The sequence below is a fragment of the Emys orbicularis genome, chromosome 3 (genome assembly GCF_028017835.1).
Source record: "Emys orbicularis isolate rEmyOrb1 chromosome 3, rEmyOrb1.hap1, whole genome shotgun sequence".
NCBI classification, from domain to species: domain Eukaryota; kingdom Metazoa; phylum Chordata; order Testudines; family Emydidae; genus Emys; species Emys orbicularis.
In genome coordinates this window covers 85,760,315-85,904,493 of record NC_088685.1, presented here as the reverse complement: position 1 = coordinate 85,904,493, position 144,179 = coordinate 85,760,315, and the positions used below count along the sequence as shown (strand labels likewise).

Below are 144,179 nucleotides of genomic sequence, written 5' to 3'. Positions count from 1 at the left end.
CTCTGGTCCCTGCAGAAATAAATGCCGGGTGGCACGGCAAAGTTTCCTACAGTGGGGGAAGAAACAAGGCAGCTCTGCCAAGGAACCTGCGGCAGAGGATTGCAGAATACCCCCAGGAAAGTTTCCTAGAGATCACTATGCAGGATTCCCGGAACATCCCAGTGTACATTAACAAACTTTTCCACCAGGTCCTCACTACATGGCTGCGTAGGCTCATTTGTTAATTTCTGTCACTTATCCCTCTTCTACCATATAACAAGGTACACAAGTAGGGCCCTACGAAATTCACGGCCATGAAAAATGTGTCATGGGCCGTGAAATCTGATCTCCCATGTGAAATATGGTCGTCTGTGCTATTACCCTAACTATCCAGATTTCACGGGGGAGACCAGCATTTCTCAGATTGGGGGGGGCCTGACCCAAAAGAGAGTTGCCGGGGGGGTCACAAGGTTATTGGGGAGGGTGGGGGTGCTGTACTGTCACCCTTACTTCTGCACTGGCTTCTGAGCTGGGCGGTCGGAGAGTAGCGGTTGTTGGCCAGCTGCCCAGCTCTGAAGGCAGCACTCCGCCAGCAGCAGCGCAGAAGTAAGGGTAGCAGTACCACAACGCCCCCTACAATAACCTTGTGACCCCCCCCAATTCCTTTTTGGGTCAGGACCCCTACAATTATAACACTGTGAAATTTAAGATTAAAATAGCTGAAATCATGAAATTTACGATTTTTAAAATCCTATGACTGTGAAATTGACCAAAATGGACTGTGAATTTGGTAGGGTCTGATACATGAGAGCTCAGTCTCCTAACACTGTTTTGGGGTAATTATAACATACCTTACTGTTTTTACCCTTAAATTAATGATATGTATTCTCAACCTCGAACTTCATTTTAATGTAGTTTGTCTTGGAATAATTGAGAGAGGTTCCAATAGAAGGACACTGGACATTATTGCTGAATGTATGTAGAGCAGACGCATGGATCCTTAGGGTAGTGGGATTTAAACCTTTGTGCACTCTCCTGAAAGAAACCTGGGAAAAGTAGGTAAAACCCACCAAAACCAAAAAGTTAAGAATAGATTTTTATGATGTATTCAGCAAATATACTTCCCAAAGCTTAAAATATTTGAAGTGTTTAAAATAAGTTGGAGACTGGTAGGCAGCCAAGATCTCCCAGGTTCACTGAGGATGCCCCTACAGTTAATTGTAGCATTGTTCCCACCATTGATGTAACACCAGTGAGAGTGCTAGTCCAGGGCAGCCACAGATGTCTACCTCTGTCATCTAACCATGCTTTATAGGGGGAAAATGACACCTTGAACTCCATCTAGAAACTATTAAGCAGCCAATGTAGAGCAAAGAACTCTCAACCTGCAGCTGAGAAATTTTCTGTTCAGTAACAGGACGACTACATTCTTCATCCATTTAAATATTTGGGCTCAAGGTGTAGTCCCACTTGAAGTCTTGAGATAATAACAAAGGCATGAATTGTGGTAGCAAGGTCCACATCTGAAAGAAATGGTTGCAATTTCCTAGTCAGACACAGATAGAACATGCAACCCTGGATGTTGCTGTGATATGATAATCTAACCATTATTCCTTGCAGATTTACTGCACATTCTGTGCAGCTCACTACTAGAATATTGTCCCTGATGTTGATCCTATCTTTTCCTTTGTTTGTTTTTATAAATTTAACTCTAATATATCGCCTTAGACCAACATACATAATTCTGCTATCCCTTGGTGTTAACACTCTTCAAATACTTGTGATTATCAGTGTTTTTCAACTTTCAGCCAAGCTGTACATTTTAGTTAATATTCTTTATTCTTGTACTGACTTAAAACAAAATTCACACATTATAAGCCTTTGACTATATATTTATATTGTTTCCGCTTAGGAGGAAAAAATTCTAACTATACTTTTTGTATGCAACTACTTATTCCTGGTTTGTTATTAAAGCCTGAAAGCATATTCTGATGTTGTTTAAAAACAGTTACTACCCCAGGTAGATTCAGCACTGATCTCATTTGCACACCAAACAAAATTACTGTATGCCAAAGTAAAATGTTAGTCTGTCTGGACACTCAAAGTTGAGAACTGGATAGGCTTAAAAGGATACCTTAAAGGTATCTTGGGTCCAAATTAAGGTATTGTGGGTTTAACTATTACTACAATAAAATGTTTTAAATCTATAATCAGAGCTTGAAAAATTTATCAATCTCTACTAACCTTGGACTAGGTTTGCTAGCTAGGGTGAAAAGTACATTTGCCACCAATCCACCCATAAACCACACCCCTTTTGTACTGCTCTGAACTGTGACATGTCAATCCACTTTCTATTTAACAAACTTAAAAATTTGTGACATCAGGCTTGATCCTGACAGTGACTGAGTACTCTGGCCCCAATATGGCAAAGTATTTATATATGTGCTAAATCAATGGGACTACTCACATGCTTTGCTGGAGCTGGGACAGAGTGCACAGCACCTTGCAGGGTCATGCTCTTACTATGACTTTCTTGCTTTTGTTTTATCTTCTTTCCCCTCCTCCTACTATCCTAGATCATGGTGTGTGTTTTCATATGTTGCTGTCAATGTCTGTTGCCTGATCTTGACAATTGTCATGTTAAAAACAAAACTAAAAAATTCAGTTTTTGCTTTTTCTAATTCAGTATTTATTTGACAGTCCATTGTTTTATTGTTTCCCCCAGGTCTTTATAATTTTATACTATTTTACCTCATATGAATATTAAAATCTTAACCACTCGTGCCTCATTATGACCATGATTTTTTAATCTCTTTAATGGGCTAAAAGATACTAATAACTACAGGCTACTAAAACTTCCTATATTTTGTTCGTTTTTCTGCACTTTGTGAAACCACAAGGAAAACTGAAATAGCAAGGATCCAGTTTACATTTGCACCTCTATGAGAGATAAAAAGATCAGTTTTTTCTAAACAAGTGTGAAAGCAATGTGGCTAGATTTTGCCCTTAGTCATACACCACAGTACAGTTTCAATTCTGTAGATGAGAAGCGGAACAGTTTTGCCACTGAGTGCAATATAGTGACTTGATACTGTCTAGAAAGTGTTTATAACCAAAACTGATTTTTATCCATTATTTTAGCCATCAGTGTTCTAAAAGTAGAGCATTATGGCATGCTACAATAACATCTGTTATGCCCAAAGAGCACACTTGATTGAAATTTTTAAAGTAAACTTTAATTTTTCATTCTCTTCCTGTGTATGTAGTTTGCATTATTCCTCTGTTTCTTAACAGCAATATTTGGGTTTATTTATACTACAGTTAGCACACTTATTTAGTACCCTTTTTAAACCTTAAAATTGGCTAGTATGACTTTTTGGGTGAAGAGGGGTGTGTTTAAGTACTTTGGAGTCTGTAAGTTTAGTGTGGTGCCCCGAGGGCGTAGTTGGCTGGACAGCGGTTCCAACTCTCTGTGGGGGTTGCCAGATAGGTCTGTACCCTGAAAGTGTGCCTAGGGACCCAGAGATTGGGGCAGTGGCTAGGCTCTATTCAGGCTCCAGGAGCTTGAAACACCATGGGGATCCAGAATGGCAGAGGCTTGGATTTCCCTCACAGCAGTCCAGGAGGGAGGGAAGGAAGAGGGCAGCTCTCATTTGGATCTGTGACAAAACTGTTGCTAAAAATTATTTGAAATAAGTGATAGGAAATCTTTATTAACTTTAATATAGTATAGATGAGTGCTGCCAACTCAATTTTATCACAGATCTCACAAATATTTGGTGGTTTTCTCACAACCCCATCTCCTGAAGTAATAGGATTATGAGTTTCTCAGGACTTGTCTACATGGGAAAATTTACCAGCATAATTATACCACTATAATTATATAACTCCCCATGTGGATACTTTTATTCTGGGGTAAGAGTGTTAGAGTCTAAGGCCAGAAGAGACCACTAGGTCATCTAGTTTGACCTCCTGTATGTAACAGACTACAAACACCATCCAGTACCGTTATGCTAAACCCAGCCACTGAAATGAAACCAAAGTGCTACAGCCCACAGTAGACTAAGACTGTTATGTGTCACAAGCAGAGAATAGGAGGGACCGAGATGCACCAGTGCTCGAGGCCCCTGCAGTGGTGGGGAAATGCTAAAGTGAGATATACCCAGATAATCCTGGCAAGTGACACATGCTCCCATGCAGAAGAGAGACAAGGTCACTGCCAATCTGACCTTGGAGAAAATTCCTTCCCACCCGACATAGGGCGATCACTTAGAGCCTGAGCATGTGACCAAGAGCCATCCAAGTACCTGTGAGAGAAAAGGCTCGGTGCTACCTCAGAGCTCTGGCCTACCCTTCCCAATGTCCCATTTCCAGCCCTGGCTATCCCTGATGCTTCAGAGGAAGGAGATTAAAATGTAACCCTTCTGCCAGGTGGAGCTGGCAGCAACCAGGGCTGGGTTCAATATCTATGGGTTCCTTTTCAACAATACAACACAGAACCGGCTCAAGCCCCCACCCAGTAACCTGCGAAAATTACACACCACCCCTGGGCGCCTCTGAAAGGCAGTACTTCCCCACTTGCAAGCACAAAGTCTGAGTGTAGAAAAGAAACTTTTAATGAAAGGAGGGAAGTCACCTGACATTAATTAGGGAAAATACCACAAGCAGGACTCATAATCATAAAACTGTGAGCAGGACACCCTCATGTCTTCTGCCTCATGTTCTTGAGTTCTACAACCAAAAGTTCCTTTTCTGTGCCCCGCTCTGCTCCCTCACCATACCCCACTCACTGTGGTTGTCCTTGGTCAGTGAGGACCCAGGGTCCAGAGGTGCATCTGTGTGAGTTCACCTCCCACATGGGGAAGAAAGCACCCTGTTTGCTCTGACCATCTGAGTACTTGCTTTGGCTGGCTGCCTGCCAGCCACTGTTCCTCTTCGCTGGCTGCCTTGCCACCCGCTCGTTCCACTCTCCGGTCGCCACCTGCCTCTCTGCTGTGACCTCTGCAGGTCAGTCTCTTGAGAGTCCACCCAACTCTCAGTGATTATCAGCGCTTAGTGACTTTCAGCTCTTTGTGATGCAAGCTGGGCAGAAATACTGTCCCACCACAAGTGCTTTCCGCTCTAGTGAGCACTTTACATAACAAAAACTGCTATTGGAACCTATTTAGCTCTATTTTTGAACAGTGGGGAGGAACACTTTAAACCAAGGACCCTTAGAGAGAGTCCACACTCCTGTCTGGGACACCTGTCCCCATTCCTATTATTTTCACAGGGATCTGGCAGTCAAGCCCCTGGCTTAGCAAGTCTCTTTCAGCTGAGGGTGACCCCTCAATTGGGACAGACTCAGCAGAGTTCTGCTCCCCTTTACTCATACAATAAAAAAGATAACATTGATAACATTTCACTACCCCTCCATTCAGTACTAAAGTGATTTGTAACTCAACACCAGCCAAATTTGATCACTTGGAGCTACACAGCTCCTGTCTGCTGGATACCTATGCAGAGTAGGTGTGTTCACATAAATACAGTTTGCTCCTGAAGTCTCTCCTCATCCCCAACTAACTGTCAGGGGAGAGTTCATTCAGACCCTGCTTACATCTAAAAAAACCAAACAAACCCCAACCCCAAACCTCCGCGCAATACATTAGAGGGAAAAATCCCTTTCTGATTCCTGCCAGTGGCCAGCTGAAATGCTGAAGCATCAGCTTTAGGAATATGAGATGTAACTGTAAGTGAGCGGCAGGGCTGTTGAGTGCTTGTGATATCCTGGGCAGCAATCTTGTCATACAACTACACTCAAAAATTTGTGCAGTTATCTTAAAACTAATTAAGCTGATTGCCCCCACAACTCCTAATTGGAGACTGTTGCAGAACTTCACCTGTCTGATGCTTCTCATGGAGATTTTCTGGGGTAGACAAGCCCTCAGCTAGTTTCTGGTCCTCTTGGTATTGGAGGGAAAACTTGACAAAGTGAACCTCAATAACCCAAAAAAAAAAAAAAAAAAGGCAAATAAAAAGAACCTAACATTTATTATTTTTAAAAATCTCATGAGTTTTGGAGGCTTGTCTGATGGGATGAAATCCAGTGCCTTTGAAGTCAATGGGAGTTTTGCCAGGATTTCACCATGATTTTTTTGAATGCTTGGGTCAGGCTTGTTTGATGTGTTTTGTAGCATTTTATATTAAAACATATTATCTGCCTCTCCTAAAACACACTTTTTATAGAGCTAATGGAAACCAGGTGTCTCAGAGTAGTAAAGAACTATTTTAACATTATTTGTAAAGTTTTCTGGCGGAGAATATTCTGATATCCCTTCCAGATTTTAATTTAATACCTGATGTGCTAGCTATAATAAGCATTTCAGGCGCTCCAGAGTGCGACCTCTGCTGATCTTGGATAGCTTTTTGCTATGGAAAGAATTCAAGATTTTGGGCCCCGATCTTGCAAATGTTTACGTATGTGCTTAATTTTGCACATGAGAAGTCCTATTGACCACAAGTACTTAAAGTTAAGCTATGTGCATAAGTGTTGCAGGATCAGGATCTTTAACTTCATATCTGATCTGCCTCTTTATAGCCTTCATATAATACATTTTTTGAACTGTTGCTAAGAAAAGTTTCATTGTGAGAACTTTCTTCACAACAGTGAAAGTACTAGAAATACCCAAAAGGAAATTGTACCTATTTTTTAAATAGAAGTAGAACATAAGTAACCCTGACTTCTAAATAACATTCAAGGTTTGTCAACGGGGCATATATTTTTACCAGAAATACTGCTGAAAGAAGAATGGGCCTCTTCACCTGGAATTGTCCCTTAGAATACGTGTTAACTACTTATGCTAAACTATCTGTTCACTCTTGTATTTAGCTGTAACACTCTGGATATGTCTACCCAGCAATGTAAGCCTGCCCTAGGATTAGTGGGACTCGTCAGTTGACCCATGTCAGGGAACCATGGGATTGAGCATCTACACTGTATTTTAACCCTAGGTTAAAGATTTTCTGACCCATGCTTGAAGCTACGGCTCTGGCGTCCAATCTGCAGTGTACAGACCAAAGTCAAAGTAACCATATCCCAGAGTGCCTAGTGCGCCCCCCGCAGTGTCGACACTCTAGCCCTACAACTGGGTTGCACTGTGGGAAAACTACTGCCCATCTTGTTTCCTAACTGACAGTACTATTGATGGGACTCAGGAGCACATGAGTTCATAAACTGCATAATTAGCTCCTTTGGTGGCTGTCTCAATATAATGACTGCAATTTGAGAAGGCTTTATACTGCACTACCATCTAATCTGAGAATTGGGCCCCCACCGCATCCTGGGAGGCAGGGATAAGGGATCCCCAGGAGGCTGTGGGGAAGTTTTGGGGCTGGCTCCCACTCGCCACCCTCACACTACATGCTGCCTGGACATCTCTGCACACACAGCCCCAAGGAGGGCGGCGGTGGGAGGGGGGGTGGATGAGTGGGAGCAAGGGACAGAGAGCAGAACGGGACCAAGAGGCTGCCCTGCAAGGAGTGGGAGCGGCAGGGCTCCCAGATCAGCACAGCTGGGGGAGGAATGACCCCCAACATCCTTAGACATAGTCTGCGAACCCCAGATTGAGAACCATGCAATAAAAGACATTACTTCACCCACCATGTCTCTCTCTATTGGAAGGCATAGACATTTAAGTTGAAACCACAAAGATTTCTCATAGTGGGATAACGTCTTGCATCTCAGTCTTTCAGGTAATTATTTTCTTTTCAATAGTTTCTTCTGAACACAAGCCAGTTTTTTGTCTGTGGTGTTGCAAGAGAGTTCTTCCTTGGTCCTTTGTTATATTTTGGCCTGAAGTAAGGAAGCAGTTAGTGGGAATTAAACTGGTCTCTTTACTAGTTTATTTAAACTAGCTCTGAAAATATAACCACTCTCACCATCTTGCTTTCTTCTCTTTTCCATTTGTCATCTAAGCCCTTTCTGATGTTCAAGTAGGTATGGAGCAGTAACAATCTGGAAAGATCTCGCCCATTTAGGAAAGCTAAATCCCTGTTCTATACCAGGAAACAGAGTAAGGCCCTAAAGCGCCTTCACACCTCTAGTCAATGTAATGGTATGCTGCTACTCTATCTTCAAAAGTAGAAAATGTGCCTTGTCTTCTCAGAGTTAATTGCACTCCATAGAGGGGATGATATTAGGAAAAGAAAGAATGGAAAACTCAGTTTTAGAAATGTGCAAAGCCACTGCCTGGAGTAGTTTTCACATTCCACACACACAGTTCTGGCCTCAATGATTTCTGCATTTGGCTGCAGGATTCATAACCCACTCCAAGAACAGCATAAACAGTTTTTCAGTATTCAGTTATATATTTAATTAAAGTCCAAAGTTCATGGTCATGTAACTCTCTTTACAGTTATTAGACTTGTTAGAACTAGTAATCTGGATTTGTAGCAGTCCAAATCCCAGATTGGAAACTTTGTTTTCCCCGTTAGTTAAGGAAGTTTCTGAGGTTCTGAGCTACTGCAACCTAACCACCTCCTCTCAAAGCTGGTTGAAGAAACAAGCATTCTCGTCTTGTTCACATAGTATGTGGTACCTGAAGACTTTTGATTTAAAATAAATATTTAAGATATAAAATAATTAACAGAACATAGCTTTACACTTTTAATATGGATTTGAAGAGTAAACCAAATTTTACCCAGGACCTTGAACTTGGAGATGTTGTATTTACTTTTGGAAAATGGCATAAAACCAGACATACCAAACCCGTGAAAAAAACACAGAAATTGGGCTTGTTTTTGGCTTAATTGGCTTGTGAGTTGCTTGTTGGCTAGTAGCTTATTGCTTGTTTGGCTTGTAGCTTGTTGCTTCTTTTTTTTTTATCGGCTCCCAGCAAGCAGGGGCAAGGGGGGGGGGCAAGCACGGGAAAGGGGGGGAGAGAGTCAGGAATGCACAATGGGCCCACCACAGTCCCAGACTGCACACCTGGGGGATCTAGTCACATAGTGTGTTGGGCTTCTTAGGGCTTGTTTTGGCCTTGTTTTGAAATGGGATTAGCTTGATTTTTGGCTTATTGTGAAAGTCGGGGTGCTTATTTACTGCATGAAAGTTGGCAACTGTGCATAAAACCCCAAACCAGAACAGAAAGTGATAATTGGGTGGGGAGAACTGGGGCATCTGGGAATCTAACAGCCCTGGAGTTGGGTGAAGGAAATATAGACTGCTGCAAACAAAGATTGTGTGTTTTGCTGATGAGATTGCAAAACATGTTTGCACAGGAGCCTTCTGGCCAAGTTGCTAGAGCACATTATTTAAACTCACACATGCATCTGCTACATGTGAAGCTCCTATGAACTAGCTGTTAAAAAGGCTTAATTACTTTCTTATTTTAAAAAGCAGGTAGAGGCTCTTAAGTGAGGATGGACGGAGATGATAGATGACTGAGGGTATATATGACTTTCTAGAAAAAGTAATTTTTGTCAAACAAAAATACTGCTTTTTTTTTCTGGCAGAGAGAGGAGCAGAGGATGCAGGAGCTGAATAGGGATCTCTCTTCCTTCACCTCATGTGTCCCCAGTAGTCATTGTGATGGTATCTGTATAACTGACCTCTGAAATGATCTGCCTGATGAATTGGGAAGTTATTAATAGTTACTTTGTAATTTAAAAACAGCTGCCTGGGCTCAACAGACGTCACCACTAGTGTCCTCAATAAGGGGCAGCTGAAGATCTAACATTTTTCTATGGGGTGCCAGCCCTGAGGCGCAAGTAGAGCACACTCAGGGTTGCATCAGTGGATGTTTGCAGTGTAGTGTCAGAAAATGTTTCTCTGTCGCATTTGGCTCCCAGCTGTAAATTCTGGGGGTTCCCAGTTGCTGCTGTGCATACCCGGCTCTCCCGGCCGTGCTCCCTCTCCCTGCCACAAGGGGAGCAGACTGACACCGGCAGACTGCGACTCGCAGGGGGGCACGGCTGAGTGTCCCGTGTGCCCGGGCTCCTGCGGCAGCGGCACAAACTCCCCGTGGAACTGCAGCCGCAGCCCCTTCCCCAGTTCCCCTCCGCGACTCTCCTCCCAACCAGGGAGCTTCGCTCCGCCTCCCGGCCCCTCCGCCTCCGCGCATTGGTGGCTGGCGGGAGAGGGGGCCGGGCTCCGCTCGGCTTGTTTGTGCCCGTTCTGCAGCTCCCCCGCCCTCGGGCGCTTCGCTTTAGCCTTGGCCTCGCCGCTGCCTTTGGCAGAGGGCGCCGCTGTCAGCAGAGGGGAGCTGGCTGCGCGCTCCCAGCCTGACCCGCAGGCATGAGGCTGGCGGCCACGGCCAGCCACAACCAGGCGTACGCAGTGCAGGGGCTGCTGTGCAACCACGGCACGAGCCGGGGTCGTAAGGTAAAGGTGGGGTGCTCGGGTTGGCCAGGCACCAAAGCGCGGGGGGTGACTAGCGTCACTTGTTTTGTTTTGTTTGTGCTGAGCTGCTGGGGTAGCTGGACAGTCCCTCAGCTTGGCTCACTTGTGGGCTTCGCTTTGCCTTTTGTGGGCTACATGTTCTGCCTGTTCTCCGCCAAGCCTAGGTGTGCACGTCCTTTCAATGCCCCCTCCCTCGCGGAAGGGAGAGCCTCCCAGGTTGTGTGCTGCTTGCGCCTGTCCGCTTGTTTCCTAGTGGCTTGGTGTGTAACTGGCCGGTGGCTACAGCTAGGTGCAACAAAAAGACATTCAGAATTGGAAAATCGAGGCTGGAAAACCAGGACCGACATCCTATTACACTGTGGAGTGGCTTCCAAAGGGAAGTTGTGAAAGCCCCATCATTTGAGTTATTAAAAAGTGCCCAAAGCCAATCCCTAGGGATGCACTTTAGGGAACCATCCTTCACTGACAGGGAGGTTGACTGATGTAATAGGGCTCTTCTTTATCCTTTCTCTGTGATATACAAGCACACTGGCTGTTGATTCAGATTTGTCATTAGTCTTCAGAGTTAATATACAGGTGGAATGCTTCTCAGAGCTCTTTAAAAACAAACAAAGCCACTAGGTAATTTCCTCCTTTGGATTTTCCAGTGTGCCAGTCTTTCCTGCATATGTCTCAGATTATTAGCATTTTGGGGCAGTGACTGTTGTCTTGTCAATTCTAAGTAAATAATATTGTTCCAGTCCAGGGAAGAAAACACTTAATTGGGTCATATTTGCATGTGTAGGTTTATGTATTAGATATTAAGATACTGAACTTAAATAACTTTAAGATAATGACATAAAGCAGCACTGTCCAGAAAATATGACGGTAAAGATTGGTGCTTCATATTCAGAATTAAGTTTTCTGGTTTATTATTTGTGTTGCAGTCTTAATAGTATTTAAACTTTGTTTACTGCCTTCCAAAAGTATGCTGCTTCCTCCCAGTCTCCTTTCCCCTTCCTTAAAGCTACTGGTATTACAAGTTTTCCTTTGGAGCTGCTCCAGTGATCTTAATACATATTTATAAACTATTTTTAACATGCATATTACAGAGATGGCACAGAAGGTTTAGACAGTGGTCCTTTTTAATCCAAGCCATTTGTGATCTGAGTTAATTTGAAACCAAGTGAAACAGGTTGTGGTCTTGGTATAGTTCCATCACAAACCCAACTTCTTATAAACTTGTGCCAGCCGTTTACTAGAGAGGGGGAGCATGCTGGCATAACAGAAGTGCCATGGCTAAAACTTTATTTAGTTATATCTCCAGATGTTTATGTTAATATTTAATCCTAGAGGAGCCAAAAAACCCTACTAATAATAATGGTTTTTATTATTATTATTTATTATTAATAATTAGTGAACAAGAGACTTGGGAGTCAGCACTCCTGGGTTTTACTCCTGCCTCCATCATGAACCTGATGTATGTCTTTGGGCAGATCACTTATGCTCCTTGTGCCTCAGTTTCTCCATCTGTAAAATGCAGATCACATTAACCAATTTTGAGTGGGTGTTGAGAAATGTAATATTTTAAAAGCATTCTGAAATCTTTAGACAGAAGGAACTTTCCACTTCACATCTAACTTGTAGAGCTAATAATATTTTAAGATCTGTTTTTAAAATACAATAAAAACACTTTTACTTTCTTTCTGATGATTCAAATCAAGTACAGTACACTTAAGGTACATCTATGCTGCAATCCAAGGTGTAATTGTAGCATGGGTAGACATACCCATGCTAGCTTTACCCATGCTAGCATGGCTAAAAATAGCATTGTAGATGCAATGGCATAGACTTCAGTTTGGGCTGTATGAATATGCTGGGGACCATGGGTACATACTCACGTTGCTAGCCTGCACCTCAGCCTATGCCCCTGTGTCTATACTGCTAGTTTTAGCCGTTAAGTGTGGATATGTCTAGCCATGCTGCATTTATACCTTGGACACCAGTATAGGCATAGTCTCTCTGTCTCAGTTTTTCGTCTGTAAAATCAGGACAATAGGACTTCACACAACACCTCAGTGAAGTAATGGATACCTTCATTAGATGTGATGTACACAGATACTACAGTAATGGAAGCTGTGACCCAAGAACCCTCTAATGCTAACTGGCAAGAGAGTTACAGGAATGTCCTGATTCTGGAATATACATTCTGGTTCACCAAACAATGTCATGTGAGGTGTTAAATGAAAGACAGGGTCACTCTGGTCATTAATATCATTGTGAATTGTAAGCACAGATACTGTGTAAGGAGTTATGTGTGTGTGTGTGTGTGTATATACTGCAAATATGTTCTTAGAGTCTAGGTATGAGTCAACTGCAGAAATGAAAAAGATTGCTATCAGACAAGACATTTTGTTCACAGTGGATGCACACTTACATACAAAGTTATTGAAGAGATGTGAAGCCAACAGAGAGAGAACACAAAGAGTAGCTGGGGGTGGCTATGCTGTCTCTGAGTACAAGCAATAAACTTTGGGGGTATAAGTAGAACGCAAAGATACCCCCTTATCCTGCATGAAGAAAGTAAACAATGTGTTTACCTTCATGAAAATGGGATCTCAGCCAACCTTGGCTGAAAAAAGCTGCAGAGGACTTCCGGGGTGAGAAACGTCTTTAGACATGAGGTTAACCTGTTTAGTTAAGTTTAGTCTCTAGAAAGCATGTTATTTTATTTTTATATGTAACTGTTTGTTTCCTGTATTCTTACTGTCACTTGAGTCTTAAATCTTTGATGATCAACTTTATTCTCATTTTCCCTATATATATATATATCTAAATGCTGTGATATTAAGCTAGGTGCTGATACTGAGTTGAATCGTACAAGCTGGTGTGTGCACTGTTCCCTTGGGGACAGCAGACCTGGTATTTCTGTGAATGTTCAGTGGATAAGGGGCTGGACACTACAGAGAAATGCTTCAAAGGGATTCTGGGACCAGGGTGCACCTATTGTTAAACTGTGAGGCAAAGTAAGGACAGGCAGAGCCAAGAGGAGATTGTGCTAGTGGCTAATGGTGTCAGGGAGCTGACACCCAGTTAAGCACAAGCAAGACTCCTTCATGCTGGAGGCAGTCCAAGGTACTCTGAGAACTGTCACAGGAGCTATGTAAAATTCATAGGTAGAGTGAGGTGAGGCTCCTGTGTGATGTATATTGTAATGCACAAGGAGGTAAAGCTAAGGTTGGGCATTTTGTGACTTTCAGTGCTTAACTTTGCAACGTTAACATTCTTTTAATCTGGCTTTTAAGATAGAGCAGACATGACAGATGAAGAGATTTGCTATTGCTTATTTATATTGAAGTAGCACCGAAAGGCCCCAGTCATGGTTGGTATCATATTGTGCTAGATGCTGAACAAACACAGTCCATATCCCAAATAGTTTAGAGTAACTGGGATCATAAGTCATCATAGGAGAATTGCATGTTGGGGAGGGATTTGAAGGAGGAGAAAGTAGTAACTTTACAGTTAGATCGGGAGGGATTTCTATGGAGAAGAGGACAATATGGGTGGGAGACAGTTGGGGAGGTGAGGACAGGATACTTGAACTCAATGTGGTGGAAATGGAGGCCTAATGAAAAGCTTCTGAGACTGGAGTGACATGTTAGAGTTACAGGAAAGGCCTTTATGAGAAGGGGATCATTCTAAGTGTTAGTAAGAGACTCAGATACTACACTGACAAGGTAACAATTTCAAACATTGGATACAGGGAAAATCTGAGTTAGATACAAGTGGTGATGAATATCAGAATGGAAACTGATTTTTTTTTTTTTTTTTTTTAAGTACACAATTTAAGGTCTAAAGGTACAGTAGAACCTCAGCATTACGAACTGACCAGTCAGCCACACACCTCATTTGGAACCAGAAGTATGCAATCAGGCAGTAGCAGAGATTAAAAAAAAAAAAAAAAAAAAAAGGAAATACAGTCCAGTACTGTTAAATGTAAACTACTAAAAAAATAAAGGGAAAGCAGCATTTTTCTTCTGCATAGTAAAGTTTCAAAACTGTATTAAGTCAATGTTCAGTTGTAAACTTTTGAAAGAACAACCATAATGTTTTGTTCAGAGTTACAAACAACCTCCGATCCTGAGATGTTTGCAACTCTGAGTTTCTGCTGTGACCTGTGTGGTATCTGAGAGCCTCACAGTCTAACACGGCTGCTACTCTGAAACAGTCTCTAGTGTGTGTATTCTCAAAAAATCCTGCAGGTGCTGCTATTTTTACTTTACAGCTGGGATCTGAGGCACAGAGACACTAAGTGGCCCATAGTCACAGAAGAAGTCTGTGCCAGAGCAGATTTGAACCCAGGTCTCCCAAGCCCTAACCACAGGGCCATCCTACCTCTCCCTTGTAGTGCTTTTTAAAAAGTTATGTGACATGAAGGTGTTTTCTCTCTTTATTTACATAGCTGTTTTTAATTAAACCTTCTTCCTGCAGCATAATCATTATGTTATGAGGGGACAAGAAAGTTGAAGGTCAGGACTTGCTGATATATTTTAGACTGTATTGGGCAAAATAAATTAGTAAGCTTATGAGTCTCAGGTTGTAGAACTTTGAGGCTTTCTTCCTGTAATTGTTCTGGGAAGGGAAAAGACTAAAATTTAGCTGTCCAAGAATTTAACTAAGATTTTTCTCCTGTTGTGTATGAGTTGGAAGCTAGGTTTGGAGACATCTGTTAAATTAAATGTTACATAAAGACCTTTTTATTTTCTCATTGTCACTTGGATGTAAGATCTTTCTTTAATTTATCAGTGTATGGTGGTCAGGACAAGAAGTAGCTGGTGTCTGTGGGGTAAGATTCTTTTGAGGATATAAATTCAGCCCAACTCTGACACACGTTGTATTACAGATTTAGTTGACAAGTGTAACATGTTTTTGAACCTTGTGACCTGCAGTAGGAAAAGGCTCCATCACAAGCCTTATCCTTCCATGTAAGATTTGAAAACATTAGTGGTAAGGACACCTTTTAGTTAACCCTTTCCCCAAGTATAACTCAAGAAATGAAAACATCTGATTTAAGAAGAGGCAGATTAGACAAATAGAATCTTGAGATCACATATGGGTACCATGGACAAGGGTCAGTATTAATTCACTCTGCAGTCTGAAGCTTGTTTGTAGCTTTTTTCTATTAGGGAAAAGTTCAGGAACTGTAATTGATGGATAAAGTTACTAGATTTTTCAAGACAGATCAAGGTTATTATAAAAAAGTCACAAGCACCAGTCTTGCTTATTATTGGTCTTTTTTTTCTTGTATTTGGATAATATTTCTGTTTGTGTAAATTCATTGCGTGTAAATGAAAACTTAGGCAGCAACTTATTTTAGATAAGACCAGTTGACTTCTAGGAGCCACATTCTCCCCTAAAATAACACGGGTTTTTTACCCACGAAAGCTTATGCCCAAATAAATCTGTTAGTCTTTAAGGTGCCAGCGGCTTCCTCATTGTTTTTGTGGATACAGACTAACACGGCTACCCCCCGATACCATTTTCCCCTAAGAAGATCCAAGTAATTCCCATTGAAGTACATGGTTGTTACCTGGATACTGAGAGGATAACCGGGCCTCAAAATTCCCAGGTGTAACAGATTTAATATGAAGCTTCCTTCAGTTGAGCAGATAGAATAAAAATAACCAGTGGTTGTGATATGGATAACTCTAATCTCTTAGGTATTGAGATAAATTGTCTGCGTTTCAGCAAAAGTTTTGTGGTAAACTGTTCTTCTTCAGGTTGGATGCAATTACCTGTCTTTCTCTCTGTCAACTTAAATAGCTCATTAACGTCTCTTAAGTTTTTGTTTGCTTGCTTTTTATTTGCAGATACCTTTAGCGATTCACACACATCACTAAGGTTGAAAAAAAACAATTGGGTTAAGGTTACAGCTGTTTCATTTCCTGACAGATGCACAGAGATTGGTATGTTGGTTTACTGCAGATGTGCAGACGTGCATCAATCTCATTTTGCATCAGTGACATATCACATGACTGGCTGCTGTGTACTGAACAAATTGTTCTGGACACTCTGCCAAGTATTTTATGCAAAATTAAGGTTTTCAGTGAAGCAGGTTTTATTGTTTTTAACCAGAGCAGTATGATATACCGTAAACAAGTATGGTTAGTTATGAAGCATGAGTAGAAAAATAACTGCATGTGTACAGAGTGTACCACTAAAACAAGCACAGCTCTGTTTGTTTGGTGAATTTTTTTCTTCCCTGAAGCCACAGCTGAATTGTTTATAGCTGAAAACTGAGATGGTGTAATTCTCTTTTCTAGGAACTTGGAATTAGAATTCCTAGACCACTGGGACATGGACCAAGCAGATTCATCCCAGAGAAGGAGGTATGTTGTTTGCAAGTACACAGTGAGCTGTATGCTTTTAAGGTAAAAGTCATGTAGGACCCACATGGTTTTAGAACAGCTGTTGATCTGCAAAATATTTTGCACACTGTTGATCATAATAAATCATCATCAGACTGGCAATGGTTCTGCTAAATTAGAAAGCAGTAATGGCCATGTGGAATTCTGGAATTTTCATGGCACTTTTACACAACCATATTTTACAAAAGAAATGCAGAGTTGTTTTTCGTAGTGATAATCACTTGCCCTGTCCCATATGCAGTATTCAAATGTGGGCTGGCTCCTCTTACTGGTCCACAAAGGTCCAGAGGAACCTCTATCCCAGGGGTGGGCAAACTTTTTGACCTGAGGGCCACATCTGGAAATAGAAGTTGTATGACAGGCCATGAATGCTCACAAAATTGGAGTTGGGGTGTGGGAGGGGGTGAGGGCTCTGGTTGGGGGTGCGGGCTCTGGGGTGGGGCCAGAAATGAGGAGTTCAGGGTGCGGGAGGGGCCTCCGGTGGGGGGGGGGCGGTGAGGGCTTCGTCTGGGGGTGTGGGCTTTGGGGTGGGGCTGGGGATGATGAGTTTAGGGTGTAGGAGGGTGCTCCGGGCTGGGACCGAGGGGTTTGGAGGACAGGAGGGGGATCAGGGCTGGGGCAGGAGGTTGGGGTGCGGGAAGGGGTGCAGGCTCTGGCTGGGGGTGTGGGCTCTGGGCTGGGGCTGGGGATGAGGGGTTTGGGGTGCAGGAGAGTGCTCTGGGCTGGGATCGAGGGGTTTGGAGTGTGGGAAGGGGGATCAGGGCTGTGGCAGGGGGTTGGGGCCCGGAAGGGGTGCAGGCTCCGGGTGGCACTTACCTCAAGCAGCTCCCGGAAGCAGCAGCATGTCCCTACGCGGAGGCACAGCTAGGTGGCTCTTCATGCTACCCCATCTGCAGGCACTGCCCCTGCGGTTCCTGGTCAGTGGGAGCTGCTGGGCTGGCGCTTGGGCAGCATGCAGAGCGGAGCCTCCTGGCTGCCCCTACGTGTAGGAGCCGGAGGGAGGCCATGCCGCTGCTTCTGTGAGCCGCTTGGAGCGGCTCCCGACCCTGCTCCTCAGCTGGAACGCCGGAGCAGGGCAAGCCCCAGACCCTGCTCCCCAGCCAGAGCTTGAGGGCTGGATTAAAACTGCTGGCGGGCCGGATCCGGCCTGCGGGCCATAGTTTGCCCACCCCTGCTCTATCCCTTAGTTCTGGTGATGGTTGTTATTTTTCTTATGAGCTCTTACCACTTCTCCAAATGAACAGAAGTTTATCATTCCTTCAGCTCAAAGAGCATGTGATAGAGCTCTTTCAGTGCTGCTCCATGAATTGATTGGCAGGAGAGACTGGTGTAACGAGGATTTATTGATGTGACTGTGGTCAGTTTTCTGAGAAGTTTGAAGTCTTAATCCTGGGTTTCCCACTATTGCCAGGTACCCAGGTAGCACTTAACTTTTTTTTTTTTCTTAACTAGCATTTACGCCTTTTATAGATACTATGATTACCCCTCACTACACTCAGCTGTGTTTGCTGCTGTTTTCCGCACCGGCTAAGCTATGCTCTGAGAGTAGTGTGAACTGGCCCTGCCAGAGATACACGTATTCTTATTACCTACATGCAATCCGAATTTCAGGGCTCCACCTTAAAATGTCACATGCAATACCCTCATACTTAACTAGGATTTCTAAAGAAACTTAATAAATATTAGATTCACAGTTAGCAGAATGGACCCCCAAAACCTAATTGGGGCTTCTGAGAACTATGTGATATAAATATTTAATCATAATTTTGTTGATATATTTTGGAAAACCGTTTCTAAAGCCCTCTTTTTAATTCAATCAGATTCTTCAAGTGGGAAATGAAGATGCCCAGATGCATACATTGTTTGCAGATTCTTTTGCTACTTTGGGCCGTTTGGACAACATCACCTTAGTGATGGTTTTCCACCCGCAGTATCTAGGAACCTTTCTGAAAACTCAGCACTATCTACTGCAGATGGATGGCCCATTGCCTCTTCATTACCGACACTACATAGGGATAATGGTATGTTGGAGTGCAGAGCAGCAAGCAGAAATAGCCATTTTGGCAACTTTCTTTAATCCTTTTTACAACAGATGTTAACTACATTTTGTTGTTTCAGCTGAGGGAAGGCCTATCAACGTATGTGAAGGGAAATGCTAGAGTAATTACCTAAAGTATTTTGTGTTTTATAGAACACTATCTTTGTTTTCTTTTCTAAATACAGTTTTATGAGATCAGTGCTTACGGTCTAAATGCTCATGCTTTCAAAAAGAATGGGAGGAGGAAAAAAGATAATCTTAGTGTCATATGAATAGGAAGATTATTTTGCCATCAGATTCCTATGTACCTCAAATCTGTTTTTTAAGCCAGGCTTTTAACAATCTGTGTCTTGTCCAGCACAGCTCAATATAAATAACTTGATCATTGTCAGAATTTCAGAATCTTCAGATTCTAACCAAATTTCCTGTTAGATTCCAAAATTGTCATAATTAACTGTTACAGGTGTAGATTGTAGTCTCCATTGTGCCAACGCAGCAGTCTGTGTCCATTTAAGTTATCTTGAAACTCTGAGCCTTATCTAAACTAGCAATGGAAATTGTTATTCTTTGAGTAAACCATGTGTAATCACCTTCCTTACTGGAAAAGTGCCAGTTTTTCTGGCTTTTACCGACAGAACTTTAGAATCAGCTTCCCACAAGCCAATTTTAGATTAGATTTTAAAGATGCAAAATCAAAACACTGTTATGGTGAATATGAATGAAAGATGTTCAGTTGTATATTCTTAAGAGGAATAATTGAAACAAGCTACTGTGTTTAATCATAAGTTGTTTTAATTACAGATTTTGACCACTGCAAAATCTTACATTGTAATGATGATTTGCATCATTGCTACGAGCTAATTTGCAAAGATTCTTCTGCATTATTATTTATTTTTTCCTTCTAGGCTGCAGCAAGACATCAGTGCTCCTATCTAGTTAACCTCCATGTTAATGACTTCCTTCATGTTGGAGGAGACCCCAAATGGCTGAATGGCCTAGAGAATGCACCTCACAAACTGCAAAATTTAGGAGAATTGAATAAAATATTGGCTCATCGACCCTGGCTTATCACCAAAGAGCATATTGAGGTTAGTCTTCTCTTATGCAACATCTTACGCATCCTTACTACATTAAATGCAGTCTAAATTTCTTGGGGCTGAGGAGGAAGCTCATTTTTTTCCTAGTGGTTTTATTTACGTTTTGTAGCTGAAATACTGTAATCATTATGGAAATGACATATCATGAACTCAAAATAATTACTGGTCTCATCTCACTGAGTAGAGTTCTTATTTAGAAAGCAATTCTACTGGTACTTTGGAAGAACTGCATGTTAGTGTAGCACAGTGTGACTCTGGCAGCCCTGATATATAACCCTCAGTAGGATGGACATGTGTTACTTAAAATGTGATGGTATGTCACTGGCATATAGCACCTGATTTTGTAGGCTCTACTTGGGGCTGTGTGGAGCCCATGTTTAAAATGGCTGAGGCTCTGAGTGATCCAACTTGAGACTTAAAAGTAGAGGGTGCATGTTCAGATACGTACCTTCTTAAAACAAGATTATTATACATTTCTCTTGAACTTAGGATTTTCAAGATGGTGTTAGGGCATTAGAATAGGTGAAGATCAGCACATTTTAACTGAATTATTGAAAACTATGTATTTTGAACCTAGAGACTCCGGTCTACTGTATATGCATCTAAAAAGTACATATTTCTCTTCTGATTCCATGACACTCTCACACTTAAGCAACTTTTTAAAAGCAAATTTTATATATAAAAACAATAGTAGCAATAACCTGAAGTATAATGCTGTCCTTCTAAAGCCACTCTCTGCCTCCCTGCCTAACAGCTGCTGTTTTAGAGCAGCTCTTCCTACTGCTGCTTTTCACTCACCAGAGAAAGGAGGAAGAGTGTGTTACTTTCTCTGAGAAACATCTGCCAGGTGGGGAAGCAGAGGCTGGCCTTGCGGGAGGGGAAGAAGCATACTCTTTGCAAAGGCTAAGAACCTCCCACTTGTTCCTGTCTGAAGGGGAAGCTGGGGTTTAAAGCGTCCTGTGAGTGACTGATAATTCCTCCCACGTGGAGCCACTGGGGAAGATGGAGTCTTGAGCCCTGTTTCACCCCCAGACTTTCTTTAGGCAGCTTATTCGCCAGGAAATGCCTGGGGCTTTCCGAGAGTGCAGAGATGGGCTAAAACCATCCAATTTTTGCCTGTGCAAGCCGAACTTGAAGGTTTGAGTAGAAGCATTGTTTTATTAATGGTGTGAAATTGAAAAACCAGCCAGCCTGACTTTAGTGGAAACCTGAAAGCAAAATGAAGCCACTTCAACTGATCCAAATGCTATTTTTTGGCAACAAGTCATCTGTTATTTGGCTTACCCATGTGACCTCATTACCACAGCTCCCTTCCTTCTTCTATCAATGGCTTATCAGTAATAAAACCAGCAATACAAGGATTGATTATGGCAGTATTATGGGGTGCGGGGAGGAGGGAGGTATTAGTCTCTTGAAATTAATAATATAATGAGGATGTGGCCAGTTGCTTCCTAACTTGTTAGTTTGACCCCTTACCTCACTCTCTGTTTGGCCCTTTTCGAGGGTAAGCTCTGCATTTGTCTGTGCAGCTTCTAGCTTACTGAGGAAAGACGTAATGAGAGCTTGAATTCGAGAAGAATGGCTTCTTTCCAGAGAACAAGTTATTGACAAGTGCATTAAAAAGTTTGTGGGACTAGGCTGATAAGGTTGATGAAGTTTCTGAGCCACCAATACAGTTTTTTTAAAAAAATCTTGTGTTGTGTTTCTTTTAAAGCAACTTCTGAAGACAGAAGAGCATAGCTGGTCCCTGGCAGAGCTGATCCACGCAGTTGTTCTCCTTACACACTACCATTCACTTGCTTCTTTCACATTTGGCTGTGGAATCAGCCCAGAAATTCATTGTGAGGGTGGCCACACCTTCAAGCTCCCCTCTGTCAGTAACTATTGCATCTGTGATATTACAAATGGCAACCATGGAGTGGATGAAACTCATGTCAGCCCAGCTGGAAGCATTTCAGTAAGGATCTGTTACCATCTAGGAGTTTGAGCATATAACAATCTCCAGTTTTAACAAGTTCATACTGTGGTGTTTCTGCATTAATCCAGTAGGTGGATGAGATCTAGTTCTGCATCTCCATTTCACCCAACTTTAGTGGCACAATAGAGTGATTTACCCACAGTGTGGATGAACTTGGATGAGGGTTAGGTGGCTTAAGCTCAATTTAGATCAAACTGAAATGATAATCTGGGGGAAGCAATCAGAAGTGGCAGTTATCTCTGTCCCCTCAGTTGAGGGTGTCTGCCTTCCATTTGTCATTCCAGTTGGCAAACTGGGGGTTTAGTTGGTCACTCTGCAGCTTCTAAATATCCAAATAGCAGCAGTCGCCAAGGTTCCTTTTTTCATCTGTGCTTTGCTGGAGGATGAAAACCTCTTCCTTTAACATGAGACCCAAACTCTACACCCACAGACCATTCAGAATCTTCTGAATGCCTTTACGTTAGGCAGTACGTCTTGCCCATTAGTGCTCCCTGATCTGCATTGGTTTTTCAGCTGGCTGTCCTTTGCAGTTAAAAGTCAAAGATCATGATTTCAGGTTTGGGTGCTGGTTAACTCTTGAAGACCTTGGTATAAACAGAAGAGATCTGGTGGTGCAGGGCATTTCAGTGTGGGCTCCTTGACTCTGGAACTGCCCTCCTGCCGTCTTGAGAAGAGTCTGGGGGTTTGTGGATGATAAGGGCACAATGCAAGACACCTATTTACCCAGGCTTTCCCTGGAAGAACAAGCATACTATGTGAGGCAGAGAGGAAGTGGAGGACTGATAGGGCAAAGGTGGGAAAATTGAAGATGAGGATTTTATTTGCTGTAGCCTGGGGGATTTTTGTTTGAGTTCCTTTTTAATGGATATTGAGCCAATAAAATTTGTATTTATGATTTGAACAGTACCCAGAGTCATAATGCACTTATTTTGACTTATTATTTTATTTACAAAGTGGGAGACTAAATCTTTAATACAATCACACTAGAGCTCTTAGATCAGTATATCTCTACATAAGAAGAGTTCTGGTCTTTCTAGAAAATATTTTTTTTTTAAAAAAGATGCAAATCAAGGCTGGAGTATGAGCTTTAACTTTAACTTTAAACTTTTGGCTTGACAGTTTGTATCACAACTGTCACGTTCTAGTATATAGAGCAATAAAGTGTGTGTGTGTGTGTGTGTTTTAATTTTAAGACTACAGAATCTTTCTGTGAAGTTGAAGCACTTATGGAGAAAATGAAGAAGCTACAAGAGTGCAGAGATGAAGAGGAAGCCAGCCAAGAGGAGATGGCCACACGTTTTGAGAGAGAGAAGAGAGAAAGCATGTCTGTGTGTTGTTCAGGTAAAAATACATAAGTGGTGATTATTTAGACTTAACTAAACGTGTTGGAGAAATCAACCTACTTTTAACATCTACCAGTTACTTAAAAAGTGGTATTTTTGTTGTGTTTTATTGCACAAACAAAAACTTAATTTAAAAAGGATTATGGTTAGAGAAGTGTGGTTTTTTTTAAACAAACCCTTAAAAGCAAGGAGGTGCCAAATTGTGTGGCATCTCTTAAACATACCATAATGCCCACTAACATATCTTCACAAGTAACTTAATTTTGTCTCCAACAGATAAGAAAATGCTACTCAATTACTCTCCTACAGTGTAATGTAAAACCTAATTACCTCAGCTACAGTAGCAAATATTAAACACTGATGTGCACGAGTTGAAGGTGGGGTGTGTTGTTTTTCAGGGAAATACGAGATTGTTCTTAAGGTCTGCTACAAGCCTAATGTTATTCTGGGTTCTTCCATAGAAATTCTCTCCAAATTAAAATGTGGTTTGTAAGATCTAGAGCTCTGTTTCCTTGAACTTTTGATCCAAAAAATCCACTTACTGCCCATGAAATTCTGAAAAAAAAGTAGACGCAAGATGTTTGATACTTGTGGATTTTGCATATATATGAAAGAAGTTGGATTTTTCCTTCAAGGAATTGCCTCTAGAGATCCATACTCTTGCAATTGTATTAGGCTGTACATATCCAGAACCTTTCAAATTAGTCTAAAGAGGTTGTGTATACCTTACAGACAATCTCTGCACTTTTTAAGTGAAACCATGCTTATCCCACAGCTGCCGCAGTTCCTAATTGCTTACCCAGAGAAGAACTCTGATAAGCAGAGGATAAAGGATGAATAAACTGTGGAGCCAATTTCTTTGGATTAGTTTCTTGAATGTCTGGAAAGGACTGGTACACTGGGTGCTATCACCATTCAGGCAACTACACCCGTATTCCCCCTCCGTGGTCGCTCGAGTGCACCTACTTTAGGCACTTGGTTCCTCAGCCATCACCTCTCTTGAGCAGACACCCATGTCTCTCTCCCTCCTGACCAGGGTTTTTCCAAGCTGCACTGTTCCCTGCCTGCACTGTGATATCCTCAGCAAGCCAGATTGCTTAAACAGGCCAGTGCCTGTGCTTTGCTTTCTCTCTGAAGGCTATGAACAGCTGTACTACAAGCTACCACATAGCTTTTACTAAATAAGCATATTTATTCTTAAGATGAAAGCATTACAGAAAAAACATTAAAACAGTAAAAGAACCTACACGCATACTAAAAAGCTTATCAGAGATCACCACAGCTTAACCTTGGGTGTGGTAGGTGTCAGTCCTTCAAACCCACAACTGGTTTTCCCTGTGGTTACAAGTTCATAACTGATTCAGATTTAGAACTAGAACCCAGACTGGGCAGAACAACTGTTTCTTTATACAGCTTTGATGGTGGCCTTCAGTAACAGGTAATCAGCAGACAAAGACCCTCTTCTCAGGGTGTAGCTTCAAAAGGCTAGTTTTTTTCATAATAGGAGTTGGAGAATATGCATTCACTTCTTCCTAGATATTCCCCAGGAAAATAATTTAATGTTTTTTATTCTAAAAGCCCATTCTTGTCTGGCACATTGTTTGAACCTCCCGGTCTCACATATCACCCCCTTTAGAGGTTACATACAGTCTTGGCCCACAGTAATACATAGATCATTCATTTAATATAATGGACCCCAAAGATACTTAAACTTAATTTAGTAAGGTCTCCCAAGGATATTGCAGGAAATTGCCATATCTTTCACAGGTTCTACCATAAATTACTAACTTCTCCAGTTACTACTAGGTAACCAAGTTTTGCAAGAGTTCCCTGTATTAGGATTGTTTCTTGTGGGGTGGGGGAGACGAGTGGGAGGTGTTATCTTGACATATTGTACTGTCGAGTGAGAGAATCCACAATAGCTTCACAGGTGCTCTTCTATTTTTGTTTTCTTGCTGGAATATGCTGAGATTAATTTGTGAAACTCCTACTGTTTACTTTAACAGAGGATGAGGAATCAGCGCCGACAAGAGATGTATCTCGCCACTTTGAGGATACAAGCTATGGGTATAAAGACTTCTCCAGACATGGAATGCATGTGCCTACATTCCGTGTTCAGGTAACAGAAAAGTGATCGGTAACCAGCATCAGAAAATGTGCACAATCAGTGTGTTAAATTGTACCAATTACTTTGCATCAAAACTCGTCACTAGTTCTAACTATTGCCTGGAGAACAAGAGAGGATTTATTTTTTATTTTATTTTACAAATAAGCACTTTTATCTCAAGAGCAATACAGTTATAGTGATTATACTTGATAAAGGAAATTGAAGAGCTAGAGTTTCAATGTGTCTTTGTGAAACATGTAGTCAGTTTTGCTTTCTTTATTTTAAGGACTATTCCTGGGAGGACCATGGCTATTCCTTGGTTAATCGTCTTTACCCAGATGTGGGGCAGCTGATTGATGAGAAGTTTCATATTGCTTACGATCTGACATACAATACAATGGCCATGCACAAAGATGTGGATACCTCCATGCTTAGACGTGCAATTTGGAATTATATCCACTGTATGTTTGGAATAAGGTTGGTCCTGTCATCTTCCTTATACAAAACAATTAGATTTGATAGTATCTCACTATTTTTTTTCCTGATGGAAGGAAAGTCATTTATTATGCTATCAATGATACATTTCATTGCCATGATAGCAATACAGGAGCAAGACTCTACTTAAGTGGGTGAGAGATGCATATTTCTAGAAAGTAAGTCTCTGTGCACAGCTGGAATAACTAATTGGGTACAGTAGTTTGAAACATAATTTCTAAGTGAAATACTAGGATTGTGGGACAGGAAAATGAAAGTATTTTCCTTTCACTTTTGAACAGATACGATGATTATGACTATGGTGAAATTAATCAGTTGTTGGATCGCAGTTTTAAAGTTTACATCAAAACTGTGGTTTGCACTCCTGAAAAAACCACAAAAAGAATGTATGATAGCTTCTGGAGGCAGTTCAAACACTCTGAGAAGGTACTGTCTGCATGTATTCTGAGTAGCTCAGTAGATTTGGTAGTAAGGCTAGTAGCCATAGTGTGCTACAATAATAGTGTTAAATGCTATGATAATCAGAGAATCGTGCTTGTTATGAAATTATTTAGATCTTACTTCTGTTGGATAAATATCATACTGAATTTGTTGAATACACTTTCCAATAAGCATAACTTTTCCTTGTCTACTAAATATGCTGGCTAACAGACAAAGCAAGTTATTTGCTGGTCAGTATGCAAGCTTTCTTGTTATGTAGAGGGAAATAGATAAGTTGCTAAACTACTTATCGATACACACAATTTAGTTAACAAAGACTCTTCTCTAGGGCCAATTGAGGAAATCAAGGCCATTGTACATCATGACAAGGGGCCCCCTGTGGCCTATCCCTTATGGTCCATGCCCCAGAAGGCAGTGTTATGGGATGCGCTTTTGCCCTAGGAGCAGCAGTCCCCCACCCCCCTCCCAAAAGTACTTATCCCTAAAGCAGATAAACCCCAGCTGCTATGTGACTCAGGTTCCCTGTGGCCTTCTCCAGCCACAAAGTTCTCTCTTATGATAGTGCTGGGAGGTGTTTCCCCTAAGCAGCAGATCTTGGGGATAGCACCCATTGATGTTTATGGTGTCAGCACTACTTCAGGCTGTCTGCAGGCTCACAGACATCAGTTACACGCAGTTGATGTCTTCAAGTTTTTGTTTACGACTATGGAGCCAATAAACTTTTTTTTTTTTTTTTTTTTTTTTTTTTTTAAAATAAAAGCTTACATTTTGTTGTATTTCGGTAACTCTCTGATCTGGGGCCCTATGTCTGTAGTGCCTGTGCCATAGGCCTGGTCTACACCTAACACTTGGGTCTACCTCGCTCAGTACTGTGAATAATTTCATGCCCTGGGTGATGTAGTTAGGTCAACCTAACCCCAACTGTAGACACAGCTAAGTTGATGGAAGAACTATCCTGTCAACCTAGATATCACCTCTCGGAGAAATGGATTTGCCGCAGCGATGGAAAAACCCCTTCTGCTGCTGTAGGGTCTATACGACAGTGGCATTGTTGTAGCTGTGCTGCTGTAGTACTTGTAGTGTAGACATACCTTTAATCTGCCCTTCTCTTATCAAAAGAGAGTGATGTCTGATAGCATCAGACCCACCACACCACCTGCTTCTCTCACCCCACTCCATGCCTGCCCTTTAGCTTCCCTAAGATCCTTTGAAAATGTTTAAAAGTTGCCCTGCACCTGTAGCATTTGCTGGAGCCTTTCCCCTCCTACAAGCTCTGTGGCAGGGAGAGCGCTATCTGTGTGTGTAACTTTACTTTTGTTTTTTGTTTTTTAAAGGTTCATGTTAATTTGCTTCTTGTAGAAGCTCGGATGCAAGCTGAACTCCTTTATGCTCTGAGAGCTATTACTCATTATATGACCTGATACCTTTGACTGACTAACGACGATGGAATGTTCAGCAGATACAGCCTATAGCGTGAACCTACTAAGCACCAGGACCAATGGTCACTAGAAATTAAGAGACTTTGCCGTAACTTCTTTAGTTTCAGCTATTTCATTGTTGGAATATCGCTGTTGCCACTGAGCAGTGACTGTGTGGCAGTTGAAAGGATAGAGTTGTGTCAAAGTGCTGCCTGTTCACAGTATTGGGCTTTAGACAGCATAGGAAACCATAACTTGTGGCAATACAGCAGATGGTAAATACATAAATCTTGTATTAAGTTAAATACAATGGGAGCTGGAGCATAAGAAGCCCCCCCCCCCAAAAAAGTGCACCTTGATGACTCCTGCTTTTGATACATAAGAATAATTATAGAAAACCCGGATGCTGCTATTTGTGCTGGTGGAATGAACTGAGACTGGCTGTTCCAGTTAAGCTATAAGTGAAAGTGAGCACTGCTATATTCTGAGCCTACATTGTGTGTGGTTTTAAAGAAAACATGCCCCCTTGTTTAGCATCTTTTTAAAAATCAGAACTAATCTTCCTCAGGCCATACTGACAATTTTGAAGGTAACAGATTCTCTTACTGTAGTTTCGCCTTAAAGAAAAACATGTTGTAGAACAATGTGTTCAGAATTCTTTGGTGAAATCCAAAGCGCAATGGTCTTCCTGTAGGGAGGGGATGGGGAAATTCACTCCTGAAAGCTATTTAGATAAGTGTAGAACTACATGAATTGCCCCTTAATCTGCTTTCTAAGGATGAACATTTTCTGTCACTGATGCCCATTCCTTTGTTGTCCTGCATTTTTTTGTTTCTAGGAGCTAGCTAAGGTGTGGGAATGTTACACTGACTGTTTGGCAGTCCAGAGTAATGATGTTGCAGCTGCTTAAGTAACTAAGCTGAAAAACTTCTATTTTTTAGTAAATCAAAACATTAAAATGATAATGTTCAATATACAGTTGGTTTCAGAGAATACATGAAACACTTTTTATATGAGTGTGAATTGTTTTTGAAATCTGTCAGTATTACTGGTATTTTTAAATAAAGGATAGCAACTTTTGTATCTGTTCTTTATTTTACACCATCTTACTGCTTTAAACTTCACTAAAGGATCAAAACCTTTGAGAGGCACAGCTGAGCAAACCTACTATATAACTTGTGAAGCTGACAGAACCTCCCTATTAATTATTCAGAAGGTCAGATTAAGAGGGGTGGTGATTAGTTTTAGGGGGGAAAATACAAAGCTCACCCCAGTAAACATTTTATCTTTAGTCAGCACTACCTTCTCTTGCTTGCTCAAGACCATTCTTTGTTCCCTCCCTAGACTAGATGATCATGATGGTCCCTTGTGGCCTTAGTCTATATACAATTGCTGTAGTGTGTACCTATTGAAAGAGAGCCAGACACTAAAAGAAAATAGTTCAGTTACTAGCCAAAGAAATGGTTTGATATTAATTATAGAGGTGTTGCACATACATGCTTATTCTCTGATTTATCCCATTAACAATCTGCTTCATTTATTTCTACCTCTGAACCTTAATTGTGAACAGCTTAATTAAATGCTACTTGGATTTCAGTTGAAAACTAGAGCCCATTTTAGTGGAGTAGGAACATTCTAGAAATAGCTTAGATACTACAGCCCCAAAAGCTAAAATATTATCTAAAATGGTGTGGGGGAGAGATTAATAAACTGTCACATAATTGTAACTAACAGGAAGCATCTGCTATTTCCTCTCAACAGGATTTTGATGTTCCAAAACCATATAGTAAGAACTTGGCTTTAAAGGGCAATTCCTAAAACTTAGCTTTGTTTAACTGTATCTAACTCCAGGCAGTAGTAAACACAAAGGGGATATTCCTGCTCTGAAAAATTGAGTTACAGTGGTGCTCAGAGAGCTGTACTCTTTCTTTTACCAACAGATGCCAGCAGTGTTGGGTGGGGGGCGGTCGCTCCTATACCCTCAATGTCCTTGTACCTCTGAGTGAGGGTGCAGCAGGCAGGGCAACCCCAACTGCCATATATGGACAACTCAAAGAATTAGTTACTGTAAGGTAAATAGCTTTCTTTAAGTCCCTGTCCCTACATATTCCACTGTTGGTGGTTTGCAAACAGTGACCTAGATCACAGGAGGCGAGTGATAGGAGTCTGCCTAAACAATGAATGGGAGGCAGCCTTACCAAATTAGCATCAAATGTTGAGTAATGCTGGGTAAACATATGTACTGAACTCCTCTCCCCATCAGGTGGCTGCCCTATGTGTCTCTAGTATTGAATCACGAAGCTAAAGAAGTTCCCTTAACTCTTAAGAGTGAGCTGTCATGCTCATTAGTAGGTCTAAGTTGGCTATTTCACATTGACTAACTGGATTTCCAATGTATGAAATGGCAGTGTTAACATGGCCTGACTTTTTGCCCCATGCTGGTAAACTACAAGTAATATGGGGGATATTATATATGGCCTAGTTCTAGTTAGGTACAAAAAGGATCCTGAGAACATCTAAGTGGTGAAGCTTGGAATGTGGCTTTGGGGAAAAACACAGGCAGGTGCATTACTTGGTTAAGATGGATACTACCTTTGGCAAGAACTTCAGGTGAGGTGTCAAGGTTACTCAGTGGACTTGAAGGGTGAATATACAGTAGGCTTGGGGCTAATAGATCAAAAATTCATCAGACAGCAATTTGACTCTGCCCTCCCCTGGAGCAAACTGTTTTGCATTTGTTTATGGTGGTGGCAAACACTTCTATGGTTGGATGACCCCCACCTGATGAATGTCTTGGATAAGTGTCCTGTTCTGACCACACATGGTCACTTGTCAACTGTCTGCTGCTCTGTCGGTACATTCTACAACACTGGTAAGTGTATGGCTATTGGAGTGATTTTTGTGATGGATACAGTAGTTCCATAGGTTTACAGTTTCCTGACAGGGGTGACTTATGCCCCCTTGTTTTCTTCTATAAAACATGGCTTTATTGCCCTAGGGTCATCTGTCACAAGTTGAATTGTCAGACTCTTTAGAATTGGGAAGAAAACTGCATGCCTAATGAATGTCCCTTAGCCCCAAGATAATTATGTGAAGCTAGGCTTCTTGAGAAGTCCACACACCAGTCATGTAGATCTAAGATTGAAATTATTGATGCCAGAGTCACCATCCTGAACATGAGCTTGCAAATGGAGATGTTCAATTGTTCCCAATCCAGATAGAGCACCAGCACCCCCTTTTTAGGGAATTAAAGACACAAGAAAAATTTCTTGCCCCTGTATTCTTGAGGTACTTCTTCCACTGTGATGAGAGTTAGAAGAGATTGCACCTTCTGCTACAGCATGCTTTTGTTAAAGGTGTGTCTGAAAATGGAGAAGGTGGGTAGGATGGGTCAGGAATTGGATGGAATAACTCCACTCTACAGTTTCCAGGATCCAGTGGTGCACAGTGATGTTTTTACAGACCCCCATGAAAATAAAATAGTTGCCAAATGGAGAGGCTATTACAAGGAAGAGCCAACAGACATTGTACACCTTTCCTGACCAAGGAGTCAAATCTGCTGCCTTGAGTATGATGAGGGGTGGTAGAAGCAGGTGATTGCCTGCTCTGAAATTTTCTGACAACTTCTAGGCCTTTGGTTGTTGGAGCAGCTAATGAAAGGTCCAGGGCTGGTGTGTATAAAGTTGCTCAAAGCCCTTAGAAGGCATTTGATAATGGTAGTCATTCTTTGATATTAGTGCCAAAGAACCAACATGTCTGCCAAAGCAAGTTAAAGTTCCCTTATCAGTGGGCATTGCAAGATGTCCAGGAGCTTTTTTTTTTTTTTTTCCTGGACCACTTCTGGAATCTCCAGGGTATCAGCCATCCTACACAGCAAGTCCTGGAACACTTTGTGATCATTTGGGGTTGAGACAGATCAGGTGGACATAACAGCCTCCTCCAGGGATGATGATGGTGTGGTCCACAACCTGTGAGCAGTTTGTTTGGTTCAGAGTGGGGCAAAGTGGGCTAGCTATAATGCCTCTTTGTGAGGTGGTGGTGAAGGGGAATTAGCCTTTGATTAGGATACAGATGCTGGCCTTCTAGTCTGATGAATTTCCCCACAGTGCCCAAGACTACCCCAGGTGTTGACAGAAATATGGAGCAGGTAGCCCTGGGGGTAGATACTAGAGAATAGTATCCCTCTTCGAGCTCTTATGTCTGGGGTAATAAAAAAGCAGCCCTCAACTCCCCTCAGGCATATACTGACGTGGATTGAAGTAGTGACTTCTCCCTACCCTTGCTGTCTGTGTGAGAGAAGGAGCAGTTTGAGGTGGAGAACCGAGAGCACCCTGAGACTGTGCTCTCATTGATGCTGCAGATGTGCTCAGTACCAGAGGTGGTACCTTCACTACCAACAGCAGCAGCGAGTCTGGTACCATAAACACAATGAGGCCCTTTAACACCGTGTAGGATTTTAGTACCAAGTAAGTTGGCACTAGTCAGGCAACTAGATGACATTGGTACTGCGGATAGCTGTACAGGGTGGGCTTCAATACCAAGCCATTCCTGAATAGGTGCCAGAGCAACCCCTTCCTTGAGCTACTCTTTTCTACTGAGATTTGAGAGGATTTTTGACTGCTTGAGGATGGACCCATTGTGGGGGTCCATAAGGAAATGGGAGTGGCATACAAGGTTGGTTCCACCATGCTTGGTGACCTACAAGGTTCTCCCTGCATGACGACAAAGGCGTATGTGGGAGAACCCGCCTCAGAAATTGAGGAGATGGATTGGGAATCCACATCCTCCCATGAGTGGGGGAAGTGTCAGTGAGGACAGAAGAGACTCCTGTGCCATGGAATGGCCACTCAGAGACCGAGGTTTCAGTACTGAGAGGAGTTCTGTATCAGACAATTGGTATCGGATGAACTGGAGTCTCCAAAGGTCCCTCAAACATCAGAACTCTTGTGGTACTGAAAGATGCTGTAGCCAAGGTCACAGTAGCTGGAGCTGACAGCACCAACGATGATTGGCACCTGACAACACCTGCAATAGGCCTATGTCTCCTCGGTACCAAGGGTACAGCTTGTACAGACACCCCTAACTGAGCTGCTTGCATTGGTACCAATGGCTGGGTTAAGGTGCGTGATGGCACCAATGTCTGAGTAGAGTGCTTTGGCGTCGATGGAAGGGCTGATCCCAGTGGTACCTTGTGCTTGCCCTCCTTACCGGTGGAGGATAGAGGTGCCCTATCAGAGGCATGCTTTCTTTCCTTTGAGTGCCGGGACTTCATGGGCCCGCTGGCACAGGAGGAAGCATCCTTGGCCTCAACAGTACCCTTGGAGACCAGGGACCTCAATGGTGACCTATTTTTTTGGAGCTGGCTCCTTCTAAAAAGAGGAGCATGGACTCGATCTCTAAGTTCTGCCAGCATGTTCCAAAGACTTACCTTTCTTAGAGGAAGCATGCCCCAACATTGATGGGGTGCTGGATCTGTCTGGGAACAGATGTACAGGAGCACTGTCTCCTGCCCTGGCTCAGAGGGCAGTTGCAAGGAACATTCCATGGCCAACAGTCTTGGCTTTCGGTCCCTGTTCTTCCTACATGGAAGAAAGACTTCTGGGAGATGAGGGACTCTCTCAGCAACAGACATACTTTCAGTGCCCATCACTTGCCAGGAAGCTATACTGGTAATGTTTGAAGCCTGACAAACCAGGCATATCCTGCCAGGAGAAGAAAAGTCTCCTGGGGGAAAGAAGTCCTCTCAGCTAAACTATTACTAAACACTATCCAGTAACCTACAACTATAAACTAACAAACTTTGAAGAAAGATAAAAGGCAGAGTATGCTCTCGGACCTGCAAGTGGTCTGTCTCAGGCTGAGGCAGTAGAGAAGGAACTAAGGGCGGTTTGCCCGTGCACGCCTATATAGCCTCTGCATCTGCCACAAGGAGGCATAAGGCACATGCGCAGGCTGAATGGACCACTGCCAACTAGAAATCTCTGATTGAGAGCTAGAGAGGCACCTGAACTGGAGCACCCTTAGGGATGCTACTCAAAGAACAACAAACAGCAATTCCTTTCTGCTGTAACCAAAAAAACCTAACTTTGCCTAACTACAACTGTTTACACAACACTGGGGAAAATGCATGAGTGAAGGGCAATGAGAAGGAACTGAGGGCCGCTCATTATGCCCCCAGCTGGAGGCACTAAGACGCATGGTAGATACACAGCTCCCAATGGACACTGCTGGCCAAAAGTATCCAAACAAGTACCCAGGATGCATTGCACCAACAGTGGACTACATAACACAAACACACACAATCAGCTATCCCAGCTCTCTCCAGCTCTAGTCTGGGCACTGATCCAATGGATCAGGGGCAGCCTTCTCTCCCCCTTTCTGTTGTGCATGACTAGTCCTATAATAAATTCTTCCTCTATTATTTCAAGGACAGAGCCAGGACTAGTCATGCATAACAGAAAGAGGGAGAAAGAAGGCTGCTCCTGATCCATTAGACTTGTGCCCAAACCAGAGCTGGAGAAAGCTGAGATAGTTGATCACCAACTTCCCTGTGATAAGGATAAAGCACATCATCCCTCCAGCAGAGAGGAAAAATAATCCCCAGCCAAGAATGGGGATGGTAGAGAGAGAGACTATCTCCCAGCAGCTTAGAGTAGGAGGCTAGAGTTTCCCCTCTCTCATCAATGAAGAGGGAAATCCCCAGGAGTGTGTAGAGAGGAGGGAAAGAGATGAGTTCCCCTTTTTGCGAAAAAGGGAGACAAATTCCATCTTACCATTTAAAAAAAATTCAAGCTCTTGTGCTTCATTTAAGAGAGCATCTTGTGAAAAGAACACACTCCAAAAGTAACATAGCAGCACATGCTCAGCTAGCATTTGCTATGGAATTTTATGTACGAGAAGAAGTACCAAGCCCAAGTCTGTAGATAAACGTAGTGTACTGCAGAACAATCTTCTTATAATGCATAGCTCCTTGCTGCCAGAGATTTCCCATGTGCCCATTGCTGGGGGGGGAGGGGGATCTAACAACTATAAGAAGTAAGTTTGGCAAACTATACAAATAGTCTTTTTTCAGCTGTAAACAAACTTTTCCACCAAAGAAACCCCCAACAGAATTTAATTACTAGAAAAGCCACATTACATCAATTACTTGATTTTTTTTTAAGCAGAGGTTTAAAGTGACATTATACAAATACTAATTTTCTCAAAAGATGGTATTCAATCTAGCTGTGAGATAAATTAATTTTATTCATTTTCCCCATAATGTCCAACATGCTTGCCAATGAAAATGTATAGGTAGCATCAGAAATAGTTAAATATACAATCTACATACAAAAATAATCAATCAGCACTTAATGGAGTTGTTTTCAATATATTAATAGCAAACCCTGTTTGCATTTACTACTACTATTTTAAAACAGCTGAAATATTCTGTGGTTTGTAGTAACAGTTTAGCAGCCCCCAGGTTAAAATGAAGTATTAGTTATAGGCTGAAGGAAGGAATGGCGGCTTTGAATTCTGTTGAGAAGCTTCTGTGCCACAGGCTTGAACTCTGTTTCCCAATAGAGTTTGTGATAGTCCCTTAAATCGCTGTCGAAGTTGTAATCCAATGCTAGTTCCTCATCTGTAACAGGGAAAAAATGTCAACTACGCTGAAGAATTAAAAACCCCTATGTATTATCACTAGGGCATGTACAATTTTTACCTGTTCTACATTCATAGTTTACAAACAACTTTGAGTTAAACTAAAAACCACTGTCTGAAGAGCTTAGTTCTAATGGAAAAACATGAATGCATTTGGGCTCAGAAAAATGAGTAAAAAAAATAGCATTGTGGGGGGTCTATATCACCTCTCAATGGCTTCACAATAGTTGTCTACAAATAACAGGTTTTTTTCCCTAAGTGCCAGCTTGGGAATTCGAAGTCAAGCTATGCTTGTTCTGGTTTGAACATCATCAACTGTAAGAGATTCTACAATTAAATGTAATTAACAAAGTTGTAGATGTACAAGCCAGGAGGTAATCCAGTTCATTCCTTTATGACTGTGTTGGCTCTTCCATAAATCACTCACTGGTAATCTGATTTGTTGTTTTCTCCAATTCTATCCAACGATATCCCTGATCCACCAATAGGAGGCTGGACTGATCAATACAGCATTTAAACCTGTCCACCTTACAGACACGTCCAAAGCAAGAAAGAACAGAAAAGTAGACTAGAGAAGATTAGACAGGTGGTCTTCAAATGTTGCTTCCTAAGGGGAGACTGGAGGAAAGTAAGATAGGAGAAGAAAACTATGACAAACAGGATTACTGGTGAGTAATCAATCTTATGTTCCTCTTCTCCCATTTTACCCAGCAACAGCCTTGACTATCTGATGTGGCAAGTAAGGGGGGAAGGAAAAAACAACAACAACCACCTAAGACAGGCTTACAGTGGAACTCAAAGGAACATGCTTCAGAATTTGGAATCCACTACAGGTGCCAAGCACAACTGATGCTTGTGGACAAATGTCTGAAAAGACTGAGGTTTCCCCTCCTCCCCCCTCCCCCCCCCCGCCAACATGACTGAGTTTTGGCTGAGTCAGTTCAGAAGAGGCCCCAAGGCAGAGCTACTTGCAATCCACATTTTGGCAAATCCAGCAATTACCTCAGGGAACAGGTATCAGAGGGGTAGCCGTGTTAGTCTTGGTCTGTAAAAAGCAACAAAGAGTCCTATGGCAATTTACAGACTAACAGATGTATTGGAGCATAAGCTTTCGTGGGTGAATACCCACTTCGTCATACGCATGTAGTGGAAATTTCCAGAGGCACGTATAAATATGCAGGCAAGAATCAGTCTAGAGATAACAAGGTTAGTTCAATCAGGGAGGATGAGGCCCTCTTCTAGCAGTTGAGGTGTGAACACCAAGGGAGGAGAAACTGCTTTTGTAGTTGGCTAGCCATTCATAGTCTTTGTTTAATCCTGAGCTGATGGTGTCAAATTTGCAAATGAACTGAAGCTCAGCAGTTTCTCTTTGAAGTCTGCTCCTCAAGTTTTTTTGCTGCAGGATGGATACCTTTAAATCTGCTATTGTGTGTCTAGGGAGGTTGAAGTGTTCTCCTACAGGTTTTTGTATATTGCCATTCCTAATATCTGACTTGTGTCCATTTATCCTTTTATGTAGGGATTGTACAGTTTGGCCAATGTACATAGTAGAGGGGCATTGCTGGCACATGATGGCGTATATTACATTGGTGGATGTGGGAACAGGTGGTAGATCCCATCCCCATGCAAAGCAAGTGTCCTTCTCTTTTTACTTTTATTCTTTGAGCATGTAGTGGAGGGGAACTGATTCCAACTCTATGACAGGATCTCAGCCATTTCCTCTATAGCAATGGAAGCCACTTGGCCTCTAGGCCATCAGAGAGAATTGAATGAGATCCTGGGCGGAAGCTTCCAAAGGCCATATTCTGAAATGGAGCTCTGCCCAAGCATGGGTGAGGGGGTTTCTGAGAAGGGCAGAGGGCTGTGGATGTCACACTGGGTTAAGTCATAGTTTAAGGCAAAGAGAGCTTGGAATGCCTGAAATACCAGCACACTGAAGTTGGCATTCCAAGGCAGGGGGCTGCAAGTCCCCCATACTGAGATGCCTAACTGAACATCACAGCCTGCAACGCTAGCAAATGTGGTTATGAGGGTGGAGATGAAAGGATGGGAGAAGCTGAACCCTACCGAAAGTAGTGGGGGAAAGCTACCTCCAAAGCAGGGACTTCCAAAGCTTAATAGAAAGGAAAAGCAATTAGTCCGAGGAGAAGAGCGCTGTCTCTGCAGCAAGAAACCCTGCAACGGATGGAGATGAAAGCAAAGCCAGGACCTCAGATCCAAACAAGCAGCAACATCGCCAAAGAAGCTCAAAATGAGTCTGACCACAAAGGGGCTCAGGGAGCGGACTCTGGAAAGGACAGATAAGGGATTCTGATGTCTGTTCTCAGAGAGAAATGCATTACCTAGCCCAGAGAGTGTTTTCATATATAAATTAACTGTCTCTGACAAAAGACCGGTATCTACTAAATAGGTAGAAATTACACTTATGGTCCATAACATGTTGAAGGAATGGGTAAAGGCCCTGGCTGAGGGGCCCTGGATCAAAAGGTCATTGCAGCATATTGTATATACACACACAACTGCAGCAAGCAGGCTATGAAAGTCTTGGAAAGGACAGGAGGCAGAGACTAGACCAAAGAGAATAGTGCAGACCTGGAGCTGAAGAGTCCCCACAGGGATGCAGATTACAACGATGGGCTATATGAATGGGGATCCTCTGTGGAAGTACAGTAACTCCTCACTTAAAGTCGTCCCAGTTAACGTTGTTACGTTGCTGATCAATTAGAGAACATGCTCATTTAAAGTTGTGCAATGCTCCCTTATAACGTTGTTTGCCAGCTGCCTGCTTTGTCCACTGCTTGCAGAAAGAACAGCCCGTTGGAGCGAGCTGGTGGGGGCTTGGAACCAAGGTGGACCGGAAGCCCCCCTAAGTTCTCTGTGTGGCAGCTGCCCAGTAGGCTATCAATTTCCAGGCAGTTCATCTGTCCCTCCCCCCACTGCCGTGTGCTGCTCCTGTCCTCTGTCTTGGAGCTGCTACCGGGAGCCTCTTGCTTGCTGTGCAGACAGGCAGGGAAGAGGGGTGCTAATGTCAGGGTATCCTCCTCCCCCTGCTCCTGTACCTCATCTCCACAGAGTGGGAGGGGGACACACAACAGGACTCAGGACAGAGGGAGCTTACTGGCAGCAGCTGCTGTCTCAACTTGCTGATCTATTTAAAAAAAGGCAGTGTACTTAAGAGTGGGGTCAGAGTACTTAAAGGAGCAATGCACGTCTCTCTCTCACACACACGGTGTGTGTCTCTGTCTCTCTCTGCCATGCTGTCTCCCTTCCCTCCATTTGTGCTGCCTTGTAGAGTGTGAAGCTACATTAACAACGTGTTAACCCTTGAGGGCTCAGCCGAGTGCTAGTTCATCATTTATCAGTAAGGCATTCCCTGGGAAATATCCCACCCTCTGACTTCACCACCTCAGCCAAGCTTCACAATCATCATTGCTGTGTACAGTATTAAATTGTTTTTTTTTAAACTTAAACTGTGTATGTGTAGATATATAAAATATAGTCTTTTGTCTGGCAAAAAAAATTCCCTGGAACCTAACCCCCCCATTTACATTATTTTTTATGGGGAAATTAGATTCACTTAACACGGTTTTGCTTAAAGTAGCATTTTTCAGGAACATAACTACAACATTAAGCGAGAAGGCACTGTATGTATCCAGGGACAAATCATGTAGTCGGAAATGGTCTAATCTCCCAACTCTCTTCTCAATGTGGAAATCAAGGGGTATCTCCTGCACTACAGAGCACCTGGATGCCATCCCAGGAGTGAGACCAACACACTGCTTCTGCATGGTGTGGTGGAACCCATGACTACAGCATAGAGTGCAGGCTCTGTACCATGAGAACTGGGGGCAGGAGTGACCTGTGAGAGGATGCCCATAAGAGAGGAGGCCAATACTAGGCCATAGTGGAATATAAGTGTATTTAGACCCCCCCTACTGCCCACGTGTAAATGAGGTAGGGGACAATTGGGTTGACACATTAAAACCCACGGAAGAGGAAGGAGGAAAAATTGTGATGTGATCATGGGAACCAAGCTGCCCAATATCACAAGGTACACAGCTGCAGACAAGCCCCAGGTCTGCTGTTCCTGCAGGAACTCCTGCAATGGAGTAACTGAAGCAACTATGCAGAGTGAGGAAGTGCCAGGCTGAAGAGCCCTGCAGAGGCAGTTAGTAGAGCAAGGGGGAAGAGGGTCTCGGGGGCAGCGAAAAAGCACCTGTCCCTCAGAGAAGAGGTTATTTACTGGATGGACTGTGACAGAGCCGCTGGAAAGGGGAGGAGAGCTGCTTCTGCAACTCAGAGTGCAAGGGTCTAAAAAGGGGCAGAAAAAAGGAATGGCTTTCCTTGCTGCTGTCCTTCCTGACTCTTCTCTCTCTGCAGACTTTTTATTTCCCACTCTCCTTTTCCTTCACCTTTGTCTACGTTATTATATGCATCTTCTTGCTAGAGATGGTTAGTGAGGCTAGTGAACTGTGGAGCGGCAATCACCTTGCTCCAACTCACAGGAGTCCAACAAACGAGGGGAAAGGGCTGGCCTGCCGCTTAGGTACAGTCTATTAATTGACTGAAATTTCTTCCTACTTCCTGACTGGTAGAACCTTACTGCTGATAATCAAGGTGTATAATGGGTATAATGGCAGGAGACGGTTGCAGGCCAATATTAACTCACTGTTGTCACTACCAAAATTCGATGACTCCAAACACACACAGGAAGCAGATCTGGTGCGTAAGAGTGCCATTTGTACAGTCACTCTTCTTACCATAAATTTGAGGAAGATTAACTTTCCAGTTAAATTTTGATTTAAATAAGCATCCTTACATGCTACAACTAAAATTGTAATTGCAGAAGGACACCCGACTGATGGCAGATGAACAAGCTAATGGGAGTAATCATGTATTGTGTCAACATCTTAATAGCTGGAGGAAGAAAATGTTAAATGAAAAGGAAAAACCCAGTAGCACTAAGAACGATCCAAAACGAAGATGCAGTCACCACTGGACGGCAGACCTTTCAGGAATGATTGTGACTGACTAGTACATTTGTGCTTTGGTTGGAGAAATGCTAAGAGGTGCACTATTGATTGTGCAATGAGTATTTTTAGACAGATGCCTTATCTTATCATGCAGTACAGTGCGATCTATCACTGCACAGCAAGGAAAAATAAAGCAAATAAATTACTTAGTAACTTTGCAGTAAACACAAACCACCACTTCTCGCATTCTAGAAATGTCCACAGCAGACTGGGGGGCATCTCACTTAGCAGGTCTTCCCAACTACCAGCCAATCCTTGCCTTAACAATATACAACTTTTCAAGAAATTAAAAAAAATTGTAAATCAAAATTAACCAAAACGTTTGCCTCACTTTCTTTTGGATTTTTTTTTCTGTGTGTTTTTATGAAGGCAATTGGAAGAGGCTGACTCAGTGAGTATAATACAAAGGAAAGTAGTGAACATAAAATAAAGGGGTAAGATTAAGTACAGAAACTATGCACTATTATGTACAATTTGAAAACAAATGTATCAGGCAGTAATAGGAACTCGTTTATCTACATGCCACTAGATGTCATTTCTCTGCTTGTTTTTCTCTGAGACACAGGCCCTGGCATGGGGGGAGCAAGGCAGGGGTTACAGGGAGTCTTGAAAATATAGGGAGATAGGAGGGTGGACCATGGAACTTGTAGGTGGGAATGGGGGAGTGCAAGGAGCCCCTGGCATGTGCAATGAGCTCAGCCTACAGAAGCAACAAAGTGTGCAACTCTCTAGTGCATTAGGGGAAATGTCTTATTCCCTTGTGCTGCCCAGTGGTCTCTGTATTCACAATCAAGGTTAGTTAAGCAGCTGAACGTCTGATCGAGTGCTTCTGTAAATCCCTACATTGCTTTGGAGGGGAAGAAGGGCCCAGTTCCAGTGAAAGGTGTACTTTGCACTGTGAGTATATAGGGCAGTTGAGTCAAACAAGCAAAGAACTGTTGGTGAAAGACACTAGGTAGCTTACTGACTGGCAAAGCAGCAGAACTGGGACTGGAATGGCAATGGTACAAAAAGGCATTGGTGACTACCTATATCTGCCATGAAGGAGGAAAAGCATGGAAAAAACATGGAGATAGTAGCTGCTGTGAATGGGCAAAGGTCATTGTGTCATTGAGTAATCCATGAACCGCTAAACTGTTTAAATACATTGCATCCCATGCACAGATACTTCCTTGGTTTTACTCCTGTCTTGTTCTGCTCTGAGGAAAAGGTAATGAGATTGTTAACGCTTACCTAAAAATGATGCAAGCAGCACTAGCAGAGTATTGATATCTTCTTCTTCAAAGCATGATGCAGCACTTGTGATATTTTCACTATAGTTCCACAGCGTTTTGCATATCAAGCAAGCCAACTGCCAGTCTGTAGGCCCAAAGTCTCTTAAACAATCAACTAACCTGTTAGTATGAAAAAAAAAAAAAAAGTTTTAATGTTCTGTTCAATTTTATTCTCTCTTGTTCCATTCAAAATCAAACCAGTCTTAAAACATGTGCAGACCCAGCCCCTTCTAGGGGTGCAGGGAAACAGGGGCATCAGCACAATACTAAGCTTAACCTTCTTCCTCATTATACTGCCCCTTCTTTTTCAAGTTCAGTGAAGCCTGGCCGCACTGCAGATCACCTGTTCCTGCGTTGTGTTCCACCAGCGTGCATTCTGTTGGCGACATCACAGCCACTACAGAACTCTACCGCACAGCAAAGCCAGCGCAGAGTGGATCAGATAAGAACAGATTTTTGCCCAAGAAGTGGCAGTTTCGAAAAGCTCTCTTTTACAACCAGGGTTCCAGAATTAAGCCACATCTACAATCCTGGGCAGGATGAACCTCTGGGGGGAGGGTGTGGGGGGGAAGTTATAGGGGCATGACTGCCCCATAGCACCTCCTGCTGGACAAATGTGGCACTGTCAGCATTCCCTGAGGCAGGTTTCCTCAGCTCTCCACACACAGATCTGTATGGGAGATGTGGCTTAGCCCTGTGGCAAAAATCAAACACAGGGTACACCTTCCTGGGTAGCAGAAGTCCAACTAAAACGTCCCAACAAACAAAAAAGTTTCTTCTGCCCTTGAGGGCTTCTTTTCAGCCCACTCTTCGGGTCTTGTTCCATAAAGAGGACTACCTTTGAGAGTCTTTCTGGCTCTGGGATAGAGCATCTGGCCTCCAGGCTGGTTCCCCTGGAGTACTGTTCTCAGCCCGATAGGCTGTTCCTTGTGTCTTCCCCAGCGCTGATACAGAGCAATAGGCCCTCAGGCTGGTTCCACCCTGGAGTACCTGGCCTCTTGCAAACCCTGGTTCAGGGCTTTCCACAAGAGCCTCCCCATTCCCTGTAATTCCACTACAGACTGATCTTTCAGTTCTTTCATAAGGCCTAGGAGTCCATTCAGCTGTCACCTCCTTAGTCCTGTCCCCTCAGACTGGGAAGCAGCTAATTAATTATGGCACAGGTGTGGCTAGCCCCATCTCTCCTTAAAGGGGCCAATCACCCTGTGTGACACCCCACTTATGACCGAATATATGTAAGAATCAATCCTGGTGAAAGAGTCATTCTATCTAGCTACTGCTAATTGAAGAACGAGAAATCAGGATCAAACCCTTTGCTTCCTTTCAAGCTATATATCAGAGAAGGAAGAGCCCCAGGATCCTGGAGAATCAGCATATCCGGCTACTCTCAGAGTTCAAGTTCCCAAGTTGCTTCTTTTGTGCTGTTTCCTGAGAGAGACAACACAGGATTTGGACCCTTATTTTCAGTTTTGATCCTGTTGGGCTTGCACTGTCTGAAGAGTGGAGCTTTGAAATTTGGGGTTCATTTGGTCCCACAACTCAAAGTGAAATTCATCTGAAACTGCTGAGCTGAATTCATATTAAAAGAGGTAAAACCTGTTGGTTTAGATGTGAAACATTAGGCCATGTTCACCACCAGTATTGGGCCCTGCCTGTGACCAAGGTTTCCATGTGAAGGGGGAATGCTGTGGGCTCGCAGGGCTGCACATAAAAAAAAAAAAAAAAAAAAGTTGCCAATAAACAGCAAGCCTGCCAATATCCAAAACAATTAACATTGCAGTCAATTGGATGGATTTGGTTTCAGGCAAAATATTTCTATTAATAGAAAGTTGTCATTAACAGAGTTGCTGTTAAAATGGGAACCTGCAACCATCTATCCTCAAAAAGCGAAAATAACTGTCAGCAAAAGAAAAAGAAAAAAGCACCAGGTTACCAGAGGTGATACTATGCAACATCAGCAGGCCAGCCTCGCTGTACAGTGGCATTTTGGTGCTGGGCTTTTTCCAGTCCTTCCCCTGAAACCTCTGGCTGAAAAAAGATGGGAGGCACACATAGGTTCTGTAAACGCTATTAATCAACAGCTCTCCCAGATCGGTGATGCACTCCTGGAGCTACATAATTGTACCTCCAACGATATGGTTTGCTCAGAGGCAAAATGACTGCAAGAGAAACTGTCTACTTATCCTTTCATGGTAGCCCTCACTGCGTGGTACAAGGTGTTGAACAAAATCAGCACAATGAACAAGCAGTTTCAGGGAAATGATATGGACGTTAGTATGGCATGCAGATTAATACAAACAGCAGCAGCAGCCTTCCACAATTATCATGAAACAGGTTTCGAAACAGCAGTTGAGAAACCCAAAGAAATGGCACCTGACTTGGATGTAGAATGAGCATTTCCATTTATTCACTCAAGGGGGAGAAAGACTTATCTGAAGATGGAGGAGCTGATGGTGAAATGGATACAAAAGAGAAGTTCAGGACTGATTTTTTAAAAGACAGTTCTGAACATTGTCATTACAGAAATTTACAGCAGGTTTAAGGAATTTGTAGCTATGTATGACTTCTTACATATATTTCCCAAACTGGATGATGACGTTGGAAAAAGCATGTAAAGAACTGGCTGCAACTGAAGCAGACTTATCAGCTAACTCAATGGATGAACTTGTGACATTAAAATGTATTTTGAATAAAGATGAAGTAAAAACTCTGCGTTAGATTCTGAACTTTATCATTAAGAACAAACTGCATTTAGTATTTCTCAATGTTTACACAGTATATCTCACGTATTTATCAATTCCTATTACTGTGGCTTCAGCTGAAGGCTCTTTCTCCAAGATCAGAAAGACTTATTTATAGTCTCAAATGTCATAGGAGAAATTGAGTGCTTTAGCTCTATTGTCTACTGAAAGTCGAGTTGGAAAGCAGTTGGACTTCACAGAATTGATTAATACTTTTGCAATCACAAAGGGAAGAAAAATTGTGTTGTAGTGATTCTATCTGCATACAGGGTGAACTATTTTACTTATTTTTAAATTTATGATTATTTACTTTGCCTATTTCAGGCCACAGACTGATTTCTGGTTTAACTCATCAGTTATGTAACTGATGGTAACCTGCAGTGGATTCTACATTATCTGATTAAGTGTTTTGCTTCTACAGATATATAATTTCAGCAGGTATCACCACCAGTTAGGATTAAAAAAAAAACAAAAAAACAAACATAGGGTAAGTGGTAAGCCAACCAGTTGTCATTTATTTTTATCAGTATCATATTGGGAGGGTCTTAGCTTTAAATATTGCTTCCTTTCTTTGTACTTATTAGTAGAACCATCTTGTCTATTTGTGGTGATGCCAACTGAAAAGTGAAAACTGTATGGCACTTTATGACTTATCAATCCACAGCTGAATCCACGGTTATTTTAATGATTGACTTATTTTGTAAAAGTGTGACTTTCTAATTGCTGAGTAGTTAGCAAAGGTTTTACTATTTCAAGTTTTCCTATAGCACTTGCTGAAAAAACTAAAATACTGGCGTTTTGTTTGCTACATAAGCAGATTCCATTTGGAGGATTTTCAAAGAACAATATAAAACAGGCCAAAAAGATAATTTGAAGAGCAAGTACCATAAGACTAAAACAGTAATAGCAAAAAAAAAAAAAAAAAAAAGGAAGTACCTCAGAAGCAGGAAGCCTACCAAACAATCAGTGGGGTCACTGGATGAGTGAGATGTTAAAAGGAGCACTGAAAGAAGCCAAGGCCACTGAGGAGAAGCTAAATGAATTCTTTGCATCGGTCTTCACTGTAGAGAATGTGAGGGAAATTCCCACACCTCAGCTATTCTTTTTATGTGACAAATCTGAGGAACTGTCCCAGATTGAGGTGTCAACAGAGGTGGTTTTGGAATAAAATGATTAAACAAACAGTAATATATCACCAGGACCAGATGGTATTCACACAAGAGTTCTGAAGGAACTCAAATATGAAATTGCAGAACTACTAACTATGGTACGTAACCTATCATGTAAATCAGCTTCTGTACCAGATGACTGGAGGATAGCTAATGTGACGCCAATTTTTTTTAAAAGGCTCCAGAGGTGATCCTGGCAATTACAAGCCAGTAAGCCTAACTTCGGTACTAGGCAAACTGGTTGAAATTATAGTAAAGAACAGAATTATCAGACACATGGATGAACATGATGTGTTGGGGAAAGATCATTACAGCTTTTGTAAAGGGAAATCATGCCTCACCAATCTATTAGAATTCTTTGAAGGGGTCAACAAACATGTGAACAAGGGTGATCCAGTGTATCTAGTGTACTTGGACTTTCAGAAAGCCTTTGACGAGGTCCCTCACCAAAGGCTCTTAAGCAAACTAAGCAGTCATGAGATAAGAGGGAAGGTCCTCTTGTGGATCAGTAATTGGTAAAAATACAGGAAAGAAAAGGGAGTAATAAATGGCCAGTTTTCAGAATGGAGAGAGGTAAATAATGGTGTTCCCCACTTCAGGTGATCCGTTTCAGGGATCTATACTGGAATCAGTGCTGTTCAATATATTCATAAATGATCTGGAAAGGGGGTAAACAGTGAAGTGGCAAAGTTTGCAGACAATACAAAATTACTCAAGATAATTAAGTTCAAAGCCGACTGTGAAGAATTACAAAGGGATCTCACAAAACTGGGTGATGGGGCAACAAAACAGCAGATGAAATTCAATGCTGATAAATGCAAAGTAATGCATACTTGAAAATATTATCCCAATTATACAAACAAAACAATGTGGTCTAAATTAGCTGTTACCACTCAAAAAAGAGATCTTGGAGTCATCATAGATAATTCTCTGAAAACATCTGCTCAATGTGCAGCGGCAGTCAAAAAAGTGAAGTGAATGTTAGGAACCATTAGGAAAGGGGTAAATAAATAAGACAGAAAAAATTGTAATGCTTCTATATAAATCCATGGTATACCACTCCTTGAATAATGCATGCAGTTCTGCTCACCCCACCTCAAAAACATACATTAGAAATTAAAAGGTACAGAGGAGGACAATAAAAGTGCTTAAGGGTATGGAACAGCTTCTATATGAGGAGAGATTAAACAGACTTGGACTGTTCAGCTTGGAAAAGAGACGACTAAGGGAGGCTATGATAGAGATCTAGAAAATCATGAATGGTCTGGAGAAAGTGAATAAGGAAGAGTTATTTACCCCTTCACATAACACCAGAACCAGGAGTCACCCAAAGAAATTAATAGGCAGCAAGTTTAAAACAAATAAAAGGAAGTCTCTCTTCTCACAATGCACAGTCAATATGTGGAACTTGTTGCCAGGGGATGTTATGAAAAGAATTAGATAAATTCATGGAGGATAGATCCATCAATGGCTATTAGCTACGATGGTCGGGGATGCAACCCCATGCTCTGGTTGTCCATCCTTGGACTGCCAGATGCAGGGACTGGATGACCGGGGATGGATCACTTGATGATTGCTCTGTTCTGTTTATTCCCTTTGAAGTGTCTGCCACTGGCCATTGTCTGACCCATTATAGCCATTTTTATATTCTTCTGTAATTAAGCATATTTGTTAACTTGCTTTAAACCATGCACTTGCAGTTGGGGTTATCAGCAGAAATAATTCATAAATTAGGTGCAATGTATAAACTGTATCTCCCTTGCCTTTTAGTATGATAGATATAATAAAAAACATTATCAATATTATATTTAATTCTGTTTTAATTTTGGATTCCCCCACCCCAAGTGTGACAGGGAAAATTATACTTAAAACAGCATCAGACTAGAGAGTCTTCATTCTTTATATAAATTATAAATCACAGCAAAATACTGAAATAGTAGCCAAATTTTAAACTCTTAAAATCCATAATTTTCCAAAGGTCTAATTAGCCTCTATGCTTCTGGAAGGTTGTTTTCTTAAATAATGACATCCAGGGCCCCCAAAATACCCACTCTTCCCACCCCAAATAATGGGACCATAGATCCAGTCCTTACTGCAGTACTTTGCATATTAGTTTGCACAGTGCATTACAAATGTGCTGGACGCTATGGTAGAAGTGCTTCAGAAATCCTAAAATGCATTAGTAGAACCACTATTGTAAGTTGTGCTGTGTGTGGATACATCAGAATGGTTCTTCCAAAACCAGTATTTGTGTGGCTGCTCTAAATGGTTAAAAATGATGCAACAAACCATTTTATGTAATGAAATCTCTGAAATGGCTTCCTCACTTAGGATAGATGCACCCTAAGGGTGCCTTCACTGTACAGTTAGTCCAGGTGATTGGCACCCAGGTGTGAGCAGCCACTGCAATGCCCTACATGAGTTTCTGGGTCTTCACTGGTGCTACTGTCCCTTGTGTGTATCACTAGGATTCTGGGAGTATTTCCCAGGGTTCTTTGTACTGCAGGAAGCTGAGCCTCTGATTCTTTTCCAATGAATTATGGGAGGACATGTCTGTCCTCCTGGGCACGCAAGGGGAATTGTGGGAAGGCACTGGAGAACTATTAGTACTCAAATGTCTTAGCCTGTACCCTCAATGAAAAATATACAGGTTACCAGCCTGAGTGAAAGCAGAACCCAGGCTCTAACCCAGGTGTCGGCAACCTTTCAGAAGTGGTGTGCCGAGTCTTCATTTATTCACTCTAATTTAAGGTTTCGCATGCCAGTAATACATTTTAACGTTTTTAGAAGGTCTCTTTCTATAAGTCTATAATATATAACTAAACTATTGTTGTATGTAAAGTAAATAAGGTTTTTAAAATGTTTAAGAAGCTTCATTTAAAATTAAATTAAAATGCAGAGCCCCCCCGGACTGGTGGCCAGGACCTGGGCAGTGTGAGTGCCACTGAAAATCAGCTCGTGTGCCGAAGGCGGCACGCGTGCCATAGGTTGCCTACCCCTGCTCTAACCCATACCTCTATCTCTGCTAGCTATCATGGGTTCAAGGCACCACTAAGAGGTGTGAGAGGTTTGTGCGTGTGGATGGGAGTTGGGTTAGGGGCAACACCCAGGTAAGAGCCCAGGCTAACTTTGCAGTGAAGTCACACCCTAAGAGAAGGACGCAGCTGCCAGCATTACCACCAAAGCAGTGCTCTTCAATAAAATAGTCTGGACTGTAAGAGTTTATACAAGCAAGACAGTTCTTGCTTTAACAAGAGGTCTGGCTGGATGAATCTAGGGCTGGGCTAACTAGCTGCAAGAAGTTTGGAGTCCACCTTAAGGAGGGTTTTGATTAAGCTTTTACTACCTTGTTCTGCAAAACATTACTGAACCCTAAAGGTATATTTATTTTTTAATATCTTGCAATTCTTTTCATGTAAGCAATTTTGTCTAGAATGTCAGTTTTCTACTGGAAACGCTGTTCTGGGAGAAAACAGAAGTTGACAGCTAAATAGGTTTTGTTCATGAATTTTTGTTGTTCCCGTCACTTAAAAGTGCACTCCCTTCTCTCATCAGCAACCTTCCTTCCATAGATCAACCCTGCAATAACCTCTCCACAAACTGAGCTAAATGGGACTATATGATGGACTTAACCCTATCACCTGGAAGGCAAGGGAGAGAACCCCAATTAGTCATGTGCCACACCTGGGTGGATGTGTGATTAACTAAGTGCCTCCTGGCTAGAGGAAGTGGAGTTATGCCTTATAAGTAGACCGAGGGGGCTCAGCTGTGCAGAAAGATTGCCAAGGAGATAGGTGTCTCTGGTGGAGAGAAGCCCTGGAACAGGGTTTAACAGTCAGGAAACAACGGAGGAAGAACACTACAGGACCACATTAGGCTCCAACTGGGCAAACCCTGAGGTAGAGCCAACAAGAGAATTACAGTGAAGCCTGAGAGGGTCTGAAGGATTATAAGTTTGAAAATTTGTTTGAACTTTCATTTGGGCTTGTTTGTGCTGCCCTGGAAGAGTTTTAGATTTTCATGTGACTTGGCTGGAGGGCGAAACCACAGAACATGCAGAAGGAGAAGGTGCAGGCTGACAGAGAATATTGCAGGTTCCAGGGAGCCTAGTAGGTGCCAGATGATGACCCCATGCAATACTGCGACCAGAGAAGAGGGGGTGCCCACAAAAGTATGCTACTACAGGCTCTTTTGGGATTACATCAAAGCTGCTCCTTACTCTGCTAGAGGAGATGGTGCACGGTGATACGTGGTACTCCTCCTATGGGATAAGTGTACTATATCTAATTAACTTTGAACCTCCAGCAAGCCAAGGAGCAAGACATTGAAATTGGAGAATCAAACTCTAATCTATTGTGTGGCAACATGGAGTCAACCCTGAATGGTATCTCAATGCCAAAAAACAGTACACAAAAATACATTATGCTTTCTTATTTCCTCCATTTGAAAGTTAAACAATAAAATTAGATTATTTGCCAATAACTGGAATGTTCTTATCAAATCATCTGCACAGTTCCATACTCAGACTTGGTGAAGCACTTGCATAACTCCAAAGAATGGGGAAAATATAGCAGAAATCCCGACAGGGAACAACTGCTTATAACATAGAATCATCATCTAAAGCCACTTCATTGTGATCAAGACACTTGATACCCCTGATCAGGATTTTTTCACCTGAACTTACTTCTTAATTCCTCCTTCTTCCTTTAGTATAGCTCGTTTGTTCTTATCCACAGTAAGGTTTAGCAGAACTCCACAGGCAGAAAAGCAGACATCTTGATGTTTGGCATCGAGCAAAGCAATCATGAACTTGTATACTGGATTGTACAGCAGGAAACAAAATCATCCTCAAGAAACATGGACTTGCACTGTACTTATTACATTTGTATGCTTAGAGGACAGTAAGAAGCATTTAATTGAAGCACACAGAACTACCTGAAAACGTTACCTGATGACATATTGTTTGTAATGTTGCTAGAGTAGTCTGAGATTGGATATCAGCCATAACCCCATGAAGTTTGAGTACGGATTCCCCTAATCCCGCAAAAGGAATTCTGGTTGCCTTTTATATTTGTGTTTTCATATTAAATTGCTATATTTTTACTGTTGGTTTTGCCAAACTGAAACTAAAACAATACTGCAATTTATTTTTCATTTAGCAGTACTACATCCTGATATTGGAATGAATCGTAGGGGCAAAATTTTCAAACTGTGATACCTAAAAATTAGGTACATAAATCCATCTTTTGGGCACCAGAGGTGTTGAACTCCCATTTACTTCAGTAGGAGCTGCAGGTGCTTATCACTAGGGCTCCGTGTCTGTCACAGAGGTCGTGGAAGTCACGAACCTCCGTGACTTCTGCAGGGGCCAGTGGGGCTGACCAGGGCTGCCCAAACAGCTGGCTCGGGCCAGCTGCTGGAGTGGCCCAAGTGACAGCCACACCAGCTGCAGCTGCTCCAGCTGGAAGCCCAAGGACCGCTGCTGGGTCCGTGGCTGCTCCGGCAACCCGCCTGGGGACTGCTGTCTCCGGGGCTGCTCCCGTGGTCCGTGGCCCCTGGCAGCTGGTGCCATTGGCCCCGGGCGCACCCCCCCCCCCATATTTAATCACAGATATTTTTAGTATAAGTCATGGACAGGTCAAGGGCCATGAATTTTTGTTTATTGCCCCTGACCTGTCCATGACTTATTAAAAATACCATGACTAAATCGTAACCTTACTTATCACCTCTGAAAAAAATCAAGCCACTTGTATCTGGATGCCTAAAAGGGGGTTTAGGTACTTACTGTCAGGCACCGAAGTTTGAACATTTTGTCCGTTGGGCCTAGCAAGAGCTACATCTGAACATGCTCCTAGCCTGGGGCAGAGCTCCAGATAAGAGAGAAATGCCATTACAGGCCAAGAAATTTAGAGAGAGGCGGTGTTTAGTTAAACTTTTACAAGATACTTTCTCCAGATTGCAAAGATCTGGCATTTGCCCTAAAGCTCCTCTGCCATGAAAAGGAAAAAAAGCAATGAGAATGCTGGCATCTTACACCTCACCCAGAGGCAAAAGGGGGCTCTCTCTTGGTGAGGGTGACAAATGTTTTAAGATGCATGTCACAGAATGCTGTACACACTGTCACATGTGGGAACCAGAGACCCACAAATGTGAACCCTTATGAATATTTAAGCTGGAGTTTCATTTTACACAGAACTATTGAGGACATCTAGTCAAAGTGAACTTTAGGAATCTGGGGAGCCAGGGGAAAATTTCAAGACTATTTATTATTATTTTAAAGAACAAACAATTTCTGCGGGTGTAGATTTTTTGAAGAAAAATGTATTCCCGCACTCATTATCTAAGTTTTAATAACATTCATCTAAATTAAACCAATAAATGCTGTTTATGCTGTAGCTATAGAATTTTCAGTGCCATATTACACGCTTGTATGTTTCGAGTTATAGATGCTGAGTGGCACAGGTGCCTATCTAAAGAGCTTACACAGAATCACTACTAATGCAAAAGTAAACTTACCCTTCCTTTGTATGATGAAGTCACAGATTTCAAGGTATTGGGAAAGATTGCCAAAGACTCTAACAGCCTCCAGAATTCCATCCATATTGCTGCTCATTAGCAGCTTTAGAAGTACTATTTGTTTGCAGAGAAAAAAAAAGGTACAGTTATTACTTATAATGTATATAGCACCAAATGTGCCACTAGGGTCTTTACAGATACACGGAGAACCCTTCAAGGCAGGATTCTCAAACTAAATGGACAAAGTAAACATGGGAGGAGGGGGGGGGGGCCTGGATGAAAAGACAGGACAGACAGACAGAAAGGTGATGCTTAGAGAACATATATTGTTGGTTCCATTTTTAATCATCTGTTTAGTCAACACTTCCTTGAAAGGAGGAGTAGGGTTTGTGTTTTAAGGAGGGACGTGAAGGGGACAATGGGAAGAGACACCCTGAACTGGCTCAGAGAAGAATTTCCAGACACAGAAGGTGGATTGGATAAGAATGGTATAAGACTATACACACAGCAGTTAATTTGGCAACGGGGGTGCAGTGAAGGGGGTAAGCGGAGGAGTGAAATGAGACTAAAGCATACGGATCTGGCAGGAGCTAAGTTGTGTGGGCCTTTGAGACTTGTCACGGGGAGAAAAGCTGGTGAAGAGACCTGAAAAAGGGCTATGCATGGTTGGAGTGATGGGCAAGGTAGATTATTTTGCTCTGTTTTTCCTGTGATGTTTTGAATGGACTGAGGTGAGAATTCAGAAGGCCAAAGAGGAGGCAACTTCCATAGTGTAGGAGAGAAATGATCAGGGCCTGGAAAGGGGGATTTTGCAGTGGGAACAGAGAGAAATGGAGGATTCTCAGACATTCTAATGGGAAAACTGCAGGACTTAGGGACTGTTTGTGGGAGAGAAGACGAGGAAATCACAGGGAATATCAAGATTGCAAGTCAATCTCACTGGAAGGATGGTAAAGTTGCTGACAGTGATAGAGAAGGGAGGGATAGATGATGATAAATGCATCCCTTATTCAGCTAATATTCCCACTGATGGCAATGGAAGTTTTGTCTTTGTTAAGGACTGCAGGACTGGATCTTTAATCACCCAAGATCTATCAGGGATGTTACATCTTTATATAAATACAATATTTATATTAAAAATACAAATCTTTTCTTATTAACTAGTTTGTGCCATCAAAATATCTACATTTAGAGAGGTGGTACTGTTTAGCAATAATCATTCAACTACAAATCTTGCTTCCCCATCAGCTCTCCTGTAAAACCGGACACATTCTAATGGTGTTATCAGCATTAAATGTCCAACCATTTTTTTACTCTCCTCATTTTGAAAAAGTGAACTTAAATGTACACTACAGTTCCATGAATGAATAATGCTTTTCCTAAGTACAACAGATTGTCAATAGAGCGATTCTGATTACAGAAATAGAAACAGTAAGCTCTATATAGCATATGACAGTTCACATAGTATCTGCTCCAGGGCCGGCTCTAGGATTTTTGCCGCCCCAAGCAGAAACAATTTTGGCTGCCGTCCCCCCCCCCCTGTTTTTTTCTTACCCCAACCCCGGCCCCGCCTCAGCTCCGCCCCTTCCCCAAATCCCCAGCCCTGCCTCCTCCCCCCAGGCTCTCAAGCCTAGGAGGGAGAGGGAGAAACGGCGCGTGCGCCGCGGCCACTCGGAGTCTCCCCCTCCCTCCCTCCCAGGCTCTCAAACCTGGGAGGGAGGGGGAGCAGCGGCGCGCGAATCAGCTGTTTCGCGCGCCGCGGCCGCTCGGGATCTCCCCCTCCCTCCCAGGTTTGAAAGCCTGGGAGGGAGGGTGAGCAGCGGCGCGCGAGCGGCAGCAGCGGAGGTGAGCTAGGGCAGCCGGGGCACATTTTTAGGGGCGGCATTCTGGCGCCAGCCATGCCGCCCCTAAAAATGTGCCGCCCCAAGCACCAGCTTGTTTTGCTGGTGCCTAGAGCCGGTCCTGATCAGCTCCCTGTAGGCAAAAAATGGTTACTAACCTGTTCTAACTGTTGTTCTCTGAAATGTGCTGCACATGTCCATTCCACAACCCATTCTCCTTCCCCTCTATATCAGAGTCTCTCCAGTATGAAGGAAATGAGAAGGGTTGGGGGCAGCTCTGCCATTTATACCATCATACAGCAGCACAAGGCAGCACAGGGTACATGCACCGCCCTGACAACGGTACATGAGTGTGCGCACACCTGACGTGGAATGGATATGTTCAATACATATCAGAGAACAACGGAAACAGACCAGGTTTGTAATTGTTTTTTCTTCAAGTGATTGCCCGTGTCCATTCCACTTCAGGTGACGTACAATCACTTCAATCTGGAGGCAGGATTGGCATCTACATGAACAACAATTGAAAGACTACACATCTAAATCTGGTGTCATCTCTAGACCAGTGTTTCCCAAACTTGGGACGCCGCTTGTGTTGGGAAAGCCCCTGGTGGGCCGGGCCGGTTTGTTTACCTGCCTCATCCGCAGGTTCGGCCGATCGCAGCTCCCAGTGGCCGCGGTTCACCGCTCCAGGCCAATGGGAGCGGCGACCAGGACGTCCCTCGACCCACACCACTTCCAGCAGCTCCCATTGGCCTGGAGCAGCAAACTGCGGCCAGTGGGAGCCACGATCAGCCGAACCTGTGGATGGGGCAGGTAAACAAACCGGCCCGGCCCGCCAGGGGCTTTCCCTACATAAATCGGCTTCCCAAGTTTAGGAAACACTGCTATAGACTATTGAAAAATGGTACAATGAGAAGCAAAAGTTTGCACTGAAGACCAAGGTACCGCTCTACAAATGTATAAAATAGGCACATGGGCTAGAAAGGCTACAGAGGCATGTGAGATTGGTTGAATGAGCTAGCACCCTATTTGATGGAGTCACATTGGTCATGTCATAGCACTAACGTATACAAGAAGAGATCCACAACAAGGTTCTTTGAGATGAGTCTGGAAGGCCTTTCATTCTTGTCTGCAATTGCCACAAACAATTGTGAAGACGATTTAAACGGTTTAGTCCTGTCCAAGTAAAATGCTAATGCTCCCCTAACATCTGATATGAACAGTCTTTTATCATCCTTATAAGCATAAGGCTTAGGGAAGAAATTTGCTAAATATATTGTCTGATTGACGTGGAAGTGAGAAAACAGTTTGGTCAGAAATTTCAGATGAGGACATAGGTATACACTGTCCCTGTAGAAGACTATTCAGAGGGTCAAGCACCAAAGCTCATAATTCACCCATTCTCCTGATGAATGTGATTGCCATCAAGAAGGCTACTTTCATTCAGAGATGGAGCAATGAACAAGTAGTCAGCAGTTCAAAGAGAGGACCCATAAGCTTTACCACCAGATTCAAGTCCCAAGAGGGAATAGGATCTTCTATTTGTGGATATAAATGCTCCAAACCCTTCAAAAACCTGAGTGACATATGACTGGAGAAAAGTGAATGATTATCAATTGAAAGGTGGAAAGCAGAGATAGGTGGACCCTGCTGGAACTAATGGCAAGGCCTTGCTGTTTCAAGTATAACAAATAGTCCAGCACATGCCGACTCGGAGCCCAGATTGGGGAAATCCCTTTTTGCTGGGACCAGACAGAGAATCTGTTCCATTTAGACAGGCAAATATACCCAGTAGAAGTTTTCCATAGACTTAAGTGAACTGCTAGAGTCTTTGAGGATATGCAGCTTGTAGTTTGTCTGCTGCGAAACAAGCATCAGTCCCTCAAAAGCCAGGTCCTGGATGGCTTGTTGGACTTCTTGAGGAAAATCTGATGATTGGAGTCATGAACATCTGTGCACTGTGATGGCCAACACCACGGCTTTAGTTGCAGAATCCACAGCATCTAGTGCAGCCTGAAGCAAGATCCTGGACACCATCTTTCCCTCAACCACCATAGCAAGAAACTCTTGTCCCATCTCCTCTAGCAACTTGTCCATGCTTTTTAAGTATATACACATCATGAGTTTATTAAAATAAATATTCAGAAAGTTCTTTTAAGTTCCCCCTAAAGGCCAAGCACTTGGAAACTCATGTAGCTCACAAACCACTTGAGGTCCACAATCCTCTTTCTTGTGCCCACTACTGCCAGTGAAATAACAAGCAGATTTGTCCTAACTGGCAATGATGAACACTGCAGCTAGTCTGAAAGCTTTTTCTGCTGGCTGCTTCCTGTTCAGCAGTTTTACGTGAGTAGCTCACATGACACAACTGTATTTTCCAGCAGAAACAAACTGGTCTCCAGCATTGCCTAGGAGTCATGAATTGCCCTGTTAGTTTTCAGTGCGCAGTCAAGACTGCTGCAGGAGCCACCATTCATCAGCATTCACAGGAATCTTCTGCAGTGAAAGAGGGAACCACTGAAACCCACCCCTCTTCATGTAAGGGGGTACACCAATGAGAACCTTCCACTCTTCCTTTCTTTCCCCATAGAGGAGAGAGAGAACAGTTTGGTCTCATGTACATCCTTCCTTTGGATGTTGTTATACCAGAGATTACTTAACTGTGGCTCAGACTTCTTAAGTGATACATTTTTTGTTTTTGGAACGCACCTGACTGCATCACACAGCAGGTATTTCTCAACATGTTTCCTGGGGTAAGCAAGTGTCAGGCCCTCCTGCTACAAGGGCTGCACTTCTCCTACAAATTACTTAGTTCAAACAGTGAAATGAAGGGAAGAGAGGAATGTGGGTGGTGGCAGAGATGGTGATGAGATTGACAACACAGGCTGACAATAACTGATACAGCCTGTGGTGTGGTCTCAGAGCTGGAATTTGTCTCCTGGCCAATAGTTATTAGGTGGCATTGGCCCTAGGCTATTTCTAAACTTGGATTTTCACCACTGAACAGTTTTCTACACTTCTGCAAATCCATTTGATCAGCAAACTTGTAGAACTGCATTTCATACTGAAATGCAAAATACTGTTAAAAAGCTGAGAGAAAGGTCTTAAAGCCTCATCCGCTATAACAAAAAACACAAGGAAGCATTGCCTAGTGCAGCCATGGTAAAAATGACATCTTACTTCCCAGATCTGCTCCCTATATACAGTCAGTCATGTCTGACTATGTTAGTTACAAATGTATTAATTTTTTTCTCCTGTTAGCACTGAGCGCCATTCCAGCTCAGGGGGAAAGAGATGGATTCCATTCTGGCTCATAAGACAGCCACACCATTGCTACTTAGAGAGGAAACATGGGCTAGCAGAGAGGGCACTGGGCTGAAAGTCAGGAGACATGGGTTCCAGTTCCTGGTTCTGCCATCGATCTGCTGTGTAGCCTTGGGCAAGCCACTCCCAATCTCTGTGTGCCCCTTCTTTTACCCTTTGTTTGTTTCAACTGTATCCTCTTCAGGGACTCTTACTGTATGTGCAGTATCTAGCATAGTGAGGCCCCAAACTCAGATGCAGCACCCAGGCATCACAACTACTTCATTATCATCATCATCAAATTTCCAGGGCTGATGGTTTGACCTTTTAAAACTTTTTACTTGTAAATTGAGCAAATCTGAACTGGAGTCAAAAAAACATGCAACAACCCCATAATACTATTTTCACATTTTAGATATTGAAGTTTTGAACAGCTCTACCGAAAATTGCATAACAGAAAACAATCTAGTGAGTAAGTGAATGTTTTGGGGAGAAAGGCTGTTTTTGCCAACAATGTAATGATTTCACAGAGTTCTAAAGATGAGGGTCTGGCATTGGATGCATGCAGGGATTCTCTTCGGTTATGGGGAAAAATTGGCTCTAAGCAATTCCTACAGTATACCACAAAATATTTTTAATGACTCTTTTCCACATTGCCCTAACATAATCCAAATACACCTCTTACCCAGATATTCTAAAAGACATACAGAAGGAATTGATTTTTAAAAACCTTACACTCTGCAATGTGTAGCTTCTGGTCTTCAATTACAGAATTCCTCACTTTGTAGTAGGATAAATTGTTGATTGTTGCGGCAGCGTTGATCACCAGCTCCTCACAGTCATCAATTGACTTGTATTCTGATATTTAAAAAAAATATATACATCAGTCTTAGCTTAGAACATTGATTACAGCTCAACAAAATTAATTCACAGCCTGTATTGTTGTGGCACCCAAACAAGGATCATATGGGTAATCTGCCTGGACTATGGGGGATTACAATTTATTTGCAGGAATTGAAGCAGATTGCTCTGCCCAAGATAAACCACTGTCTGCTGGGTAGAGCTGGAAAAAAGGATTAATGAAAAATATGTCCTGATTTTCAACCAGCTCCAATATTAGGGGCTGTGGACTCTGATGCCTGCACTTCTGTAGTACAGTAGAACTTCAGAGTTACGAACACCTCGGGAACAGAGGTTGTTCATAACTCTGAAATGTTCGTAACTCTGAACAAAATGTTAGGGTTGTTCTTTCAAAAGTTTACAAGCATTGATTTAATACAGCTTTGAAACTTTAGAATGCAGAAGAAAAATGCTGCTTTTAATCATCTTAATTTAAATGAAACAATCAGTGAAACGGTTTCCTTACTTTGTCAAATCTTTTTTTCCCCTCTAAACTTTCCCTTCATTTTTTAAGTAGTTTAGGTTTCACACAGTACTGTACTGTATTTCTTTTTTTCCCTTCTGTCTCAGCCGCTGTGTGATTGCGTACTTCCAGTTCCAAATGAGGTGTGTGTTTGACCGGTCAGTTTGTAACTCTGATGTTCATAACTCTGAGGTACTATTGTAATAGTGAGTGGCACAGCAGGATTGCATTTAGTTTGAAGGCTACTTGGTAGCTGTCTCCATTCTAAGTGTATCTGTACTGCAGCTACAGCGTACCCTAATACTCTTACAAACAAACAAAAACTTGTAGCAAAGACTTTGTGAATGCTGGCACTGTTGAAATTGTTCTTGCTCTTAAACCTATATAAAAGCAGGATGGAAACAATTTATAGTTCTAGCCATCATGCTGCTAGTATGCCAAATTATTCCATTTTTCAGCGAGATGAGTTATAGCTGCTAGCAGCAGCAAGTAGCTCAGAAATACCAATAAAAGCTCCATCCTCCAAGCTCTTCATATACAGAACTTCCCTTGATTTGGATAATAGTGTTTAAAATATACTGGCATGTAAGTTTTGCAGATCGTGTCTGCTGTACTAAGGCAGAACCAAGCAGAATGTGCTTGCAGAAACAGGTCCTTAATTACAAACTTTTTGTTTAAAAAATCCTCTTCTTATTTAGGGAGGAGGCAAGAAGACCATCTCACTATACGAGTTTTCAGTCCGAGATGTTCAAAAGAAAATTCCCCCAGTTTACCAATCTTTTTGTGTAGTCTGGTTTATTCTTAATAATCTGATCTATAAATCCTATCAATGCATGAGGCTCCTCTGAATGCCTTGCAGGAAAGATGCTGTAAAGTTTAGTATGAAGGTGATAATTCTGCTACTGTTTAAAGTAAGTTAGTCTATACACTGTAATTATTAACATTAGCAGATTGATTTTCATATTTTAACAACATGGCAGATTTAATTAAGGCTCTCCCAATAACAAAAGCTGAAGTAATGAAATACTGTACCTGCCTGACAGATTGAATGAAAATAATACATGAAAAAACAAACATCATATACAAACCTTACCTAGCACCGTAACAAGCAATGCCACAATGTGATGGTTAGCTGCCAGAACAGCACCTACACTAGGATGAATGGAGAGATTGGCGAGCACTCTGATCAGTTTTATAAGGACATCTTCTGCTTCTGAAGGATGCTTTTGTTTTGATTTATTTTCTTCTCCTTCACGTTTCTCTTTTTTTGTATTCAAATCAAATTCATTGTAGGTTTGGAATAATGATATCAGGGTGTCAGCACTTCCTTTCTCTTTAAAAAATTGTTCACGGGCCTGATTGTTCTTCGCTGTTAAATTGCCAAGAATGAAAACAACACGGACAACTAAATCCTGCAATAAAATAAACAAACACTGTTACAGCGAGAGAAAAGTTGAAGTTGCCAGTGGTTTGAAAAACATCAATATTTCATGTATTTCACAATTCAATTAAAAGCAGTTCCACTGCAAATGGAGGAACACTAAATACAGCAAAAAAGGAAATAATCTTTGATGCTGTATTTGATTACCCAGTTTAGGGAGGAGATTTAAAAAAAATCTAACAAAGGCACAGAGTTCTAGTACCATAGAGGTTATTAATCGTGGGAGGTCTCCTAAATAGAAGTAGTCTATTTCTATCAAATGACCAACAGGATAATAGGAGAACATTTCAGATGGATATTCTCGTTATGTAATTGGGGTTTAATCAGTCTCCCAAATAAGCACAGGGTTGCTCTGATGGCCAATAGAGCCTCATAAGCATTCTACCCTGCTACTGCTGTCCTAGAAAGCCAAAGATTTTAAAGCAATGGAAGTGTCACCAGATTTCCACTAGGATGCACAAACCCAACAATGAGAATTCTGTTCAGATGGTGTCTATAAAGGTTTATTTCCTCCTGGCATTACTCTTTTAAATAAAGTGTGTTTGGGGTGGGGGGAATCAAGAGCCCAATGAAAGAGGTCTAGTCTGCTATGTCATCGACCTCCCAATCCTAATATTACATCTCTCTTATTGCCTTCATTTTGACCACCATGGGGATACAGCAATTTGTGTGATGCTGGAGCTGACTGACTCAACTGTTATCCCAAAACAATACCCTCGACTCCCAATGGCTTTTAATTCAACAGTATGGGCTGGTTTAGCTTTCAGAAATCTCCTTGTTTTCTCTTCCAAAGATGAAATTACTCAAAAAACTGTCTCCACCCCTATCAAAACCTGGCTAGTTTCCAAAACAGAAAGTCCAAGTACTGGCTCTGTTTCAACAGTACAGGGAAAGAAGTGGCAATCCCGAATGCAGCATAGTTAGTCTACCCCTAACTGTTAAATGACTGTACTTGCACTAAACCACTGCTTTGGCAAACACCCTACATGTTGTTTTTCTTGACATACAGGAGTTCCATTCAGACACTGTAATCCCCCAAGGAATAAATCCCATACTTTATCAAGAGACATTCAAAGAATGGCAACTTGTTACTGTACACGTATTAAAATTTGATTGATTAAATTGCAAACATTTCTCTATGGATCATATATTCCTCCACTAATAATTTCTCCTCTTTTGAGCCACTCCCACAAGGCCTTGCATCACAGAGATACACCTATGTCCAAAGACAAGACGATAAGCTTCAGAGTTCATCACAACTACTAATGAACTTGCCAGGCAGGGGGTTATCATTGAGTGACTTCTAGTCTCTCTCCCCCACTTTGGGCTAGACACTGTACGACTCTGTATGCATTGCTCCCACTATTATTATTTTGCAAACATCTGAATGTCACCAACACAAGATATGTATAAACTTTTTTATTTTATAAGAAACCGTCTATAAGCTTTTTACCTAAGCCATCACAATCCCCAATGGAAGCCTTCTCACAAAGGCTACAAGGAATTTGAAACAACAAACAGTTGATGAATCAGAAGAGAGAAGTGAAAAAAGAAGGCAGTCTAGTTTAACTTACTTTATATTGACTTTCTAATTTTGGTTAAAACAGTACCGGCTTAGCAACAGCCCTAGCCAATCAGGGAATAGACAGACAAGTACTGTAAAGCAATCAATTTAACTGATATTTTGAGACGTGTGATCTCAGCTATGTTTTCCACCTACAGACTATGAAACGAGCCTACAAAATATTATTTCTTTTTAAGCATAGTACATCCTGTTTTAAATAGTATTACAGAAGTTTCATTATCATCCACTGACAGAGTTTAAACAGTCAAATACAAGAAATGCAGATGTGACTTTATATTGCAGAAATTATAGGCTATATTTTTACATATTTTTGGCTAAATTTTCAAAAATGTGCATGCCATATGCACAACTAAGCTGAGTAATGTGAAACCAAAAACCACTGTTCAGACAGCCATAAATGGAATTAGAGATGAATGCCACTTTGAAAGCAGTTACAAGAATAAATGTACATAGACACATGGGATATTTGCACATCTGAAAAAAATCAGCAGTAGGTGGGGCTAGCATATAGCCAAACATTTGGAATATTTACTGAAAAAGCATGCAGGCATTTCAGGCATATTTGCAAATAAACTAAATACATAAGTATTTATCAGGTTGATTTGTACAACACAGGTAGAGCCCTACATGGATACAAAAATCTGGATCCACATCTAATCTGTGATCTGCAAGGATGGTGAACAATACAACCACATCCACATCTGCGGATGCAGATCCCTGCAGATATAAAGCAGACATCTGTGGATTCGCAGGGCTCTAAACATAGGTTTCAACAGGTAAGACATACCTTTTGAAACTAGCACACACAGATTTAGTACTGAAGACAGAGGAACACTATAATTTCTGTTTGTATTGAAGCACTCTTTTTAAATTGAACAGGTTTTTCAAAGCTATTGATTTGACAAACTTTATTTGATCTCTGTTAGGAACTAGACTAAGGATGGGTGACCTATTTCTTCTTAAGAATTTGGATCCTGTCCCTAAAATGAACCCAAATCTGATTTGCAGTCTATATTTGATGCCAAATAAAATAATTTGTATAAATGAATTCCAAAAATTCCAGAAGAGCGGGACCTAAGGGGGGATATGAGAGAAGTCTATAAAATCATGAATGGTCTGGAGAAAGTTAATAAGTAAATGTTATTTACTCCTTCAAATCACACAAAACTAGGGGTCACCCAATGAAATTGATAAGCAGGTTTAAAACAAACAAAAAGTACTTTGAAGTACTTCTTCACATAACGCACAGTCAACCTGTGGAACTCATTGCCAGGGCATGTTGTGAAGGCCAAAACTATAACAGGGTTCAAAAAAGAACTAGATAAGTTCCTGGAGGATAGGTCCATCAATGGCTATAAGCCAAGATGGACAGGGATGCAACCCCATACTCTGAGTGTCCCTAGCCTCTGTTTGCCAGAAGCTGGGAGTGGACGACAGGGGATGGATCACTTGATGATTGCCTGTTCTGTTCATTCCCTCTGAAGCACTTAGCACTGGCCACAGTTGGAAGACAGGATACTGGGCTAGATGGACCATTGGTCAGACTCAGTATGGCCGTTCTTATGTTCTTAAACTATGTTCCTTTTCTCTAAGTTCCAGGAAGGGATGACTGAATACCATGAGTTCTTTCTTGTTCAATTTAATAGACAGACAATCACATATGTATATGTAATTGTGCACTAGCACCAAATATGTACACACAGTTGGAAGAGCAAAAGCACAGTGTGCATATACTCTTCATTAACTCTTAATTTTGAAATTGCTGACAATAACGATAATGCACATTTGTCCATTTAGATGGACAAATATTTTTGTCCAGTTAAGTCTAAAAGTCTATCCCTTACATTGTACTTACAACAAAGGTTAGTATTTGTATTTGCTGACCCCCAGAATTTTAGAGAGATTTACATTAGAAACTAAAAATAATAGCTATATTAGATTTTGGTGGTTAAAGATGACTGGTAATGCTAAACTTCATAAGCCATTTTTCTGAAATTCATGATGAAAAATCCTCAAAAGTTCAGATTTATTAAGCAGAAAGGGGAAAGCAAAGTGGCTAAATAATCTTGACCTAAATATGTTTTATCAAGTGATCCAATAATTTTTTTCTATCTGCAGTATGTGATGTGCTATCACCAGACATGAGACTAAGCCCAGTTTTTGGTTTGTTGGACATCTGTATCAGGCTCTGAGGGGAAAAATGTATCAAGCCAAAAATGCAGATTCCACCACAGGGCTCTATTGTGTTCCTGGCTTTAAACTAAGTTTGCTCTTCCTCTTCTAGTACAAACCCTGATGGAGGGTGGTGGTAATTCTGCCAGTCCTCCACAGGGGTGAATCCCTCCTGCAATACAAGTAATAACTCAAAGTGGTCTGAAAAAAGTGGACAGTCTATAATATTCTACAAAAATGAAAGCAACATATCATCTGCCTGTTGCCCATCAATTGCACCCCCTCCAGTCTGCACATCAATTCTGCCACACCCAGCCTCACCTCGCTCCCCCTTCTCAGGCAAGGTGTTTCAGTGGGGGGGGGGGGAGGAAAGAGGCAGAGGAACCGTCCCATTGCTCAGAGGAGATGGGCGAATAGGAATGGAGCTACCTATAGATGATAGGATTTTTCTTCTCCCCCATCCCCTCCTGTGGGAAGGGTTTTGGCTCTTGGGGAGGAGGGGGGGAAGAGCTTTGCTGGTTCTTGCAGAAGCCCTGACTGACTACTTACACCCCAGAAGGCAGAAAGTGGGGAAGCAGCCAATCACAAGGGGTTCCCCCCACAACAACACAGTTCAAGTTGTTGAAATTTTATTTGCTGGGTATATGACCCTTTTTGACCATTAAAAGATAAAAAGTGGGGTAAATTTACTCTTCACTTTGCCAGCACTAATAAATCTGACCTTCTGCTTTGCAAAGTATTCTCTGAAAGAAGATACGACTGTGGACCTGACAGTCTGCCCAGAGGCAAACAAACAGCAGTCATGTCAGGCTGTGAGGAAACTTTTCCCAACACATTCAGGACACATCTTGAAGTGACATACCAGAAATGAAAATTCAAGGACAAAACCAGAAATAATCAGTGACCCAAAATGAACGTTATTGTTGCACTTAAAAATGTGCACCTTATTTCTAGCCTGAACTTGTGTAACTTCCATTTCCGATCACTGGCTCTCATTATGCCTTTTCTGCTAGATTAAAGAGTTGCCTACTATCAGAAAAGTCATCTCTTAACTTTCTCTTCAATGAACTAAATAGCTTGAGCTTCTCACTATAAGGCATGTTTTCCAGATCTCTAATCATTCTTGTAGCTCTTTTCTGAACCCATTCCAATTTTTCAGCATACTTATTGAAGTATGGACACAATATTCCAGTAATGGTCTCGCCAATACCATATACAGACGAGTACATATACACTTCCCTTATATTTATGCGAATACTCCAACAGTTGCATTCACCCTCTTAGCTACAGCAGTTACTAACGATAATATGGCCCTCTTAGTTAAAGCAGTTACCAACCATTGTACCTGAATTACACGTAGGTATGTGACACCAGCTGGTGAGACAGTTTGGATCGTATCTTTGAGCACTACATATTCTAAGCCAGTCATGTACCTAAAGCAGTAGTTGTCAAACAGGGAGGGTCCAGGGGCCCCTGGGGAAGGGGGCACAAGCCGTTTCAGGGGATCTGCCAAGCAGGGCCAGCATTACACTTGCTGAGACCCAGGGCAGAAAGCTGAAGCTCCAACACCTAGGGCTGAAACCTGGGCTCCAAGCCACGTCACCCGGGGCTGAAGCCTGAGCAACTTAGGTTCGCAGGGCCCTCTGTGGCATGGGCCCCAGGCAACTGCCTTGATTGCTACCCCTTAACGCTGGCCCTGGCTTTTATATGCAGAAAAACAGTTGTTGTGGCACAGGTGGGCCATGGAGTTTTTATAGCATGTTGGGGAGGAAGAGGGGGCAGTCAGAAAGAAAAAGATTGAGAATCCCTGGTCTAAAGCATATATTTTGAATCTTTCTATTACATCTCCTCTTTGGAGAAAAAACAAACTATCACAATTTAAATATTTGAAGTTATGCATGTTGTTAGCCAGGCATATTATCAGCCATCATACTGTAGGGAAAGGCTGACCCTCTGTGGCTGTTTAGATTAAATCACCATGAAAATTCCCTTGGGATTTTTCAGAACATTTGTCCAAGGAAGATCTTTTCTCTAAGCAAAACTTAATAATACAAGAGAATCAAACAGGAGTTATTTATCATACTGTATCTGTTATATCTCTAGAATAATATTTACACACCCACACATACCCCAGGAGAAAATATTAAGAGTTCTTGGCTCTGTAGTGACCAGTCACCATAATCACTCTTTAAACTGGTGTGCTGTGGTGGGGCGTTAACATAAATTTATGTTTTTGAAGGGTCTCTGTCACTACTGTATTAAAAAAGGGCCCTTAAACAAAAAGCCTAAAATGACAAAACATATGGATCAAGGAGAAAAAGTTACGTTAACCCAAAATAATTTTTAAAAATAGAGAATCCATATACAGCTATTGAAACTCAGTGAAAAAAACAACAGCTGAAGACAAAGTAACAGAAATAGATAAAAAAATCAGTATCTTGTAAGATTGAGATGTCTCAAAGCAGAGGAGATGCCAATAATGGTCTCAGGGTATTGGATAGGCACTTTTATAAATTCAGTTGTGGCATTAGTAACCCTTGTGAAGAACATGGGACTGCTTGTATTAATCTAGGTTTCAGAGTAGCAGCCGTGTTAGTCTGTATCCGCAAAAATAACAGGAGTACTTGTGGCACCTTAGAGACTAACAAATTTAGTAGAGCATAAGCTTTCGTGGGCTACAACCCACTTCTTCGGATGCATATAGAGTGAAACATATATTGAGGAGATATATATATACACACATACAGAGAGCATGAACAGGTGGGAGTTAGCTGTCACCTTCAGCCCCCAACTTAAACCTCTCCAGCGCATCATCAGAGATCTACAACCTATCCTGAAAGATGATCCTTTACTCTCACAGATCTTGGGAGACAGACCTGTCCTCGCTTACAGACAACCCCCCAACCTAAAGCAAATACTCACCAGCAACCACACATCACTGAACAAAAACACTAACCCAGGAACCTATCCTTGTAACAAAGCCCGATGCCAACTCTGTCCACATATCTATTCAAGTGACACCATCATAGGGCCTAATCACATCAGCCATACCATCAGGGGCTCGTTCACCTGCACATCTACCAATGTGATATATGCCATCATGTGCCAGCAATGCCCCTCTGCCATGTACATTGGCCAAACCGGACAGTCTCTACGTAAAAGAATTAATGGACACAAATCTGACATCAGGAATCATAATACTCAAAAACCAGTGGGAGAACACTTTAACCTGTCTGGCCATTCTTTGACAGACCTGAGGGTGGCTATCTTAAAACAGAAAAACTTCAAAAACAGACTCCAAAGAGAGACTGCTGAGCTGCAATTGATATGCAAACTAGACACAATCAACTCAGGGCTAAATAGGGATTGGGAATGGCTGAGCCATTACAAACATTGAATCTATCTCCCCTTGTAAGTATTCTCACACTTGCTTCTTATCAACTGTCTGTACTGGGCTATCTTGATTATCACTTCAAAAGTTTTTTTTTCTCTTACTTACTTGGTAAGACAACTCCCACCTGTTCATGCTCTCTGTATGTGTGTATATATATCTCCTCAATATATGTTTCACTCTATATGCATCCGAAGAAGTGGGTTGTAGCCCACGAAAGCTTATGCTCTAATAAATTTGTTAGTCTCTAAGGTGCCACAAGTACTCCTGTTATTTTTGTATTAATCTAGGAATACTATATATTTTATATGGTTGTCTGTTGTAAGGAATAGATACTGGGTAGCCATAATGGGAGTTGAATGCATAGCTTAGTTCAGTTTAATAGCAGGTGGTTAGAAAAACAGCCAGGAAGGCCAGACAATGAGTGCAGATAAGCCAGTTCCTGACAAATACATCAGGAGACAAGACAGGGAGGGACAGGGACATTGGACAAGGAGGGCCAGAGTTCGGGCTCTGACATGGCATTCTCTCCCTCTCAGATGCTTGGCTTGCTGGTTCTTGCTCACATACTCTGGATCTAACAGTTCACCTTGTGTAAGGATGGAAAGGAATTTCCCCCCAGGTCAGATTGGCAGTGACCTTGGGGGGGGGGGGTTCACCTTCCTCTGCTGTGTGTGGGTGTGGGTCACTTGCCAGGATTATCTGAGTACCTCTTACTTAGAATCATGGGGTTGGAAGGGACCGCAAGGGTCATCTAGTCTAACCCCCTGTCAAGATGCAGGACTTAATCATTTCCCTGCCATTGTGGAGCCATGGGCACAGGTCCACCTGAGTCCCTCCTGTTCTCTGTCTATACTGCATAATAATCTAGTCTCCTGAGCACTGTTATACTTTGGTCTAATTTTGGTTGTTGGGTTTAGTGTATGGGTGCTGGGTGATATTGGTGGCCTGTGATATCCAGGAGGTCAGACTAGATGATCTGGTGGTCCCTTCTGGCCTTAAACTCTGATGCTATGACAGAGTATTTAACTGTAAAGATCCCACCTACAGGCTCCAGCTAAGAGTTCCACAGTTGTCCTACCAAGGCTGGAACCTAAAATCAAAAGGACACTAAACAGTTAAAAAGTGATTCTAGAGATCCGGGATGGGGTAGTTGTCAGGAGTTGCTCAAGCAGAGTAGAGCAGAGGGAAACAAGACAGACCCTGCAGGAGGGTCTGACTAAGTTGGACTACTTGGTTACCATTCAGGGGGTAGTAAGTGAAACAGGCCTATGAGCAGCTTTGAGTGTTCAAACCCTCTCTCTGTTACAGGGAGCTGTTTTCCTACTTTTAAAATTAAGCAACACCTTGATTTGGAGAAGGCTGTCTGGTCACTGTGCATTAACCACTGGTCACATCCCCAAAGGAGAGACCTGCAGGGTCTGATCACAGTCAGCCCTGTTAAGTACTCACAGGACACTGTAGCCCAGGGATCTGGTCTAAGAGCGGGAGAATTGTGAGAGTCCACTCCGAGACAGGTGAAAGGAGGAGCCCTGTCATCTGGAGGGGTGCATGCAGAGAGAGCAGTCAGGAGTCCAGGGACAGATAGTCGGGTAACTGTGACAGTGCCTCTCTAGAAAGTGAATATTAAAACTAGACCTGGGCAAATTTTTTTGGATGTATAGTTTGTTTACTAACAAATGCCATTTTGGCCAACCTGAAATCAATAATTTCAACTGGGGGGGGGGGGGGGGAGGAAGGGGGGAAAATATGTAAGATCAAGATTAGTCTCTAATTATATTTACACATTTACACACATGTCATTGTATGGAAATCATCACCCCATTTATATGCTTTCTTCCTGTTTTAAAAGAGGGCCTCCCTGTGGCTAATGACATCACTATCATCAGCAAGCTCAGCAGGAGGAGAAAGCTATGCTTCACATAGCTGCAGCTCAAGAAGTACATGTGAAAGGTAGGGGAGCTTGAGCGTAGGAACTGTGCTCATCTGCCTTTCCAAATAGCTCTGAAGAAAAGGTGAGAAACAGCCTCCAACACTAATGACAGCTGGGAGCTTGGGGAAAGTACACATGGCACAACATACAGGATATTGTGTCCCAAGATAAGCATCCATGGCAGCCCATTGTGCATGACATTTGAGAGGTACAGAGCCAACAAAGGCTCTCCAACACTCTCCAAAAACAGCTGTGAAGAAGGCACCAAGGAGAGCCAGGTCAGTTATGTGTCTAAAAATGGGACTGCTGAGCTTCCCTGCCCACCCCTGAAGATCCATCTTGCCAACTCACACATTTCCCTTCTTATGCGAGATGACAATACATGTAGTTATGTGAATCTTGGCAACTTAACTCTCCTAACAAACCCTCCCTATCTTCTCAGAGCAGTCAAGTGATAAGGAGAAGCTGCTCAGCAGGCTCAATAATTGTGGTGTTTCCAGCTCTGACATTTTTAATCACGAGTCATCATGACATTTGGTGTTTTTCTTAAAGTCACAGCTCCTTGAAAATATTCGATTACTTGTTTGAGAATGACTCACCTTACTTTTCTTTTCTCTTTTTTTTTTTTAAGTAAGTTTCTAGCTCTTATGGCTGCAGAGAAAAACTAGATACTCCAACCCAGGTATACGCGAGAGCCCCAGAAACCAAGAGACAAAAAACAAAATATGTTTACAAAAAAAAATCTCATAAGTTTAAGACAATCTTATGATTTTTTTGAAGCCTGCCTCATTATTTTGAATGCTACATTGGTACTCTCATTGCTCGTCCTCCCACGGACAGTTTTTGCTAGGTTGTGAGATTGTTTGTCTTTTAAACAGATAAAAGATGATATATAAACCCACTAACTCTCAGTACTATACATTGTAGTGATGCCACCTGCACTTCAAAAACTTGCATGCACCCTCACAGCTCTAATGTTTATAATACTATAAATATTAGAGAGGAAAGTGATGTTAGATCATTCAGACCCCCCCTCTGCCAGCACAGGCCTTCAGTAACTTAGTGTAACTCACACATCTCCTAGGTGTGGTGCTCCGTCCCCTCTAGTGGCACCAAGACCACTTAGAGATTAATGAGTCTGCTACAGCCTTAGCTAAGGGCCATGTGGCTTTTAGCTCATGCAGTAGAGGATCATGCATTTAGCTCCAGAGTTCCCAGGTTCGATCCCAATGACTGGGGTCTGTCAGCACTACACTAGTACAAATAGCTCTGGGTTTGTGTATAAGAATCATTGTAAGGAGAAATTACTCTGAACACATACACAAAATCATCACAACACAGTAATAAACTTGTTTTAATAAACAGTTAATTTGCTTACTAAGTGATATTTTGATAAAGAAGAGATGGTGCTTAACATGCAAAAACAAAGCTGATCTATGGGATGAGAACCATTTATTAAAAGTAGAAATATGACAGGTTAAAAATCTCAGCGTTCTCAAGCAACAAACATTTTGTGTCAAGTATCAGGGGGTAGCCGTGTTAGTCTGAATCTACAAAAACAACAAGGAGTCTGGTGGTACCTTAAAGACTAACAGATTTATTTGGGCATAAACTTTCGTGGGTAAAAACCTCACTTCTTCAGATGCAAGAAGTGCAAATGCAACATTTTGTGCTTACTTATGAACCAGTTATTTATTACAGCGTATAAACAGGATACTCTCATAATTCTAGCCAATCTTTCAGATATGAAAATTCCCAAATACTTTTATTTCTAGCTATATGTTTCAAATAATTTTGGGTTGCTTTGGTAGAAGGCACTGTATATTTTTCAGGCATAATAAGAATCCATACTTGGGGGTATGTTTACATTGTAATAAAAGACCTATGGTATGGCTGCGGCTGGCTCGGGTCAGTTGATTCAGGCTTGAGGGGCTGACTGTGGTGCTAAAAATGTCAGTGTAGATGTTCAGGCTTGGGCTGAGGCCTTGGTTCTGAAACCCCACAAGGCAGGAGGGTCCCGGGTCCCAGAGCCCAGGCTCCATCCCAAGCCCAAATATCTATGCTGCAATTTTTAGCCCTCAGCCCAATCAATGTGAGCCTAAGGTCTGAGACTCAGTGCCTCGGGGTTTTTTATTGCAGCGTAGATGTACCCTTAGATAGCTTGTTTGGATATTTAATAAAAAGAAGTTGTAGCTTTTTCCACAATTGAAATGTGGGGGTTCCCAAAGTTAAGCAATTTTAAATATAGAAAACTTTTGCTATTTGATAAACCACTTGCTTTTTAAAAAACATTACTACTACTTAGAACCTTGGAAAAAATATAAGTATTCCGAGGATAGCTTATGTGTGCGCTAAGGATAGACAAGTTAATCAACTGTCTGTCCTCTGTGTTGCCCTCTTAATCTAAATGATTCCATTTCCTTAATATAGAAATGCTGTCAACTGTTTTAAATTATTATCTTGTAAATGTGCATGAAAGTAGGTCACTGAAAATGGGCTTACACACATACAATAACAGAGACACAGAGGATTAAAATATAAAAAGCAGGAGATGAAAATACTGACCTCCTTCTTTTGGTGTTTGTTTAGAAGGGCTAAAAATAAGACATAACATCTGGAGCAGGCTGCCAGAGCTGCACAGCAGTCATTGTAGGAAGAAAGTTTGCTATAAACATACAAAAATAAAATATATATAAATGACAGCATTTTATTTCTTCTGCAAAATAAAATATATTTATTCTACTTTCAAAGTAACGTTTTCCAACATACAGAATGAAATGCTAGTACTTCTACTATAGATACAGGCAGCCAGTTACATAAGAGAATGACACTGAACTCTGATGAATTTATAGTATGAATTTATTGTGTATGTGTAACACAAACAATGAACACAATTCTAGCTTTTTCTGTGCCAGTACAATGAGGGACAGGAGAGGGCATGGGGAGCCTTCCTCAACCCATGTGCCTAGCCCAGGCACGAATGCCAACACTAATAGTATTCCTTAAGCACTAAGCAGAAGCCTTTAGTCTCAAGACAGCATGGGATGCCAGATGGAGACAAGAACAGGACATCATTTCTTTTGCATGCCTGCCGGTGCCCAATAGAATTCCATCGGTGCTATTCTTTAACCAGCAGGGATGAGGAATACTCCTCCCAACACTCTTCAAGGCATTCTCTTCCTGCATCTGACCCAACGTTATAGCTCCTCAGGCTGCTATATCTCTGTACCATCACCCTAATGGTTCAAAGAGGAGCGAGGCCACACTTTGGCCTACAGCTATCACTGCTATATGGTTAACTGGCTAAGCCTTTACTTCCAGTTAATATTGTACCTGAAAAGGTCTGCAGAATCAAGTAGGATTACAAGAAGTTATAATTTATGGGCCCAGACAAGTGAATAATCAAAACAGATTTAAAACCATGAATTCTGTACAAAGAACCTAGCTAAATTTTATGTTACACATTGGGAAAAGATAAATGGTAAGACTATAACAACGTTAGAGGAAACAGAGAACAGCATTTAGTTCTTCGTCCTATGCTACTTAAGCAATTTCCAGGTAGCTGGTTAATTTGGTTTTATAGCTGTTTCATACCATCAGAGCATCCAGATAATAGGAGAGGAATCAGGTTCTGTAATTACCAAATTTAAGAAAATAGCTGAAGAATTAAGAAAATCTAAACAAGACAACTCTATTTCTGCATCTATACCAGGGATGGGCAAACTATGGCCTGCGGGCCGGATTCCGGCCCTCAAGCTCACGCTGGGGAGCAGGGTCTGGGGCTTGCCCTGCTCCGGCGCTCAGGTCCGGGGCTGCTCTGCATGGCTCCCGGAAGCAGCATCATGTCCCCCCTCCAGCTCCTATGCTTAGGGGCAGACAGGGGCTCCGCTCTGCACACTGCTCCCGCCCCAAGCGCCACCCCTGCAGCTCCCATTGGCAGGGAACTGCAGCCAATGGGAGCTGCAGCGCCTGCGGCCGGGGCAGCGCCTATGGGGGGGGGGGAAGAGACATGCCGCTGCTTCCGGGAGCCACTTGAGGTAAGCGCCACCCGAAGCCTGCACCCCTTAGCCACCCTCCTTTCCCCCCAACCCCCTGTCCCAGTCCTGATCCACCTCTCACCCTCCAAACCCCTCAATCCCAGCCCGGAGCACCTTCCTGCACCCCAAACTCCTCATCCCTAGCCCCACCCCAGAGCCGGATCCCTCACACACACACCCATGCACCAACCCCCTGCCCCAGCCATGATCCCCTTCCTGCCCTCCGAACCCCTCAGTCCCAGCCTGGAGTACCCTCCTACACCCCAAACTCCTCATCCCCAGCCCCACCCCAGAGCCCGCACCCCCAGCCGGAGCCCTCACCCTCCACACACACACACACACACACACACACCACCCCCTCTGCCCCAGCCCGGAGCCCCCTCCCGCACCCTGAACTCCTCATTTCTGGCCCCACCCCGGAGCCCGCACCCCCAGCCAGGGCCCTCTCCCCCTCCCACATCCCAACCCCAATTTCGTAAGCATTCATGGCCTGCCATACAATTTCTATACTCAGATGTGGCCCTCGGGCCAAAAAGTTTGCTCACCCCTGATCTATACTGAATCACAGATGTAATCTAGGAAATGCTCCTGTCTTCTCAGCCTTGGCAACCTGCCAGTCTACAAAGAAAACAACCTCTCCCTGAAAGAAGTAAATGTACAGAAAACATACCAAAACCCCAGAACTGACTCATCTTTGGAGACCAGATTACACAGACAGAGAGGAGCAAACTGATACAGAACTAGGGCTGAGAAGTGTTTTGTGCTTTCCCTGCCCAGGAAGCCTATGGAAACTACCCTGCACAACCATAAAAGAATCACGCTCTGCCTGTTTTAAAGGCTGGAGAGGAAACCAGGGCAGAACTGAGAAGCAGCTGCTCTATGTGGCATGCTCCCTTTAGAACTTGGTGCCTTTGCCAGCTAGAAAGCAGGGGCTGGACAGTTGTTGGGAATAGGAGTGAGCAATTAAGTCAATGGAAACAATGCTTTTCAGTAAATCTTGCAGCCAACAGCAAGAGGAACTTATCACAGCAGCACAGAGGCAAAGGCAAACTTTAAATTCAAAACTAAACTCAGAATTACTCGTGCCTACATCCTTTCCACTCCCTGAAAATTCCTCACCACCCTATTATCGAGCTCCTGCAAAATTCTCAAATTACTTACTACCCCATTCAGCATTTGCAATATTGTAATCAACCCTGCCCAGATTTATGCTGGGACACGGGGAACTCTTCAATGCCTTGTCTTCACTGAGGGGTTCTCAATTTGAGGTAAAATCCTAATAAAGACAAGGCAGATTGTAGTTTTCACACAAGCCACTCAACCTGCTAACTTGGGTCAAAAATACAAACTACACTGTCCTCACTAGGATTTTACCTAGAGTTAGCTAACTTGAGTTAAGAGCACATCTTCATTTCCTAGTGAAGATGAGACCCCAAGGGCTACTCAGACATACTACAAAATACTTTCTAGGGATATGTCTACACTGCAATGTAAGCCCAGAATCAGTGGAACTTGAGTTCGGAGTCCCTTGGATTGTTGACCTACAGCAGGGGTTGGCAACCTCTGGCACGCGGCTCGCCAGGGTGCCACAGGTTGACCTACGGCAGGGGGCGGCGGGAAGTGGCGCGGGCCGAGGGATGTGCTGGCCGCGGCTTCCCGCCGCCCCCATTGGCCTGGAGCGGCAAACCGCGGCCAGTGGGAGCCGCGATCGGCCGAACCTGCAGACGCGGCAGATAAACAAACTGGCCCGGCCCACTGGGGTGCTTACCCTGGCGAGCTGCGTGCCGGAGGTTGCCGACCCCTGATCTACGGCTTGAGTGTCTACACTCATTTGTAACCCTAGGTTAGGAATTGTTGAACCCTGGGTCCCAATTGGGCATCAGCATCTACACTGCATTATGTGAGCCCAATTCCAAAGACCCATATTCCAGACTTTCTAGTGCCCTCCCAAAATGTGACTGCTCTAGCCCTTTGTTCACTGCACACATGGTGCAGTGTGGGAAAACTTGTGTTCAACAAACTTGACTGTTCAGAGGACAAAGAAAGTTGGCAGTGGGACTGTGGGAAGCTTTTGGCAGACTCCCAGAACACAAGTTCAGTGGGGCTGCATCTACATTGCAAAGCAACAGGACTTGAATCCCTGGTCCCAGCTTAACTCAAATTCGGACCCTTCACCACCATGGGGTCCTGGGACCCTGTGTCCAAGTCCTGGGTTAGCATGATTTGTATGAAGATGGAAGGGGAGTTAGGCTTGAACCGGAGTTCGAACCCTGGACTTACTCTGAAGTGTAGACATACCCTAGAGGTGACCCACTCTGGCGGCTTTCCCTAGCAAGCACCACATCTTCTTGGGGAATGGCCAATGAGTTCACTGGGCAACAATGAGATTCTGCTGGGGAAACTAACCAGAAGTCCTTCATCTGCACAAGGAGGGCCCCATCTCCCACACCTAATCTCTTAGAGTGCTCTGTGATGGCTGAAGTAATAATGTCCCTGCGTCTCACATATTTTTGTGCATATGCAAATCTAATCCCTGCTGTAAGGTTTGAGTTGTAAACACCAGAAGATAACTTTTGTCCATTTTAAAAACAAATATTAAAATAAATTACTAACAATAAAAACAATTTATTTCTTTTTAAAGGACAGGAAATTACATCCTAAACAATAAAAGCTAAATTTGGCCCACATAGATTTACAAAACATTTTTTTTAAAAAGGAAAATAAATCCATGTTTGTAAGGCCATGGGTTAAGGCTACATTTATGTCATGGAAGTCATGGAATCCGTGACTTCCAGAGACCTCCGTGACATGCGGGACTCTGGAGCTGGCAGTCATCGGGGCCCTGGCAGGGGTCCAGTGACAGGTGACAGGGTGCCCCCTGCAAGGTTCCAGTGACAGGTGACAGACTCCTGAGGGGGCCCTTCTCAGGGTTCCAGCAACAGGCGACAGCCTCGCAGAAGGGGAGAGGAACCCTTGGGTGAGCGGCTGGGGATGTCCCATTTTCTCTTTGGGAAATATGGTCACTCTGCAGCTCCCAGCCGCCGTGAGTGGAGGGGGGCCCCCCTGCATCTTCCATGGTCAGAGGGAAAACCCCACAGCTCCCAGCCACCTCAGTGGTGGGGGAAACCATGGAGCCACAGCAGCAAAAGTCACAGACAGGTCACAGCTTCTGTGAATTTTTGTTTATTGCTTATGACTTTTACTAAAAATAACCATGACAAAATCTTAGCCTTAGCCACAATAAATAGTTTTATGACTATTAATATAGAACAAGTTATAAAAATACAATATTTTCCTTGACTTTTCACAAGCAATTTAATGAATGTCTGTCTTTTCAAATTCAACTGCTCAACACAGCCCCCTTTAAAGTCAATGAAGAAGCTACTATTGACTCCAATGGGCGCAGGATCAGACCTCAAGAGACTGGGGGGTTTTGATGATCGAAACAGTGTTACATACATACCTGAATATCCTGACAATATTGGTACATATATCCTTATCATTCATACGCTGCTCCAGCACCACCCAGAACTCTGAAACTGCACCACTACACAGGAGCTGGCATCTTGAAAGAGGTAAATCAACCAAGTTTCGCAAAGTAGCTGTCAGCTGTAGAGAGAATATATAGTTGCCTATTATGAATTCCATGTGCTTTTGAAAATTTAAATAAGTTCACGTCACCTAAACCATCTTGGGAATTGGCACTCTGATAACAATAAAGCGGTTAGGACTTCTACAAGCACGTATGGAGTAAGCATCAGAGATTAGGACGTGTATGACATTAAGTTACATAGATTAAAATAAATGTTTTTAAAAAAAGATCAATATTGGTCTTGTGCCTCTCATGCAACTTTTTTCTTTTAAAGGCCAGATTATCCACTGTGGGTGCAAGGGGGGAGTGGGGACATGCCATTGACCCCTCCTACATAACTTAGTAGTGCTGGTTAGTCTCAGAAGGGAGTGCATGCCACACAGTGCTGTATAGCAGTGGTCATTTATTTTTCACACTGGAGGGTTCTTAGGGCCTTTGTACAATGCTTCTCAGAGCTCCCACTGGAGTGATGAGGCTCAGCACTGCCCCATACTTGAGCTTGTGCCCCACACAAGCGTGTTCCCATAAAGAACAACAGACCCCTTAATGTTTAACCCCATTTTAAGTCAGGTACTTAGCATTATTAGCTTGTGATATTTTCTGCATTATTTAATAATCAACGTTCTTAATGTCATTTTATCATGATTTTTACAATCTCTTGGCCAAATCTTGCTTGCCTCACTCACTGTACATACCAGAATAATTTCATACTCCAATAAAATGCAGCCAATTTGAATGAAATGCAGCAATCACTTAAGAAATGCACACTAAGACTACATGACAGGTTAGGACAGGAAGTGGGATTTTAGGCAACACACAATTACTCAGACTGTAATTTAGCCTTATTGTATATGTTTTCCTTGGAAGTCCCCCTTATAAAGTACTGAACTTGTCTACTCTGGCTTAAAAATGAGATAACTGAGAAAAACACAGTCCAAGGAGGTACTGCAACAAATAACATTCCCCCTAAAAAAAGGTTTTAAAAATTTGCATGCGCACACATTGATACAAACGGTTTTAAGCCTGAGCCAAAGTTGCCTATTTGATACATATGTAGACTACTTATGGATACTTTACATATTTATTAGACACAGAATTTATGATGTATTGTGGAAATCCACATCTGGATCTTCTGGAGGTGTCCTATTTGATCAAGAGCAAATTAATATAGCCCCCACTCAATACGTAATTATATTTTGGTAGCAACTGCATGTAACAGTTTTAGCAGCAAATTAAAATGAATTGGTGAACAGTAAATTAAAAAAAAAAAAACAATCTGTTTGATGTAAAGATTAAAGAGTTAAAATGTAAGAGGCAGGACACAATCTGCATCCAAAAGCACAAAAGCCAAACACAGTCTGGGTCTTCAGTTTATCGGAGAAGCCAAAATATTTTCAGGTGATACAAATCTATTTTTAAGAGCTTAGATCATAAAATACTACATACAGTTTTTAGCAATGAAAATAGAGTGAACTGATCTTCATCTGATTCTCTTCTGAGATAAGAGTATTAAAATACTAGGTCCATATAGGCGACTATGCATAATTGTTTATTTGAATAGAGATGTACTGCAAATTTCAAATTCAGGTCATTAATACTAAAGCAAATACAGGAAGAAATCATCAGATTTTCCTTATTCTAAAATGAGTTTTTAAAGTTGCATATAGGCTAAAAAGACACAAAGACTATCTATTTAACATGGTTTCAGTCAGCAAATCTCTAGACATATAATACCTGCTCATTAAACGGAACAGTCTGTTCAGCAATATGAACTATATACTTTATGGAAAAATAAAGAAAACAGGATAAGCAGTTGTCTGAGCAGCTTCTACCTACTGAATTGTTTTAAACAAACATTTTATTGTCATATCAAATCAAATCGGATTTTATGCTGCTACCAAAGAGAATAAAAGCTATAAACCTTCATAACACACACAACCGTTGCACTCACAGTGTGTACTCTTCAGTGACTCTTATTATTTAAAGAAAAAAGAAAAGGAAAAACTTTCAATGTATAACATGCTGATGCCATGTTTAGAGTCAGTTTTAGAAAAGAACTAACCTCTGAGAAAACACATTTATGCAGAATTAAAAAATTCTTAATAAAGCACTACATATAGTGGTAGTACATAGCAGTATTGGTGAACACTAATGTAATTGTGTAGAAAGGGTTTAAACTTCTACCTGGTCACAGATTTACGAGCTGAATGTGACCTTGGGCAAGTTACTTAATTTCTCTATACCTCAATTTCCCTATCTGTAAAATTAAGTTTAATAATACTTCCCTGCCTCCTTGGGGGACTTGTGAATATAATTTATTATTCATTTTTATTATTATTATAATTATAATAAACACCTAATTGACCAAATTTGGATCTAACTTACTTTGCATACTACCATAAAGCCAAAATCTGCTCTCATTTACTGTGGGGTAAAATAGTTATATCTCTGAGAAAGTTACCCTGGATTTACCCCAGTAACATAATAGAGTTTGGCACTGCCTACATATACTGGTAGCAGTCAATTCAAATGGAAAAATTATACAAAATGTTATTCCTCTCAAGTTATTATAGTCTTACCATTTAACTTAGATTTTGGAACAATTCTTCCACATTTCTAATGCTATTTTTCCTCAGCGTTACTAATTCCTGGTTTTAGTTACGATCATAGGAACAATAAGATAATTGCTTTTGTTGCCTCTACTGAGTGTGTGAAATTTATTCAAATAGTAGCGAGTTCAATTCAAAGTACTATATTCAAATTTTACACTGTGCTCTGGACATTTTAAGAAATACAAAAGTGCTTATCACATCTCTTGATTTGCTCCTGACATATGTTTGGAAGTTCATCACTGTTCTTCGCTTTTATTATTCCTGTTCTTTCTCCAGATTGTGAGCAGAGATCGCTAAACATCTTATACAAGTTTCTTGGCCGAATCATCTGCCATTCTGTGGCCTTCCTTGTCTTTGACCCATTTTCTGATTATCTTTTCTGATACATTTTTTGTCATTTTTCTTTGGGTGAATTACATTTTCAGTTTTTATTTCCTGCAATATTCATTCCTTAAATAGTTTCCTTAGACCTTTACATCCCACATTTCTTCCAGTTTTCTTTTTAAAAAAGTAAATAAGGCATGATCAAAAAGAAAAAAAATATGCAGTGTAAAAAAGATACTATGATATTGCATATAAAATACAAGGACAGGTCACAGGGTACAAATGCATCTCAAGATGCTTTACAACAAAACAACCTAAACAGAGGGAAACGAATTAAAGGAATGTTACAGAGGGAAGAATTAAGTGTAGATTTAAAAGGGTTTATATTTCAGAATCATGAGGTTCACACCAAATTCTGAGTGAAAACTAATTGTAGTATGGGATCCATCAGCTTTTATCCCATATTTTGGAAAACCCAATGATACCAAGCAATTAATGGTGGTGTACTGAGAAAACTCATATACACCGGTTTCAAATTAAGCACTCCTTCATAAATCATGACATTTCAAACTAAATGCAGTACTGAACAAATTACTTGAAAATAAAACAAAATACTGAGTCAATTAAGTGTGAATTAAAATTCTGGTGGCAGAATTCACACTGAATCGTTTCTGTGCAAAGTTCTCAAGCATGCCACCAAATAAAGTGCTATAGCAGTTTAACTTAGGGGTTGTTTAAACAAAAAACAAAAACAAAAAAAACCCCACAACTCCAACACACAGACAAATCCAGGACCAATCTAGGATAACATCCACTGAATTCTAGTTATACTTCATAGATGAGAAAAGGAAGTATAAGCCACAGAAAGAGAAGGGTCCTTACCTAGCCAAAGACTCTTACACATAACCAACAAAGGCTCAGCATCATTGGATAATATGCAATGCATTGTGCAACAGTCTTCAGAGAGAGATACTCTCTAACAATTCTGTCTTGGTGAATCATTTTAGGAAATGCTGTTCACCCAGGAGTGAACTCCATCAAGGCAGGACTACAAGTCCAAGACAACTAGAAAGTGGTCAACAGAAAAAGCAAAGTAAAACTGAGTATGCATATAACTGTCACACCTGATGGAATTTAGTAATAATTGGAAACATATGCCTAGAAAAATAAACCAAACTGTTCCCTACGAAATCTGTTAACCTACATTACAAAGAGTTGAAGATTGCAAATTAAATGTCTCAGTTGAGAACTGGCTACCCAGAGGTAACACAGGCAATGGAAGAAATGCTATAAATATTTCACAAAGATATGATTTATTCAGGGGTGCATACAATTTGGCTTCACAAATCATAAGAATGTAGTGCCTGCTTGCCACTTTCCTCAACCTGGCAAGTGAGACAAAGCTGATAAACTGCAGATTTTCAGTACCGGTGAACTCACACTGAAACATATACTATGAATTTATGAAGGGAAAAAACAAGCACTTCTGTAAGTGCTTTTCATTCAAGAATCTTGGGAGTATTTACATATTTTAATTAGTAAAATATCACAATACCTAGATGAGGTAAGTAGTAGCATATCTATTTTATACAACGGAGCAATAGGTAGAGTAAGAATAGGTTAGCTGGGTCAGAAGTGTGTCTTAAGTCACAGACCTCTGCTATAACCACTACATAAAATTCCCAAAGTACAAGTAAATATTATGGTTACAAGCATTTTATAAAATTATATTTTGATCTTCGGTCAAAGGACCATTGCATAACAAAGTTAATTTCTTCAAAGACTAAAAACTTTTTTGCATGCTAAAAAGAAAAAAATCCTATGTATGAAGACTATGTATATAATAGCATCGTTTGGTGACATACCATAACAGTCAATGCGAGAGAATCTGGCTTCATAAATCCACATATTTAAGTTACCAGCTAACAAAGTGCAGTCACTAGCCACACTGATCATTGTGGGTAATTTGATGCGTTTCCCTTCTATCGCCTCTAGTTCACTGTGGACTTCACCAGATTCTGTACTTCTGAAAGGACTTCTCACTGCATCTACAACGTTTGTATCTATCATTGAATATTTGGTTTACTGCTACATCCATTGCTGCAAGCACTTAATGTCATTTATTATTCTCTGGGTGTGCATCATAGGAAAAAAATTCTGTATTGTCAGTGCCTGAAAACACGGAAAGCTTACAGACAATATTTCTCTATGATGACGGAGTAATTCATTCCAACTCAGAATCAGAAATCACATATTTTAATGCATCAAGAACAGTGATGTAAGCAAATCATGTAGGGAATGCTAATAGCAGAAAAAATTACATTTCTAAGGGGGAAAAAACAAAGTAGCTTTACCATTCCAAAATATTCAGAGGCTTGCTCTACCTCCCCCCTCCCAAAAAACAATGCCAGTTGAAGTCACTGGATGGTTCTGGGAACTGGTACATCATTCTTTACTTCCTCACCTTTTGCAATTTCTCTCCAAATCTAGCCCTCCTTTCATACTCATAAATGGTTATCCAAGATCACAGGATCTAAACTGGGAACAGAAATCATTCTGACTCCCAGCCTCCTACCAAACTGCCTCTTCGGATGGTATAGTTACTAATTTGCAAATAAATTTAAAAATATTATGTAAAAAGTTAAACAAAAAAGTAGGCTTTAGTTTTACACATAAGACTGGCTTTTGTTGTTAATAAAGGCACTTGACAAAGATAATATATATGTGCGGTAGATTCATTGTGAACCAGTGGTGCTGGAAATTTTAATAGTGGGGGTGCTGAAAGCCAGCCCCCTCCTATTGTCCACCCCCCGCTCCCCAGAGCTGGGGCTGGAAGCAGAGCCATGTCTCCAAAAGGGAGGACACAGACAAGGGTAACGGGGTGGAGGCTGGGGCCACAGCTGGTCAGGCAGGGGCCGGGAGCACAGGGTTATATGTTTAATTGCAGTAATTCTTACTCACATCCATAGTATTATCTGCTTGCTGTATTTGGGGCAGGAAAACCAGGACATATTGGTAGGACCTTTGGAGTATTTTCACCTTTCAAAAGAAGATTAACCAGAGATCATAAGATCAATTTCCTGCCATTACAAGATGAAGACTCTGGTCATTTGTACTTGTTAGTTTATCTAAAAACCCTGTAAGACAGGATCCCATAAACTTCACCAGTAAGTAATATATCTGACTTGACAATATATATAGATATATATAATATAACATATAATGGATCCAGTAGAGTCGGCAGAAGAGCCCCGGGCATGGGGCAGCAGCCCGGAGGGACCCCAGGTGCGGGGCTGGCAGGTGGGACCCCAGCTGCACCGGGATGGCGGCAGCCAGGACCCCAGGAACGTGGGGCGGCAGCGGAGTTTAATTGTTAAGGGAAACCGATAAGCATCAAGCTTATCGGTTAACCAGTTAAACTTTTATATCTCTAGATCTAACCCCTGGTTTAGATGCAGCTAGGTCAACAGAAGGTTTTCATTGATCTAGCTTAGGAAGTTGGAGTTCCTACAGCGACGAACAAAACCTTTTGTCACTGCAGTCTGCCTCTACAATATGGCTCACAGTGGCACAGATATACTGTTGTAGCTATACCACTATACAGCCCGTAGCACAGACCTGGGCTGTCCACACAGGGGTTTCATGCAGTTTAACTAATTCACTTTAAATTCACAACTTGAGTTAATTCAGATTAATTTTCCTGAGTGTCCCTGTGTAAACAAGCCATTAGTCTAAACCAGCAGTTCTCAAACTGGGGTCCACGGACACCTGGTACTCCAGGGGGTCTGCAAGTCATGTCTGGGGCCGCTGGCCCCACTGATCAACTCTTCCCACTCCCCTCCCAGTGCCTCCTGCACGCTGCGGAACAGCTGTTCAGCGGCATGCAGGAGGTGCTGGGAGGGAAGGGAAGGAGTGGGGATGGGACACACTCGGGGGAGGGGATGGAAAGAGGCAGGGAAGAGGAGCAGGAGTGGAGGCAGGGCCTGGAGCTGAGCAGGGGATGAGCACCCTCGGGGAAAATTAGAAGCCAACTTGGGGGTCTGCAAAAAATTTTAAATCAAAATGTGGGTCCTTGGGTTGCTAAAGTTTGAGAACCGCTGATCTAAACTATTTAATTCAGGGTTAAATTTAGTAGCCACACTGATTTTTTTCAATTAAAATTGCCAAGCTATTCAATGTTCAGATACAAACTATGTGCATTATTCCATAAATCTATAAGATTCATCCATGTGTATGGTCCCATTGAAATAAATAGCTTTCATTGTTACATATTACTGATCATACCATACGTATTTTTGACTATGTCATCAGTCTTGTCATACACTTGCAGCAAATGTGAAAGCAACTGTTTGTTAAATATGTAGAAAATAGTCTACCACTTAATATAATAAATTTTTCATAAGTGTATCATTTCACTTATTAATAGGAACACTGATAAGGTGACGAAGTTTAGCTCAATGTATGTGTTTCCAGAGCTAATACAATTTACCTTTTTCTAAACGAAATGTTATTTCCTAGAAAGAAATACAAGCAGCCAAAACATGGACAACTCCTCAACAACAATGTATGCATGGTGAAAGGGTGGGAAGTAATTATGCAAAAAACAGATCAAGCTATGAACACGTATTTTATCTGCTATATCTACTAGACTGAGGTTGGAGCACTCCTATTCCTCTACAGCAGTGGTTCCCAAACTGGGGTTCGTGAACCCTGGGGGTTCATAAAATGTTACAGGGGGTTCTTGGGAAAAAATTCCCTAATGGTGGACAGAGCTGTCCTTAGGGATCCCTGGCAGCACGGGGCCAGCAGCCTGGAGCCCCTGGACTTCCAAGAGCTAAGCAGATCAAAGCAAGCCTATCTATCACACTGAGGAGATTTAAACTTCAAGACTCCTTATAAGAAATGGAAAGGGAGGTGGATTTTTTTTGCTCTTTTTAAAATTAAATAGGCAGCTAGTATTGTTTTGAAAATTATTATGAAGAACAAGTTTAACCTTTGTTGTAACGTGCGTTGTTTGCCTGGACTGCTCAAGACCTGAATGCTTGTGTAGGAGGAACTCTTTGAGTTGGCTTCTTAAATACCTTCATGCTATTTTACATCTGATACTCCTTGATGAAACATAGGAGCCTTGTCTTATAACAGGCTTATTCAAAGTGATACAAACTACGAAAGTGAGATCTTGGAAGAGTGTTGCCGTTTTCATAATGTAATAAAATATTGTAATGATAAATAATAATTAATAATAGTGTATAATAAGCATGTCAAAAACAAATGTTATATTTCCAAGATCACTGCTTTTATAATTTATACTCAGGTAAAGGAGATAATCCCTGGAAATATTCATTTTTAGGGGGGGGGGGGGGGGGTCATGAGAATTGACATTTTAGTGAAAGGGGTTCACAGATTGTTAAAGTTTGGGAACCACTGCTCTACAGCAAAGAACCTGTTTTGATGGTCATCACTAGCCATTGGAACATGATAGATTCCTGCCTTTCCAACACACCATTTGTCAGTTGATTGATTGGATATTATAAGTATCTTTTGTCTCCTTAAAACACATTGCTTCTTTAGAGTATACAAACATTAACTTGCCAAGCAAAGATGTGGTATTATAGTCTCCTCGTCCCTTTCTTTTTTTTTTTTAAATGCACTGTTTTGTGGTAATAGCTTTTTCTGTTCTCCTGGGCCATTATGGGGTTGATTTGTACTGACTGTCTATTCTGGTTGTAAGCAACACAGTTTTGGTATTACATCCTGCACACCGTGAGCACTCAAGAAGCAATTATAAAAATGTTTTTTAAAACCTTTTAAAAAAAAATTACACAAAACAAAGGTACTCCACAAACCTAAATTTTGGCCACGAACAACTTCATGACAATGCCGTTTTTCAGTGAAGTCTACACATACTTAGGGCCAGTTTTTCTTTTATGTAAACAGGCACAACTTAGCTGCTTTCATTTAATTTTAATTTGGTCATTGAAGTTTGTATTCATATTTTTAAAATAAAAATAGATGCTGACCTGGACTAATAGGTGGCCCAAGTTGGAGAAACGCGTGTCATTTTCTTTAATATTATTAATCTGCTTCATTAACTGAAAGAATATTTCAACAGCTCCTTTGTTAACCAGTTCATTAAGGAGTACTGCATTTCCAGAAATGAATTTTATTGCTCCCAGGCAATAGAGAAAAGCCTCATTGTTTGTTTGTAGATCTTCAAATCTCAGGATCTCCAACAAAGAATCTAAAAAAAGAATATTAGTGTTTAGAAAGACTGACATTTATATTTGAACTACTTCAGTCTTAAAAAGATTAACTGCAAAAGAAAACTGGGGTTACAGTTTTTATCATACTTTTTTCATCAATGGATGGGACAAACAAAATATTTGGATAGAAACCAGGGCTAATTATTGAAATATAAGACATGTATACAAGCTTTGTAGGCATCGTGGTCATCATTAAAATCCTTGGCCAAGATTTGCAAAAACAATTACTGATTTTATTTGCCTCAATTCTTGAGACACCTTTAAAAGGGCCTGATTTTCAGAGAGTATATGCTCAGAACTTTCTGAAAATAAGGCCTCTTTAAGATGGCCACCCAAAAACTGAGGCACCTAAAAATCAATGACTTTTTATTGCAGTGTTCCCTATACACCAGCATTATCAGTAATGTCAGCATAGGCCTGAGCTTAAATTTGCTATCTAACTGCTGGTGAAGAGACAATAGGAGGAGTAAATGTGCCCAAAATATCATTTTCATCTTGCATTATTTCCTCCATATCTCCCAGTCAAAACTAAGTAATCAGAATTTTGAGGATATTTCTTACTTATTAAACAAACGTGAGGTCAGTTTTTGAACCTTTAATTTCTAGATAACTGGATCAGTTAAAAAGAAACTAACATTAATTTCTGTTTCCAGTCATTTTCAGCATTTTGGTGAAAAGTCAGCTGTTTGTTTTACTAATTCCTGTCGATATTCTGCATGCCAGTAAAACATTTAATAAACAAACAAATAAATCACTGAAACAATAGGAAAAAAACTTTCCAAAGCATTCTTATGTCTTATATCAGCCATTCCTCCATCCACAAATCAATCCAAAGCTATAAACCTTTCCAGCAAAAAAACAAAAGAAAACAAAAACAAAAAACACCCCACATTTTTTAACTAAGTAATGAAGAAAGCCATGGGAAGATGGGACCAAAAGCTAAACAATGATGCTGACACAGATACGCTTTATCTGTCTATCCTTACTGAATTAAGTTTTAAGTATTTTAGGAGTTCAATAGTACATAAGCATTTGCATTTTTGATACAATGAATGACTGTATGTATTTCCGTGAGGAAGGGGAATCACAGCCCTCCAGGAACTAAGAAGAGTGAAGTGGGGGGAGGGGAAGAGGGGGAAGGCAAATTCACTCACAGTGTAATAACTTCCAAAGAGCTACCATCACCACATATACTGATTCAAATTGGATTTTCCAGGGAACAACAGACAAGGAAAGGATTTTTGGTTAAATAGCCTCACTTAATGTCTCAGGGCCTTCTTTCTAATCCTGCAATCTGGCAGAACCTCTGGTCTGGCCGGGCCCAATCCTCAGGAAAGCATTGGAAGGTCTTTGGCCCACTGATGCCCCATCAGAATTGGGTTCTTGGGAGGCTGTGATAAACTTGTACCCATAGGAAAAAAACACCTTGTGTGGGCTTTTAAGAACTAATCACCAAACAGAGCCCTTTTTGGAGTGAGGGGGTGATCTCTGGTATGCTTATTGTTTTAATATGTTTTCTCTGTAATGCTTGTAAAAGTGCTTGCTTAGAAAGAACTGCGTGATAACTTATAAAACTGCTGGCAAGGAGAGAAGTGAAGCAGAGCTGCTTAGGCAGACAGTCTTTGCTGGGGACACCATAGTACAGTCAGGGAACTGTTCAGCCTGGAAATAACCCAGTCAGAAAGGGAGGAGACACGGCTGGGGAGATGGAAGCCTAGAGTGAGTGCCCTTGCTGGACCACAGAGGGGGAATATAGGTGCAACTACCCTGAACTGAGACACCTTGTGACTGAACTCTACTGAGTTCCTTGTGGAGTTTTCCTTCCCCGGACCCTTCTCCCATAGGTCTTACAATTGGAAGGGATGATCTGGCCAATCCTGCAAACACACATGCTTAACTTTAAAGAGGTGAACAGTCCCATTTACTTCAATGGGAATACTCATTCGTTAAGTTAAGCATGTGTGTGACATGTTTGAAGGGCCTAAGTCAGGGGTGGGCAAACTTTTTGGCCTGAGGGCCGCATCGGGTTTCGTAAATTGTATGGAGGGCCGGTTAGGGGAGGGAGTCATGGCCTAGCCCCCACCTCCTATCTGCCCTCCCCCCCGGGACTCCTGCCCATCCAACCCCCCCTGCTCCCTGACAGTCCCCCTGGGACCTCTGCCCCATCCACACACTCCCGCTCCCTGTCCCCTGACCGCCCCCGGACTCCCACCGCCCCGTCCAACCCCTCCTCTCATTCCTGATGGCCCCCCCGGGACCCCTGCCCCATCCAACCACTCCTTCTCCCTGTCCCGACTGCCCCCGGAAACCCTGCCCGCCCCCTGCCACCTCATCCAACCCCCCCCCCTCCTTCCTGACTGCCTCACCCTCCGGGACCCCTGCTCCCATTCAACTCCCTGTTCTCCTCCCGACCCCTATCCACACCCCCGCTCCCGACCACCACCCCTGCCCCCTATCCAACCCCCCCCCCCCCGCTCCCTGCCCCCTTACTGTGCTGGCTGGAGCCGGGCCACGCCACCGCCGCCACCACGCAGCACAGAGACCGGGTCAGGCTGGGTTCTGCAGCTGCGCTGCCCCAGGAGCTCACAGCCCCACCGCCCAGAGCACTGCGCCGACGGCAGAGCGAGCAAGCTGAGGCTGCAGGGGAGGGGGAACAGTGGGGGATGAGCCAGGGCTAGCCTCTCGGGCCAGGAGCTTGGGGGCTGGGCAGGACAGTCCTGCGGGCCGGATTTGGCCCGCAGGCCGTAGTTTGCCCACCTCTTGCCTAAGTTAATAAGATATGTAAAAGTTTTACTGAAAACGACACAAATTAAAAACAGGATTGCACATCACTCCCACGCTTGTCCATCATGTCCATAATGCTCACATTTTTAGAATACAGTTACAGCTAGTGTCAGCTGTCATAATTTTTCTAAAACATTTGAAGGACAAGCATTTTTACTACTGTATTTCAACATTTATTTTAGTATATATAAAAATGAATACATACCCAATAGACTATTATTTTGAATGAGCGAATCATTTTTCTCATTTCTACTAATTTTAAATACAAGCTTGCAGACATTGAGCAGATTCTTTCCACTTACTTTCAGCTGCAGAGAGAGAGAAGAGAAAGAGAAACAAAAATCACATGTATATTTTGGGGTAAAAGAAAACATAATATTTTAGAAGTTAAGTACATCATAGTAATCTTGTCAGCATGTGGACTTTCTAAAGTTCCTATAGAAGGTATTGACAACTAATCAGACTGGGCCTGATCTGGGACCAAAGTGAATGGTGGTTTTACCACTGACTTCCATAGGACAGAATGAGGTTCAGAGTTCAAAAGTTCTAACACCTCAATATTTAAAACAATTTAAGAAAATTTAAACTACACTACTCTTTAAAAAATACAACACATGCTACTTGGGATCAGTTTTTAAAAGATTTTTATCTGACCAGTTTGCACGGTTTTTTGTTTTAATCATTCTTATAGCATAGAAAAATAATCCCTCTCTCTCTTTGTTTAAGCAGGATCCACCGTTTATGCAATACAGTGGCCACACAAGAATATGAGAGCTGTATATTAAACTCTATGCTAGAAAATAAAATATGATATGAAAATGTATTTCACCATGAAAGATGCCCTCAAACTTCAGGGACTATATTAAACAGTTAAGTTCAAGAGGAGAGAAACTTGACAGAAGATGATCAAAGGAAAGAATGTAGGAAACTGTAAAACGGGAACTGAAAGTTGTAAAGATACAATGGCAACCTTTCAGTGTTTTTTTTTACTTTCTAATGGAACTCCTAGCATTGGGGCAATACAAATTCATTGCACCTTTGGCTGAAGAACACGTGGAGTGGGAAGATCTGGAGAGAATTTTGGGAGTTGGTGTACTGGATAATACTTCAACAGCATTGGGGAAATGACATTTTGTCTATGTCTAAAGCGATTAATATAATAACTCGCCGCAAAAAGGAATATTGTTCTGTGATCTCAGGAGAGGATTATGCAGAAAAAGCAGCAGCAGTGCAGGGAGGGGATGGCCCCAGCCCCAGCTCAGTAGAAGAAAGCAATGTGCAAAGCAGAGGGAAGCAGCAAGCATACAGAGCTAAAGAGGGTGGGGGGGAGTTATCCACTGTAACTGTAGAAGCTGTTCAGGTTGTCAACCACCAGGGTTTTGTGGGTAAGCAGAAAGCAGACCCGATACTAGAAAGCATCTGTGGATACATACTCGGGGGGAACCCAGTGAGGGGAAAGCAACTAAATTTAGCAGATAAAGAAAACATGGCGTGATACAATTGAAGTTCCCAGTTACAACAATGCTGAATTAAAGGATGGGATGGGAAATTGACTAAACTCTCCTTAATCTTAGTAACACATTATGCAAACTATTTCTGTTATGTAAGGTTTTGAATTATATTAATTATAAGGTGTGACCAACAAATCAATTTTTTTTTTAACTGGGAAAGTTATGATGCAAGGTAATTTAACTTTATTTTTGTGTATTTACTAAAAATAAATTGTTACTAAGTATTTGCCCCTTCTCTCTAGTTAGCTGTTTATTGCAAAAGCAAAGGTAATGATGCTTTTACTTCATTTTACCATTTTCTGAACCCACCACCACAACACAATTCTGCTCAAGCTTCCCTGCCTTTACAGAGATTACACAACAGGAATGTAATACTCCTATAAGCATACTGTTTCATGCTTGGATCAGAGGACTCATGACATTACCACTGATAAGGAAGTAGAGAATTTCAAAGTCACTTCTGAAACTACATGGGAGCACAAGTATCATTGTCTTACCATAACAATGACCGTGTTCTCTAGTTTGAGTTGTGCTAATAATTCAACATTTAGTTTTCTATTATGTTTAGACTAAAATCTCAGCTTTGGTGTAAAGTTGTAGAAATTACTAATTTTCATTAAGTTTGGAATCCTAGGTAAACAAAAACAAAATGAAAAAAAGACTGGAAAGGCAGAGTGATTAGAGCACAGGACATGGAGCTGAAGGATGATCTTGTGCTTTAAGACACTAACCTGGGATTTCAAGAATCAATGCCTAGTTCTGTCAGATTTCCTGTGTGACCCTGGACAAGTAACAATCTCGGTCTCTCCATTCCCTATCAGTATAATGGGTATGATAATATTTCCATTCTCCCTCTCTTATATGTCTCATCTGTTTAGATTGCAAGCTCTCCAGGGCAGAGACCATCTCTTACTAAGTACATATACTGGACTTAGCACAATGGGGTCCCCAACTCAGTTGGGGCCTCTAGATGCTATGGTAATTCAATTAAATAATAAAATAAAATAATAATGAGTCAGAATAGATGGGTATTATTCCTAGTTCGGTCACTGACTTTCTGATTTGGCCTGGAAGTAACTTAACCTCACTTCCCCCATATGGGGGATATACTTACCCACCATTAATAAAGATGCTTTGATATCCTCAGATAAAGTTGCTTTATTTAAGTACAAAGTATTATAAAACTGAACTTAATTTCTACTGTCTAGTCTTCTGATTCTTAGCAGATCAAAATACTACAGATCTCTCTATCCTGCAATCACAGGGTGCAAGTCCAGCTCATGTAGACATATCTAAGCTAGCTCAGGCACTGGAGCAGTGACATTCAGGCAGCACGGGCTGTACAATCCCACACGAAACCTTGGATAATTACTCTACTGGCTAGCCCATATAGAAGCCCATGCTGCTGTAACTTTACTGCTGTGATGCCCAACCTAGCTAGATTCAATCTAGCTCAGATATGTCTACACAAGCTTCAATCACACAAAAGTAGATACATCCTTAAAGTATAGAATGCTAAATTAGATAAAAGTTTTCAGTGGCACATACAGTATACATGAATCACTGCACTCTTTCATATCACTAAATAGTTTAAGGAAAGACCTACAGCCAGAATCATTCTTGCCAGTTTCAGGCCAAGTGGGTCTGAACCAATGTCAACTAGTTTATACAATATCTTCAGAAGCGCACTTCTTCTTTTAAATCTCTTTCCAAACATATTTCCTTCTTCCAAGGCTTGATGGAGACTGGTGCAGGCAAGGCAGAGGTTTTCTATATTGTCTTCTATTTGTGGGGATGGAGAGGAAAATAAAGTTAATTATCAAGGCCATCCATTCAATCAACAGATACAGACAGAACACCAAAAAGAGAAATGTTTGCAAAATACCACACAAAATAAGGTACCCAATCAATTTCGTAGTGTTCTGATACTTTAATACAAGGGTTTACAAGCATTTTTCATACATCAAATCATTTTTATGTTACTCTTTTTTAAAACAATAGCTCCTTTTAAGCCAAGTGATTCATAGAGCCAACAGCAACAAGACACATCAAAACATTTGAGGATAAATCTCAAATGAAACCTTTTTTAACTTGTTAATTAGATTGACGAAATATCAACTAGGACCACTTAACCTGTGGTGAAGCTGGAAGAATTCATTAAAAAGAGTTCCGTCAAATGCTACAGGCAAAAAGGAACTGAGAGCTGAAGAAAGTTATTGTGTCGATAAATCCAACCCACAGGCAGTCATATGCTTGCTGTTGTATGGGCTTCAAAAATAGATTTATATATGAGTTTTCAGAGCTCTTACACACACCGTAGAGGTTCAAGATGAATGCAAATGGATGTTTAAACAGGCATCCCATCTGCTACTCTGAGTGCCTCTGACATTATTTAGAAACAACACAACAAAAACAAAACCTGCATGAAACTACCAGAAAATCTCCATCCCTACCACAACCCAATCACTCACATATAATCTACATTAGGAGAAAATAATTTACATGTCTATCTTCTAAACATTAATTTTCTGTTTAAATATTGGATTTTTTTCCCTTTAAGGTTACATCCATTTAGTATTTAAAGTATATCAATGGCAGTACTTGAAATACAGTACTGCCATTATCCACATGTATTTGCACAGGTTGCATTCATCAGTAGAGGCAGAGTAATACACCAGTGGTTAAAGTAGTTAGCTCAAACAAATAAAAATCAGTATCAAATTAGAAGGAAAAACTCATCTGAACTTCTGAGGCTTACCAAATTGCCCTATGAAAATGGGCTGGCTGGGTAGATGTTTTACAATATTTTTAAAGGATAAAAGGTACTCTTTTTCTATTTCAACTGCTAAAGAACTTTTAAAAATACAATCAAACCATACAAACTAGGACAGGGGAGGGCAAACTTTTTGGCCTGAGGGCCGCATCGGGTTTAGGAAATTGTATGGAGGGCTGGTTAGGGGAGGCTGTGCCTCCCCAAACAGCCAGGCGTGGCCTGGCCCCTGCCCCCATTCCCTCCCCCGCTTCTCGCCCCTGACGCGCCCCCCCCCCCCCAAGATTCCTGCCCCATCCAACTCCCCCTGGTCCCTGATGCCCCCCCCCCGGGACCCCTGCCCCACCCACCCCACCTATCCCTGTCCCCGGACTGCCCCCGACCCCCCCCCCCCGCTGCCCCATCCAACCCCCACCCCTTCCTGACTGCCCCCTGGGATCCCTGCACCCATTCAACCCCCCAATCCCCACCCTCTGACTGCCCCGACCCCTATCCACACCTCTGCCCCCTGACCACCCTGGAGCACCTGTAATTTGTTAAAATGTATAAATATATTACATGAATTATCCCAAAACAAATATCACAAACACAGAACTTTCAAAGGATTCTTTAAAAAGAAGTCCAACCATGTTAAGGCATGGAAATGCATAGATGTATCCAAACAACCTTAAATCCACCTTATAGTAACGTTATGAAGTACCCATACAATGATGATTAGGTATTATAGTATTTGTAGTCCCTAATTCAATTAAATTGATTTTTAAAGACACATTAGATTTTCTTCCCCAATGGTGTCACCACAGGCTGGAGTCATTATTGAATTAGTAACCTCACCTCTAGAGTTAAAGGTGCATTATCTGTGCATTTCCATATCTTAATACATTTGGATTTCTTTTAAGATTATATCACCAATATGTACTTCAATCCTTCTCCAGTTATTCATAGTTTTTATACAGGATTTTCCTTTTTAAAATAAAAATATTAAAAATTTCATACATGAACACTAAACAAGAAACCCAAAATAATGTTACTATGTGATATTTCTAATGATTTCAAGATATGCAGTATCAATCTTTATATTTTACATATTATATGTAATTTTAACTTTTGGGGCTAGATTCAGCAGTACATTCTGGCTAATTTACCCAAATCGGAAGCAGCATAAAATGACCAGAGGGTACTAGTCAGTTTCCCCCAGGTCCTACTCCCCACATTCCACTATGCACACCTCTCCCATAATTTCTCTTCTTCCCACCCCCATACTTGCCTACTCACACTCCTCATTTCCTCTCTCCTCCTGCCACCCACCCACTAATTTGTCCCAGTTACCCTCTCCATTGAGTAGATCTAGCAGCCTAGAGCCGGCACACCTCTCTGGAAGTGGCTCTTACACGGGGGGGTTCAGGGAGTCACCGTGCACCGCCGCCCACAGGCACCGCCCCCGTAGCTCCCATTGGCCTCAGTTCCCGGTCAGCAGGAGCTGCGGAGTCCCCTCTCCCCCCCCTGGGGCCGTAGGGCCGTTCCAGCCGCTTCTGGGAGAAGCGCGGCGTGAGGGCGGGCAGGAAGCCTGCTTTAGCTCCGCTGTGCTGCTGGCGGCGGTGGCCAGGAGGCCCCGGGGCCTTTTAAATTGCCTGGTCCCCTGGGAAATTGCCCCCTTTGCCCCCCGCATTGGCGGGTCTGCTGTGCACTCTCTAGAAGGATCAGTCAAAATTGCAATCACTGCATCCAATGAAGCGCAATGACTAGTCTACTTCTTAGAAATGGAAGTTGTTCGTAACTCTGAACAAAATGTTATGGTTGTTCTTTCAAAAGTTTACAAAATGAACATTGACTTAATACAGCTTTGAAACTTTACTATGCAGAAGAAAAATGCTGCTTTCCCTTTATTTTTTAGTAGCTTATGTTTAACACTGTACTACACTGTATTTGCCTTTTTTGTGTGTGTGTGTGTGTGTCATTTTCTGCTGCTGCCTGAATGCATACTTCCGGTTCCGAATGAGGTGTGTGGTTGACTGGTCAGTTTGTAACTCTGGTGTTCGTAACTCTGAGGTTCTACTCTATATGGTTGTACACAAACAAACTCTAAACAAATGTTGCATTACTAATAGATCCACTCATTTAAATTATGGAATTCCTCAACTGACTTAGAAATAAATACTGTAAGTGTGCAGTGAAGGCCCAAATAAAGGAAGTATAGCATGGAGCTAAAAGAGGGGATGACTGCCATTCTAGCTTTAGTCAACAAGAACATTAAAGAAACAGAAAATTGTTACTCTGAGTGCTTCATAGTACTGTATTCATCTATCAATTGGTGGGAAAGGAGCAAAGACAGATTTTTAAAAAGGAGAAAATAGACTATTAAAAAAATTAAAAATATGTTCTTGTTCTAATATATGCAAGTGTAAGATCCACTCCATCTCTATGCTCTGAAAAAGGAGAAGCTTCTTCTTCAACACCATCCCACTCTCCAAACCCTCTAACTAGCTGGCTTCCATTAGGCTACCTTAATTTAAACTAAGAGATGGAATAGGTGGTAGTTTCAAGCTTTCTGCCTAGTGCTCTTCCTTAAATCAGCTAATGAAAGTGACATACAGGCCAAGGGCACTGGAACAGGTGGGGCCAGGAGTCATGCCTCCCCCACCCACTTTTAGGGACCTTCTGCTGCTCCTGATACAGGCAGAGTATATCGTTTACTCCTAAATCAGAGGTTCTCAAACTGTGGTCCGCGGATAGTTCCCTCTAAGGTGCACACCTGGGCTGCCGCACATGAGAGAATGAAGGGCCACCCATCTAATTAGTGGAGGCATAGGCGTGGCTCCACTAATTAGGTGCCTGGACCCTGAAGAAGATGCACATGTAAGGTGAGGTGGTGGCCTTGTGTGGAATACGGGGTGGGTGGGAGGGGGCAGTGGGGTGAGAAGAGGGGTTGGGGGGAATTTGGGACATGCAGGGCTGAGGCAGCCAGAGAAAGAGGCAGGGGTAAGAAACCGATACCGGCCCGTACGCAGCCAACGTTAAAGCTTTAACGTCGCGGCCCCTTCCCAGCCTCAGCTCTGTGGCTGCTGTGGCGAGGGAGAAACCCCCCCTCCCTCCCAGCCCTAGCTTGGGGACTGCTGCAATGGGGGAGAGAGAGCACATCCATCGCACTAGAAAGGTAAGACTACTGATATTAAAATATGAGTTGTGTGCTTTTATTTGTAGAACAAAAAAAGTTAATTATTATCTAGGTTTTTTTTTTATATATAGTGCTTTTATCCAAAGCACTTTAAAATAGTTAGCTAACGGTACAAACAACATTTGGAAAGATCATTAAGTGGTCCGCTGAGATCCTCAGCAATTTTCAAGTGGTCCGCAAAAAAAAAAAAAAAAAAAAAAGTTTGAGAACCACTGTCCTACATGATTAAGCATTTTGGGCCATTTTCTCCATTGCCTTGCACACATGTAATTATTTACACGTGTGCAAAGTTTGTGTAAAACAATATTCTGATTTTGCAATATTTTACACACAAGGTTGCCCAGGTGTAAATGCAGCACAAAATAAGGTATTTTAACTTTACACACACTTCTAACCTGCCTGTGAAAGATAACAAGGGTGTCTTCATATACTCCGACTGAGATAATGGAATTTTAAAATTCCATTAAGCAAAGAAATTAGCAACAATTTTGTATAAAAGCAACTTTAAATGGGTTGACTTGTATGTGAATCACGAGTGAGGAAATTCAAAATTAAGCCTTCCTCGCCATACTCAATTTGCAATGTAAAATGTGTATTCACTATTACTGAAATATCCAAGAAATATTACCTACCATTCTCTAATTCATACACAATTGGTACAATCTTTACATTCCAGTAGTTTTCTTCCTCTTCAGTTTCATTTTCTCTTGAGTCATTCTCTGAGCCTTTAAAGTACATTTAAAACATAATCATACATTAGGTGGAGTTTTTAACTGCAGCACAAATAAACTTTTACAAGTATTTTATGCACCAGGTTAATTGAAAACGTTGCAATTTGCTAACTTCTGGTTTGTCCTCCAATCCCAATTTTTTAAATTTAAACTCTCTCAAAAATAAACCCTTCAAATAGAAATCAGATTGGATGCCTTTCTAAAAGGTATGCTCTTGTTCAATCAGAAGCCGAGGATCAAGATCAAGCCTTGATAAAGCAGCACTGGTGAAATTCTATGACCTGTGTTATACAAGTCAAACTGTATTATCATAATGGTTCCCCCTGGCCTTAAGATCGATGAAGCTATTAACTAAATTTGCAAAATTGTGGTAAATAACTTCTTATAGCATTATTATAATAGTGGCCAGATGTTGTCTTTGATTACAGGGTTGAAGTACGAATGAAGGAAGGACCATTTCCCTCAACTCAGAAATCCCACTCTTTACACCCTCCATCCAAAATCTAGCAGAATAACCTGGACTAGGAATAATATGCCTTCACATGATCTATACAGTGTTAATTACAGCCAGCTGATCAGACTGCTCAAGAGAGAGTTTGGTAGTGCTATCACTTTTGGCCCAAGCAGTTAGACAATATTTGCTGTGTCATGGGTCTTTAGAAAAAATGTATGAGAATAATGTATATTCTTTGAGGCAATCATTATTTACAAATGTTAGCCAATACATATAGGTTAGGCATTGTATACACCACTTTAACAGGTATTAATTGTATGGTATTAATAGAGTATACAATATATATATTTATAAGTGGTGGGAAGTTATGTTAACTGAATGTATTATGCGCTCCCAACAATTCTGTTCACTCATGTCAAGTATACCACCATATTTTGCAAAGCTGAAGTCAGCTTTGGACTTGGAAAATAAGAAACTTGTCAAAGGCAAAATACATTAATGCAGGGGTCGGCAACCTTTCAGAAGTGGTGTGCCGAGTCTTCGTTTATTCACGCTAATTTAAGGTTTTGCGTGCCAGTAATACATTTTAACGTTTTTAGAATGTCTCTTTCTACAAGTCTATAATACATAACTAAACTACTGTTGTATGTAAAGTAAATAAGGTTTTTAAAATGTTTAAGAAGCTTCATTTAAAATTAAATTAAAATGCAGAGCCTCCCGGACCGATGGCCAGGAACTGGGCAGTGAGAGTGCCACTGAAAATCAGCTCACGTGCCGCCTTCGGCACGCATGCCATAGGTTGCCTACCCCTGCATTAATGTTTTGCCCCAGTACAAACTGGGGAGGTACCTTCACAGACTAGTATGTGGACTACTAGTATCCAAAAGAAAGATAAGGAAAGTACAGAATAACTGGGACAAACTGGTGGGTTGGATTTTAGTGATGCGTAGAGAGTTTTGTAACTTGTAAAATTGTAAAAAACTGGGTGGCCGGGCAACAAAATGGCAGGTAAAATTCAATTTTGATAAGTGCAAAGTAATGCACATTAGAAAACAAAATCCCAACCGTACATACAAAATGATGGGATCTAAATTAACTGTTCGAGATCTTTCTTGAGTTGTGAGTCATCATAGCTAGTTCTCTGAAAATATCTGCTCAACATGCAGCAGCAGTCAAAAAAACCTAACAGAATGTTAGTCAGTTAGGCCAGATCAGATGAGAAACATTCACATAAAAAAGAATCTGACACATCAGAAAAGGGCAGACAAATAAACAGTGACAAGTTTTTAAAGTGCTTGTACACAAATGCTAGAAGTCTAATAAGATGGGTGAACTAGAGTGCCTCGTGTTAAAGGAGGATATTGATATAATAGGCATCACAGAAACCTGGTGGAGTGGGGATAATCAATGGGACACAATCATTCCGGGGTACAAAATATATCAGAATGACAAAACATGTCGTGCAGGGGGGTGGCACTATATGTGAAAGAAAATGTAGAATCAAATGAAGTAAAAATCTTAAATGAATCCACATGTTCCATAGCATCTCTATTGATAGTAATTCCATGCTCTAATAAGAATATAATAGTAGGGATCTATTACCCACCACCTGACCAGGACAGTGTAGTGACGATGAAATGCTAAGGGAGATTAGAGAGGCTATCAAAATAAAGAATTCAATAATAGTGGAGGATTTCAATTATCCCCATATTGACTGGGTACATCTCACCTCAGGACGAAATGCAGAGGCAAAATTTCTCGATACTTTAAATGACTGCTTCTTGGAGCAGCTGGTACAGGAACTCACAAGGGGAGAGGCAATTCTCGATTTAGTCCTGAGTGGAGCGCAGGATCTGGTCCAAGAGGTAACTATAACAGGACCGCTTGGAAATAGTGACCATAATATCATAACATTTAACATTCCTGTGGTGGGAAGAACACCTCAACAGCCCAACACTGTGGCATTTAATTTCAGAAAGGGGAACTATACAAAAAATGAGGTTAGTTAAACAGAAATTAAAAGGTACAGTGACTAGAATGAAATCCCTGCAAGCTGCATGGGCACTTTTCAAAGACACTATAATAGAGGCCCAACTTGAATGTATACGCCAAATTAAAAAAAACAGTAAAAGAACTACAACCATGGCTTAACAATCATGTAAAAGAAGCAGTGAGAGATAAAAAGGCATCTTTTAAAAAGTGGAAGTCAAATCCTAGTGAGGTAAATAGAAAGGAGCATAAACACTGCCAAATTAAGTGTAAAAAATGTAATAAGAAAAGCCAAAAAGGAATTTGAAGAACAGCTAGCCAAAAACTCAAAAGGCAATAACAAAATGTTTTTTAAGTACATCAGAAGCAGGAAGCCTGCTAAACAACCGGTGGGGCCCCTGGACGATCAAGATACAAAAGGAGCACTTAAAGACAAAGTCATTGCGGAGAAACTAAATGAATTCTTTGCTTCAGTCTTCATGGCTGAGGATGTTAGAGAGATTCCCAAACCTGAGCCGTCCTTTGTAGGTGACAAATCTGAGGAATTGTCACAGATTGAAGTGTCAATAGAGGTAGTTTTGGAATGAATTGATAAATTTAACAGTAACAAGTCACCGGGACCAGATGGCATTCACCCAAGAGTTCTGAAAGAACTCAAATGTGAAATTGCGGAACTATTAACTATGATTTGTAACCTGTCCTTTAAATCGGCTTCTGTACCCAACGACTGGAAGATAGCTAATGTAACGCCAATATTTAAAAAGGGCTCTAGAGGTGATCCCGGCAATTACAGACCGGTAAGTCTAACATCAATACCAGGCAAATTAGTTGAAACAATAGTAAAGAATAAAATGGTCAGACACATAGAAGAACATAACTTGTTGGACAAAAGTCAGCATGGTTTCTGTAAAGGGAAATCATGTTTTACTAATCTATTAGAGTTCTTTGAAGGGGTCAACAAACATGTAGACAAGGGGGATCCAGTGGACATAGTGTACTTAGATTTCCAGAAAGCCTTTGACAAGGTCCCTCACCAAAGGCTCTTACGTAAATTAAGTTGTCATGGGATAAGAGGGAAGATTCTTTCATGGATTGAGAACTGGTTAAAAGATAGGGAACAAAGGGTAGGAATAAATGGTAAATTTTCAGAATGGAGAGGGGTAACTAGTGGTGTTACCCAAGGGTCAGTCCTAGGACCAATCCTATTCAACTTATTCATAAATGATCTGGAGAAAGGGGTAAACAGTGAGGTGGCAAAGTTTGCAGATGATACTAAACTGCTCAAGACAGTTAACACCAAAGCAGACTGTGAAGAACTTCAAAAAGATCTCACAAAACTAAGTGATTGGGCAACAAAATGGCAAATGAAATTTAACATGGATAAATGTAAAGTAATGCCCATTGGAAAAAATAACCCCAACTATACATACAATATGATGGGGGCTAATTTAGCTACAACTAATCAGGAAAGAGATCTTGGAGTCATCGTGGATAGTTCTCGGAAGACGTCCACGCAGTGTGCAGCGGCAGTCAAAAAAGCAAACAGGATGTTAGGAATCATTCAAAAAGGGATAGAGAATAAGACGGAGAATATCTTATTGCCCTTATATAAATCCATGGTATGCCCACATCTTGAATACTGCGTACAGATGTGGTCTCCTCATCTCAAAAAAAGATATACTGGCATTAGAAAAGGTTCAGAGAAGGGCAACTAAAATGATTAGGGGTTTGGAACGGGTCCCCTATGAGGAGAGATTAAAGAGGCTAGGACTTTTCAGCTTGGAAAAGAGGGGACTAAGAGGGGATATGATAGAGGTATATAAAATCATGAGTGGTGTGGAGAAAGTGAATAAGGAAAAGCTATTTACTTGTTCCCATAATATAAGAACTAGGGGCCACCAAATGAAGTTAATGGGCAGCAGGTTTAAAACAAATAAAAGGAAGTTCTTCTTCACACAGCGCACAGTCAACCTGTGGAACTCCTTGCCTCAGAAGGTTGTGAAGGCTAGGACTATAACAGGGTTTAAAAGAGAACTAGCTAAATTCATGGAGGTTAAGTCCATTAATGGCTATTAGCCAAGATGGGTAAGGAATGGTGTCCCTAGCCTCTGTTTGTCAGAGGGTGGAGATAGATGGCGAGAGAGATCACTTGATCATTACTTGTTAGGTTCACTCCCTCTGGGGCACCTGGCATTGGCCACTATTTGCAGACAGGATACTGGGCTGGATGGACCTTTGGTCTGACCCAGTATGGCCATTCTTATGTTGTTAATGTTAGGAACGGGGTAAATAATATGACATATCGTAATACCACTACATAAATCCATGGTACACCCACACCTTGAATACCATGTGCAGTTCTGGTCACCCTCTCTGAAAAAAAAAGATATGTTAGAATTGGAAAAGGTACAGAGAAAGGTAACAAAAATAATTAGGGATATGAACAGCTTCCATAGAAAGATGGATGAAAAAGACTGGGACTGTTCAACTTGGAGAAGAGACAACTAAGGTGGGGGATATGATTGAGGTCTATAAAATCATGAATAGTGTGGAAAAAGTGAATAGGGAAGTGTTATTTACCCCTTCACATAACACAAGATCCTAGGGTCACCCCATGAAATTAATAGGCAGCAGATTTAAAACAAACACAAGGAAGTACTTCTTCATACAGCACACAGCCTGTGGAACTCATTGCCAGGGGATATTGTGAAGGCCAGAAGTATAACTGGGTTCAAAAAAGAATTAGATAAGTTCATGGATGATAGTGGCTAATAGCCATTGATGGATCTATGCTCAGTGATGCAATCCCATACTCTGGGTGTCCCAAAACCTCTGACTGGCAGAAGCTGGGACTGGACAATGGGGGATGGCTCACCTGATAATTGCCTTGTTCTATTCATTCCCTCGCAATCATCTGGCACTGGCCACTGCTGGAAGACACCCCTGCCACCCTACAGCTCTGTTTCTGACTGGCCTGGCAATGAGGCCTGTATTTTGGGTGCTGTCTCCTGTCATCTCAGCTATCTTACTCCAAAAATGAACTTAACTGCTTCTTACGTTTATCCTGAATGAAAGGCAACTGTAATGCCCACTGGTTTCACTGAGGTTTCATCCAACCTCCATTATAACAGTATATATCCAAAAAACAGGTGAGACTCACAAATGTTAGGTTTTTGATATCAAGATATATCTTCAAATTAGAACACACAATATAAATGTTTCTCTCCCTGAGACTTAAGCTAAGTGGAGTGTGTCTGTGGTGGTGGTGGCATAGTTGCTGTCTGGAGTACCTCAAAACTGAAGTGGATATTTTCAAAAGTACCTCAGGGATTTAGAAACACAAGTATCATTGATTTTCAATGGGATTTGTGCTCCTAAATCCTTTAAGCACTTTTGAAAATATTACTAGCTCCAATGGCAACATCTTGAAGGCAGCAGTTGGCTTGCTCTACAGGAAACAGAAAAAGGTTCAGAGAGGCTGGCTGCTAAAGGAGAGAAGAGGATTTTGTGAGGATTTAAAAAAATCATGTTGCTAAGGCTCCTGAAAATTTTCTTGTACCTTTTTATTGGCTAGTTTCAAGGTGAACGATCTGTAGTATATTATTTTAGCTAATGGTGAACCTCAAATATCTGAGAATTTTCAAACATAATATTTTGACTCCTTTCCTCCATTAATATAAAATATCCTTAAAATACTATCCACAGCCCAGAGGAGTGCTATCAAACAAGTGACTGGAAACAATCTTGAATTAAGTTTTTTCACTTCCCAAATTGAAAGGAATTACGAGCAGTGTGGAAGTGGGGCACTTGGTTCTTAGGGGAATTTTGGGAAAAAATTAACTCTAAATTGGTTTACAGCAGCGTCAATTGACCAGAGACATAACTCACTGAGTTCCAATCCTCTTGGCCAGAGAAGAACAACACTGAGAAGGTAGTGGGGACCGTACTTAAACAAAGAATAGATTGTACATAATGACAACCAAAAACTAAACATAATCTCCATGAAGGTGCAGTGAGTTCTACCAAATTCTCTGCAGACATGAAGCCTGCAGTCTAGACTCCATCATAGTGTCCCACATTTTCTGGCCTCCTCTGAAGCCATTATGAAAAAGGGTCTGACTGGTCAGATCCCAGGAGCTAAGAACACCCCCAGCATGGGGAAGTCCTTAGCTGGTACAGTGACTGTTCCAAAGCCTGCTGAAGTCAGTGGGAGCCTATTGACTTCACTGGGCTTTGGATCAGGTCCATAGACAGAGTTCCTCCCTTATCACCCTTGCACAGAGAATGAGAAGGTGGAGAGGAACACCAATAAGTGCTCTGGCTATTCTCTCCTGGTGGACAGCCTCTTAAGGATAGTGTAGAGTGTCGCAACCCTATGCTCAGACATGGCGTCTGGATGGCCAATTGTCGGTCAATGGGTCACGTTGGTGTCGTGTGCAACACATTGGCGTCGTGTGCACCGTCGTAGTGCCGTGTGCCTCTCCACGAACCTTCTGCCTGGTCAATTGTAGGTCACATTGGTACCGTGTGCTACAATACCGGCGTTTCGTGTGCATAAACTTAGTGTGCCGGGTGCAGTACCTGTTGACGTAGAGGGCACCAGCTCGGAACCCAGTTGGTGTAGGAGCTGGGGACCAATCAAATGCTGGCACGAGTAAGGGTCTTCGAATAAAACTATGTCCCGCGCCAAAATCAGGAGGAGTGTCCGCGTGTTAGCTGAAAGGCCTGATCACCCTTTCAGCCAGGGTCTCCTCCAGATTTAGCCGGCTCGTGTCGTGTCGTTTCGGATTACATCCCGTCATGCCCCTGGTGTCTGTATTGCTGGTCAGCTGTGCCTGGAGTGTGGTATGTGTATTTTAATTTTTGTAAATATTTTGTTTGCTTGGCCTCTCCTCTTTTTCTCCTCCCTTACTTGGTACCAGATCTCGTGTATAGTATATAGGGGACGAATTGTTGTATTAATTGCTGTTGTGGTCAGTTGGTGTATTTCATGGGATTCAATTAATGCATGTATAGTTTACTCAGTTTTGTATGTCTGTTCTGGTTTTTAGTAAACAGTTGATTATAGATCATTCGGTTCTTCGTTGTTGGATGTAAATAGACTGTTTCAAGTTACATATATTACTGTTCTGGTGATACTTTTGGTTGATCACATGTTCCTATCTGAATTAGAGTTGTGTGAACATTTTGCTCTGATAGTATTGTTAGTTGGTAAAAGTACTCCTCCCCAGCCCAAATTGTAATTCATTCCCCATTAATAAACAACCACCTGTTTTGAATTGCAATCTGTCTTTGTTTCAATTTTCCTCCTTCACCCAAATACTCATTCGAACCTGCATTGGTCTCGGACATAGAGCAGTCTCCCTGCACTCTGCAGAGCAGAGACTGGATGTAACAGGAAATGTGGGCGACTGTATTTAGTAAATCTTGTGGCATGTTCCTCTTATTCCAAGATTATTCAAACTCTGTTGTAAATCAGTCTTTTTTTATCTCAATGTTATAATCACAGAATCCAAAGAAACAGTAATTACAATAAATTTCTAGTTCAAGATTACTTGCAGGGTTTACTTTAAAAAAAAAATAGCTGGAAAACAAAGTTCAGACATTGGATCACTTTATTCAACAAAGTAATCTGTGAATACCAGAGTATTAGACAGACAAGGTGGGTGAGGTAATACATTTTATTGGCCCAACTTCTGTTGGTGAAAGAGACAAGCTTTCAAGCTATACAGAGCTCTTTTTCAGGTCTGGAAAAGGTAATCAGTGTCACAGCTAAATACAAGGTGAAACAGAATATGTGTTAACTACTTATGTTAAACAGTCTAAGGGACCATTCAAGGCAATTTATCCCGTTAATACCCCTGAAGTCATAGGACAAAAAAGGGGGCGAGTGGCTAATGGTTTACAGATTGTTGTAGTAAACCATAATTCCAGTGTCTTTATAAAGACACTAATTTTTAGTGTCTAGCAGTTAGGAATTTAAGCTTCCAGGCTTATCTTTTGACAGCATTGTGCAGGTTTCCTTTGAGGATGAGGACTGAGAGGTCAAATATGGAGTGATCATTTTGTGAAAAGCATTCACCCATGGGTGATAGGGTATTTTTGTCATATCATTTTTCTGTGAGAGTTCATTTGAGAGCATAGTGAATGTCTGGTTTCACCCACAAAGCTCTTATTGGGGCATTTTAGCGCACTGGATGAGGTATACCATGCCTTGTGATAGGCATGTGTAAGACCCATGGATCTTGAAAAGTGTGTTGGGGGGGGGGGGGAAGGTACTGATTATTGTAGCAGTGGAGATAGGACTGCAGGTATTATGTGTGTTATGGCAGGGTCAGAAGAGGGGGTGCAGGAAAGATTCCTTTCAGGATGTGGCCACCCTAAAGTGTGGGTTGTAATTGCTTAATAATACCCCATGTATGTTCCAGTGTGGGGTAGTGGGTGACAACTATGGGTATCAAGTATCAGAGGGATAGCCGTGTTAGTCTGGATCTGTAAAAAGCAACAGAGTCCTGTGGCACCTTTAAGACTAACAGATGTATTGGAGCATAAGCTTTCGTGGGTGAATGCCCACTTCGGCGGATGCATGTCTAATCATCTCTGTAACTATGGGTATGGAGTCAAAGAGGTTTGAAGGCAGTTTTAAGTGTGTATCACAGACTTTCTTCTTGGAGCATATTCTGTGATATGTACAGCCAGGACTTCGGATAACAGATTTTTTGGTGTGTTTGGGGTGGTTTCTGGATCTGTAATTATGTGTTAACTACTTATGCTAAACAATCTGTTCCAACATGTATTTAGCTGCGACACTCTGAGTATCCTTCCCAGACCTGAAGAAGAGCTCTTTGTAGCTTGAAAACTTGTCTCTTTCACCAACAGAAGTTGGTACAATAAAAAATATTACCTCACCTACTTTGTGTCTCTAATATTCTAGGACCAACGTGGCTATGGTGACATTGTAAACACCAGAGCATGTATAATTTTACTTGACAGACTCACCTGATCAGAAACTGTGTTTCCTGACAGCATGTGCAAACTAATGTATAAATCTTAGTGTAGTAATTATTTTACAAGAACAGAATATACAATATAATGATAATGTACGAGTTAAGAGGCTTTCTTCCTAGGATCAGTGTCTCAAGTCTTAAATCTGTGCATCTGTGTTGAGAGCATTTGGTTGGGTGAAACAAGGAGGATTAAGATTCATAACTGACCATTTTAAATGGCTTCACTTTTACAAATCCAAATTCTGTAGCTTAATTTTGACTATTCAATGGACCCATTGTAAAATTTATTTATAATATCTATTTCTAGGGCTTATGTAAAATGGCTGCTGTTTCATGGGAAATATACTGGACAGATAGGATTTTTTTTTAAATATTTCTTTTGCAGACTTTTTTCATTCCCAAATGAAATGAGCTGATAGTATTGTTTAGGTTCCAAATGACAAGTAGCTCAATGAATAAAACACTGCACAGAATTTGCCATGAAGAGAAGCTCTGCTCTGAGCAATGTAAGAGAACAGAGGTGAAATATGAGTAATAGAAAAGCTCACAGTGCTGCTTCCTGCCACATTCTAGACGTAGATTAATTACTTCCCCCCCTTATGATTCTTACACCCCAGCCCTGAATTCATGTAAAAACCTCGATCTTGCAAGAATGCATGTAGCAACTTTATACACCTGATTAATCCCAATGAATAAGATTATTTGTGTGCATGTTTGCAGTGTGGGGGTAAAAGTTCACACTAGAAACTAAAATATGCTATTCAGTTTTCATCGGAGCACAAAAAGTAGTCTTTTTCTTAAATCTCTCTCATACACCAAAAAAATATGGAATCCAAAAACCAAAAGTCATATCATTACTACCAGGTATTTTCATACTATGTTTCCACAATACCTCTTGAACCCCCTTGAAAAAAAAAAAAAATTACAAGTAGCCTTTAACATGCAATATTAATTCAAACAACATAAATTAGAAGCACAAAATGTGATTATTAAAAAAGGCAACAATATAAACAATAAGGCTTTGTATTTCTCAGTCTTGGAAGATTTTTTTTAAAAAGTGTTGGTGAAAATTAAGAGTTTCAGTTGCAGTACTTTAGTGATGGTCCTTAATCTTCTAACTGTGTAAATTATGATTCAACAGGATACCAATACTCAAGCAAAAAGTTTACTGTCTCAGTGGTTTATAGGACTTAACCACAGCTTTGCATTCTGGTCACAAAAAAAAAAAATGACATTAATCGTCTACATTTATTGGTTGCTGTTTTTAGCAGGTAAATACAAGAGCCTTAGCAACACTGAGCTTTAGAAAGCTACACAGTACCTGATTAATCTTTTTAGCCTCTTTACAGAATACCCTCTGTCAAGCGCACTAAACTTAAAATACACTATTTCCTCTCTCAAATGTTACACTTTTAAGTGTATCGCTGAAGTCATATTTGAAAATATCTACATTTCAGTAAGAGATTTTTTTTGTTTTACATTTCCCTCCTGATTTGTGTACATCTGAGTGGATATTGTTATCTCATAATTTATTCTGGAGATAGCTGAAGACCAAATGTGTGTCTGACCTAACAAAGCTCCCCAGCATTTTATTTTATTAACAGTGTTCTTAATCAACTAAAATTGAAAATAAAAAGTTCTGCTAGTTCATATGGCCTCTTCCATAATATGTACAAATAAATTTATGACACTTACGTATATGTAAAACATAAGCAACAAACTACTGATCACTTCCTGTAAAACCATGAGCACCCACAACTTCAACTGAAGTCACTGCAAACAGAGTGAAGAGCGCCTCACAGGAGGCACTCAGCATCTTCCAGGATCAAGCCCATACTTAAAGAAAAATAGCTTTAAAAAAAAAAAAAAAAAAAAAAAAAAACCAGCAAAACAGCTGCTGTAGGTTTACCAAGCATTTGTGACTGTGCAATTTTAGCTTACATGTTAAAAATATTATAAGAGAAATGTTATTTATTGAATATCTGATACACAACTACAACAAAATTCACATGCACAGAAAAAAAGCTGAGGGCCATAACCTCAGCTGGTATAGTTTCATTCTGCCCTAGGTATTCATATCCTTTACATTGGTGGTCCAAATTCTCAAGGCAAAATATAAAAAAATTAATACTTCTAAGTAAGGAAACATCGGGAAATCATGTTTAATGGCTCTAAAGGTCAATCTATTAAATCTCAAATATTATTCTTCTAGATCTACAAAAAAATTCAACATTTTTTTAAAAAGCACTGTCCAGTGATGCATAAAGAAATGAAAAAAGTGAAACAGAGAAATTGGATGATTTCTGCTTGTGTGAACTTCACATCTGCAAATGCAAGTAAGTGTTGTAAGCAAAGAAAAACAGGAACAGAAAAATGAATTGAGAAGAGATTTAAAAATACTGTACCTGCTTTGCTTCCTGATTTATTCCAGCCAGTGCTGCTTGGATTTGATGAAGCCCTGTCACCGTTTTTAATTTGGTCACTAAAAAAAAAAAAAATAGGCACACACAAAAAAAGATCTGCTACAGGACAATAACCAAAATATTTCCTTCTCCAAATGCAATACATAAAAGAACACTGTACACTATAATTAATAAGTCAATATATTTTTTAAGTTTCCAGTTTAATTATTATTTTGCCCATTCATATAACTCAATTCTATTTAAATATAAAACTTTCCATGACATTTAAAAAGGAAAACTACAAAAACAATGACACATTTACACCACACGATGTCACTATTATGGAATGCAAAATCTGATGTGTTTCTATTTGCAGACATAAAAATGAAAGCCTAAGAAACAGACACTTCACACAGATCTAGGTTTTATTGTTATCAAACTAAATTTGGACTCGTCTAATTTTAAAACTTGTAAATTCAGCATTTTACAGATCCTTAGTACAGTGAATATGATAGAGTGATTTGTGTTTATCAAAATAGTTTATGTGCTAAAAAATTTTATTGAATAGAATAGCATTCTTCAAATACAAGGGGGACGACTTAGTTGATCAACATTCCTCAGTGGAAAAGAGCTATTGCTCATTGCATATAATGACTGTTCTTGTTGTCCATATACTACTGTAACCGCACCACCTAGCCCCTGGTTTGTAAAGCAATTTTGAACATAAGTTATCCTGGGTCAGACCAATGGTCCATCTAGCCTGGCATCCTATCTTCCAACAGTGGCCAATGCCAGGTGCTTCAAAGGGAATAAACCGAACATGCAGTCATTGAGTGATCCGCTACGAGGGACGTATTGCCTGCCGCTTCCAGCAGCTCCCATTGGCCTGGAGCAGCGAACCGCGGTCACTGGGAGCCGCGATCAGCCGAACTTGCGGACGCATCAGGTAAACAAACCGGCCCGGCCCACCAGGGGCTTTCCCTGTACAAGTGGCGGAACAAGTTTGGGAACCACTGTTATAGACCTTTACCATATCCCCCCTTAGTAGTCTCTTTTCTAAGCTGAAAAGTCCCAGTCTTTTTGCATAATGCTATTCTTTGATGTGTAAAAAGTCCTATTCATTATGTAATCAGTTTTTGTTTGGACAAAAAGGAAACTAATGCATGATTTCAGAATCTGTGTTCTGTTGCGTTTACCATAACTCTATCTACATGCCAAAATTGCATGGATATTTAAGAACCCAAGTAGTAAACTTCCATTAAAAAAGGGAAAGTTTTTCTTCTTTAGATTCTTATTTATTTATCAACGAAGACATCATAATCAAGGTGGTGTACGTCTATGGTTTCTATTTTCAGGATGCATTTAAGTTAACACATTTTGTTCCAACTATAGCTCACATACTGATACAATTCATCCCCTTAAATTTCCTTCATATAGAGAATAGAAATGTGCTAACAATGCTATTGGAAAGGTCTTACCCGTTAATTTGACTTCTCTAAGGTTTAAAGTTAAACACTTATTTAAGTATTTTGCTGGATTGAGGTCTAAACCGCTGTCAGTCCAGATAGTAGATAAAAGTCACCCTGTCAAACAGATGAAGACAGAATAAAAAGCAAAATTTTTGTAAGTTTACTTCCCCTACAAAGTGGGCTGGACTGGCTGACTGCTTGATTAGAAACTTTCCAGGAAATTATGTTATAGTGGAGCACCGGTTCCACGTTAGTTAAGTTTTAGCAGAATTTTCTATTTAAAGGATGACTTTTCCAGGGGCATGTCTACACTACAAACTTAAGTCAACCTATGCTAGGTCGACTTACAGCCACCGCAGTCATTACTGCCATGGCTGATGTCCACACTGCCCTCCTTCTGTCAGTGGTGCATGTCCTCACCAGCAGCACTTCCACTAACTGAAGAGGGGGAGTGTGGGGAGCTGAGAGCTCTGCCGGGAGCGGGGGCAGCCACCTGGGCTTCTTGACTCCCTGAACAAGGAGCAGGAAGCAGGGACAGGGGGCAGCCAGAGCCCACCACCAACACCAGGCTTTTTTGTCAATTTCACGGCTCCAGCATGGAGCCCTGAAATTGACAAGAATGGCAGCCAACAGCTGATGCAAGTAACGCAGTGTCTACATAGACACTGCATCGCCCTAACTACACCAACATAAGCCTTGCACCTCTCCTGGAGGTGGACTTATGTCGGCGTAGTAGAGCACTTACATTGGCGGGAGCAAGGCTGTAGTGTGTAAACGGACATAGTTAGGTTGATATAAGAGGCCTTATGTCAACCTAATTGTGTAGTGTAGACCAGGGCTAGGTGCTCTAAAATCCTCATGCTTACTAGGATTCTCTTGAAATTTGCTTTGCCTCATAAGCGTGCTAGGTAGGGTTAGGCGACCACATTTATGATCAAGGGGTTCCAAAGTACAACCCTCCCTCCAAACTCCACCATTTTACAAAATCAACAGGTTATAAAAAATTTTCCACATACCTGGGGCTCAGACCATGATGCTAATCATCTCCCAATTAAGCTCAGTCTTTCCAAGGCCACAGAATACGAATGCCTTGAAATGATGCCCAGGCCCGGGGGATATCTCCACAGGTTCCAAAAAGTCCATTGCATGAGTGCCATTCCCCACAGTCCTGGAGACCAAGTGTTTAGGGGCACCATAGTGCCTGAGGCTCTCTCAGGTTAGGAATGGCATGTGGAGTAGTGCAGGCGGTCCTGACAGTGGGGAGAGAACTCTGGACTTCGATGAGCTGGGGTGTGGAGACTCAGGTGGTGCCAACCCGCTCGGTGCTGGCAAATGGCATCACGGAGAAGTCTGAGCCAAGGCTACCATAGGGGGTTTTCCCCAAAGGGTGGTCGTGGTGCTGCGCGAAAGCTGCAGGATGGCTCTCTGCCACTCCTTGGTACTGGTGGTACCAAGTCCTGAATCTCTGGGCACCCTGGGACTGGAAGAGTGAGCAGGCCTCTCGCAGCTGCAAATGCCTCTGGCGTTGATGGTACCACGAACTGACTGGTACGCTGTCTGCTGGAGGATGGCACTTCCCATGCCAGAGTTAGCAGAGCTGGCGGGAGTACTAAGGCTGACAGAGGGCCTGCTGCAGTACCAGGGAGGGAGAGTAGCCCGACACAGGTCTCGCTCTACCTTGATCCCCTTGCCTGCTTCCTTTCGGCACTGGGGAATGACTTCTCCTGGTGCTTATTCTTATGCACCAGGAAGGAGGATCAGTGCTGGGACTCTCAATTGGTGGAAGGAGCACTCTACATCAAAGCTGAGGTGCTTGGTGCCCAGTCTAAGCGCAGCTCCGATACTGGTCTTAGGGCTGTCTCCATGAGGAGGACCTTCAACCTCGCCTCCTGGTCTTTCTTGGTGCGGGGTTTGAAGTCCCTGCAGACCTGGCATCAGAATTCCTATGAGCTTCCCCTAAACACGCGAGACAGCTCGAGTGTGGGTCGCTCAAGGGCATTGACTTGCCACACACAGGGCTTGAAGCCTGGTGAATGAGGCATACCCTGGCCGCACGGATCAGACAAGCCTCTCCAACTAAGTGCGGAGGCATCCAAAACTAACTAACTACTACTAACTAACAAACTAACTATATACACAAAAAAAGAGAAGGAAAACCACTGGGATAAATTGCCTGAACAATGAGGGAAGTTCCAGCAACTGTCACGGGCAGTAAGAAGGAACTGAAGGGGGAGTGGAGCCCCCTTATGCCGGTAGTATGAGAGCAGGGCTCCAGAGGTCACTGGAGTTGACTCAACGGATACCACTGCCTATACCAGAGGGTTTAGAGAAAGGTAAAAGAAATTGTGTACTCATGAACATTTACAAAATAGCTTATTCGTATGAGAAGTTTCTTCCTAATTCCAAGCAGTTAGTGATTAGTTTATGCCAAGAGATATGATATTCCTCATATCACCCATATAAAATTTTAATCCTTTTTTGACTCCTGCTTCCCCCCTCTGATCCTTTACCCCGGTGAAACAACTGGACTCTGAAAATGAGCTGGGAAGCCTCCTGCCCCCACCCCCCGTTGAGACTTTGAATTGCTCAAACTGTAAGCAAAGAGCTGGGGCCATTTCCCAAACTGAAGGGAAAACAGGGAGGTAGGAAGCAGCCTAAGGGAGGCTGATCTGGAATAGCAGCCAGGATGGACTGAGCCACCCCTTGTCTCTGTCCCCTTGGGCCAAGACCCAGCAGAGAGTGAGGTCCCAGATTTCCCTACCTTTCTCCCCTCCCCCAGCTGCCTGGAGATCCCAGGAGTCTCAGGAGGACGATGAACTGTGACTTGGCCACTGCTGCCCCAACCGGGCTGCCTAGATGAGCCATCCCAAGATTAGGACAGACATTTTGACTAAGGCCTGACCATTGGGCCTGCTGGGTCCCAGGCAAATCCCGCTACATGCCCCTACACCTCAACCAAAGACAGCATCTACGTACATACAATTATATTACTTTGCACTTACTTGGCAACTTATTTTTCTTTTCTTATTTTAAATCTGTTATGTATTGTAGTTAAATATCAGTGATAATTAAATAAAAGTATAAAGAAATAAGTTCTTCTTGGATATAAAAATTGTTTTTAGACCTTTAATTGTAGGTGAATGTAACTGTTAATTCTATTCTGCAATTCAACCACAGACAAAATCCCCCCCTCCCCTCCAGTTTTCATGGCAGAACTTGACTTTGATATTCTCTTTACACATACAGAACTCCTTTGACGTTATATGGAGATCCCAAATGTAGGTAGAGCAAAGCACCAGAATCAAGATTGGTCATCTGTATCCAGAGACTGTTCCTCAATATTTTCAACTGGTAAGAGACAGCAGTACACAGACTAGCCGTGGGAGAAGGCCAGTTAGGCCCTACTGGCTCCTAGATTCTGGGACACCTAACCCCTACACAAGCCACATACACAAGCTTCCTCACCAGGGGAGAGCTCATAATGGTCTCTTGTCCCTGAGGGATGATCAGAGTGAGACAAGAAAACCAAGAGCAGCAAAGAGAACATAATTCCATGTCAGCAAAACTATTAAACCAACCTAACCATCACATTGTGATGTTAAAGTAGAAGATGGTGCTCAGAGGTTAAAATGCTCATAGCCTGGGGATGCAAGGGAAGAGACATAACAAGTAAGAATTAACTTCCCCCCCCCTCAAAGCTATAGCAAAGAGGGTTAAAAACAAAATAGAATTACTGTGGGAAAGGCAGTGTAGAAGAAGGGCACATTGGATCAGCAATGGCAATAGAAACTATTGTTTGAGGCACCAGAAGAGAAAGATGGAACATAGGGGAGGGAAAGAAAGAAAGAAAGAAAGAAAGACAGAAAGAAAGAAAGAAAGGTGTGTAGATATACTGTATCCTCCTGGTTAACAAAAAGAAGCACCACATTTAGCAAAAAAGCTATTTTTATTTTCAAAGCAACATGTTTGAATGGTTACCAACAAATGAGAATCAATCTTTCCTTAGGAAAAATCTAAAAAATAGATATGCAAAACAAAAGGAAAGACATTCTCTCTTTTTATACAGAACATCTACCTCTACCTAGCCACCCATAACAACTACTGAACATTGTTTTCCATCATGTCAGCTACCCTAGGAACAAAGTGAGATGCACTATGGGTACGTCTACACTGCACAAAAGAAATCCCCAAGGCAGCAAGTCTCAGAGCCAAGTCAACTCACTCAGGCTCATGAGTAGGGCCCTATCAAATTCACACCCATGAAAAACACATCACAGACCGTGAAATCTGGTCTTTTGTGTGTTTACACCCTATACTATACAGATTTCACCCGGGGGGGGGGGGGGGAAAGAGCCCAACGTTTCTCAAATTTGGGTCCTGACCCAAAAGGGAGTGGGGGGGGGGGGGTTAGGGAAGTTGCAAGGTTATCGCAAGGGATCACGGTATTGCCATGCTTACTTCTGCGCTGCCTTCAGAGCTGGGCTGCCAGAGAGCAGCAGCTGTTGGCCAGGCACAGAGCTCTGAAGGCAGCACTCCACCAGCAGCAATGTAGAAGTAAGGGTAGCAATACTATACCATGCCACCCTTACTTCTGCACTGCTGTCTTCAGAGCTGGGCGGCCAAAGAGTGGCGGCTGCTGACTGAGGGCCCAGCTCTGCAGGCAGCAGCGCAGAAGTAAAGATGGCAATATCATACCATGCTCTGCTTACTTCTGCGCTGCTGCTGGTGACGGCTCTGCCTTCAGAGCTGGGCTCCCAGCCAGCAGTCACCGCTCTCCAGCTGCCCAGCTCTGAAGGCAGCACCGCCACCAGCAGCAGCGCAGAAGTAAAGGTAGCAGTACCACAACTCCCCCTACAATAACCTTGTGAGGCCCCCCCACAACTCCCTTTTGGGCCAAGACCCCTGCAATTACAACACTGTGAAATTTCAGATGTAAATAGCTGAAATCATGAAATTTATGATTTTTTAAATCCTATGACTGTGAAATTGACCAAAATGGACCATGATTTTGGTAGGGCCCTACTAATGAGGCTTGCGCTCTGGGGCTAAAAATAGCAGTGCAGACGTTCTCACTTAGGCTGGAGCCTTGTTTCTTAGACCAACCCCTCGTCAGATTTTAGAGCCTGGGCTCGAGCCCAAGCAGGAATGTCTACACGGCTATTTTTAGCTTTAGCGTGTGAGCCCCATGAACCCAGTCAGTTGACCCCAGCTGTGAGACTCACTGCCACGGTGGGTTTTTTAGGGTTTTGGTTTGGTTTCTTTTTGGGTTTTTTTTTGTTTGTTTGTTTTGCAGTGTAGACATATCCTAGAAGGATAAATCAATATTTGTAATAGGTGTTCCTAACACAAAATGGAATTATTACAACAGCTACAATAATCATGTTTTAAGATTAATATTTTCCTTTGTAAAACATAATGGAGTTGCTACAAAATTTTGTAAAAATAAGTATAAAGCAGTCTGTAATAGAATAATTATATGAACACATACTCAGTCCTGTTCTTCAATGGTTCAAATTGCTTAGCAATTAAAAAAAAAAAAAAAGCTACAGCAAATAATTAAAGAGATAACTGATGAATGCTGATGTCCTGAAATAATTTCAACAATTACACATTATTTGTATCAAGAGTATTGCCAGCAGGAAAGAAAGAACAGAATGAGGGGTTGGAGAGAGGCTACTGAATTAAGGAAGGAAGAAATAGTGGAATGGAAATTTAATTTTCAAAACTGGCTACCAAGTAAGGACTTTAGGCCAAGGACATTTTGTCTCATGGTCAGTTCATCCCCAAAATGAGCAAATAAAAAACAATTCCTCTATAACAGAGGTTCTCAAACTGAGCTCCATTCCGGTGGTCTGCGGATAGTTCCCTCTACGGTGCGCACCTGGGTGGCCGTACATGAGAGAAGGAAGGGCCACCCACCTAATTAGTGGAGCCGTGAGGGCGTGGCTCCACTAATTAGGTGCCTGGACCCTGGAGAAGATGCACATGTAAGGTGAGGTGTTGGCCTTGGGGGAATAGGGGGTAGCTGGGAGGGGGCAGTGGGGTGAGAAGTGGGGGTGAGGGGAATTTGGGATGTGCAGGGCTGCAGCGGCCAGAGAAAGAGCCTGTTTACTGGGGATAGACTGCCCTCCTTCCCAGCCTCAGCTCTGTGGCTGCTGTGGCGGGTGAGAGAGGGAGAGACCCCCCGCTCCTTCCCAGCCTGAGCTCGGGGGCTGCCGCAGCAGGGGAGAGGACACATCCATCGCATTAGAAAGGTAAGACTACTGATCTTAAAATATGAGTTGTGCGCTTTTATTTGTAGAACAAAAAAAACGTTAATTATTATTAAGCTTTTTTTTTTAATATAGCACTTATCCGAAGTGCTTTACAATAGCTAGCTAATGGTACAAACATTTGGAAAGATCATTAAGTGGTCCGCCGAGACCTTCAGCAATTTTCAAGTGGTCCGTGGGAAAAAAAAAGTTTGAGAACCACTGCTCTATAAACACATAATGGGCACAGTCCATTATTTAGGACAGTTCAAGCAAAACAATAAAATAAAGTGCTACACTGTTATATTTAGACCGGTAGTAGATCAAAATCTTTGTATGTATGTTAGAGAATAGGAATGGAGTTTGGAAGTCAACCTCCTGCATTCTTGGCATTGCCATTAACTTCCTGTGTGGCCTTTGCACTTTCTGCTCAATATTAAGAAAATACTGTGGCTAACTAAACATTAATATTCAATGGCAAAAAACTACATTAATGCAGAGTTAAGGTTGCTTAGTGGTATGTCCTCCCCCTTTAGAACACTGAGTTGAGCAAAACTCAAAGTCTGAAAACCAGGAAATGCACAGTTAAGATTATCCATGCAACCTTAATCGCTCTCTTTTAGCCATGCCTCAGTATGCCCAGTTAGCACATACCTTTACTCTGCCAACCCCACAGTTGGTGAAACGTACACGCTCTTCACTTCCTTTTACAAGCCATTCACTCTCACCCACGGGATTCCATCTAACACTATTCAAGGGCCAAAAGGGAAAAAAATGCAATGCCCAGTGTGAAGGACAATTATATTACAGTGGAATGGTGTTTCTGGTCATGTTTCAGAATGGTTGGAGGGTGGAGTTTGTGGCAGGACCAGTCAGAGAAATCACATAGTTTCTGTTCCAAACTACTGACAGTTCTGAGAGAAAGATCCTCAGACTCCTGTCCATTAGGTGTACCCCATCTCTGAGAAACAATGAGGTGGCATAGCTTGTAATGTTTCTATGTCATATAGTACACATTTTCTGATCAGCCATGAACCAACCCTCCAATTTTCCAATTAATGGTCTTACAACACTTATTAATAGCTTTCAAGCTGTACCAGTTATTCAGTTGCTGAGCCTGGACACAAATATCTGCTGCAGTCCAAATCTGCTTACAACATTGCATAAGGTGTACACCAGGAATTAATCATTTCTGCCCAAGTGAATTATACCACAATGTCCGGTAGATCATAAGTTCTTAAGTCACTAGTCAGATGCTGCAGAGTGAGCAAAACATGATGCTAATGTAGGCCACCTATCTCTACCCAAATCAGCTTGTAATCAGCAACCCCTATGTCATAGTGTACTCCTTGCTCTCTCTCAAACTTCTGCAACTTTGGGATCCAGGAATCATCCAGAATCCACATGCGGAGAACCCTGCTGGTCAGGTACCTACACTGGCAGTTCCAAACCTCCACATTACATGTCTTTGGAATCACCAAATTAATCTGCCTCGAGCAAGTAAGCCACTACCCACCCCCAGGAGCTAGTAAAATACAGATTTTCTCAAGTAACTATTTCAAGGCTTGCCTACTCATCCTCATTGCCCACCCTCTGCAGACATAACCCCTTTCTCTATCCCTACATCCCAACCTACGCCCTCCCATCTCAGACAGTCCTCTGGCTCCTCCCCCCTCAATATAACAAGAATGTTGGTTAGACTGCCCCTTGACTGTTGTGTTCACAATAAACTTCCCCCTAAAATAAAAACATGCTGCATTGTAACAGCGACAACTTCTATCAAGCAACATGAGTTATTAAATCTCTATTGCAAAGGTTCAGATTAGGAGCATCAGTGGCAGGACGTTCACCAGGGGCAATGGCGTCAGCCACATTCCCTCAAGCATATAATGGCTGCATAGAAATCCTCCCTCTCCAAGTTTTTTTTTTCTTTACTGACTGCATGAGCAGCGTAATCCTTCCAGATTACACATCTACACATGCAAAGAAACGAATATATTCTCAAATACCATTCTTAAATTTGGGTCCCCCAAAGATTTAGCGTTTGCCATGCACTACCTTGGGTAAAATTCGACAGATTGAGACCATTTTGACCCACATCACATGGAAAGGTTCATCTCTAGCTCTGCGCAAAGAAACCCCACCTAGAAACTTTTTGAAAAAAAGGCTACTTTTGGGGGGCTTATATCTCCACAACCTTAGCTCAAATGACCCCAAATTTGGGCACCCAGAGGCATACCAAATTTCAAAGGAATTAAACCATGCATGTCAGTTTTAGAGGACTTAGCATGATCAACCTTTAATCAGAAGTCGTAATGGAACCCTAACTATAGTGGTGTTGCCGTGCCACTGTAATTTAGTAGTGGTGAGGTATCTTCATACATGGACATGTTTAACATACAGCACCTTATCCATTATGCCATAGTTGCTGGAGATACTGTTACCTACGTATGCTGGATCTGAATGTTATGCAAAACTAAGCACTAACACAAATTGTACTCGGTTCCAATAAGTGCAAGGCTGTGTTTCTATTTCTAACCTCTATTTTGCACAGATAGCCTTCCCAATATCTCACTCACGCCAACAAGTCAAATTCTTTGACCCTATGATACACACGTCTCCACACTAGGGATTGAATTACTGTTCATGGCATGAGGACCAGAGGCTCTAAATTTCTCAGCGTTTGAGACCAAGGACCTGATCCAAAACCTATTGATAACAGTGGAAAGACTCCATTTGGATTAAGCAATAAAAAGAACCTGTGAAGAACCTTAATTGGCTTTCTCACAGTACAACTTTTATACAAGATAACAGACTACAGATAATACCTGACTTTGTCCGCTTCTCATGAACAACTAAAATTGAGTTCAGAAGCTTTAGAAACTTCATTTCTGATAGAGCAGATATTGTACTCTGTCCTAGAACTGCCCCCCTCCCGCTCTAATCCTAGATAAAACATGTTCTGTTGGATAGACATCGGGTTGATCTTTGGAAAACATATTGCAAATCCCTGTCTTTGAAAGCCTTGCATCACTTGACCAGTTGGTTCGTCTACAAATCACACTCAGACAGTTGAAAAAGAGGACATTCAAAGGGTAGATTACGGTAATTCCTGGAGCTCTGAACAAAAAATAATTACTACCACCAGTGTCTTACTGAAAGTTCTGGAAGATGGGAAGCCCCATAATGAGATAGCAGGATACTGGACATATTCTGATGAGTGAAATTTAGAACACCTGCATCAAGGTCCGACACAAACAACTGCTACGTCAATATAGGTACGTATTTAACATGCATGCACACACAGAGCCATTAAAAAGGCCCTTATTTTAAAAAATGTGTGCATTTATCTTTCACGTGTGTGATATCCAATGCCCACACTTTACTTTGGATACTTGAGTGCATGGTGCTTTACAAAATTAGAAGACATGTTGCTGCCCTGAAGACATAACAGTCTAAGGCTCTGATCCTGCACTTCACTGCATCAGCATAAGGCCCATAGAAGTCAAGAGGACAGAGTGTACCTGCATACAGTAAACCACATGGTCAAGGCATCAGTAAGATAAATGTCCGAGTGAGATAACTGAAGGAACCAAAGGGCAGTTTCCAGCCTGAATCTGGATCTTTTGTTTCATCTTTTGAGGTCAAACACTCAAACTCCACAGTACTTTTTAGGACCAAATATGCAAAAATGTACAATAGCTGCATAAGAACAGCCACACTGGGTCATAGCAATGGTCCATCTAGTCCAGTATCTTGCCTCTGACAGAGGCCAATGCTAGATGCTTCAGAGGGAATGAACAGAACAGGTTAATTTCGAGTGATCCATCCCGTCATTCAGTCCCAGCTCCTGGCACTTGGAGGTTTAGGGATATCGAGAGCATGGAGTTCCATCCCTGACCATCTTTGCCAATAATCATTAAAGCTGCGAGTTTGTCACAGAGATCACGGATTCCGTGACTTTCCGTGACTTCTGCAGCAGCTGGTGCGCCTGGCCCGGGGGCAGCTCAGGCAGCTGGGGCAGTCTCGGGCCACTGTGTCCCACTCCCCCAGCAGCAGCAGGGTTTGGGTGTGGGAGGGGGCAGGGGCACGGGAGGGGGTGAAGCGGGCTCTGGGCAGCGCTTACCTCAGGGGGCTCCCCGGAAGCAGGGCATCCCTCTCACTGCAGGCACCGCCTCCGGAGCTCTGAGCAGAGGCTGCGCACAGAGCTGCCTGGCCACGCCTCCGCCTAGAAGCTGAGCAAGGGGGATGTCCCCCCTTCTGGGGAGGCATGGAGCCAGGGAGGGAGCCTGATGGCCCAGCCACCCTCACACACCCCAGCACCAGCGGGGGTCCCAGCCAGACCGCCTGCCCCACCCAGCACCATCGGGGGTCCCAGGCCGTGCGCCATCTCTCACACACACACCCCAACACCTCCGTGCCGCCACTCCGAGCAACCACCCCCTACACCCTCCAGATTCAGTCAGGGGTATATAGTAGAAGTCATGGACAGGTCACGGACCGTGAATTTTTGTTTACTGCCCGTGACCTGTCCATGACTTTTCAAAAAAATACCTGTGACTAAAACGTTGCCTTAATAATCATTGATGAACCCATCCTTCATGAACTTAGCTAATTCTTTTCTGAAGCCAGTTATACTTTTGGCCTTCGCAATATCCCCTGGCAATGAGTTCCACAGAATAACAAGCAGCGGGTTACATACTTTACATAATGCATAATTTCATTGGGTGACCTAGGTCCTGTGTCATGTGAAGGGGTAAATAACACATCCCTAGTAGGGTGACCAGATGTCCCGATTTTATAGAGACAGTCCCGATTTTTGGGTCTTTTTCTGATATAGGCTCCTATTACCCCCCATCCCCTGTCCCGATTTTTCACATTTGTTGTCTGGTCACCCTAATCCCTAGTCACTTTTTCCATACCATTCGTTATTTTATAGACCTCTATCATATCTCCCCCTCCTCTCCTCCACCGGTCAGCTCTTTTCTAAGCCGAAAAGACCCACTCTTTTTAGTCCCTTTTCACATGGAAGCTGTTCCATACCCCTAATCATTTTCATTACCCTTCTCTGCACCTATTTCAACTTAAGGACACGGGACTAATACAAAGGAGAGGGGGAAACTCCTATTGTACAGCTCTCCTGTGTTGGAGAAAACTTGTTAAAGAACAAAATGACTGGAAACCAGATTTTCCCTAATTGTCTTAAGACAAGTACTTAGAGCTCTAACTGAAGATACTGAGTGTTATGATTATTCAGGTTCAGCTGCCTCTGATATTAGTTTCCCTAATTCAAACTTGGCATCTGCTGTAAATTATTTGGATTTTCTGGCAGATTTCCATGGTCAAAGTGATAGGTGGCTTCTAACCACCAGGTTTAAAGGATGGACAAGCATGGAAACTACAGCCAATTCAGCGATAAATCACAAAGAAGAAATGAAGCCAACAAGATTTTATTGAGAATTAATCTTGCCAACTTAAATTCTCAATGCATGTGAAGACCTATTTGAAGAAAACAAAGTTAACTGATTCCCGCCCACCCCTTTTGTTTTTTTAATATATTTTTCTAGCTCTCTCTCACACTTTCTGCAGGTTTAATTATTGAATCAGAGCATGTATGTTTTCTGGAATATAATTTAGAAGAGTCTTATCCTATGACCTAGATATATCTTCTCTACTACAAATCCATGCTTCTCTGATAAGTTATTAGTTACCCTTTAAATAGTTTTTATTCATTCAAGCTCTAAAGTTCTATAAGGATTTCAGAGTAGGGAAATTAGAAATAGCACCCTCAAGATAAGGTGGATAGAAAGCTGGCTAGATCGTCGGGCTCAACGAGTAGTGATCAATGGCTCCATGTCTAGTTGGCAGCCGGTTTCAAGTGGAGTGCCCCAGGGGTCGGTCCTGGGGCCGGTTTTGTTCAATATCTTCATTAATGATCTGGAGGATGGCGTGGACTGCACTCTCAACAAGTTTGCAGATGACACTAAACTGGGAGGAATGGTAGATATGCTGGAGGGTATGGATAGGATACAGAGGGACCTAGACAAATTAGAGGATTGGGCCAAAAGAAACCTGATGAGGTTCAACAAGAACAAGTGCAGAGTCCTGCACTTAGGACGGAAGAATCCCATGCACTGTTACAGACTAGGGACCGAATGGCTAGGAAGCAGTTCTGCAGAAAAGGACCTAGGGGTTACAGTGGATGAGAAGCTGGATATGAGTCAACAGTGTGCCCTTGTTGCCAAGAAGGCTAACGGCATTTTGGGCTGTATAAGTAGGGGCATTGCCAGCAGATTGAGGGACGTGATCATTCCCCTTTATTCAACATTGGTGAGGCCTCATCTGGAGTACTGTGTCCAGTTTTGGGCTCCACACTACAAGGAAGATGTGGAAAAATTGGAAAGAGTCCAGCAGAGGGCAACAAAAATGATTAGGGGGCTGGAGCACATGACTTATGAGGAGAGGCTGAGGGAACTGGGATTGTTTAGTCTGCAGAAGAGAAGAATGAGGGGGATTTGATAGCTGCTTTCAACTACCTGAAAGGGGGTTCCAAAGAGGATGGATCTAGACTGTTCTCAGTGGTACCTGATGACAGAAGAAGGAGTAATGGTCTCAAGTTGCAGTTGGGGAGGTTTAGGTTGGATATTAGGAAAAACTTTTTCACTAGGAGGGTGGTGAAGCACTGGAATGGGTTACCTAGGGAGGTGGTGGAATCTCCTTTCTTAGAGTTTTTTAAGGTCAGGCTTGACAAAGCCCTGGCTGGGATGATTTAGTTGGGAATTGGTCCTGCTTTGAGCAGGGGGTTGGACTAGATGACCTCCTGAGGTCCCTTCCAACCCTGATATTCTAGGATTCTATGATAATTTTGACATAAAGTACCTGGCCTCCTACACTGGTCACTAATCAGCAGGGTGGATAAAAATCAATGATTTAAAAAAATAAAAATAAAATAAAAATCAGATTTTTTTTATTTAAATCAGACTGAGCTATAATGTCTCATCATGGAACAGGGACTATAAATTCTAATTCTATAGTATGAGAATATATTTATGTAATGTTTAAGAAAACTTTTGTAAATGAGTTCCAATAGTTCATGGATTAGGGACCCAATCTTATGGGGTTCCACAGTCTTCTGTATAGATTATTTAGGTTAATCTTTCTAGCTATCCAATGGGGCTCAGTCTAGAAGAAACCATCAGAGATGCTTAGTTTTGCAGTTCTCAAACTGTGGATTTGTGTCTCCAGAGATAACATGCTTGTTAACAGCAAAAGTGTTTTTAAATAAATAAATAATACATAGAGGTGAGAAATAACAGACCTCAACTCTATTGTCCCTCTGCAAATTTGTGTACACAGAGTCAATCCCTTACCTCTCTCTCTCTAAAAGTGCGAAGTTTCAAAAAGTTCAATGAATAGAAGATTGTTTGGGGCGGAAAAAATCTGGACAAGGAGAAGTCTGGAGATAAATGTGAGAAGGGAGGGACAGGCAGTAGAAACAAAAGTGAAACTGTTTGAGCAGCATATTCTCAAAGTCTTGAGGTCTTTCTGAGTGTAGCCTTCACTGATTTGAGATCTACCCTACCATTCTCTCACTAGAAGGGAAAACCTATCATGGCAGCAGGCTGTAAAAGAGACCCAGTTTGGGAATAAGAAATAGGTTTGCTGATGATGTTTTAAAGAAAGACACCAGTGAACTGGTGGAAGTCACTTAAGCACTTGGATTCAGAGACTATTGAAGTGATAATCTCACTTTTAACAGCAGTAGCTTCTTCTGCGGGTGTAGAAAGAATATTTTTTTCCTTTGGACTAATTCATTTCAAATTGAGAAATCGTTTGGGACCTGAAAAAGCAGGAAAGCTTGTTTTTCTTTCCCAGATTATGAACAAACAGGAAAATGAAGGTGAAGACGACTGAGTTAACTGCAGATGCCAATATTTTAAATTTCTCATGTTGACCTGGCTGACATAGTCTATTTAATTTTTTTTTAAATATTTCATTTAACTATTTTAGTTAAAAACAATTTTAACAAAAACAAACCTGATTTTAAAAAACTTGAATGTTTAACTAAATTCAAAAATTCATATGCTTGTTTTGTTAAAATATTACACAGTATATTTGCTGTTGAAGAAAAAAATCCAAAATACATAACGTTGTTTTAGTTAAATAAAACAATTTAAATGTCTGTCTGGTGATGTCCTCCTCCTAATACAACATGGCAAGAAAATCCTCCAAATATTAATGTTGAATTGGAGATATTTATGAAGTCATTGGGAGGTGAACTATCTGCTTCAATTACCTTCGGTAAATGAAATAACCAATCATTAATTTTCTGATACAGCTGTAAAACTAATTTGAAAAGTTTTCACAATATATCACTTTAAAAATGTATAGTGTGTACCTTCTAATAATGAAATCTACATCTATCTCTGAGTTGTGAAGAATATGTATTAAGGTTATAACAACCAACAAGAATGCACTTTTATGTAGAAATCCATGATTAAAATCGAGTCTTCCTGACTAGTGATTTAAATGAAATCCACCCTGCTAATCAGTTGCAAAATTTAATAAAATATTTAGATCTTTTGTCTCTTCTCTTTTATTCATTAATCTGTAATATTCTAACAATAGCTAAGGGCATAGTTCCCACCACTGCACTGTCCATAATACACACTGATTTGTATTTGAAGATTGCCAGGGGAGAGCAATTTAGTTACTCATGGCTCAGTATATCAGATATTCTTTTATCATCTGCAAAGTTTATCTTTTTTTTTTTCCCCCTGAGCATTTGAAAAAGGTCTGAGGGAAGGAAAAAATGTACTTAGATTGCAAACTCTTTGGCGTAGGAACTGTCGTCTTGTTCTGTTTGCGCAGTGCCTAGTACAATGGGTTCATGATCCATGAATGGGGCTCTTAGATGCTAGGTTAATATAAATATTATAAATATATTACATCAATAATAATACTAATGATAATGTTGTTGTTTCTGGTTGGAAAGAAAGGGATTGCTGCAGTTTTCTTATAGTGAAAGGAATTTTGGATCACTGTATTTCACTCACACACACACACACACACACACTTACACTTTATTCGTTGATGTGAAATTCTCAATCAACAGCACTGGATAGAGCGTAGCATAATGTTAGGTTTGTGTTTTTTAAATTAGACTATCCAAGTTGAAAGATGTAATGACAGAGATTCAAATCCATGAGCACCTTCAAAACATGAAAGGACACGTTAATGTGGAAATACTTAATCTGTGAGAGGCTGTGCCAGCTACACCATTTTTACAACTGAAATTGCCAGAGGATCCATGGATTGGTACTTATCGCAACTTCAGAAATGGTCACATTGCATCCTCAGACGTGAAAAAAATATATATATATTCTAGCAAGCTAGAGAGTTTTAGGGAGGAGGAAATGGAAAGAAAAGCTAGAATGAAGAGATGAGAAATCACAGTCCACTAACAGAATAAATCAGAAACCGAAAAACATGAATTTGAACAAACTGAAAACATTTTACATGGAAAAAAAACTACTATTAATTAAAAGGACTGCTCTTCATATCAGCATAAACAAAGGGTCTTGGAAGGCATCAACCCATTTTTAAAAAATAAGTCTTAAAGAATAGTTCAATACAGTAGTTAGTCACCATCTGAATTGTAGTGATTATTACTAAACAAAACAGAACATTCTGTGGCTCAAACTACTGGACACTTCAGTGGATATGGCATAATGTGCCATATGCATGGCAAGCTGTATAAAAGCTGTAGAGATGAATCCATTTAATAAAGGGTAAGTAAATAACTTTGTACAAGATAAGTTCTGCACAGTGAGCTAAAATTAACTATTTTAGCATGCCTGCTAGTTTTACAATTAACACCCAGTTTGAGGTTCATTCTTCTCAATTATTAAGAACAGTAGTTGACAAACTTCTTGTTGTTAGGACCCTCTTGGGAACCATAACTAAATTTCCAGGCATACATACATTCTATATATACATATACACACACACACACACACACACACACAGTTCAGTAATCTCTCTGTTCACCTCCCCGACCCTAATCCCACATTCTTTCAGATTTTCTTTCCCTTTGCTCCCTCTTTCAAAGATCAGGGTAGAAGGGGGAGAGCTAGAATAGCTTTATTATGGAGTTATTGAAACAGCTTCATTACATGATGTTCACCACATTATCCAGTACTATTATCGGGTTTAGAATTAAAGGATCATTATTTTACAGTAACAGAAATTATGCATTATGATGAATTTTGTGAGCTACTTATTACAAACTCTGCTAACAAATTTACTGTATCATTTTATTAATATATTAGCAATAATTTCAGTATAGATCTACAGTAGTTACTGTGAAAAAGTAATCTTTTAATAACAGTTGCCACATCATAGTGGCCAAAATATCTGTACTTAGGTGAGTGATTTTCTCACCTAAGCATCAGTCATCTGTAGAGACTGTAGGAGATGCCAGTGTCATGTGTGCACCGAGTAGCTGCTTGCCCAAGGTAGTGATTACATCCTGGAATATCACATCCACTAGTGGGCAAAACAATTCAGTGCCACTAAGTGTTACACAAGTGCTAATGGTACAAAGGACATCACAGTCCAGATACAGTAGAAATGGATTGTAAGCATAGTCTGCTTATTTGTCTGCTGAAACACTGCACCTGTTAAGTCACTGCAGACATTGAGCCATAGGGTATGAAGATGAAAGTAAAGCTATTTAAAAAACAAAAAACAACCAAAGAGTACAGTAAATATACTTAAAGAAAGCACTTCAAAATCTAGTATGCGTGCACGTACACACATATACTCATACATAAATTTTGCTTTTGTTGATAGGGACGCTAGCACCAAAAAGTACACACTGATTATTTTTTCTGACACTTTATCTTCAATTTTTTTGTTCCATTCATCTTCTCTGAAGATAAGAAGCTTGGGAGCACAGAATGTGTAGCGATGTGGCTGTGAGGTATAAAAGGGACTATATCCCCATTTTAAACCATTTTATATCCCGAATGTTACTAGCAGACCCGCAGCTTTGAAATGTTAGTGATCAAATGAAATCAAAGTATATACACATCTATTTAATTCATTCTTCTCATGTCAAGCAGGTATCCTTACCTATATTGAACTAAACTTTATTTTTGTCACAAGAGGAATAAATCTCCTTAGGATGGGGGGGGGGGAAGGAAATGATAAGTTTTTACTGAATATATCATTTACATATAGTAATATCAATGAATTTAAACAAAAAAAAAACTTTGAATTCTAGCAGTTCTATATATTTTGACACATGACATATTATGCAATTAACTGTGACTGGAAAGAGAAAAAAGTAAATACTGACCTTCCACTTCTGAATTGCAATGGAGATGTTGCTACTGCCACTTTTAAGAAGTCTTGCTCCTCTGCCTTATTATGCTCATTGTAAATTAGTGGAATATCATCATCCTTAAAATTGGAGTGTGGACTTAGTTCTGCTAAACAACTTTTATTACTTCTTCTTGAAAGGTCATCCATGGTAGCTGGTTCTTCAGAATTTACCCCCTCCTTATCTGCAAAAACCAGGAATAAATGTTTTGCAAAAATGTTCTTACAAGATGAAAACACAGCAAGGGGTCTTTTAAATGTAATATAGGAATTTTTACTTCATACTATCTTTCCTATTATCGCAGCATGCTGACATTAATTAGAGAAATCTGTATCAAAGTAACTAAAACACAATGTTCTACTTTGCATCAGAGATCTTTTTAGAGACATTCATTCTTTAAAAAAAAACAAAAAAACCACCACTTTTTTAAAGATACCCAATATATTTTAAGGCTTTTGGCCTTTCAATTATTTTGAAACTTTTCTTTCCTCATAGAACTAGAAAGTATCACATTTTTCAGTAATAGGGTTGAGATTACTGGCCAGAAATTGGATATAAAAAGTAATTTAAACAGTAGGTACAATTAAGATTAAAGGAAAACTCTCTAGGTTAACCTGTCCCCAAAAGGAACCTACACTAAAGCCAATGTAAAATGTTTCCCTGATACTGAAAAATGTCTTAGTCCTGAAAAATAAAGGCTGCAACAACATTAAATTTTCTTCTCCTCAAACAGACAACAAAGCAATATCATGGTGCTGGGATCTATGGATCAGATTGTAGATAAGCACACATGATAGGAGGGCATAAAATCACATGGTAAAAGCACATATTGTAGAATGCCTCTTTATATGCTTATTTTGGAGTAAGAATAAAAATGGGATAAACAGATTGGTACTAACATACACTCAGTGCCTCACATTACAGTTTGATTATTATACTGAATATAATGTCATTTTTATATTCCAAATGACTCCTCGTTACAAAGTTTTAACTGATTTTCTGTAACTGTTTTCAGAACAGCAATGCATCAGATAGTTCTCTCCCTCCTCCCAATAAACTACTGTTAACACTTTACCATATTTAGAGTTTTTATAAACCTACACAAATAAAAGCACATAACAGGGTGCACATAATCATAGAAATGTAGGGCTGGGAAAGGATCTTAAGAGGTCATGTTGTCTGGCCCCCTGTGCTGAAGTAGGACCAAGTACACCTCCACCACCCCTGACAGGTGTTTGTCTAATCTGTTCTTAAAAATCCTTCAGTGATGGGGATTCCACAACCTCCCCTGGTAACCTATTCCAGTGCTTAATTATCCTTATAGTAAGAACATTTTTCCTACTATCTAATCTAAATCTCCTTTGATGCAGGATTAAGGTCATTACTTCTTATCCTACCTTCAGTGGACATGGAGAACAATAGATCACCATCCTCCTAGTAGCAGCCCTTAACCTATTTGGAGACGGTTACCAGGCTTCTTTTCTCAAGACAAATCATGCCCAGGTTTAAGTTTAGTCTTTCCTCATAACCTTTTATAATTTTTGTTACTCTCCTTTGAACACTCCAATCTGTCCACATTCTTTAAGTGTGGAGCCCAGAACTGAACACAGTACTCCAGCTGAGGCCAGTGCCGAGCAAAACGGGACAATTACCTCCCATGTCTTATGTACAACATTCCTGTTAATACATCACAAAGTGATATTAGCCTGTCTCACCACTGCATCACATTGTTGACTCTCATTCAATTTGTGATCCACTTTAACCCCCAGATCCTTTCTTTTCAGCAGTGCTATTTCTTGGCCACTAGTCCCCATTTTGTAGCTGTGCATTTTATTTTCATTTCCTAAGTGAGATACTTTGCACTTATCTTTACTGAATTTAGCTTGTTGATTTCAGACTTATTCTCCAATTTGCCAAGGTTGTTTTGAATTCTAATCCTGTCCTCCAAAGTGCTAGCAACACCTCTCAGCTTGGTGTCATATGCAAATTTTGTAAGCATTCATTCCACACTATTATCCAAGTCATTAACAAAAATACTCAATAGTTACGGACCCAGGACAGACCCCTGTTAGACTAAACTAGATCTATCCTCCCAGTCTGAGAGCGAACCATTGATGACTACTCTTTTAGCAGACTTTCAACCAGTTGCACGCCCCACCTTACAGTAATTTCAGCTAGATCACATTTCCCAGGTTTGCTTATGAGACTGTCATGTGGAATTGTACCAAAAGCCTTAGTAAAAATCTAGAGATCACCCCCATTTATTAGGCCAGTAACCCTGTCAAAGTAGGAAATTAGACTGTCAAGAGCTAATTGTGCCAACAAGATCCATGTTGGCTATTACTTATCATCCTATTATTCTCTAGATGTTTATAAACAGATTGTTTAATCATCTTTTCCTATATCTTTCTAGGCATCTAAGTTTGGCTGACTGGTCTATAATTCCCTGGGTCCTCTTTGCTCCTTTTTTTAAAGATAGGCACTATGTTTGCCCTTCTTCAGTCCTCTAGGACAGTGGTTCCCAAACTTGTTCCACCACTTGTGCAGGGAAAGCCCCTGGCAGGCTAGGCCAGTTTGTTTACCTGCCGCGTCCACAGGTTCGGCCGATCGCGGCTCCCAGTGGCCGCGGTTCGCTGCTCCAGGACAATGGGAGCTGCTGGAAGCAGCGCGGACCGAGGTCCTCCAAAAGTTCTCAAAGATAATTGCTAACCGTTCTAAGATTGCTTCAACTAGTTCCTTAAGTAACCTAGCACAATTTTCATCAGGCCCTGCTGACTTGAATACATCTTACTTATCTAAAAATTCTTTAGCATGTTAACTATTTTGGTTTGTGTTCCTTCTCCCTTGTTCTTAATATTCATTGTGTTAAGCATCTGATCACAATTAACGTCTTCAGTGAAGACTAAAGCAAAATAAGCATTCAACACCTGAGCCTTCTCGATGACATATCCTATTAGCTCTCCTTCCCCGCTAAGTAGAGGACCTACACTTTCCTTCATCTTTTTCTTACTCCTAATGTATTTAATAAACCTCTTCTTATTGCCATTTACGTCCCTTGCTAGGTGTAATTCATTTTGTGCCTTAGCCTTTCTGATTTTGTCCCTACATGCTTGTGCTATTCTTTTGAACTTCTCCTTAGAATATGCCCATATTTCCACTTTTGTAGAATTCTTTTTATTTATTTTCAGGTCATTAAAGAGCTCCCGATGGAGCATTACTGGCCTCTTACTATCCTTCCCATCTTTCCTTCACATTGGGATAGACAATATTAAAGATACAACAGCAAACTCTTTGAGAAACTGCCAGTTCTCTTGAATTCCTTTGAATTTTCTTTCCATGGGACCTTACCTACCAGTTAAATGAGTTTGTTAGAGTCTGCCTTTTTGAAGTGCACTGTCCTTATTCTGCTGCCATCACTTTTTCCTTTCCTTAGACTCATGAAATCTATAATCTCATGAGGACTTCCACTCAAATTGCCTTTTTTAAGCAACAGACACATGGGAACCTAGTGATTTAGGAGCCTAAGTCCTGTTTTCAAAAATGAAAGTCAATGGGGATTTAGGCACCTACGTTACATTTTAAAATGGGACTTAGGTACTTTGGTTTTTACTCTAAAACATCACATGGTTCTAGATTCAAATACTTGAATTATATTGAAATGCTCTTACTCTCATCAGGAAGAAATATTTTATCTGGAAGGAGATTTCCCTGAGAAGCTGTTCTACATAAGCGAGCCCGGGCACTGCTGACTTTCCTAACCTCCATTGGGTCCACTGGAGGCTTCGGGAAGGAAATGGAAGAATCTTCATCTTTTATAGGCGATGAAAGTAGTTTTGGCTTCTATTACAAAGAAAGATGAAGATCAGTTTTTACAAACTTGTATCCCATTTGTATTTCCATATAACCTAAAATTAGCAAAATAAAACTTTGTAACATTCACCATAAATTTTCTTCCAACTTCTGACTAATTTAGGTGAGAATTAAACAATAGCAACCAGAAAAATCTAGTTTTCTTTTTTAACAAAAATCAAACATTCCATGCAACAAAACAAGTTAGACCAAATATGTCAGTTTGATCATAGAGAGCCAACAAAAATAGGCACTGAGGAAAGCATGTCTAAAACCAGTCCCAAGAGAAAACCCAAGTGCTAAAAGAATTAGCCATAAGCTAGCTTTAATTTAGAAATGAATTTATTAAATCTAAATAATATTTATTTCCCTTAAATAACCCATCTACATTAAACATGTGCTCCATCACAAAATTTTGTGCCCAATCCTGAAAGGTACCAAGTATGCACATCTCATAAAATATAGAGTCCAGCTGAACAACTCTTCTACTCTTCAAAGCTCTCCATGGGATTGACTCTAGCTACCCAAAAGATTGTCCCCACTGCCTTAATAACCATGACCTCCAACAACAGCTACATTCCACTGGAACAATTAAATTTCCACCAACAGAGGCAAATTTCACAGGATCTGGACCTAGACTATGGAACCCACTCTCACAAGAGATAATGACAACCACACACCTCATAACTTTTAAAACTAAATGCAAAACTCGTTGCTTTGACTTGGCTTTCCTCAGTAACTTATTTTCACTACCCCACAAACCCACCAAAAGACCCCACTATAAACTAATCAAATTATTGCTTCTACAGGCTGTGGCATCTGGCACTGGACACCCAGAACTGTAAGCCACAGTGTTAGCCCTCTGCCTTAGCAAGAGAGCTTTGCTGCTGCTAAGCTGTGTGTCAGCTCCCTAATCTACCAGTCTGTCTGCCTTGCCTGGAAACTTCAAGACTCTACTAGTCTAAACCTTACCTGCAAGGTAAGAATCAGTGAACCCCAGTTCCCAAGAGACATCCTTCTGCAATGTCCAGTCCCTCTCACTGGACACTCACAGAAATAAAGTTCGCTGCCTCCGAAGAGGCAAAGTACATATCAGCCTATTACAGGGGTGGGCAAACTTTTTGGTCTGAGGGCCACATCTGAGTATGGAAATTGTATGGCGGGCCATGAATGCTCACGAAATTGGGGGTTGGGGTGCAGGAAGGGGTGAGGACTCTCGGGTGGGGCCAGAAATGAGGAATTCAGGGTGTGGGAGGGGGCTCTGGACTGGGGTAGGGGTGCGTGCGTGGGGGGGGGGTAAGGGCTCCAGCTGGAGGTGCAGGCTTTGGGGTGGGGATGAGGGGTTGAGGGGGCAGGACGGTGCTCTGGGCTGGGACCGAGGGGATCAGAGGGCAGGAGGGGGATCAGGGCTAGGGCAGTGGTGCGGGGGGGTGGGGTCAGGGGTGCAGGCTCTGGGTGGCGCTTACCTCAAGCAGCTCCCAGAAGCAGCAGCATATCCCCCCTCCAGCTCCTTGTGGAGGCGCAGCCAGGCAGCTCTGCGCACTGCCCTGTCCGCAGGCTCCGTCCCGGCAGCTCCCATTGGCCAGAGTTCCCTGCCAATGGGAGCTACGCGGGCAGCACTTGGGGCAGGGGCAGTGTGTGGCGCGCCCCCTGGCTGCCCCTACGCGTAGGAGCCAGAGAGGGGACATGCCGCTGCTTCCAGGAGCCATGTGGAGCCACAGCACGCGCAGAGCAGGAAAAGCTCCCAACCCCGCTCCCCGGCGAGAGCCGGATTAAAATGTCTGAAGGGCCGGATGTGGCCGAAGGGCCGTAGTTTGCCCATCCCTAGCCTATTAGGTTCAGAACCACTGAGCTAACTTATTTACCATTGTGGGCCGCAGCTCTGTGCTGATTGAGCTGCAGGTTGAAAACCACTGGGTTAGCTGATGACTCACACTTCACTTCAATACACAGCACTAAGATGGTTTTGTAATAAAAACAAGAATAAGTTTATTAACAAAGAACAGAGGTTTAAGTGCTACTAAGCAAGAGAAGAAGAGACAGGTATGGTTTACAAACAAACCAAAATAGAATACACTTTCCAGTGACTAAAACTTAATCATAGCAAGTTTCAATTTTTGCCTAAGCAGTTTTCTTATGTACATCAAGTTACCATCACCTTCCACCTCCAGGCCAGGGGACCCAATGTTTACAGAATCAAAGAGTGCTGCTCCCTTTGTTCCCTAAGTGATCTATAACTATATTAACCCTTTATATTAACTAAAGTCCATTATCTCGGTCTCAAGAGCCAGGAAGGCTTCCTGGGGTGCAGACTGTCCTCCAATGTGCTCACTAAGGCCTTGGCTACACTTGCGCGTTATAGCGCAATAAAGCCGCCAAGAGTGCTCTACCTCACTCCCCGTCCACACTGGCAAGGCACGTAGAGCACTCTGACTCCGCGGCTGGTACTCCACCTCCCCGAGAGGAATAAAGCTTGTTGCGCTCTCGCTGGAGCACTGCAGCGCCAGTGTGGACACCTAATGCACTCTGATTGGCCTCCGGAAGTGTCCCACAATGCCTGTTCTAGCCACTCTGGTCATCACTTTTGAACTCTGCTACCCTGTCCTCAGGTAACCAAGCATCAGACCCGCCCTTTAAATTCCCCATCCCCCGTATGGAGCAATGGCGAGGTGCTGGACCTCATCAGTGTTTGGGGGGAGGAAGCTGTGCAGTCCCAGCTGCGCTCCAGACGTAGCAATTACGATACCTTCGGGCACATATCAAGGGCCATGATGGACAGGGGCCATGACCGGGATACGGTGCAGTGTCGGGTTAAAGTAAAGGAGCTGCGGAATGCCTACTGCAAAGCCCACGAGGCAAACGGCCGCTCCGGTGCTGCCCCCGCGACCTGCAAATGCTACAAAGAGCTGGACGCGATACTTGGGGACGATCCCACCTCCACTGCAACGACCACCATGGACACTTCCAAGCCCAGCACAGCAAAGGGGGGGGGGAGGAGGAGGAGGAGGAAAGCGCAAGCGATGGTGCTGAGGTGAGGGGAGACACCCCGGAATCCCTAGATGCATGCAGCCAGGAGGTCTTCTCGAGCCAGGAGGAAGGCAGCCAGTCGCGGCGGCCGGTGCTGGGGAAGGACAAACAGAGGAGGTTCCTGGTAAGCAGCTTTCTTTTCGGGAAGGAAGTTTTTAGGTACGGGCTCTTTGGGCGAGGGGGGGGACGGGACCATTACTGCACACAAGCAAGCCGTGTATGGGCCAGGGCGGAAGCCGCATTGTAGGAGAAGACCCTCCCTGGTCACCCTCAGCAGCGAGATATCTTCCAGGACGAACTCCTGTGGAGAATGTTGGGACAGTGTTCAGTGTAGGTGCCCCCTGCAGCTGTTAGCTCTCCCCAAGGCACAGAAACCCAGAGGACAGTACAGCCATGGAACAATCAGTCCCCATGTACCCTGTACTTACTCACCATTTCTGGGGCTCCCGTGGGTTATGTGCACTTGCTTTGGGACAGGCAAAGTAGGGTTTTTGTGATTGCCGTCCTTAAGTGCGGGGGAATCATTGCTCTGTCTGGTGTGTACAATACTGCCTCTGTTAAGTGTTATATTTTGCCTGTATAGGTGCAACCTTGAGATCTCAGCCGTCATTCTTATCACCAGCCGACAGACTGAGAAGACTCAGGAAGAGGCTGCATAAAAGCAAAGAAGACATGCTGCATGAAGTCACACAGCAGTCTGTAAATGAGAATCGAAAGGCACAGAAATGGAGGGAAAGTGAAAGGAGGATCCGCCAGGAAAACGCGACGCACCGCAGCAAAGCACAGAACGGCTGATTAGCATAATGGAGCTCCAAGAGGACTCTATCCAGGCACTCGTTGCCATGCAGGCGGAACTCTACCACACTCCCCCCCTTACCCCCTGCAGCCCTTGTCCCAAAACTCTTCCCCTTGTGCCCATGTCCCCTCCAACCCACTTTCCCCAACATCCGGGTTCTTACCACCCCCTGCTGTCTCCTACACCCGTAGCTTCACCACCCACCCACGAAAACTACGACTCTTACCCACTGCACTCAACCCCCCTCAACATGCCTTATAGCCATCCTGAAGTGCAGCACTCAGTGCACAGCACTCCAGACAGGATTCGAGAGTATGAAATCAGGACATACTCAAGCCTATGAGTGAACTGGTCCCCACCCCACCCCCTTGCCCTTTTGGTATTTCTGTGGTTTGGGGTTTTTTCCCCCCCAATAAATGAATTTTCTTTTCAATAAATAGAGTTTTTTACTTTGAAAACATACTTTATTAGTGCATAAAGCAAAATATACCTTAGCCCAGGAAAGCAACAAGCACTGCAAGTCAGTGTACCAAACACAGCCACTGCACTTGTCTGGTGCTCTGCATGGGAGTTATTACTGGTGGCTTTCAGCCTCAAATTGCTCCCACAAGGCATCCCTAATCCTTGCAGCCCCACGCTGGGCCCCTCTAATAGCCCTGCTCTCTGGCTGTGCAAATTCAGCCTCCGCAGGTGTTGAACCTCCGAGGCCCATGCCTGAGTGAAGCTTTCACCCTTCCCAAATATTATGGAGGGTACAGCACGCGGCTATAACCGCGGGGATGCTGTCTTCGACCAAGTCCATTTTCCCATACAGAGATCACCAGCGGCCCTTCAAACGGCCAAAAGCACACTCCACAGTCATTCAGCACCGGCTCAGCCTGTAGTTGAACCATTCCTGGCTGCTGTCCAGGCTCCCTGTGTAGGGTTTCATGAGCCATGGCATTAAAAGGTAAGCGGGGTCTCCAAGGATCACAATGGGCATTTCGACTTCCCCTATGGTGATCCTCTGGTCTGGGAAAAGAGTCCCGGCTTGCAGCTTCTTGAACAGGCCAGTGTTCCGAAAGATGCGTGCGTCATGCACCCTTCCAGGACAGCCTGCGTTAATGTCAATGAAATGCCCACTGTGATCCACAAGCGCCTGAAGAACCATGGAGAAATACCCCTTTCGGTTAACATACTCGGAGGCTAGGTGGGCTGGTGCCAGAATAGGAATATGCGTCCCATCTATCGCCCCTCCGCAGTTAGGGAAACCCATTTGTTCAAAGCCAGCCACAATGTCATGCACGTTACTTCTGAGCAGGATGCAATTAATGGCCCTGCAAAGTTGCATCAACACAATTCCAACCGTCGACTTCCCCACTCCAAACTGGTTAGCGACCGATCGGTAGCTGTCTGGAGTTGCCAGCTTCCAGACTGCAATAGCCACCCGCTTCTCCACCAGCAGGGCAGCTCTCAATCTCGTGTCCTTACGCCGCAGGGTGGGGGCGAGCTCAGCACACAGTCCCATGAAAGTGGCTTTTCTCATCCAAAAGTTCTGCAGCCACTGCTCATCATCCCAGACTTGCAGGACGATGTGATCCCACCACTCAGTGCTTGTTTCCCGAGTCCAAAAGCGGCGTTTCACGGTGGAGAGCATGTCTGTGAATGAGACAAGTAATTTCGTGTCGTATGCGTTACGCAACTAGATATCATCTTCAGATTCCTCACTGTCACTTTGGATCTTAAGCAGTAACTCGACTGCCAAACGAGACGTGCTGGCGAGACTCGTCAGCATGTTCCACAGCAGTTCGGGCTCCATTCCCGCAGACTGAAAGGGAAGACAAAGCGCGTTCTGCACAGAAACCGTTGAAAGATAGCGCCAAATGTGGACGGAAACACAGGGATTGCTGGGATGGGAAGCGATGCATCACGTAGCGTTGGGACAGGATCCAGAATGCCCCGCACCCACGCCCCCTTCCCACAAGCCACAGCGCCAGAATGGGAAGAGGTGCTCTGTGGGATAGCTGCCCATAATGCACCGCTCCAAATGCCACTTCAAGTGCCGTGAATGTGGCCACGCCAGTGCGCTTGCAGCTGTCAGTGTGAACAGATTGGAGCGCTTTCCCTGGTGCGCTCTCCGAAGGCTGGTTTAACCCAAAGTGCTCTACATCTGCAAGCGTAGCTATGGCCTAAGCTGCTGCTTGTTAGCTTTCTTTACCGTATATGTAAATATTCTTTTAATGTCCTCTGCCAATAATCAAACCGGGGAAAACACAAAGTCCTTTGTCTATGGCAGGCTAAGTTTATGCACTGCCTCCCAAAGACATTTTAAGAACATATTTCCAGCTAGGGTGACCAGATACCATATGTGAAAAATCGGGACAGAGGGTGGGGGGAATAGGCGCCTGTATAAGAAAAAGCCCTGAATATCAGGACTGTCCCTATAAAATCAGGACATCTGGTCACCCTATTAATCCAGCACAAACACAACTCTCTGTACACAACCTATACATACATCACACAATGATTTTGGGGACCAGCATATCACCAATTTACATGATACCTTACATGACACCTGTTAGATACATATTATGACAATGGTGTGTTGGGAGTGATGAGTTTGTCAGGCCATGATTTGAGTTACAGTACAGTGGGCCCTCTGCCAGCTGGCAATGAGGAGTTTTTAGTGGTACACAGACTAGGAAGAGAAAGCTTGTTATTCTTTCTACCTATAGAACACTTATGAGACTCTCACAATACTACAGAGCTAAAATACCACAAAGATTGTAAGTACCTAAGTAGATCATACTAATATAGTCATTACAATAATTGTATAAAAATGCCTAAAACCCCACAGTCTAAACCCCATTTTAAAGATAACTAAACAAAGATGTTTCATTCATATAAATATTTTTCTTTGATATATCAAAATAATTGCAATGTTATGAAATTGGAAATGGACTCTTTAAAATTTCCCAAACCACTCAATATTGTGTGAGCTGCTATTATGAACAGAAATATGACTGCAATGAATTAGTGAAGGATGCTTGTACTGTACCACTGATGTTACTGATTTAGTGTGCACTGTACTACCTCATTAGACAACTTAATATTTTAAAGTGTCCATGACCTAGTCACATATTAAAGACTAATCTCAACTACAAAACTAGTACATCTATAAAATAATTCAGCATTTTCTCAATAGAAGACATCAACATATATAAACTATCCCAATTTTAAATTTCCCATTTGAATTGACTAGAACTACCAAACATTATAAATAACTCAGCCACACTTTTCAATTGCAAGTTGCAGATCAGCAATTCCTAATTTCCTTTTCAATGCCAGTGCTACTTGTTAGCGTTTTGCACTTCACTTACCTTAAATATGAAAACAGACTGAGTCAATTTTCAACTTCTGGTTCTTAAGCACTAATGCAATGCTGTTGTATTTGGGGTTAGAATGCTACACAGGAATACTTAAATACCTAAAATACTGTTAGAGAGACAAGGTGGGTGAGGCAATATCTTTTATTGAACCAACTTCTCTGTTGGTGAAAAACTTTTTGAAAGCTTGTCTCTTTCACCAACAGTTGTCCAATAATAGGTATTACTTCACCTACCATTTCTCTCTAATATTCTAGGACCAACACAGCTACAAGCATCGTAAAAAGAACTTGCACTCTCATTTCTGGGGGAAAAAATTCAATAAATCAATTCTACTTTCTCATCCCCCCCGATTCTAATAAACCACGCAAAACATCCATTTAACCAGTTTTCACATAATCCTTTTATATCACTACAGTGGGTTGGTACCATTCACAATACTTTATTTCAGCATTACATAACATTCTTTTTAATAAGCACTCACATGGTCCAGTGGGCTGAGACGTGTACCAGACACCGATCTTGATTCACCTGATTCAAAACTGGAAGCATGGAGACTAGCATAAAGAACAAACAGAATATTAACCCAGACCTCATTTTGTTTCCCCACAAAGGATCTTCTCCCCCGCTGCTCGTAAACAAGTGGGAGTATCTCATCTGCAATACTGTTCTTCTTTCCCCATAGTCCTACAGATGCTCTTCAACTGAGGTGTCAAGGGCGTGGGGAAGAAAGCAGAGGACTGCCTGCATACTGACCCTCTTCTACTTATTGCGTGGACAGATACTGGAAAAGGAATTGAAGCTGCTTGAAGATGTATATCTCACTGTAAGTCCTTGCTACAGCTGCTTCTGAGCAGTCATAAGGGGTGGATGCAGGCAATGGCAGTGCAGCTCTTGCAGAAGCCATGCTGCTGGATAGAGGGACACCAGAGAAGGCAGGAACCATCCCTGCAGTTGGTTCATGCCACTGTCACAGAACAAAGAGATCTTGCCCTCTGTGAACTATGCTAAGCCACAAGCCTCTCCCACCAGAGGAGAAGATAACTAGTTATTCCATAAGGAAAATAATCTTAAACCTGTTTAAACATTTGGAACTCAAGGAGGCCTTTTCTGAAATAAATTTTTTTTTTAAAAGGCTTTAGAAACAGAAATTTTATGGAAACAGTGAGATACAAAACCTTCTCTTACACCATACGCTACACACAAATTTGGTGTAATGACTGCCACAGTTAGTTTCAAGTCACAGGAACTTCTAGGACACAGAGTTTAACAATACCAGTGAGCATCATTAAAAGATGAGAAAGTCTATACTACTAATTACATCATAACACAGGAAAAAAGGACCACAAAAACAACAACAATCAATCAAACCTCTTGCTGCTAAAATATAATAAAAAGAATCTTAGTCTCTGTACCTAAAAGTGGAAGGTGGTCTATTTTCTAGTGTTCGTGAAGAAGCAGATCCAAAAAGTTTCCTTTGGTCCTCTCTAGGTGTAAATGGTCTCCGAGTTCTTAAAGTCCTTAGTGCATTTCGTGCTTCATTTATTATCTCAGCACTGGTCTTCTGCTTAGGTGCTGAAGGTCTATAAAATGGTTCTGGCTTTTCTACGTTTTTATTCTTTGAAGAATGCATTCTTCTACAAAATACTTTACAGGAAGCACTGTGTATAGGAGGCACAAAATACAACACTACTTGCAAGTGATTAATAATTAAGACATTAATAAATAATTCAGTTATCCACATGCAGTTAAAATAGGATTTCAAAAGAACAAAATCTGAGACCAGGATGAGGGTGGGGAAAATATTCTCAGATACCTCTAGAAATCTCCTTTTACCATTGGAGTTCAAATAATATTGTTCTCCCCTCTTCATTTTTCAATCCTATGGAAAATACACCTTTACCTCAATATAACGCTGTCCTCGGGAGCCAAAAAATCTTACCGCATTATAGGTGAAACCGCGTTATATTGAACTTGCTTTGATCTGCCGGAGTTCGCAGCCCCGCCCCCCCCAGAGCACTGCTTTACCGCGTTAGATCAGAATTCGTGTTATATCGGGTAGCATTATATCGGGGTAGAGGTGTACTGCAAATGTATACAGTCCAGCTCAGAATGAGTTTAAAAACAAAACCCCACACAAACAAAACAAAAACACCACACTTAAGAGGATGCAATGCTTTCAGAGTCACACATAATAGTTTCCAGACACCCTAGAAAATGTCATCAAATAACACTATTTCAACACCCAAAAGCTAATGATTCAGTGAACACCACAGTGATGCTACCACAGCAGGAACTAGACAAAGAGCATGTAAAGAGAACACTTTCTTGATCATATACTTAACTTATATTGCTTGTTTTCTATCAGTCTTATCAAGTTCTCTATTGTAACAAGCTAGAAGAGGTGCTCACCTGAAAACGTCAACTGTAACCAGAGCCAAGGAAAAGCAGCAAAAAACTAACTTTTGTAAGAACAAACATTCAAACATTACACAATGAATTATGAACTAAAAGTGCCAGTCAGAGAATGATCCCACATGTGTACCCTTACAGAGCCACTGAACGGCAACAGGCTAGCTTCCAAAAATCGCCAAGTCTAAAGAGTCAGTCAATATCCCAGTTCAGATCTTTGTAGACATCATTTTTCAGCAGGTTTACCATCCTCATCCAAGTCAGAATTCTGCATGAGGCTGAAGTTGGTTCCTTATTCGTGGTACCAGTGCCTTACTCACGGTTCCCAGTTCCTTATTCAAAGGCCAAAATTATTTTACATTAATATATTTAAAGATTTTTTTTGACATTTCATCAAATTAATGTGATTTAATGTGATAAAAATTAAATTACTTATTTATTTATTAGATAAGGAGCTGAGTTATGACTGTACATGATGAAACAATGCTTGGATCAACCCAACTGACATGTCCCTGTGACCCATCAGACTGTTCTGAAGGACCTGGGACAAGTCACTCCCTGATCCGAATCTTTGTTCCTGAACAATATATTGCAACATCATACCACCATCCCACATTGTGCATAGGGCTTGAAAAGGAGCTGGGTTTTGAATGGTTGTATGAGACAAAATACATACTGGGTCACTCCAAGTTACACGTCCCCATGATGGTTTTACATTATGAAGAGATGAGGATATGCCACTCTCCGCGCTGAACCTTTATTTCTGGTCTGACAAACATATTACCCCTAGTTTTATTGTTTGTTTGCATTGTTAGTTAACATGCAATACGCACACAAAATTTTTAAAAAAGCAATATTCAATCAACTTGCAAATCCAACTGTAATGTTTTCACAGATATGATAGCTACAGATGAAGTCTACAGGAATTTTGCTTTGTTAGCTGAATTAAGAACAGAAAAATGGCTAAATTTATTGAAGTTTGTTTGTGTTAGATATACAGACATTTGTATTTAAGTTGTGTGTTTTGCTCTTTACACAACAAAAATAAAATGAAGACAGTGGTTGGGCACAGTTGGGTCCCAAATAAACATGTTTATTAACTATATACAAACATACAAAGTCTAGCTTAATGCACACTGCTGCTATGAGTGGTTTCTAATGGCTTCTAAAATATAGAAAACAGTGACCATCACTAGAGAATGCCCACAAACTACTTAAAAGAAATACTAACCTATTCCTCTATACTAAAATTAGTTGAACCAGCTAGTGTCTTTGCTGCTGTACATGCCTCATGGCAACACTAATGTGGCTTGGTACACTTTAATGGAATTTAGAGAACTCTATCTCCACCCCCTTTTCCTTTTAATTCCAAAATTCCACCACAGAAATGCCAGCCATAAGTCTGACCAAGTCTGTGGAAACATACAAAATGATTCCCAACGTTGCACATTATCTCCAACAACTTTGTATCTAAAATGACAACAACTTTGCTTTAATGAACTCCATGGTTCAGGCAAATGATTTTGATTGTTTCAAATATTGATTAGTTCAGTAGAAGTAATGTTTTAAAAGTTAGTGCTATATTCGAGTTACATGGAAAAGTGTTACAGAGAGGGCAGATGAAGGATTTTTCTGGGGAAGAGGCATTTAATTTCAGGTTTCATTAATGCCAGTTATATATTTTTCCCCATTAATGAGAATTTTTAATTGCTCTTACTTGCTACCCAGACTTCAAGCATAAGTATACAAGCAACTGAAAAGTGTCTTTTCTTCACATTTGTCGTCACATTAGTTAAAATTTGTTCATAACATCTTGAGTGTGAGTTTTATATCACATTTGCCTCTTCAGCACCCTCCTTTGTATTAACGCTATCCTACCCATAATAAATAGCTAGTCTCCAACTGAGAAGGTTAGCCCTCTACGTGTGAGATGCAGGCCCCTCTCCCACTGCAATGGGGCCCAATGTTACACAAAACCAAAACCTTCAGCCTCACACCAGTCATGCAGCCAAAAGATCACCTCCAGTATTTTCTGCCTTCTCATTCAGTGGACTGGTAAAAATCTCCAAAAAGATCAACTGGGCTTTCCTTTTCTTCCACTTCCTTCCAATATGCCTGAGATTTTTCAGGTGTTGCATGTGGCACTGTCTCATTAGTTCCAAGGAGTATTATCATCAGTGGAGACTTGCCAGATAACTTCATAATCCTGTTTAATCCTGCAATTACATCTTGTAACTTCTCTCCAAGAAGACAGTACACCGTCCTATTGTCCCAAGAGAAGTTCTTCAACCATCCTAATGATGAATCTCTCTTGGTTGCTGCTTATTTCATACCACAAGAACACCCATCAGATGTGTCCCCGGTAGTTTTCTGTTCCATTCCTCCAGAGACAGTTTCTTTTGTAGTTGGCTTGCTGAGTTTGATACTCCTAGTGGAGTTGAATGCCTTCCGGTTCTTATTTCCTTCTTGGTCACAAATCACCTGCTCATTCCTTTCATTTCTACTCTCTTTAATTCCCTTAACACTGGTCCTTCCCCATGTGGCATCTGTGACAATGATTTCCAAAATTCTGTTGTCCAAGAAATGTTCATTTTCTCAGGTGCCACAGTGTTGCAATTTATGCTTTCAGACCACATATCTTCTCCTCCCAGTACGGCCACCAGCTTGCCTTTCATGCACCAGAAATCTACTCTGTCTTCCAGCAGAAAGGACAACATAGCACATCCAAGGAAGGTCACAGGATCATCCATATCTGTTACCTGGAGCAGAGTCATACCTAAAACAAGAATCAAGCTTCCTCTCTAAACTGCCACTGAAACTCATCCCATTTGCCACTTCTGTTCATCTGACAACTGACCTACACACCAGCCTCAATGCTCAGCTTCC

The 144,179-nt window shown here is 41.8% G+C and overlaps 2 protein-coding genes across 4 annotated transcripts; one reads left to right on the top strand and one right to left on the bottom strand.

Annotated features, from left to right (window-relative positions):
- The first annotated feature begins 10,157 nt into the window (after positions 1 to 10,157).
- Positions 10,158 to 28,761, top strand: SESN1 (sestrin 1). 3 transcript variants are annotated; one of them, XM_065400632.1, is made up of 10 exons: positions 10,158 to 10,339; positions 16,660 to 16,725; positions 18,585 to 18,785; positions 19,708 to 19,890; positions 21,614 to 21,856; positions 23,071 to 23,218; positions 25,227 to 25,339; positions 25,614 to 25,804; positions 26,104 to 26,248; positions 27,598 to 28,761. In XM_065400632.1, the coding sequence occupies exons 1-10, from the start codon at positions 10,253 to 10,255 to the stop codon at positions 27,682 to 27,684; spliced, it is 1,464 nt and encodes a 487-aa protein (XP_065256704.1). In that variant the 5' UTR covers positions 10,158 to 10,252; the 3' UTR covers positions 27,685 to 28,761. The 3 variants fall into 3 exon arrangements, with proteins under 3 accessions (XP_065256704.1, XP_065256706.1, XP_065256705.1); XM_065400634.1 differs by lacking the exon at positions 21,614 to 21,856; XM_065400633.1 differs by lacking the exon at positions 26,104 to 26,248.
- Positions 28,762 to 35,144: 6,383 nt separating this feature from the next.
- Positions 35,145 to 140,514, bottom strand: ARMC2 (armadillo repeat containing 2). Its single transcript, XM_065400631.1, has 17 exons — positions 140,297 to 140,514; positions 139,366 to 139,438; positions 131,513 to 131,684; positions 127,821 to 128,028; positions 108,742 to 108,818; positions 96,788 to 96,880; positions 91,817 to 91,992; positions 88,905 to 89,007; positions 85,673 to 85,893; positions 76,588 to 76,733; positions 71,653 to 71,752; positions 59,659 to 59,977; positions 57,938 to 58,060; positions 52,056 to 52,169; positions 50,224 to 50,356; positions 41,589 to 41,749; positions 35,145 to 35,302 (listed from the first exon to the last, which is right to left on the bottom strand). The coding sequence occupies exons 1-17, from the start codon at positions 140,512 to 140,514 to the stop codon at positions 35,145 to 35,147; spliced, it is 2,595 nt and encodes an 864-aa protein (XP_065256703.1).
- Between the last annotated feature and the right edge of the window lie 3,665 nt (positions 140,515 to 144,179).

Coding starts and splice junctions, on each gene's coding strand:
- SESN1 (XM_065400632.1), top strand. CDS start 10,253: ATGAGGCTGGCGGCCACGGCCAGCCACAACCAGGCGTACGCAGTGCAG. Junction 18,786..19,707: donor GACACTACATAGGGATAATG/GTATGTTGGAGT, acceptor TTTTCCTTCTAG/GCTGCAGCAAGACATCAGTG. Junction 25,340..25,613: donor TGCCTACATTCCGTGTTCAG/GTAACAGAAAAG, acceptor CTTTATTTTAAG/GACTATTCCTGGGAGGACCA.
- ARMC2 (XM_065400631.1), bottom strand. CDS start 140,514: ATGCATTCTTCAAAGAATAAAAACGTAGAAAAGCCAGAACCATTTTAT. Junction 76,734..85,672: donor TGGGCCACCTATTAGTCCAG/GTCAGCATCTAT, acceptor TTCTCTCTACAG/CTGACAGCTACTTTGCGAAA. Junction 50,357..52,055: donor CTTCATCATACAAAGGAAGG/GTAAGTTTACTT, acceptor TGTACAATCCAG/TATACAAGTTCATGATTGCT.